The sequence below is a fragment of the Nyctereutes procyonoides genome, unplaced genomic scaffold, assembly GCF_905146905.1.
Source record: "Nyctereutes procyonoides isolate TBG_1078 unplaced genomic scaffold, NYPRO_anot_genome, whole genome shotgun sequence".
Classification (NCBI taxonomy): domain Eukaryota; kingdom Metazoa; phylum Chordata; class Mammalia; order Carnivora; family Canidae; genus Nyctereutes; species Nyctereutes procyonoides.
The window spans coordinates 29,309,906-29,454,084 of NW_026575120.1; the positions used below are offsets into that span (position 1 = coordinate 29,309,906).

The following is a 144,179-nucleotide window of genomic DNA, read 5'->3' on the forward strand; positions in this document are numbered from 1 at the left end:
GGAGACAGCTCCTTGTTCCTTTCTTTCTGCTGTAGGATGGTATGTGGCAGGTGGATGAAGAGTTTGGGTACAGAGATAGACTGGAGTTTCGTAAGGGAATTTCGGATGCCTCTTTTGAAAAAAAAAAAAAAAGGTTGCTTGATTGATTAAAAGGTCTACTTGTAGAGACACCTCTTTGTCCCTGGCTGGCACTTTCATGGGACATTTGTCCAGGTAGCAGTCAATATACAAGCCCAGAGTTCTGAGAACTACCTGCCACAAAACAATGCTTCTAATTGGTGGGGGGTGGGGGGGGTGGAGGTTGGGATAGGGTTCTAAGCAGATGTAAATTTTAAGAGTTCTATAAGGCACATAATAGATATTTATCAAACTGAAGAGAAGGAACGTAACCTTAGGAAGTGGAAATGGAAGTATATTTTGCGACCATTTGTGGATGCCATGGAATGAGAAACTGAAAAGTAAAAAGAGGAAGACTCGAGGCCGGCAAGAACTCTGATGAGGAGCAGAAAAAAAAAAAAATCTCAGAATGTGCTTTTTGATATGTTTGGGGAAAGTCGTCTTATACGTCACTATTATTTTATGCAATACTTTTATGTCCTTGGTGTCATAGATATCCATCCATACGTCATCCAAACCCCCCTGGATGTGTTGACTGCCTTAGCATGGGTTCTCAATGAAACATAATGGGAATCCCGATCGCCACGCCGCCCAGCCTCTGAGTTGTACCAAGGACCAGAGTTGGAGCCACACTGATTAAGCCTCTCAACTCTTGGGTGTCAAAGAAGGCATGTCACTAAATAGGTCACTAAAGGCCCCAGGAAGCCAAAAAAAAAAAAAAAAAAAAAAAAAAAAAAAAAAAAAAAGGAAAGAGCTCCCTAAAGCAAAGTGGCATTTAATTGGGAACCTTCAGACATCTGTCACTCTTGGTGACCAGCGCCAGGGAGGACTTCGCACACTTGCGATGGCGCAGGTGGGACGCGGCTGACAGCTGATGTACCTGGAGCAGGGTGCAGGGGCGGGTGCTCGCGCGCGCGGGGTGGGGAGGAGGGAGGAGAGGCTGCCTTGGAAGACGGGGTTTTTTCATCTCAAATATAGCCAAAAAAAAAAAAGTCTGGGGCTCCAAGTGTCTCCTAAATTGCTATCAGCTGTGCATTTGTGCATTTGTTATCAGCTCCTGCCTCTCAAGCCGCGGGGCGCGCGCACCTAGAGCACGGCTCGGGCTTAAAGTTTGCAAAGCGAACGCGGTGTGCGTCCCCGCCCCGCGGGCAGCGGTGGTTGGTCCGGGGGCCCCGGCGGCTCGGGGCTGGAACGAGCTTCCCAATCAGCTCGCGAGCCCCGGGCGCGCTCCCTCCCTCGGCCTCCGCGTCCGCGCCCTGCCCGCCGCGCCCCCTCCCCTTCCCCAGTCGCCTTCCGCTCCCTCCCGGCGGCGCGCAGCGGAGGCCGAGGCGGCTCGGGGTCCCCGCCTGGCCGTCCCCCAGCCCCGCAGGGAGCCGCCGAGCGCAGCAGCGGCCGAGCGGGCGCGGCCCCCGGCAGCCCACCGAGCGCCCGGCCTCGCCCCGCGCAACCCAGGCGGCCCGAGCGCGCGACGCCGAGTAAGTGGCCGGCGGCGGAGTGGGCGACCCGGGGCGGGGGCGGGGGCGCCTCGGAAGCCCCTGCGCCCCGGGGCGGGCGGAGGCATCAGCCGGGCGTGGGGTGCAGGGTGCCCGGAGGCGGTGGGTGGGGGCGGCTTTTGTCCCGGCCCGCGAGCATCTGCACCTAGTGCTGCCCGGGGCGGAGGGGTGTCTGGGGCTGCGCGGGGTGGGGGGCGCCCCGGGACGGCGGAGGCATCAGCCGGGTGTGGGGTGCAGGGTGGCGGTCCGGGGGGCTCAGGGTGCCCGGAGGCGGTGGGTGGGGGCGGCTTTTGTCCAGGCCCGCGAGCATCTGCACCTTGCGCTGCCCCGGGCGGAGGGGCGTCTGGGGCTGCGCGGGGTGGGGGACACCCCGGGGCCGGCGGAGGCATCAGCCGGGCGTGGGGTGCAGGGTGGCGGTCCGGGGGGCTCAGGGTGCCGGGAGGCGGTGGGTGGGGGCGGCTTTTGTCCCGGCCCGCGAGCATCTGCACCTTGTGCTGCCCGGGGCGGAGGGGCGTCTGGGGCTGCGCGGGGTGGGGGGGCCCGGGGGCAGCCCCCGTCCTCTCTCCTGGGCTTGCGGGCTGCGCCCACCGCGCTGGCCCTTGTGGGTGCGGGCGGGGGGCCAGGGGGATGTAGGGGTCGACGTCGAGAAGCCCTGCCCGGGCTGCCCGGCGGCCCAGGAACGGCTCTGCAGGCAGGTGGCCGCGACCGAAGTTGACGAGGCGCACCTTAAGCCCGTCTGCGCTTCGAACGCCGAGGTGAGGGCCGCCCGCGCTCGAACTTCGGGGCTCGGGGCTCGCACGCCTGAAGGTAGGGGGTGGAATGTTCGCCGCTAATTTGCCGGATGCCCGGTCGGAGTTGAGGTTTTTCAGAGGTTGACCTTTTTTTCTTTCTTTTTCTTTTTCTTTTCTTTCTTTTTTTTTTTTTAAAGCACGGAACGCATTCGACTGCTTCCCTGCTTATCCTGCAAAATATAACGCTTCCTCTTGGAGGACGCACATCATGCCCCTTAACACACACACACACACACACACACACACACACACACACACACACACACCTGGTTTCTGCGCCGTGAGCCCCCGTGACCTAGGCCAGTGCGTGGGGATGCCCTGGAAAACCAGAGGCTGCGGTGGCTCCGGGGAGAGGAGGAGCGGACCGTGGGTGCGGCGGGGACGTCCCCCTCTTCCCCTTTCACCTCGATAGCTCGTTGCTTGAGCAGCTTGAGGCAGGTGGTGTGTGCCTGTGCGTGTTGGAGCGGCGGACCTGGCAGGAGACCGAGGGCCGGCCAAGAAGAGCTTTAGGATCCCCCGCCCCCAAACCCCTCATGAAGCAATTTCAGGATCCCAGGCCAACGTCAAGTTGGTGAAACAGGAAAGCCCACTTGGCCCCCTGGGTCACTGGGGATGATGGATACGTGGAGATCCTCCCGGGTAGTGGTACTGAAACAAAAGAGGTGTCTCCCAGCCCGGAAGACCTAGCATGGATTTTCCATCTTCATTAGGTGCCTTTTTAAGTAAATTATTCACCTTAGGGACCGAATCGTTAAAAAAAAAAATCACTTTACTTACAAAGTCCAGTTACATTCAGAGGAAATTAGAGTGGGTGTTAGCTCCTTTCCCCTTTTGAGATGTGAGATACGTTAGATCGGTGATACTTCCTCATTGAAACCAGAGGAGGAGACTTTTTAAAATTTTATTCAAAAAAAAAAAAACAAAAAACAAAAACCCAAACACCCTATGGCTATTATTCTGTGCTTTAAGAAACTTTTGTGCTGTGAGTTCTCCAATTGTGCTTTACATCTTCCGAAGGTGATCTTTTCTCCCCCTGGGAATCTTTTCTTCACCCAGGTGGTGAGGGGGCAGGGAGGAGGAGGGGGGGGGAGGGAGAGGGGAGGGAGAGGGGAGGGAGGAGGGCCCCCTTCCTTTAGGACAGTTTTCTTCCCATGAGTGAAACCAGTGAGGGATGCCCACCTGAAGCCTTACAGTAGGCTTACAGTGGGTGCTCTATTTCAGCTGGTCACTTGTGGATACAACTGCATTTTCTTTTTTCTTTTTTTTTTTTTAAGATTTATTTATTAGAGAGAGCAAGGGTCAGAGGGAGGGAGAGAGAGAGTCATAAGCAGATTCCACGCTGAGCATGGAGTCCTGTGCAGGGCTTGTTCCCAGGATCCTGAGATCAGGACCCGAACTGAAACCAAGTGGGGTTGCTTAACCAATGGTGCCACACAGGTGCCCCGCGTTGTATTTACACAGGCCAGAGCTGTGCTAATGCCCAGTTAATGTCCCATTAGTAGATAACTTGTATTACCTGATGTTTAAATGAGGTATTACAGGAGATGAGAAAAATTTAATAGTATATAGAGTAACATATGTACATATTATATAATAATACATAGTTCTGTGGTTTCCTATATTTGTTGTAATAAATTTGCAAATTTATTGAGAGCTTCAATGCACCTTATTTGGTCTTTACATATAGTAATATGTAGCAGGATGCACATTTTTTTTTTTTAGGCATTTTTCTTTGTAACTAGTAAAATCAGTGGCCTTGTTTGAATATCCATGAAACTTGATCATTGGAAATATCCTGAAAGAAATAAGGTCCCCAAATTGATTTTATTGATAAAAGCAATTAAACTATCTTAGAAATGAACTGTTTTAGCTATAAATGCTTTTTTCCCCCTTTGAAGATACTCTTGTTTTCTCATTTAAGTGATCTCTCCCCATGGATTCTGATCCCGTTTTCTGATCTGTTTTTTTTTTTTTTTTTTTAATCACTCTTCAAAATTTTCTCAGGAGACTGAGTTTAGTTGGCTTACTCAAAATGTGGTTACCTAATGGCTAATGTAGGCCCAGAAGTCGGAATACACCTTAAAGTTCTCCACTCATGCTTTTTTTTTTTTTTTTAAGATTTTGTTTTTTTTTCTTATTCATAAGAGACACAGGGAGAGATGCAGAGATGCAGGCAGAGGGAGAAGCAGGCTCCCTGCGGGGAGCCCCATGTGGGACTGGATCCCAGAACCCCCCAGGTCACGACCTGAGCAGATGCTCAGACGCTGAGCCACCCAGGTGTCCCTCCATTCATGCTTTTAGTATGGTGGCATAGGGATATGGAGAGTTGTCCTTACTTCTCTCCTGAAGGTCCTGTTCACATTGAGAGTGCCCACGGTGACCAGAGCGCAAGCATGGTCTACACCTGAGTGCACTGAAGTCTAGTGTAAGGAGCCCCGGGGGAGCCAGGGCTCTCCAACTGTGCTGTTCACTGCTTGGATGCTGAATGGGGCTTCTTCAAAAGGTTAAGGCTGCCGTTCTACTGAATAATCAGAAGGACTTTTGTCTCTTCTTGGCACGATGCCATGCCATTGCTCTGTGGTATAGTAATATTCAGATATGGATCTTCTCTTTATGAGCTGGGTCGGCTCTTTTCCATCCAGAGCCAACTGGCCTGAGTGGGATTTGGGCCACAGCCTGCCTTTGGAAAGCTGTTCTTCATTCCTGATGTTTAAGGCCAATTCCACTTTCCATCCATCGAGCCATTTTTCCATGCACTTCTTGCCAGTCTTGTATGTGGCAGGCTTCTCAGTGTCATACAATCTTTCTTAGGTTGTCAAATATAACAGGGCTTTTGTTCCACCCTGGTTTAGTATTTGGTTAAAAAAAAAAAGTTAAAATGTCTGCGGTGTAAAAGAGTAGCTATAATGGAACATTTTCAGAGGGCATTATATTTATGTTAACATTGTGGATTTGATTATGTAGATCACATTCACCGCAAATCCCTATTTCTTAAGGGTAGGCACAGAAGACAGTGAATAGTTGATGCTTGAGGTAGTTTGAGAAATTTTAATTTCTTCTACTGGGATTTGTTTTTTAGCCATTTCTTCACAGTGGATTTAGGTAAAGTGACATTTATTTATTTTTCTTTTTTTTTTTGGGGGGGGTAAAGTGACATTAAAAAAAAAATCACCATCATGTATTTCCTAACAACAGAATTCTTAGAGTCCTAAACATCATCCTTAGGAAAAAAAAAAAAGTCAATTGTTGTATTTGAATCTCGAAAGAGGTGAGTGAGAGTAACTGACACCGCGCTCTTAATTCTAAGAACTGTGCTTAGTACAACCCAAAATGTCACTTAAAAAAGGGCCTGCTGTATTCTTAACCCTTTGTTTCCACTTCTTCCAACTGTAACACTTCCCTGTCCCCTTCCTCTGGCTCATTGCTCCCTTCCATTCATCCAGTGCCATCATTTCCCATTTATCAAATCCCATGATGTCTTGCCCAATTCCTTTGCCATATCTGTGACGGTGAATACACGTTCATGTAACTGTGTATCTGGAAGCATTGCCCGTATGTGGGATGCATGGAAGGCTGGGCCTTTGTAGCTGAAATTTTCACATATTTCTGATCCGGTTCACTCAAATATGTTTTTCAGGCCAATGTGCACTCTATCGACTACCCTGGGTTATTTCCCTTTAGACTAAGAAAGACCCTAGTTAGGATCATTTCATGCTTTTGTCACTAGGAGAGGCTTGGCTTCATTGTTTCTTTAGCGAAGCCTGGATTACTCACTTCCATCTTCCCAGGTCCTGCCTTAACAATGCAAATGTTTCTTGCTCCTTTGGCAAGTCAATCTAACCATAATAAATAATTTTTATTATATATGCTAGATGCCTAATGTAATATACTCAAGAAATACAACACATAGTTTCTTTTCTCTAAGGCTTACAGTTTTACAGTTCCATTTGTATATGGAAATGGTGCTAACTTGTGAAATCCTTTATTACAAATTCATTTAAAAGAGATGTCAGTGAAAATCCATTTATACTCCCTTCCCATCTCTGGAAAAAAAAACACATTTTAAGTCACAGGTCATTTCATCAAACAAACGGCTTCCTTTTCCTTAGCATGCAGCAGCCTTGCTTGCCAACACTGCCTTCTTACGATTATCTGATTATATTTTACTGTAACCTCCTTGACATATTAATTTTTTTCCAACTTCCTTGGACACTCCTCTCAGTATTTTTTTTTTTTGCATCTTTTCCCTTCAGCTTCCAAATGTGGATATTTATTTCTAAATATTCAAGTCTCACCCCCTTCCTTTCCACACCCCCCCCCGATGCTTCAGTATTAATCTTGACTTTGAGTTTCTACTTCAAGTTCAATGAGAGAACTTGCAAATCTCTCCATTGTCTATTGAGTTTTGGTGTCACATTCTTAATTTAATTTTTTTTAATGAATACTTAAGGGGAGCACAATCCTAGTTGGGGAAGGAGATTGAAATAAAAGACTTTTTGTTACTTTGTTCTTAACCCTAACAGACTTCTGCACATATTGACTATCCCATTATATATCAGGTAGTGTGATAGGGGTCACAAAAATAGGCCTTCATATAGCTTTTGGGCTACTCAGTGTTTGTGTGAATACCATTAAAATTACTACAAGTTAAAGTAAGATGTGTACATACAAAGTGATTGTACGAGTAAGATGTGTACATACAAAATACGTAAAAAGCGACAAAGTGATTTAAAAAAAATTTTATGAGAAAAGGAGTTTAACTCAAAAGGCTAAATGGAGAAGGTGATAATATGTATTTCAAACTTATCACTGTGTTTTGGTTACTCTAGTGCTGTTTATCTGAAAGAGAATTGAACTCTTGATTCCTTCGTGCCTTCATCTCACATCAGCCATGCAATACAGCAGACAGGAAGTGACTGCAAGTGACATCTTAGAATTCACTCGGACTTATTTAGAGTAAATATAATTTGAAAGATTTGACACATCACCGTAGATGTCTCTTCAGGAAAATTTATAGTGGGAGTGAGATGACTGCCCTTCAGGGGAAATCTATGCATGGAGGAGAAGAAAGCAAATCCTCTGATGTCCTCTGTGGAATTTGTAGGAAACTAAGGGAGTGGAAGGCACCCAAGGAGGGTTTCCCAGGCACCTAGATCTGCCCTCTAGGTGGAGCTCGCATTCTGCCCTGCTCTTTTCTCCACCTCTACATCAACCCTTCCAAGTGAGCTTTAACTCTTGCTTTCTGCAGCAGGGTTGACCCTGGAAGAGCTCATCTTTTCCCAATCATAATTACTCACCATTGTCACGAGCTCAACCCCCCCACACCATGTACCCTTAAAGGCAGGGATTCCCTCCTTCATCTCAAGGACCCTAGAATATCTGGCACTGGATCATTGAAAATGACCAATAATGTCTGGCAAATAAGTGAAAAGAGAAATGACTTTGAGAACCATTTTTCCTGCCTCTCATGCTCCAAAGACCTTGATGGTCTGTCCTCTATACATGATCCCTCTAAACATCACCTGGTGCCAATTTCCTATTTAAATCTGAGCGCCCCCATTCATAGCTTCCAACCTCTATAAGAAGCCTCTCCATCTCCCGTTCCAGAGGCCACCTAAGCCTGCCAGTTCTCTGGAGTATCTTCTAATCATAGACTCCCTCATCCACTTTATGCCCAAATGTTGCATGGTCTCTGACTCATGGCTACCTCCCTAATAGAGAAATCTGACTTCCCTCTTCTTTAACAGACCATAAAAGTCAAAGCTACAAGACTGATCACTTGAAGCCTTCTTTTTCACCATAGCTCCAATGTGACACTAGAATATGTGCTTTTCAGAACTTTCTACATTTATATATATATATATATATATATAAAATTTTTATACTTAGGCTGAGCAGGGTTTTTAAAAAATTGATGCAGTTAAGCTTCAAGGAGTTAAGATGAGTTAAGTGCCATGCAAGTACCGAAACAAAGGTTTTAAATTCCCAGTTTGTGTATTTTCTTCTCCTCTATAGTATAATGCCATTTCTTCCTTCGGCTAATTAATTTTATGTCCCAGTTGCCTCTTATAGCAAACCTAAACTCCAATGTGTGTGTGTGTGTGTGTGTATATATATATATATATAGAGAGAGAGAGAGAGAGAGAAAGAGAGAGAGAAAGAGGCCAAATGATCTAGGGTAGTAGTTCCCTGTCTTCAATGTTTATCAGAATAACCAGAGCCCTGTCTAAGCCTCCAGATGCCTGGGGCCCATCCCCACAGATTCTGACTTGAGAGGTGGAATCAGGGAGTCTGGATGTGTGACAGGCCACTTGGATGCAGGTGATATGTTAGAAATATTAGCCCTAACACTCCAGTATTTGAGCTCCATGGTCAAGGAAATCAAGGTAGGAACCACAGCTATACTTGCTACTAGCTGTGTGACCATCAGCAGTTATCACGTTTCTTCTTCAGTTGCCTTCTGTCTCATTTTAATGAGAGCACTAATACTGTGTAGGATTGACATCAGTATTGATCTAGAAAATGAACATGACGGACTGAACCCAGAGTCTGTGGGGGCGTGTTTGACAAGGATGACGAAGGTGCTGATTGTGGTGACGCAGCACCCCACAACACTGTGCTCCCTCACTGCTTTCATTTCTCATGCCCAGTTGGGTTCTCAAACATGCAGACAGAAACTTGGGTGACGCTCCCTCTGCTTGTTGAAATGTTTCTCCTCTCCACACTCTCAGATCATTCTCTGTAAATGCAGCTCCCAAATGCCTTTCCTCTGAAAAGAAACATGCAACATGTGGTCATGCTTAAGGCCTGGGGTCTCCAAATCAGGCTGGGGACCTTGGCCTTTCTTGTATGGTCTAGCAGGGCAGTGTGCATTTAGGGCACCCCCGGCCCAAAGAAAGCCATCCTATCGCTGACGCTGGTGAGGCCCACAACCTCGTTCTCCCCTCCCTGACTCCTGCCACCAAGGAGGCATCGGCTCAGAGGAGTTGTCAGGGTTAAGGTGTAGAAGCCCACATTGTTTCCTTGTGGCTCTTCCTGTTATTTGGTATGGGGTGGAGCGTTCATCACTGAGTCTCCCGCAGCCTCAGGGTTTCTTTTTAGCTGTCAGATGGCACTGAGGATGGTGATGGTATTACCTGCTTTGCCTTTGGTGATAAAGGTAAACTGTGACAATCCAACATTTATTATAAATTGTAAACTGTTACATTAAATGTGAGTCGTTAGTAATAAAATCAGTGGAGCCAGGTCTGTCTCTTTTCCCAATTCTGCATGTCATTGTCATTTTCTGAGGACTCCTAGAGATTGCTTAAGTTGCTGGAAGGTAAGTTTGGATGAGGTGAGTAGGACGAGAGATGTGTGAAGGGTGTGAAGAAACGAAAATCTGAGTCAGAGTGGGGGGGGGGGGAAACACAACCCAAGAAGACAATCCTAAAAAAAGGCTAAACTAAAATGGTTTTGCATTCTTTTACTAAATATTATATTACAGTTCTTCCTAAGAGTTGTCAAGGAGACACCCAATTTTTCAATCTCTTATTCTCCCTCAATTTAGGTCTTTGCAGCACTGTGTTTACACGATAGCAGGTGCTTCTCACACCTTCCTGTGTATTTCAGTCCCCTGGGGATCTTGCTAATGCAGATCTTAGTTAGTGGGCATCAGGCCACTTCTCTCCAGCTCCCCAGCGATAGCAGTGCTGCTGGCCTGGGGACCTGACTTTGAGTAGCCAGCCACCGGAGTTGAGTTGAACAAACCTGAGAGAATGGGAGAGGGATCAGAACTCTCCAGGTGGACATCCATAGCTTCCAACAAACATGGAGAGTCATGGGCAGTAACCCTTTTTGCTGCATGCAAAAGCTGCTCGTCCCCATACTTGCCATCCAAACATTTACAGTGTTTGGTTATTATTCAAGAAAATTGCAGTTGCCTTCTGAATTCTGCATCAGCTAAAAGCCCTCAGAGTCAGTGCCCCCCTGCCCTGTGGGTACTAGTGTCTCCCTTCCCGGTGCTTTCCCTTGAGAGGGGAGAAGGGATCCAAACACTGCCTTCTTAATTTGCCTTAAAAGCGACTGAGACTTCATTCTTAATATGAAAAGGATAAAATATAATTTGTTTTCTTTGTGCTAGAATATTCTCCTCTTTAGGTTTTGAGTATATGTCATTCTCTTTGATCATCCCATCCATACCGTAATGGAAGTCGAGCAGGTGTCATCCATCTGTGTGACTTCTGAGAAGACTCGGGGCTGCCCGGAGAAGAAGCCAGAGATTTTTGCCTCAGAGCCAGGTTTCAGCAATAAGGAACATATCTCGGTAACATTCTTTGGTAACAGAAAGTCTTCACTCAAGCTAAAACAAATGGAGACCACACAAAATTTTGAAACAGTGTTTTCATACTTGTTTGCTAATAATACAGACTTTTTGAAACCTGGCCCTGGGGTCCTTGCCCTCAAGAGCAGAGGATCATCCCTGAGGTTTTGACATACAGCAGTCTTCATTTCGGATCACTAGAACACTGGAGGGATTCCAGTGAGCGTGTGCCAGCTGTCCCTGGGGCATGTCTATGTTAAGCCAGAAGTGGGATCTTTGGCTTAAAAGAAATACCCTGCAGCTTTGGAGACACTTATGCAAGGGTCAACTTTGTTGTCCAAAAAGTAGTTTCCAGAAAAAAAAAATGTTACCTTCTCTGTGCAGTATGTTTCTGTAGGTATGGTCCACGGGGTGTCATTGAGGGAGACTGAACTGCCCCGGGAAGGAAAGCAGGTAGTTTATTAGATTATTTTAACAGGTTTAGGTACTTAACATTTTGAAACAGAAGCCTTTCTTCCTATCCTCTTTTCTTATTTATAGCATACGTTTAATTATTAAGTTCAGTGTCTTTGGCGATATTCAGAATCTCAAAAAGAGCTCCATGCATGTCAAACTTGTGAGAAGGTTGCTTCACTTTAATCATACGAAATATAATGAAGAGTTTTTACATTATTACATTTGTTATTAGAAAAGCAAATATATACCTGAAGAAACATTATTTTTTTTCTCTCACTTTAGAAAACTACATGTTCCTGGTATAAGATGCTCAAATTTTTAAGAACTATAAAGAAGAAAAACTCACTTTAAGTCTTGTTCAAAATGGATACTGCTATTAACACTGTGATATACATCTACAGATTTACCAATAATAACTTTAAAAAATTGTATGAATGGTTGTAGGTCTTTAAAAAATCAACATAATTAATGCAGGCTATACTTTTAATAGCTTTACACACATTAATGTGCATTCAATTTTACGAAATGGGCCAATTAAGGTGGAAATTCAATTTATTTAGCTTGACATGGGGAAATTTGAATCATTAAAAAAAAAGCCTAGTAAATTACAATTACAGAGTCTCATAATAAAGTTGGAAGTAGGAAAATGAAAACAAATAAGCATAATCCCTTGAAGCAAACAAAAAAATCTTTGTCTCAGCGAAGGATGTACTGTTGAGCCAGGAACAAGTAATCCCGTGGAACTTAGTGTGTGCCAATGAAAGGTCAAGCTCAGTAAACAGTATCTTCCATTCTTACCCTTGAGGACCTTTCCAGATACATAAGGGGAGGGGGTTAGGGTTTCCCCAGGGGAGCTATAGCTGTCAGATTCTGCCTGGGTCCCACCTAACCCCTGTAGCAGCTCCCAGGAGGCTAGGGGACCTCTGGGCTGTTCTGGGGCCCAGGGGCTGGGCCCAAAGCACTGCAGGTGGTCAACCTGCCCAGCAGCAAACATTTTGATGTGTCCGTGACTCTTTGATGCGTTGGCACCCAACGGGGAGTTGTTTATTTGCTCTGTTGTTATTTGGAAGGTCTAATGCACAGATTGGCTGTAGTTGAAAGTGAGTCAGATCAAATTTGCGTTTGACAACCCGCATTCCTGATTGGAGAGGACAGGTGGTGGTTAAACGCTTTGATTGTCCATGCCAGTATTGGGATTCCCACCAACTTGAGCCTGAAATGATTTTTAGCCTTTTCAAATAGCAGTTTTAGTCTGACAGGGATCATAGAGTTTGCCCCCTGATACGTGATATCTGGGGATTTGAAGATGTATTTCAAGGCTGTCATAAATGAATTTGGTTTGAAGAGATAGATCAAAAGCAATGTGGCAGGAGTAAGTGGGTAGAGGTGGATTTCTAACCAGTTTCTCTCAAAATTGATCTGCAGTTCCGAAAAGCAGCCTAACTTGGGGGTTCTACTGCCTCATCCAGTGATGTTCTCTTGCAAGAGGTTAAATGAGGGCAGTTAACTTCGAAGGCAGCAGATCCAACAGACAAAAGAAATGCAAGTGGACTTGGTCTGAGACCTTAGAGAAAACATCCCCAAACCTGAGAGTCGGAAGCCCTGTACTTGGGGAGAGGAACTTGGGGCCTCCCAGAAAATTCTGTTAGATGGAACTGAGGTTTCCTTCACAGCAGAGGAACCACTGGGCCCACTGGCTCTGGTGGGGTTTGTTAGGAGACTCCTCTGGGCTGGTGGTTGGTCTTGTTTGCTTCCCAATTCCCTGAGCTCTAGATGCCTCTTGGTATAATGACACCATGCAGTCAGTCTGGCTCCGTGGAGCAAGCTTGTCCCCTCCTTGTTCTTAGAGGAAGCTTTTGAAGACAGAACAGTAGCAGCTCTTCCAGTGCCTTAAATAGGACCTAAGCAATATTGGATGCAAGACCATGAGGGGAGACTATTTGGTTGCCGGAGCCAACTCTTCCGTAAAGGTGCACATCCTCTAACCAACTGTCTTCTCCACCCTTGATTGGGGGGGAGGGTCATGAAAGGGGCTCAAGGAGGAGACAGAGAGGCTCCCTTTCCTGCGCTGGAGCAGAACAGGATCCTCCAGGCCCAGGGCTTAGCTGCGCACATTACCAGTGAGCTTCGCCTGGTGAGTTTTGTCCCTTGCCTTCCATTTACCAGCTGTAGCGTGCAATGTTGTTTAAATCAGTACCTTGTTTAAATCAGAAAAAGTTTAGGCTTGGTCCTTTCTATTAAAAAAGTCCAATTTTATCTTGAAGAACAAATTATTATCCCCTTGTCTTCTCCCCACCTCCAACTGACATCTTCCTTATCTGGTTTCCAAGTCCGTGCCAAGGTGTGGCTAGGTTTATTATCATCCATTACAACTTGAGCAACGTTTGAAAACTAGGACAGAATAAGGAGAAGGTGTAACTACTCTTCTTACTGCGATTTTAATGTATCTTTGGTGAAGAAGCTCAACCTAAGTATTAGAGGCTGTTTTTCTCAAAAGGGAATGGATTTCATTGCTTAGCCAGTGTGATAAGGGATGGCTTATCTCTACTCTTGGTGCAATTTAAGCAAAATCACACTCTGTCCCTTGAAAGTGTTAAATATTTGTATCTGTTATGACTCATAATGCTGCAGTGAGATCAGGGAACCTGTTAGACCTGCAGAGAGGCCAGGAACCTCTGCATTGGAAGAGGTGACGAACATGGCAGTGAAGTGCAGACCAACTAGTAAGGCCTTAAGGAGCCAGTAACAACATTCTCCCAGAGGGTACAGATGGAGAAACTCTGAGACTGTGGCTCATCAGGTAAGTTTGACTTTGACTGAATTAAGGAAGAATAAATACCCAGTGAGGAACACCGTATCAATTGAGGGATACTTGAGGAACATACTAGAAAGGATAAGACATAGCAGATATTGACCGGTGTTTCTTGAAGCACATCTGCGGATCTTATGACCTATCCCTCAAGATAACATCTAATACTATTTCCATTTGTAGACCTCTGTGTGAAGATGCTTCCATTTTTTTAAAACCTTTTATTCATTATTTATTAGAGCATGCATGCGTAGTTGGGGGAGGGACGCTGAACAGAAGGAGAGAGAGATCCCAAGCAGACTCCCTGCTGAGCATGGAACCTGATGCGGAGCTTCATCTTAGGACCCTGAGATCATGACCTGAGCTGAAATCAAGGGTCAGACGCTTAACCGACTGAGCCACCCAGACACCCTGAAGATGCTTCAATTGTTAAATCATTTTGTGTCTTTGATCCTTTGTGTTTAAAGGAAATCATTGTATTAATTCTGAGTTTCAGTGGCCATGTGTCTTGTCACTGAATCTCATCATTCTAAACTCTGTTGCTGGGTAATCCTTTCTAGTTCTTTCTATCCATCACTGCCCATCAAGCAACTGGTACAGAGCAGGACTCAATTCACATTTGTTGCTGCATAGAATTAGAGTAACATTTTACCTAGTTTCTTCTCCCCTCCATCCCTACTGCCCTCTCTCCACCAACCCTGGCAAGATTTAATATTACTTGGCTGCCGTAGCACGAACTGTGACCTGAGAAATTGTTTCTCTTGGCATCTCCAGTTTTTCTTTTCTGCTCAATCCTTCATACTCACGGATATTTCTGCTATCGATGTTCAGGCACCCAGGGGCCTGCCTTCTGCTGTTATATGAAGACATCTTGTATCCAAGCATCACACTGGCCATTGGCATCCCTCACTTCCCTTGATGTGCTCTGGGGACACATGGCAATCAGTCAAGTTCAGGACCTGCCAGCACCGCAGAGATGCTGTTTCTAGGAACTTCTAGGGCCAGACTTTGTCCCTTACCAGTAACTTCTAGAAGCTGCAGACCTAGCTGGCTTTCTTGTGTTATTTCCTCCCTTTTTTTCCTTTCTGAGCACCATCCACCAACTCGAATAATAATAATATCTGATGTTTATTGGATGCTATGTGTTGAGTACAGTGCTAGAACTTTACGTTCAGTTCCAGATTAAATGCTCCTAACAACCATGTGGGAGAGAGATTATTTTCCTTCTTAGTTTCAAAATGAGGAAATGGAGGCTCAGAACGGTTAGGTAACTTGTCCCAGATCACCAGCTAGTGAGAGGGAGAATTAAGATCATGGTCCAAATACTTCTGACCACAAACTCTTAATCGGCATGATGTCCCACTTCCATCCCCTGTTCCATGACAAGGATCCCATGAGTATCTGAAGAGGCTCGGGTTCAATTTTCCCTTCTTTCCCCTAGCCAGGACCCAGAAATAAGGTCTCATACCATGTAATTTATTTCTACCTCCCTCTGATCAAGAAAGTACCCTCCCTTGGACAAAGAATACTGTCATTAGACTCGGCCTCTTGGCTGCATCTGATTGTGTATTGGTTCATTTTCCATTGTCTCCTCAAACATCACTTTGGCCCGGTGGCTCATCGGGCTCGCTCGTGCTGAGGGGAGGGGACAGGGGAACATGGGCCGGAGAATGTCTGGGAGATGCTTTGTCCGTGCCTGCGGCCTGCTATCACCTGACTAAATTGTTTATTGGATTGCTGTGTTCCAGCCCCAGGGAGGCCACAATGCCATGTTTGTGTATGAGAGGCTCTGGCTTTGATTAGCAGCTAGCTCCAGTGCAGCTGAACATACAATAGGGACCAAAGGATGGGGGGAAAAATCCTGCTACAGTTTCCCATTGGAAAGCATTCCCTGTCAAGCTTGGACCTCCAGCAGTGGGGCCCAGATGGACAGAGGCTGGGAAAGGTTAGGCGGTGGGTTCTCCATGCTCTGCCGCCCCATTGCTTGGGGTGAAGTCACTCCTTTACATGGAGTGTTGAGCCATCTGCCTCTAGATGTCTTTCATGATTTAAGGTCTGAGATTGGTATTGATGTGGTTTGACACGAGGCAAAGCCTGGAAGGATGAAGAGCATGAAAGAGCCCCACTATAACAAGGGATGGGGTAAAAACATGGGAAGGATGGACCCATCTTAAAGGGCTGGTCACACCATACCAAAAAATAAAAGTCATTACTTTGGTTGTGTGGACGAGGTAAGAATAACTGTGACTGTAATTTTATCAATGATAGAAGTGGGAAGGTTTTATTCCATAATAGAGGCAGAGTTAGTGATTTTGTAACAGACAAACTCATAATAGAATTTTATTCTCATTAAATAAGGTTTTCTGTTGTAAGCACCCTATCCATTGGTCGCCAAATAATAAGCTATCAGCCCAAGTTACAGACCCCCTGTAAATCCTTAGAGGAGTATTTAATTGGGTGAGCATTTTTAGCCAGTAGAATATTTGCCCGAGATATTGTGCATGTTACAGAAGGACACCATCCATTCTGTTAGCCTGTAGGTACCTTACCTGGGTCCCCCTGAGAGGGACAAAGGAGACTTGTAGTTAGAAAACTATACAGTCTAGAGCATGGTGAATTGGCAAAAGGATGGTTCTATCAAGTTACCGAGAGGAAGAAGGCATTCTGGTCTGGAGCAGCCAAGGGGAGGGCGGGCAGAGCTGCATGAGGAAGTAGGGTTTGCAAAGATGGAGTGCTGCTATGTGTGGGAGAAGGGCAAGGAGTAAGCATTCCAGGTGAGGGGTGAAGAAGGGGACAGCCAAAGAGATGACAGAATTGAGATTTGGGGGACCAATTGCAGATGGCCTGATTCGTGCACACAGTAGGTGGCCGGAGAACCAAAGTGAGGAACAGAAAAAAGCATAGGGCCACAAGAGCAAGACCCCTGAAGGCCAGCCAACGTGCTTGAATTCCACTGTGTTAGACAGTGGGGAATCACTGATGGTCCCCACAAGTAAGTAAGGGGAAAAAAAGTGGTAGAGAAGAAGAAAGATTATTTTTAGAAGAGTAGTAGATGGAGAGAATCAGGTTTTAAAAAGTAATCCTCTGGGTACTGGCCTTCCTCCTCAAGCCTTTGATCTTTTCACATTCTAGAAATCCTGTTCACACTTCAGCGCTTGGCTTAAATACCATCTCTATGAAAATTGTCTTTATTCCTCCAGTCGAAATGAATCCTCCTTTTCCTGTTCCACAATTTTCTATGATTTCTCTTCTAGTCTTCATTCGTTCATTAAAAATACAGAGTGAACACACAGTGTGCTGAACTCTCTGCTAGGAATGCAGAGATGAATACGACCCCATCTCTGTCTTCACATCCCACAGTCTGGTTGGGGGTAGACCCGTACATCAATGTAACGCCCAGGCAATGATCTAGATAGGTATTTCTGAAAATCCATAAGAGAGACCCCTAATTCAGCTGGAGGTGGAGTCAAAGCAGGCTTCCAGGAAGTCATGTCTCCTGACTTGTGTTTTAATCTTGAAGAAGACCAGGGAGAAAGGAGGGAGGCGTTCTAGGTAGATACAGTAGTGCAAAACCTGATTTTATTCTTGTCTTGAACAGTGATTTGAAATGATTGTCTATTCCTTATGTGTGGAGCCCTTTGCCCAGGTACTTGGGCACCATAACTGAATGAATTTCTAATGCCTTGGTGTATCTAAGTACTTGAGAGGAATGCTTTCTGGAGATACTAAGAAGGAAAAGAAAAGCCATCTGAAGTCTTGAGGTTAGGATGTAGAGTATATTTAAACGGTGATTGGAAAAATGGGATGTTGAAGCTGATCCAGTTTGGGAAAATTCTGGTGCTGTGGATAGAAAGAAGACATCTGGAGAAAGAGCTGATTTGGGGGAAGAGGTGGATGTCCTGGGTCTGAAGTTGTGGCAAGATGAGATTCCCTCAGACCTGAGCATAAGCAGGACCCACACATCCCATATCTCTCTGAATTTTGTGGGCACCCTCAGTGCCTGGAGAGGCCGTATGATGAGCGTGAGCTCCAGGCATGTCACATGGGTCAGTGGTAACCAGGCTCCTTCCTGTACCTTCTTCTGCCCCAGCAGATCTTGCAACATCCTATAGCTACAATGAGGCAAGACCACGTTAACAGTTTTATTTTCTGGGTAATATTTTTGATGACTCTGCTCCTCGCTTTGAATTTCCCTTGGATGTGTCGGCTTTGAAAAAGCTCTGTAATCAGGTCTAGGCATTTCATATGGAATGGCTTGAAGCCACATCTTCTACCAGAGATCATTTGTTAGCCAAGACCCTTCTGTAATTTGAGGAACCACATTTGAGATGAGCACCGATCACTCACACCGAGGTTCCTGCTCTTCCTCTGAAGCTGCTCATTTTCCTTCCCTCAAGTGAATGATCTCGTGCCAGTCATGGGCAGGGTCATCCCTTGTGCAGCCAGTGGAAGAAAGTAGTTATTCATGATGCGCAACACCACAGTAACCGGGAAAGCCAGACTGTTATGGCTCACCAAACTTTGATGAAAATACGTGGAGAAAAACTAGAGCTGGGCCCTCAAAGGCAGAAAGCTTCTCGTGTTCTTTGTTGGAAGGGCTCCTGTCTGGGGAGAACGTTTTGTACCATGGTGGCTTCTTTGCTATCCACAGTCAGCACCTCTTCCTCCACATATCCTGCTGGGATATGAACACTCTCCTTTCTGGCATTTCTTCATCCAACCCCAGGGGTCTTCTTTGTACCCCAGGGCAGAGTGGAGGTAAATGGATCATTTTTTCATTTTTCTGCTTTGAAAATTATTTTTCAGCTTTGCTAAAAGACAGGAAAGCTCAGGAAGAAGTCACAACTGTCTGGTTTCCAATCCAGTTGGAGTCTGAAGAGTCAGGAAATGTCCTGGGGATAGAGATTAGACAAGATATTTTCTAAGAAAGCCACTTAGCCATGCATATATTTTCCTTAAAAATACTCCAGATTATGGGGCACCCAGGTGGCTCAGTGGTTGAGCATCTGCCTTTGGCTCAGGGTGTGATCCTGGGGTCTTGTGATCGGGTCCCACGTCAGGCTCCCTGCATGGAGCCTGCTTCTCCCTCAGCCTGTGTCTTTGTCTCTCTGTGTCTCTCATGAATAAAATCTTCAAAAATTTTTTTTTCCAGATTAGAGGTTAGTCTGCAGATCCTGGTCCAAGTAATCTGGGGCTTCTGAGGGTGAAATCATGTGATTTCACAGAGATTTTCCCTCCTTTGATTCCTTTGACCAGTCAGTAAGCTTCTGTCAGGATGAGCTATTATAATTCAATTCAGAATCTTTTATTTGCAGATAATCCCACTCGATTTAAAAAAATTCTCTTCTGTATTGAAGCTTCTCTGTAATGAAACTAACTACAAGTATATAGGTAATACGTTATCCTTTGCAATTTTCTTTCATAGTTCCTAACTCCTTTTGTCCTCAGAACAGTTGTATGAGGTCAGATTTAATATTTTTACTTCTTGGGATGCCTGGGTGGCTCAGTGGGATAAGCATCTAATTCATACTTTTAGCTCAGGTCATGATCTCAGGATCATGAGATCAAGCCCTGAGTTGGGCTCCATGCTCATTGTGGAATCTGCTTGAGGTTCTCTTTCTCAGTCGGCCTCTCTCCTACTTGATCTCTCTCTCTTTCAAAATAAATAAAATACTTAAAAAATATTTTTACCCCTTATACAGATGAAGAAAAAGAGGGTCTAGGAAGGGAAAGACTTGTCTAGAGTTTCTCTAAAAAGGCAGATTGGAGTTACCTCATCCCCCTTATCCTGCCCCAGAATTGGGAGAGTTTTCATAATCTGTGGAAGTATTTGTTTAAAAAAAAAAAAGAATTCAAAGACAGCTGGTATTCTGTTCTTTCCTGTGTATAGATTCTTTGGCTTACAACATTGGCTTGCCCAATGTTTCTTGAAGAACAGTTCACCTGCATTTGAATCTCACAGGGTTGTAATCTGAAAGCGCCTCATCCTTCACCTGTGAAGTCAGAAACTTTAGGTGAGGGCTTAGGAACAGCAATTTTTAGCCAGGCCATTTCATACTCAGTAAAATTTGAGAAATTGTGTGGTGTGTGTGGTGTGTGTGTGTGTGTGATATTTTCACCATATGTCTATTGAGAATAAGGTCTATTATGATGCTGGCTGTCTCCCAGAAATTATTGGAAATAGATTCTAGGTTCTAGACCAGACTCTAAGAATTGGCTAACTTCATATTTTAATTAAATCATTTGAATTTTGCAGGCTTTCATGTCCTTAATTGTAAAATAAGGGACCTCAACTAAAAGATCACTAAGATACCCTTAAGTGGTTGGAATCAGCATCTATGCTCTTACCAAACTTTGGTTCGCAAGACTTTCCTCCCTCCCCATGGAATAGCCTTCTGACTATGTTTAAGTCTGTGGTTCTTAAATTGGCGTTCCTCATCTGCAGCATCAGGTTCACTTGGGAACTTGCTAAAAAGGCCCATTCTCAGGTACCACCTCAAACCTACTGACTCAGAAACTCTAGGGTGGGGTCAGCATGCTGTGTTTTAATAAACCCTCCAGTGATTATAATACATGATCAAGTTAAAGAATGATGTGTGTAGGCATTTCTGATCCTGGCCAGTACATGCAAATCACTTGCTCTATAATTACATTTTGTTTTCCTGGAGCTGGGCTGTGACTATATGCTGCTGTCTGTTTCTCAGGGAAAGACATTTAAAAAAGTATAATCTGTTTATAATCCATGACTTTTGAGGGTAAAAACCCAATTTCCTGTGTTTCTAAAGTAGTTTCTCCCATACATAGAGGTATTTAGAGGTCATAGGAAACCTTGGCAGAGGAATGAAATTTTCAATTATGGGCATTTTTTACCTTGCATGGTTCCAATATGCATGAATTTTGGTTTCTACAGTTTACTTAACCCTAATACCCCAATAGGATGGTTTAAATTTTAGTATATTAACCATAAGTAAGTATACATAGTACAGATTTCACCCCAGTTAGTAAGTAACAGATTTGCTTTCCAATTGGTGACCAGTCGCATCACTTCTTTGGTCATTGGTCCAGATTTGTCAGTCACCTTGCATCTGTCATTCATGTTATGCAAGGACAGCAAAGAAGGTAGTCCTCTTACCTCCTTGTCTCCCAGTATAAACTCACATGACAGTTTTTCAAAAATGGGTAACTAAAGGGAAATTGGCCAACAAAGTTGAAAATGTGGGCAAGGAATGAGAAGTGATTTACTACTGGGAGTGAAATTGAAATGACATCCAAATGGACATAAGAAATAATGAGAGGTGGGAACATGGACACACTGCCCTTTGAGAGACAGCACGAATGCAGCCAGACGTTTGGTGAACACCAACTTGATATAAACGAGGAAGACAGATAAGACAAAGGAGATGAAAATGTGCCAAAGTGATTGACGCTGGCCAAAAACTCACTTGAATAGAATTCTTGAGTGTATGCTAAGACTTGAAAACTTGAAGAATGAAAGAGTAAAATAATCTTAGCCTAGAAAGGCATAGAAATTTGCCAAGGCATAGAAAAGATGCTTGCTCAGTATTGTGACTTACACAATGGGAGAAAGAAAGCAAGCTCTTCAGAGGATTCTGGATAAGTATTTTACAAAAACAATGATGAGACACACACAAAAAAATTCCCTTTTAAAAAAATCTCAGTATTACTAGCATTGTACATGACAGTATGCTGTTAGCTTTGCCATATTTTTATTTCCCTATAAGTTTTTAATGATTTGGTGAAAATTTTCAAAGTTTAAGGAACAGTCATACTTTTTCCTAATGATTATCAAGCCTGCTTTCCATGGTTTCAGTCTGCATGACCATATTTATGTCTGCACTACTGGGCAAAGCCATGACTACCTGCATATGTCTGTGTATGCATCACTTCCAAACAATAACGATGAGGTTTTGCATTTCATATTTGTAAAATAGAAGAGAGGTCACCACCTGAAAACAGCCATCCATTTATTTGCTTCTCAAATATTTATAGGATGCTCACATACTCTTCTTCTAAGCCTTGGAAACCAGGGGTGAAAAGATATGGAATGCCTGCTTCTACTGGAAGCTTTCATTCTGGACAAATGAACCAAATAAGCAGATGCAATTTCGGTTAGTGTTGAAGTTAGGAAGAAAATCAAAGAGGGGAATGAGACGCATATGAAGGTGCCTGTGCCAGGCAAGGATGGTTGTCAATAAAAGTCTATTTAGGGACACCTGGGTGGCTCAGCAGTTAAGCGTCTGCCTTCGGCTTAGGGTGTGATTCTGAAGTCCCAGGATCGAGTCCCACATTGGGCTCCCGGCATGGAGCCTGCTTCTCCCTCTGCCTATGTCTCTGCCTCTCTCTCTCTCTCTCTCTCATAAATAAATATTTTTTTAAAAAGCCTATTTAGTTTCCACCACATGCTGTCCCTGGGTGGGGATAAAACCATAGTTATCTTTTATCTCCCTCATTTTCAATGACTAAATCCAAACTTCTTATTCTGTAAACTGCAGTATAGTATCTTTATGAAAATCAAAGTTATTAATAGTAAACATTTTGTTTTACTTATCCTAGTCATGTATGGCCTCTTTTAAGTAAAACAAACTGAATAAGAAATGTATAAATACGAAACTATGTGAAACTTAGAACTAGGAAACCTTAAAACTAGAAAACTATGAAAATTTTTTCTTGCCAGTTTAAGCATTAAACAATATTTTAATTTTGCTGGTTACCTAAATTTAAATTTGGGATCCTATGTTTGAATTCCAAAAGCCGCATCTATACTTCAACTGAGAAACATATTAAATAGTGTTTGGACAAGAAGAGGAAACCATATTCTGATGTCCATAAAAAAAACAAACAAACAACCCTTCAGTTGAAGCTGATACTAGTCAATATCTAGGAAAGATAATATTGTTATAGATTATGAATTCACATATTTAATCTTTTATCACCTGTCACCTAAGAACTTGGCATCAGTGATAAAACATTATTGCTGATAAGCAAGATCTTGCGACTATTGCCATGTAAGTATGTTTATAGAGAATCTATATAGTGAGATAAACTATATTGAAAGTATGTAATGTACACAAAAAGATATTTTTTTCAGATTCTAGAGAGAAAGAGAAATCTGTATAAAAAATCTATAGGACAGTATTTGGTTAAAAACTCTTTTGAAGCCAAACTGAAATTCAAACCATATTTGGATTAAAGGGTTTTCTTTTGACGAAACAAACATGTCTCTGATTTTTAGTCAAGCTGTGAGCAGGTATAAAGCTTGCCCTGAAGCCAGTTGGATAAGTAGTATGAACCCTGGACTTGGGTGAGGGGAGAGCGTAAGTGGGGAGCATTTCTGCTGCTGAACTGTGCATGTGCCCTATAAGTCAGCATCACCTAGAGCATGGAAACTTGGTTGGCAAAAGCAAGGGAGGCCTACCAGCTGTTGAATTGTTTCCTTAACTGTCCATTAGCTTGGGTGCTCTCAACATCTGTGGACTCAAAGTGCATTGCTGAATACTCATTACAGAGCCACAGCACATACACTTCACCTCAAAGCTTACTTTGAGTCTGGGGTGGTGGTGGTGGGGGGAGCCAGAAGTTCAAGCATGGAGAGTTCTCCCAATCTCAGCTTGCTCTGTAGGATGAGTAGCTACATCAAGACCTCCAAAGAGAACTAACAAGGCCTCCTGTGGGGCAAGATGGCCATAGGTCTGAAGGACCAGAGAAGCCAGGGTGCTGGTTTGCATGAGACTATTGCAGCTAGGAATAAAATTTGATTGACAAGCTCCTGTTGGGAAAGTGAGAGAAAGTGTATAATGCAAACTTGAAAAAAAACCCACTGCATTTGAAAAGTTTGCTAATGTTTCTCTATTCGGTATCCAGCATTATATTTCTTTCTGTAAGACTCCTTAATGGTGTGTGAGCTCTTTATCATCTTCTAGAGAAATCCCCTCACTTTCCTGCTCTACTACAGCTTTAAGACTGAGAAGGAGCAAGCGTGTTCATAATCTTTATAATAAATATATATTTATTAATGCAGAGACGGATATTAAGCTCTAAGAGAAAAACAGTGTGAATTTTCCTAGAAGTGTGAAATGATCCCATTGATAATTGAGCAGAGTGGAGAGGATATTTAGGACATGCAGTCCACATTTTTGACTGGACACTAAAATGTTCAAGAAAGATTTTATGTGCCAGGGTGTGGCTCTTCATTTTCTATCAGGCAAGTGAGTGAGCACAAGGAAGGGTGTTGAGGTGCGTGGGTGAATGGCAGTGAATGATGAGTAGAAAGAGAAAATATAGGACTATTTTATTCCTCCAAGGCATGAAATAATGATAAGAATAAAATTGAGGATGCTCAAAAATTGTCATTTAAATATGAATATATATGTCTATGTCTTCCAAGCAGGCAAGCACACATCGAGCATACATAGAGTGTGCAAGGGCATTTCAGAGCTGAAGAGAGGGAGGGATTTGTTTTCTGCCACTTAGAGTGTCATGGGCACATGGACATGTGGATTTTTTAGTTGGTGGAATGTGTATTTAAGGGGTATTTCAAGGAAGCCAGGGGCATTGAGTACAGATTGGAAAAACGGCCCAGACCATTTTAACAGTGTCTTTGACCTTTCAATGTCACTGAAGTCCTAACCCTATGTATAGAAAAATACAATGTCACTGAGTCCTAGGAAACCTGGAGAGGCTGGAGAACAGGCCACATGCCCTCACTGCTTGCATCAGTGTAGCACAGGCCCTGTGCTCAGCCTCTGGGGCCTGCAGGCTTGACGGCTTGGTGTCCTCCTCCACTGTGCAGGTTTGAATACCCTTTATGGACGCCAATAGGACAGTCTGAGATCTCAGATTCTTTTTTTTTTTTTTTTTTGAGATCTCAGATTCTGATAAAATGACAAAAAAAAAAAAAAAAAAACAACTCTACAGGGGAGGCGTCCCGAGTTTTCCATTTCAATGACTACAGAGGAAGCTGAACAGCTCAAAAAAGAGCTGTGAGCTGTTTGAGGAGGGCCACTGCTGTCTTGGTGAAATGACCAAGAGCTATTTGCTTTCAGCCCCTTGGGGTGCCTTCTTCAATGTCAATTTTTAAAGAAGGTGCTCAAAAAAGAGCTCTCAGGTTATGAGTATTCAAGTCAGCCCCTCTTTAGAGGCTGAAGCTTGCAAAGAAATGGAAGGGAGGAAAAGCTAACCTTCATGACATCTTCTAACATTTTTTGAGCCAGAAAGGCAGATAAATCCTTTGTTTTGCGTAGGACTTCAGTGAATCCTCATGATAGTTCTGTAAGGTGGGAACCAGTTCATCCCATTTTACAGATGAGAAAATTAAGGCTGAGAGCCAGTAAAGTGCTCTTTGGGTAAGTAGGTGAGGCTTGATGGCAAGTGTGTGCATTGGTCTGGACCACAGGTTGTCAGCAGTCATACAGTACCTGTACCGTACGTAGCTTAGATAATAGTGGGGGGAGCTGATAGATACATGGAGCAGAAAAATCTCCCTTTAGTGATGTAAAAAGAAAGATACAAATGACACTAGTCATGAAAGTGCCCAAGAGCAGGGGCACCTGGGTGGCTCAGTGGTTGAGCATCTGCCTTCGGGTCAGGTCGTGATCCCAGGGTCCTGGGATCGAGCCCCACATCGGGCTCCCTGCAGGGAGCCTGCTTCTCCCTCTGCCTGGGTCTCTGCCTCTCTTTCTCTCTGTGTCCCTCATGAATAAATACATAAAAATCTTAGAAAAAAGAAAGTGCCAAATAACAAACAAATGGGTGCTGGTGGAGGCAAGTTAGTTCTAAGCATTGAATGCTATGCCTCTGCCTTCACGTACCTTAATTCACCCGAGGTGTTATTATCCCATTTCATCAATACAGAAAATGAGATCTCAGGAAGGGCAGGTCAGTTTCTCAGTCATCAGCCAGTATTTGATGAAGGCTCTCTTTGAACTCTGGTTGTCTGACTCCAGGGTCCACCCTCTGCTTCCAGCCTCATGGCGAGTGAAAGTGAGCACCCTGAAAGGTGGAAGAGGAGCAGCAAGGGTGCCATCCAGCAATGCCTGTGGCCATTTGTTCATTCACTTACTCATTCAGAGTGCCCACATCTGTGTGTCGGGTGTCTGGAAAGGAATCCAAAGTTAAATGAAACATAGAGCCTACCATTTGTGGTCTTAAAAATATACATGATGGGGCTGCAGTATATAAAAATGAATATTTAATGTGGAGTCACATGGGATAAAATGCTACCTAGAAGAACCTGTGGAATTCTGACCTCCCTGTTGGAGGAGGAGGTGTGTGGAGTTGCTGAAATTGGGAATGACAAGGGGCTGAAATTCTTGGCGCATTGGCTCTCTGCTACTAAGGTACTTCTTGTGAACAAAGGGTCAAGTCCATGTCATCCATAAACCCTCCAGCCAACCTGAGCATCCATTCCTCGAGCTCCAAGGGTGTACTTACCCGCGTCGACCCTTGCTTACACGTGCTCTGTCACTCACCTCCTCAGTTGATGCCTCTTCTTCCTGCAGAGACAGTAAACTAATTCAAAGGCTGTAAACCCTATGTCTATTCTAAAAATGTTCTGATAGCACGATACCCCACAAGGCATCACTACATCCTACTGAGTGCTCTACAGGTAGTCACTTCACTGTATTAAGGTGAAGGAAGGCTCTGTAAGATCCAGAGGCAGAAAGAAAGGAAACACATGGTTCTCCATCCCTGCATTTTTTTAAGATTTATTTATTTATTTATTATTTATTTATTTATTTATTTATTTATTTATTATTTATTTATTTATTCATGATAGACATAGAGGCAGAGACACAGGCAGAGGGAGAAGCAGGCCCCGTGCAGGGAGCCCGATATGGGACTCGATCCCGGGACTCCAGGATCACGCCCTGGGCCAAAGTCAGGCACTAAACTGCTGAGCCACCCAGGGATTCCCCATCCCTGCAGTTGTTGATGTGGGACTGGAACTTTGTGAAGCTTCTAGGTCGGATGGAAGGGAAGTCGTCAAGTTCTGGAGTCTGCAGAATTTCCCAAAGTTGGGACTGCCGCATGTGTGTGGCCAGCAGTTTGGGGGTCTACAGGTTGCCATATTGGGGGGCCTCTGGGAGATTTCTGATTGAGGTTGCTAGGCATGTGGGGGAACAAGAAAGAGCAAGAAGTAGAGAAGGGGAGAGGGAGAGAGACCACCAAACTGAGAGGAAGCCCAAGTGCAGCAGAGAGGCGGGCCTGGTGACAGACAAAGCATGAATTGTGAGCAGTTCCACTCGGGGCCTGGGAAACCCCAGCCCCGGGGGGTGGGGTGCAGCTGTGACCCGTTTGGCACAGGCCTCGCTGGCCGCACATAGTTCCGCGTCCTGGATGGTCAGACACCTGGGCCACGTCCTGAGTGCAGCCCTGTCCTTGGAGATCTATGATGTTCACCAAATGTGGCAGCTGGCTCATGTGTAGGAAAGGTGATGCCTTGGGAGCCCTCTCTGCACCCCTAACTCTCCCCAGGAGGGCTTCGTCTCCTGCTTATTGTTCTCGCATTAACTTGCCTGTTTCTAAAGCAAAGCAAGTGCTTTCCATGCTCCTTTGGGCCCTCTTGGGGCCTCTGGCATCTGCCTGGGTCAGTTGTGAAATTAGCCCCCCACCTGTTTGAGAGCCTGTTACTAATGCGAGGTAGCCCCCGCCTGTCTTCCTAGCATCTACTTCCATTGCGTCACTTGACATATGTAGTCGTGGAAAAGGCCTGGCTCGGTGTTTCTCAGGAGCACTACGTGTTTGGGCTCCCGAGGGATTTTTCTTTTGCCATTTGCAAAATTTGCATTCCCCTCACCCTGGAGCAGGCCCCCGAGATAGGAATTCCAGGCACAGGAAGCAGAGGGTAAGCACGTCCCCCCAAGTGTGCACAGGCGAGCGAGCAGTGGGCCCAGGCCTTTGCAGCTCAGAGCCTTGAGAGTGCTCCTGTCTGCCAAGCCTCCGGGGGTGTGCTGCTGCCGGTCTGGGGACCTCACTGTGAGAAGAGGGGCTTTAGTTAGACGTTACTTGTGCATCAGTTACCCACGAGCAAGAAGGGTGTTAAGAGATGGTTTTACTCAGAAGCGGATTACATGCAGTAGAGCTGTCGGGCCTTGAAGAGGGGCAGATGCGGGAGCAAAGGGAGGGTCCCCTGCCTCGGTAGAAGATGTAATCAGAGTAGCTTGCTTTTATGCCTTTGATATATGATTTTACTACTTGCAGCAAAACTGAACCTATCCTCTAGTCCAGTGTTTTCTTTGCAGCCTGCGCATGCAGACACCGAGGCTGAGATCACAGAACTGTGGGATGGGCCTACCTGCAGGTGGTGTAGCTGCACGTCCATTCTGGATGCGGTGCTCTCATCTCCCAGCTCTACAGCCACCCTTCTCTGCCCCGTCCTGGGATGCTGGGGTTGGGACACCACAGATCACATTGCTGGGTTGCCAGTTGGCTGCACATGAAGCTGTTGATGAGCGGGAAGCTCAAAGTGACTCTGAAGTGCAAGAGCCTGGGTTTTGTCAGAGGCCAGGTTGGAGCTCCTGTTTCCACATTTTGGGAAATCTGCTTCCCAAACGATGTCCCAATGGGCACATGAGAGAATTGGTCAAGTTTTGTAATTTTGTAACACCCACACGTAGATGTGGTGCTTGATTTTCAGGGAGATCAGCCCAGAGTTTTGTTTTAGTTTTTTTTTTTTTTTTTTTTTCAGCCCAGAGTTTATAAGAGATAAGAGCTTCTTTTAGGACTGCCAGATAGGTTCTCTTCTGTGATTCGCATTAAGAATTTAGACTTGAGCTTATCTATCACTGCTTTCTGTAGTCTCTCCAGAGAACTCCGAAGAATCCAGCGCACGGCACAGGGCTCATACCCCACCACTGACATAATGGTCAAGACAGCAGCCGGCTGGGCTCTCCAGACACTTTCTCCAGTAGGTGCTTGATCACAGTCCCCCACAGGTGCTCATTCAATTGACTGTGATGCCGTCCTATCGCATAATTATTAGCATGCTATTTCTCATTGGCAGGGAGCCCATCAATTGTGTTCAATCCCAAGGACGCAACCAAACCAGTCCTAAATGCCATCTATGAGGGTCTGATTCCCAATTGCATGCCTGCTATCAATTTCTATATCAATTAGGACCAGCCAGGAGAGAAACCACACCAATTATTTTAACAGAATGAGTATAAATATTAGCTGACCGTGTATAAAGTTAGTAACCAGAAAACTGAAAATGAACCACTGAAGACTCCTGGAGCATCACAGAGCAGCATAAATAAGGTTGGACTTGGACCTAAGAGATAAAAATAGGCATAGTATATATTAGACGTTTGTATATATAATTGCCCCAGACTGCCGAGCCTATTAAATCTCCTGAGATAGGGTCTATATTCTTACAATGCTTTTTGCTTCTAAAATACCAACTTTGCATTGTGCTCTAAATATCTTTCTACATATCTGCCTTTCATTAACAGTGGGTATCTCCATGGCGACATGGAACAGAGTAGATCAAGAAATGTAGAGAAGAATAGCGGGCCATGATACTACTGAACTTGCTTTAGTTAGTGGAGGACTCAGTACAGACACTATTCTCAAGAGCACGCCTTGGGATTCTTATGTTTCAGGGCATTATGTAGCCTTCTGAAAGTTTTGGCTATGTGGTCTAGCTGAAAGATAGCCTTCAAGGACTCCAAAATAGACACATTTTTCTGCTTTCATAATGTGACGTCCCACCTCTGCTCATCACCCAGCAGCTGACTAAAGAGATGGAGTAGCAGACCTGCCTGTAGCCCAGGCCAGTAAGACTGGGCATGATGAACATCCAGTGCTGAGGAGTGGGAATGTTCCAAGAGTGTGTACGTTTCTTGAGGAACCTCCATACTCTTTTCCAGAGGGGCTGCACTAATTTGCATTCCCACCAACAGGGCACAAGGGTTCTCATTTCTCCTCATCCTCGCCAACACCTGTTGTTTCTCTTTTTTTTTAAATTTTTATTTATTTATGGTAGACACACACACACACACACACACACACACACACAGAGGCAGAGACATAGGCAGAGGGAGAAGCTGGCTCCATGTACCGGGAGCCTGACGTGGGATTCGATCCCGGGTCTCCAGGATCGCGCCCTGGGTCAAAGGCAGGCGCCAAACCGCTGCGTCACCCAGGGATCCCTACCTGTTGTTTCTCATGTTGATTTTAGCCATCCTGACAGGTGTAAGGGGATAGCTTATTGTGGTTTTGATTTGCATTTCCCTGATCACAAGTGATGTTGAGCGTCTTGTCATATGCCTGTTGGCCATCTGGATGTCTTCTTTGGAAAAATGTCTATTCAAGCCCTCTGCCCAATTTTTAATCAGGTTGGGTTTTTGTTTTTGCTTTTTTGCTTTTTGATATTAAGTTGTGTAACTTCTTTTATATTTGGGGGATATTAACCCCTTATCGGATATATCATTTGCAAATATCTTCTCCTATCTTCGGTAGGTCACCTTTTGTTTTTATTGATGGTTTCCTTCACTGTGCAAGTTTTTTAGTTTGATGTAATTCCATTTGTTTAAGTTTTTTTTGCCCTTGCCTGCAAAGGCCAATTCTAAAAAAATACCGCGAAGACCAGTGTCAGATTGCTTATGGCCTGTCTTCTGGGAGTTTTATAGTTTCAGGCCTTTCATGCATTTGTTTTGTAGTAAGTTATTTTAAACTAGAGTATGAGTCTATTTAAAGCTCAGTATTGAAAATTTTTATACAAAAATTAATAGAATTTTCTAGCCCTTTCCTAAACCCTACTTCCTTTGCTCTCTCTCATGGACTGGTTGTGAAAATCTCTCATGTTAATAGCGTCTACTTTTCATTAAATCTGAGGGAGGGGTGTTAAAGTGGTTTTTTAAAAAGCAAACTAAACTGCCACAACCTTCCAGAAAGTGGGTATTGAAAACTGAGTTGGACGGGTGAGATAGAGAGTGGGCAGAGAGAATAAGTAAGCTGCAATAAAGGAAGCCACTGCACAGCAAAAACCAAACATACTGTCAAACCAGGGGACATTTGTCTTCGAGCATCTTCCACTTCACATTTCAGTAGGCATCTCATGGCCTAGTTCTCGGTCTCATTTACCCTGCTCTCTGTCATTGGTAGCAAAGCAAGCAAAGTGCCTTCAAGTCAAACTCCTAAGAAGTTAGACTATAGAGACTCCCAAAGAGAAAGGGATGGATTCATTTGGCTGCCTCATTGCTGTACACCCTCATTTAAGTTCATTTTCACTGGAGAATGATTATGACAGTATAACTTAAAAATTGGCTTTGAAAACCACGGGCATCAAAAGTAGACAATAATTAATAAACTGTCCTTCGAATTGGAAGACATCACACTTCTTCCCTGTTGGCATTGTCTGGTAGGTTTTATAGATTTATTAGGGCTTCAGAATTGCTACCTGCCTCTTAAAACCAGGTCCGTCTACTTTTGTGTGACATGGCCAATCAATGATACAAACCAGTCTCCAGAATTAGGCATCCCAACCATCCGTTTCCCCGAGAGATTGTATCCAACTCTCATTCTTCACTTTGCTTTAGGATGTATTTCAGTGTCTATTTTGTGTCCCATCATCTCGCTTTCCCTTTCAGTCCTAGCTTCCCATGGCCATCTGAAATGAATAGAATAAATCAACCTCTCAGGTGGAGAGGGAATTTCCAGCCAAGCCCGTTAAATGGCGAAACACCAATCTCAGACAATTCAGTGTAATCCAGTATATGTAGGGGTAGCCAATTGATTCAGACCTTCCTACTCTTCCCTAATCTTTATAACTCCCAGAGTAGTGTCTAAGTTCCAGGGAACTTACAGAAAGCCAATGTCCGGAGAGAAATGGAGAGATGGAATTTGGGTTGGGAGTGTCTTCTCCTTGGCCATTCTGTCGGCTGCTAAGATTTTAATCTTCACCTATCTTAGCATATAAACTCTGGTAGTGACCCGATCCCCCCAATGGCGAGTCCTTATGGTGGTATCTTTCACAAATAATGCCTTTCCAAGCCCTGAGCGTGAGAACTTGTGAGTAGTCTGGCATAATCTACCATGAAAAGGACCTAAGGCAGATGGCTAATCCCTCTAGAGGTTTCAGTAGGCTTTGGTCAGCTGATTTGAGAATCTAATCACTACTGGTAGGATATATGAGTTTACATAAGTATGTATATATTTCTAGGAAGTAGTGATGGAAAATAGAATTAGTTCTGTACTGACTTTTTTCCTACTTGTAAATCCAGTTATCTTTTACCCCTTCTTCCTTTGAGCAGCTACACAAAGTCATAATACAACTCTCAAGAGAAAGTGGCTATAGCAGATTGTGAGAACAGAAGAGCAAAATTTTTGCCTTTTGAGGAGCAATCAATTTGGGGGCTTTTCAAAGCCGTGGGGGACTTGGGGCATGGAAGTTACAACAATAACAATGAGTTGAACAATGAAGAAGACCTATCTTCTTCCCCTTGGGCCAGATAAAGATTTTATAGGCTGTAAGCAAAGCAAGTCAGAAGGGCCAGGGTTATTAAGACATAGCTGTGTCTCTCAGTAGATATTTTGTAACTTGAGGAAAAGAGGGTGGAAAATACAATCCTAGATGGTTGACAGATTCCATGAACAGATGAATCTGTTTCTCCCTTCCAAAGAACACGGCAAACCCTGCAGTGTCCTTTCATTCCAACTTCCGACACTGTGCATGGAACAAGGGCAGGAGTAGAAGAGGCTGTGCAGGGCATTTTGGAGGGGCAGGAGAGGTGTCACAGATACATTCTGGCCCTGGCTCTGTCCTTTATTAGTGACTTTGGCCAGTTTCCCAGCATCCCTTTCTACTGGGCAGTGTTGTTGATATTATCAGGTAGGATGGTGCATGTTACAACACACTGCGAATGGTAATCACAGAATTATAAAGCATTTTACATGCAGAAAACACCAAACTGGATGACCCACATTGAATATATATTTTAAATATTAAAGCTGTGTATGTGTACATTGATTATATATACATTATATAAATATGAATATATATTCAAGTAAGAGAAACTTAAAATCAGGATATTGTATGATAGAAAAAGAATTGGCTTGGGTATCCTGAACTATGGGTTTTGATTTCTGCCCCACCACAAACCATGTATATATCTATGATTTTCTTTTTTTTTCTTTTTTTTTTTTTAAAGAACTCTAAGATTCTTTTTTTTTTAATTTTTATTTATTTATGATAGTCACACAGAGAGAGAGAGAGAGAGAGGCAGAGACACAGGCAGAGGGAGAAGCAGGCTCCATGCACCGGGAGCCCGACGTGGGATTCGATCCCGGGTCTTCAGGATCGCGCCCTGGGCCAAAGGCAGGCGCCAAACCGCTGCGCCACCCAGGGATCCCCCATATCTATGATTTTCAATAAGAACTTTATCTCCTCTCTCTCAGTGTTGTATCTCTGAAAAATGGGGTACACCAGATGGTCCATAATCTGTTTCATCTCTTTATATGACTATGATTTTGATAACTTATGTTTATATGTTTAGTCTGTGTTCTTAATCAGGCAATTAATTTTAATTAGTTGATCTGGTTAGAAATAAAGATTAGGAAAAATGGAAAGAAAAACCAGTATGAATAAGCCAGCCCTCCATCCAATCAGAGGCATTCTGAAAAACACTTAAGTGGCTTTTCCATTCGTAAACTTATGTAATTGAGTGACTTCTAGGTGCCAGGCTTGGGAATCCAGGCATCTGTCCTGTCCTGTCCTAAAAGGAACTTAACATTGTCAGGAACTAAGTAGCTTGCAGATCCTGGAAAGCAGCAGGGACGCTATAGAAGTGCACTTTCATGGAGGCTGAGATAATCCATAGAGAAGGTAAAATGTCAACACCAAAGCCCCAATTTAAAATCGGATATTCAAATTAGGTGGCACGCATAGCACTGATAGCTGGATTCGATTTCACTTGTTCATCTGAGCGCGGACCACTTGTGGCCTGTGTGGAAATTTAGTATCCTAGCTCAAGTGGTGCTAGTTGCTAGTGAACGGCAATCCCATTATTTTCATCTGGGGAATCTGAGGCCTGGAAAGGGAAGTGACTGCCCAAGGTGGTGCGCTACTGAGTAGTGGCAGAGGCAGACTGAAAGCCTGCTATCCCTCAGTCTTAGTGCTGTGATTTTTTCCCCCCACCTCAGTCTCCTACCTGAACAATGACTTATTATCATGACATCCTAACATAAATGTGAGCTTCCTAAGACACAAGTCAGGTTTCATTTTGAGCATGTATTTAGGTGTCTGAGCATCTCAGGAGTGGTCATGTTTAGTGATGCCAAAGTAAAGACCAGCAAATAGTAGCAGGGAGGTAAACAAATGCAGAGTACATTTCCAAACCCGCTGGAAGATGAAAACTCAGCTATTTTTGTTATCCTTGGTCCAGATTTTCCTTTTCCTATTAAAAAAAAAATTGTGAGTTAAGCTGTATAACCATTGGTTTTGGCATTTTTTCAAAGGGTTTCTTTCATTTTGCAGAGGACCTCATTTATCCCTAGCTCTCCCTGCCCCCAGGGGGTTGGAAACTCAGCCAGGGCATCTGATTTATATAATTAGCCCTTCGCGAGTATGGATGGCCTCTCACTCCAGCATGAAGTGAGGTGAGTTTGAGGAAAAACACTCTTCCTTTATCCTCCTGCTTACCCTGCCTCCCACTTCTAGCTCTCATTTGTAACCCGATTTACCAGGGAAAGCCACGCTTCTGCAATCTGATGTGATCTCACCCTGCCCGAGCTTTCAGCCAGAAAGACTTAGAGCCCATCAATTCCATGATAATGGGTGTATAATGACGGTCCCTTTGGTATTGCTCTCACCCAAATCCCCATTTAGAGACGGAGACTGGAAGGACAAAGGCTAGTGTTTCAGGAAGGGCAGATTTAGGGTAGATCATGGAAATCGGCATTGGCTCACATGTCCGGGACCTAATGAGAATCTGGCAGGGGCCCAAAAGGAATTGAATCCACTCTGCCTCTGCATTCTAGTCCCCATTTCAGTGCTTTTCATGAGAATCTGCAGATTTGGAAGCAGAGAAGGTTAGGGAACAGCCCGGGGAGGGGTAACTACCACAGCAATCACCACCATGGGGTCATTTCTGTCCTTCGGGCCAGTGACGTTGCAGAGAGCCTCCGGCTGTTCCTTCAATGAGGGCTTCTTCCACACTCACACTTGTGTCTGTGTCCCATTTTATGGCTTCTGGCGATGCTCAGGGTCCTTGCCCTTGACAGTGGCAAGCTGGTGTCCTGCGAGTGCTTGCGCTTCCACCTGATGATTCGAGCTCATGTAGATTTGCCACACTTCCCATCAGCCTCATCCTTCTCGTTTCCCCATTACCATGCAGCACCTCCTTCATGCATATTCCCGTGCTTCAAAATCCGTGCCAGCAAACCTGGGTAGTCAGGGAAGTGTCACCAGCGATAAAAATTGCAGGTGGCGGGGGGCATGCAAACAGTTATCTAGTACCAAGGCCAGATTTTCTGGCAACATCACCTTGGAATTGTACTAGAAAGTAACTGGAGTATGGCAGTGAGGAAGGAGGAAGACTGCTTCCTACCCTTGGAGCTATAATGGGATGACTAATGTCCCTGTGGTGGAGGAAGAATGGGCCGAGGGGTGATGGTAACGTCTTCTTGCCCCAATGTTGCATGTGATGCATGGACAGTGAGGATCTTTAGGGGTGCTGATCCCAGAGCTAGCGCCACGTGGGAAAAAGAAAACCACTTTTCAGATAGATGACTAAGACATGAGGAAATGTTTACATCTCATGGGCAGAGGATGCACATCAATATGGTGAATGACGTGGAAATATCAAACTCTACCTTGACGTTGTCTTGAGATTGACCTGAATTTAATACTGATTTTTCCCCCCACATCTAACATTCTTATGTTGAAAGGAAAGTATCTTGGGTTTGCCAACCTCTTGGCTGTTTCCAAGTTGGTTGATGGTGAGGCCATCGGCCGGTCTGGTTTGGGTCACTTTCTTAGGTTGTGGTTTGGCCTTGGGCACATCCAAGTGCTCTAGCATGACTGTTGAAATAAAAATTGTGTGAGTAATCCAAAGAATACATCAGCTGGCATGGCTGTAACTTGCTTTCTGCCACGTAAAAACTTTTCCTCTGAATGAGTGTAGGATTGGGGGGTCTTCAGTCCCAGCTCTCTAGGCAGGTGTTCTCTTTCCCCATCTCCCAGTTCCCACACCATGCCGCCATGATACTTAAAGAAAGGACAACCCTCAGGGCACCTGGGTGGCTCAGTCAGCTAAGCATCTGCCTTTGGCTCAGGTCATGATCTCAGGGTCGTGGGATGGAGCCCCAAGTTGGGCTCCCTGCTCAGTGGGGAACCTGCCTCTCCCTCTGCCCCCTTGCTTGTGCTCGCTCTCTCTCTATCTCAAATAATAAGTAGAATTTTTAAAAAAAAGAAAAGAAAGGATAATCTCAGACACTCCGTGCCTTCTCCTTTCGGTGCTCCTTCAGGTGCTTTTGTTGTAAGAAGTTGTGATGCAAGTGACAGGCATGCGTTTTGGAACAGTTGGCCCCTTGCACATTAACTACATTTGGGGAAATGTGCGACGCTGCTTTTCGTCTTCAGGGTTTTTATTTTTGAGAGCTCACAGCTCGAGGTCCACGGTAGTTCCTTACTCTTCTCTCTTTTTTTCCTGGCACTCCTTGTTTTTTGCCCTGCCTATTTCTCAGCTTGCTTTTCAGCCAATAAGGCTTTCTTCTTCATCTCCTGCTTATTGATGAATGAGTTTCATTCATCTTTCCCTCTCTCTTTTTTTTGGGGGGGGGAGGGGAAGCGGGGTGGTCTGTGAATAGCTATAGACTTTGCCTGCTCCCATTTTTCCGCTTGGCTGTTCAGTTCCATGGAGACAGAAAATGGAAGGGAGCAGCAGGGTGGGAGGCACCAGGGTCAGAGGTCAAGAGTGGTCACCTTTTGAATTAAAGCTTCTGATTTCCACTGGGGATAACATATTGTAACCCAAAGTAACTGCAAGTCATTGGCTGTCAGAAGCCTCAAAGCAAAGGGAGGGAGGAGAAAAAGAGGGAAAGATCAGAGAGGAGGGGAGGATTGCAGACCCTGGAGTCAGTTAACATTATTTGCAGTGCTTTTTGAGATAGAGTTTGGTGACTCCGCACGCGAGACGTTATGCTTTGTCCCGCTCTGCAAACCTTCTCAAGGGTCGGACCTGGAATATATCTTGCAGTCCAGACGTCGAAGATTACAGCCTTCCTACCTTACAGGCAACCGTATTCAGAACTATTTAATTAGGTAGCAAACTATTGTGCAGCAAGAAAGCGTTTGTGGGAGCTGGGAGGTTATGCTCCAAATTACATTTAAATTGTCACTTCTTAAAGATTTTGCAAAGCCAGCACTCAGGAGGCCACTTGTGTCCTGTTGCACATACACAAGCACTGAAGTGTACCCATGTTAGTGTGTTAGTGATTGTTTCGTGGCTAAACCACAAGAAATCTTGTAGAAGTAGTTCAGGGAGTGGGATTTGCTTGGTTTTCCACTCATATGTGCTCCTTAACCCTGCAGATTTAATTTTGGTGAGCAATAGAGTAGCCTCAAAATCAAACTGTAGTTTCCCCACTGACTTTTTAAGGCCTTGGTCTCCATCCTCTCCATCTTTATGCATATAGCACAAACCTCAGCAGTGCTCAATAATTGTGTGTGGAAAGAAGAAATGATAAGGAGGATTTAAATTTTCCGGACATCATAAACACTTTTTATGTGCTAAGATATTACTTGGCCTATAGCAAATGGTCCTACTACAAAGTAAGAGTCCTCCTCAGGGAACTTTTCATACAATCAGGCTTTAGTTTTGTCTGGGGAGAAGTTTTCATCCTAATAATACAATAAATAGATGGAATCCTCAGAACGTAGTGATTCAAGTCAAATCAACACCGAAATAAAAGAATATTCCATAGAACAGTCCTTTTAGAATCTGACAAGTCATCAGAATCACTTGGGGGGAAAATGTAAAAATTCTTCCCGGGCTCTGTAACTTGTGGTTCCAGGATGTGACTTGTTTTATAAGCTACTGTCACAGCCCAGGGCAAGTAAAGAGCGAAAGAGCCTTGCCAATAAACTCTCCAAGTCTGAAACCCTTAGTGGCAGTCAGGACCATATATGACAAATTCCATTACAACAACCACAAATACAAAGAGAATGTTATAAAACAAAGCTATTTCCGTGTCTCATGCAGCTGGCCCATAGAAACAGTGCCTTATTGATATGATCACAATAAATACTATACAATGAATAAACATGAACATCAGGTGCTCGGTCTTTGAGGCCATATAAGTAATAGCTATTGTTTCACAAAGGAACTAAATTGTATACAGTTTACATTGACAGAAGGGAGCGGAGAGCTGAACCGATGCACATTTTGAGACGTTGTGATGCTGTATATTCCACCCGCCTACCAAGACCATAAAATGAGATCATTCAAATGGAAGCGCCTTACAGTACTATAAGCATCCAGTAAGTGGAAGCTGAAGTCCACTATTGCGTTCCTCTTAACAAGCTTTCATTTCAGGAAGGAAGGGGTAACAGCAATGTGGGCGCCCTCTATAAAACCCTTACCAAAAATGTCAGTCTGCAGAACAAACCCAGAAGTGCTTAGAGGGAGCAGGTGCTGTGGTCCCGCAGAACTCCAGGTGAGGTCTGGCATTGCTTGGCGGTCAGTTCAACTTCTTTGCATCCATTTCCGATTTTCCTTTTCTCTGCTTTATCTAGTTCCATCTACTGAAGTTTTTCACTGAATGTCACCTGATTGCCAGAACTGTTTGTTTTCATTTTCCAAGCAACCAAATGTTTCCTTTTACAAGTAGTTAAATTCTGCGTGAAAATAAGGACGACATTCCAGACCTAGGGAGCGAAGAACCAGCAGACATGGTTTGTTGCCTCTGCTGTTGTGACTAGCTGTGTCCACCTCTTTCTGGTATTTAGCTTCTTTGAGGATTGGGTCTCACCTCTGGAAGATGGGAGTAATATACATCGCCCTGCTGGCTTCCCAAAAAGGCTGGGGTCAAATGAGAAAATATGCACGGCATTCTTTGTAAATCTTAAGTCACCAAGTAAATGTAGGGAATGATTAGGCTTTACCTTCTTACTGTATCAGATTGACTTCTCTTACACCTTGGAATAATTTTTATTTTACACAGACCAAAATTTTCTATAATACGTATTTCTAAAATTGACTAAAAAACCATGGATTGACGATTTAAAAAACCAAGTGATAACAAAAATAATAAATTACGAGAACTCTTAGGGGTATGTTCTCATGTTGTGATTCTTAACCTGGATTTTTGACAATCCAGGGTAAGGGGTTCGGGGGTCACCTCTACTTTGCCAGGTCTTTTATTTTTTCTTTAAGTAGATCCAGCGTAGGGCTCAAACTCACGACCCTGAGAGTATGACCTGAGCTGAGAACAAGAGGTAGATGCTCAATTGCCCCTGCTTTGTCAGGTCTTGATCTTCAAATGCCAAGATAAATGTTTTCAATTATGACATTAATTTAAAAAACAAAACAGGACAAACATACTTCTTATTGACTTCAAAGAACAACAACAACAAAATGGTTTGCATATTTATTTGTTTCTTTTAACTTGAGTTCCCAGAGTTTTGCTTATTCTGACCTGTCAGGGAGCTCATGGGTACTTTTCCTTGAGAACTCAAAACCTAAACTTCTGTGGCACAGGGCCCTCTGCCCCAGGTAGGCTTGCTGTACAATTCTATTGACTCTGTGTATGTAATTCGCAGTCGCTCTTGGCATCCTACAGAGGAACTCTGGATCCTTCTATTTATTACTTATTTATCTCATCAATATACTCAATACACCTCTCTCTTTTTAAATATCCAGTCCAGCTTTTCCACAAGCTGGTTCACCTCCAGCACTATGACAACTCCCTGCTGTCTCTCCAGGTGGATCTGCAGGCATTCAGAGTGTGGGTCCAGTGGGCAGCCTTCCCCTTCCCCTGTCTTCAGTCTCTTTGGGAACCCCCCTTCCTCTCCGGGGTCCCTCACCCTAGCCAAGGGCTCTCCCCTTCCTGCTCTCTTTCCCCTGGCAGGCTTCAGTGACAGGTGTGCTTCAGCTTCACACGTCTGCTCTACTTCCTGGATTGTCTTGGTCCGTTTCTCTCTCAGGCACATTTTGTACATCTTCAGGATATTGTTGAGGAGACCTGAGTGTGTAAGGATGTTAATTGCAGGGACATCTGGGTGGCTCAGCAGTTTAGCACCTGCCTTTGGCCCAGGGCATGATCCTGGAGACCCGGGATCGAGTCCCACATCAGGCTCCCTGCATGGAGCCTGCTTCTCCCTCTGCCTGTGTCTCTGCCTCTCTCTCTGTCTTTCTGTCTCTCATGAATAAATGAAATCTTAAAAAAAAAAAAGATTGCAGGAGCCACATTTCTGGCAAATATGGTGCTATTACCCTTCATACTTTTTCTCTCCAGAAACAGGGCCTGACTCCTTGATAATGATCCAACTCCGGCTCAAAGAGCCGGTTAGCACAACAGTAAAAGTGGGGAACTGGTCACAAGTCAATTTAACATGCAGGTGGAAAGATTAAGTTATTGGTAGAAGGGCTCATCCATAATAGCATGGAAGGAATAGGCTTCAGAGACTTTGTACTTTGTATTCAGACAAGGATTTTGAAGATGAAACCTTCTGCTGGGCCAGGTAGTGCTCGGCAATTTCGTTATCCCCTGGGGCTGAAGTGGGATGAATTCAGGGAAAAATCCAAGCTCTGGGATGATCACCTGAGATAGAGAATGTCTGCTTTTAGGCTCTTCCTGCAACAGTCTTCTCCCAACCCCCAGAGTCCGTCCTTGTTAGTCAGGGCAGCCACAGCGCTGAGTAGACCTCCCCAACCTCTTTGTCTCTATCATGAGATCGGTTCATGCTAATGTCCACTTATCCCTTCCAGGGCCCACCAGGTTTGACCATCTCTGAAACACCTGCCCTAACCCACCCCTGACTCCTAAGGAAGAGGTGCTCTTAGGTCCTTGCTCTTCTCTGTTGCTGGACTGCCCTGATATCCTCTTTTTCTTGGCTTACTTGTCAGTTTCCTCCATCAGGTGTCATCTCCATGAGGGCACGTACTGAGCTGGGTTTTGCTCTGTGCCTCTGCTCTCCAGCACAGTGGCTGACGTCTCAGAGGCACTTGGTGATGAATGAATGCATGAAGAAATAAGGGACAAATTGTTAAGGTCACTTGGAATAGCTGATGCATTTTTATGCTTCTCAGATGGCGATACTCCCATGATCAGCTACCTGCATCTTAGGCCCTAAGGTCATTTTGATGATCACAAAACTCTGAGCCCAATGGGGTACAGGACACAAAAGTATTTGAACAGTGAATTTTTATGGAGTATCAGTGTTCATTTGTTCTATCTACCCACCCACCCATCCATCCATCTAGAAAGAAAGAAGATACAAGGGTTAGAGAAGAAGAGACACTGCTTCTCTGGAGGGGGACAGTCACCTTGCCTGAGACCCTCTGGTCCCTACACTGCCTCCACCATAAGACTTAGGGTAGAAGGGCCTGATCTCTTCGCCATTGGATTTTTGGCTCAGATCTAATGGAGGAGACTTTGAGGGCTTTGGTAGAATTGGGGGCTACCCTGGTCTTTTAAAAAATGAGTACCTTTTACTTGAAGGTTACTCTGATTCTAGGGCCAGGACAGGGTCTCTGGCAAAAGAGTCAGAAGACAAGTTCTTTAGGGCTGATTCTTAGGCAGAGAAATTTAAAATAGAAGGGTAATTAATGTTCCTTGCCATCTGGCCCTTTCAGAAGGGTGGAAACAGAGATGAGGAGTGAGGGCAGAGCATCTGAGGTCAAAAGTGATATGATGGGAGCGTGCCTTTCATACCAGAGCATGATTTTCAGTCATATTAATAATTTCTGTCCCCCCTTTGGAGATGACTGCCCACCGTATTTGGTGGTCTCCTCGGGAACGCTGCTTTTTATTGTGCCACCTGCTGCTATTACATGTCCCTCTGGGGCCTCTCAGAGGTGCACGCACAGTGGACTTTGCACTGGCTGGTACAGCACTTCCTAGTTTGGACCCTAGCTCTGTTTCTTGAGAAGCTTGCCAAATGACTTGATCTTTCTAAACTTGGCTTTCCCATTTCAACAATGGGGTTAACAGTGATGACTAATGAGACTGTAATAAGGATTAACGGGATCAGAACATGCAGAGTGTTTCATATGGTGCCCAGAACCAAAAAGACAAAAAGAATCCACAACAGGTAACAGTTAAAGGTTATTTAGAAGTCGCTCTGTCCAAGCACCAGGATGCCTGAAGAACATGACCCCAGATGCTACCAATGGTGGGATGTGGGGCTGGAAATAGTAAAGAGAAGAAGTAAGTAGGATACCAGTTGTGAATGCCCATGGGTGAGTAGCATGGGCCCAGAGAGGAGGCATGTAGGAAGGCTCAGTGTAACTTTTTATTAAATCCCAAAGGGGCAGTGAATGGTCTCTTAGTACTTACTAAGAACTCTCCGGAGTTCCCCAACTGTTTCTGATTGGCCAGAGGCTTACCAAGTGTCACCTGGAACTGATTCCCACAGTGGATCTGGAAAAAAAGCAAGGCTGCCGTCTTGGCACACACTCAAGTTGTGATTAACCAGGCCTGGAGCCATGTCATTTCTCTAAACCCCTGGATATATTACAGATCTTGCCTCATTTCTTTGCTCACAAGCTCCGTTTTCTGGATAAGAAACCAAAACAGAGTTAGCTTTTTTGAAATTCTTGGCAGTGAACCCTAACCCCTGCAGAGAGGTGGTGCCATGAGCAAAGTGGGTTGAAAGAGTTGGTTGCTTCCTGCTATTTTGGGCAGGAAGGCAGGAAATAGTCCTGCTTTACAATAATTATGGGCAGCGAGGTTGGGAATAAAGCAAGGCTTCTATTAAAACAATCTGTTCTTAATAACGGTATGCCGAGCCACCAAGAGTATGTACAGAATTGTCACAGGGTCTCAACGTGTCTCACTGACCAGCCACCCAGTGCCATGTATTTATTAGCATGAATTATACTAAGAGGTTTAGAAATCTTTAATTACCAACATTTCTATGTTAAAACCTCTGGGAGGATCAGAAAGTCTGAAAAAAAATTCTCATTAAAGAATCTGCTATTTTAAATGACTAGGATACTTTTCTCTGCTTAATATCCACTCAGTGACTCGGTGAGCTTTTAGACAGTTCAGATCAATATCTGGCCAAGTCAGGAAAAAGGAAATCCAAAGCGTATTTGCTCAGCTAATGAATACAGAGTTTAGGATTAGTTCAATCAAAATTTAATCAAAATTTGGATTAACACAAATCTCAGGACTGTAGAAGGCTCAAGATTAGAAGCAATCATGTTTTTATATCGAAGAATCCGTATTCCTAAAGTTGCGCGTGGACTTCTTTTTTGTTCTTACACCTTAATCCTCAATGGAGATATTTCATTTTAAACACCCATGGATGAGCTGCTCGTACCAGTTTTTTGCTGCCTGCAGCATGAGCTACCTGTGTCATGTAGAATCAATCAGGGCAAGCTTGTGACAGGAGTGGGTAGACAGGAAACACACATTGCGACCATGCCCCCCCCCCTGCCCACCATAGGGAAGCTTCTAGCCCCATGATATCCTCTTGATCTAATTCATCAGCTCTCTGGGATATGTTCCATTTGCCCCTCCAGGCCCCCTCTCCAGTCTTCTCAAGTCTTCTCTAAATACCAGGAGGTTGACCTTCATGGAAAACCAGATTCCTTTGCCATCTGGCTTTTGGTTGGCTTTGGCCCGCAGAGGCGCTGTCAAGAGCTCATAAAAAGGGGAAAGAAGTAGTCCAGGCTGTTAATTTCTGTCCCTCCTTTCCTGCTCACTCGTGAGTTTCCTGAGGCTGATGGGCTGTGGCCCGTCCTCTCCTGGAGCTCTAGCCATTTTGAGGCTCTGACAATTATCCCTTCTACTTTCCATCTAGACTTCACAGTGGTAAACCTTTTCTGTTGTGGCTCACCCCAGTCTGTTTCAGTGTCTCCTTTGGTTTGGTTTAGCTCTCCTTGCATCATTTTAAATAATGAATTCGTTAAACTGTCCTCAAAGAATACACTTGAGCAATGCCATCTGCGTCCTGCTGAGACTCTCTTCTCTGTGCAGTGACATGAAACCTCCATTCCTTCAGACTGGTTTGTCACCGTGCCTCAAACATTCTCTCGGTGGCTTTCCCACTTCCACATGTGTGGTGGCTCATGCCTTCTCATGCCACAAAACCACACCAGACCCGAGTTTAACCATGCCAATCCCCTCCCCCTTCCCTGAGCTGGCCATTCTGTAGGAAAGCAATAGTCCAGATTCTTTGGAAAAAATGATCCTGTGCTGTTTTATAACATGGCATATTAAAAAAATACATTATTCAACATTATCTGGTCATGTCTTTTGGAAGCTTCTTTAGGAAAAGTCAGTTTCTTTCACTTCCACACATTTCCCCATGATACCAACCTCTTTGTCCTATGCATTGGAAAATGTATTTACTGGTTTAAATTAGCTCTGATTTGGAAAACTTGTTGAATCTCTTGCATAGTCAGGCATAAAACAACTCAGTTTCTTTAAGCTTCCCAGCCTGCAGCGAGCACAACGAAAGTAGGATTTCTGAAGCTATTGGATCCGCCTCGATTTTTAGGGTTTGATGGAAACCAGGAATGTTGGGACTAGCTCAGACACTGGGAAAAATAATCACGTCTCTGTTTCACTCGTGTGCGGTTACGGGCTAAGTGGTGTGGTGCCTGGCATCGCTAAGCCAGACATCATACAAAGTGGCCTCTGTTTCAACAAGCTTCAGCTTACACAGTGTGAAACCAGAGGCTGAGCTCCCACCTTTGTTACTACAGAAATACTCGGTTGATCAGAGTATAAGTTGGGTGAGTTTGGTTGGTTGGTTATTTCTTTAATCAGTATATATAAGAGAATTTTCATTCCAAAGATGAGTAATATCAAAGTGATCTCTTGGAGTCGTGAGCAGTTGATACAGATGTGAGCTCCAAAACCAAATTGTCCCCAACTCTTTGACATGCTTCCACTCGAGGTCCCCACCTCTTTGACTCCCCTCTTTTCTCATTAACCTTGCTACCGAAACATTCATATTTTAATAATCATATTTGACATTTTGTTGCATTGGAATTTTTGCAGGATGGAGGTATTTTAATCTTCTATAGCTCAAACATTTTCTTATTTATAGAAGTATTATGATTATTATAAATGACGATAATGGCATCATGGTTTATGTTTATCAAGTGGGTTCACATACATTTATCTCACTGAATACTTCTGTCTGAAATAGGACAGATTTTGTAATATATATATTTTTACCTAAAGACATGGAAATTCTGCAAGATCTCATGATTTGCTCTTGATTTTTCAGTAAGAACTCTGAGACCAAAGGAGTCAGATTTCTTTTTTAAAAATTTCATTTATTTATTCACTAGAGACAGAGAGAGGAGGCAGAGACATGGGCAGAGGGGGAAGCAGGCTCCCTGCGGGGAGCCCGATGTGGGACTTGATCCCAGGATCCCTGGATCACGACCTAAGCCAAAGGCAGACACTCAACCACTGAGCCACCAAGGTGTCCAAAGAGAGTCAGTTTTCTGATTGAGAACCAGTGCCTCTCCCTTGCCTCGCACTTCATTAGTTAATCACTCAAGGTACAAGTGTCCTCCTACAGAAAATAGAAGAAGGGAACACCGAGGCTGCTTATAGCATCCTAGTCAGATCAATTCCTCCGTCAGTGGTTCCACAGCTTTCTGAGGGCGAAACTCCAGCCGGGGTAGTTATTTGTGCTGGTGGAGTGGAAAAAAAATCAGTATAGAGAAGTGTTTGCCAATACAAATGCTACATGAGCCACATATGTCATCTTCATTTTTCTTGTAACCACCTTTAAGAAAGTAAAAAAAAAAAAAACAGGTAAGATTAATTTTCATAATCCATTTTATTTAATTGAATATATACAAAATATTTCATCACGTAGTCAACACGAAATAGGAAGGAAATACTTCATACTCCTTTTTCAGACTGTCTGAAATCCACTGCGTATTTTACACTGACAGCACATCAGAATTCAGACTGGTTGCATTTCAGGTGTTCACCTGGGATGAGTGGCTGTTTTATTGAGCAGTGAGAAATGGCACCTTTCCTGGTTGGCAAGTGGTACGTGCTCCTAGCACACATTCCTTTTCTTCGACATCACAGGGCTACAGTGGTGTTTGCTTTGAGGCTATCAGAAGTGTCATCATAGTATTCAGGAGGATGACCAATCAGTAAAGGAAGGAGATTTTCAATGACCTCTCCTAGACTTGAAGTGTCATGAGGGCCAGGACTAAGCTTGTCTTATATCTTGCTCTATTTTTAATGACTGGTACAGTGCCTGACTCTTGAATGAATGAAGGAACTATTGATGAAATGAATTATATCACCCTATCTGAGATATTTTGACGTTTTTTTTCCCTTCATACTAGGTCTTCAAATCCTGCTGTGCATTTCACATTTCCCGCACAGAATCTCAGTGCAGACTCTGCCCACATCCTGTGTGCTCAGCAGCCACATGTGGCTAGTGGTTCTTGGGTGAGACAGGGTAGGTGTAGGTTGTTGGGATTTAAGGCTGACCCTGTCACCAACATAAGTCACCAGATATTGTGACCTGGGGTGAATTCTTTTCTTTCTTTGCCAGCTCTCTGGAGGCCTGACTTCCAACTTAAGACTCCGAGTCCCCTTATAAAAGAGGAAACAGCAGAGATACAGTACTGCCACACTTACTTAGCCAAAGCAACTACTATTACCTTCATTCACAATCCAAATAATGTGGCTAATGAAAATGGCATAGATTTTCATTTGCCTGCCTCACCTTCTCCAAAATGTCTGTATGTGCAATACCAGCAGGGCACATAACTAGAAGTGCTGAGAGGAACTTTAAGACACAATAGATAATAGGCTTTTCAGTAACTACAACTTGGCCTGTTTTCTGGTGGCTGGGGTGGATGGCAGAGAAACTTGCTAACAGGCCAACCTCACTTGGTGGGGCCTGAGATGTCCTGGTGGGGAGCAAGTGATCCTAATTTGGCTTCTGACTAGATACTTGACTGCCAAGCAAAGCAGCCAGAGACTAAACAAAACTAAGCAAAACAAAAAACAACAACACAAAAACCCCACAAAGCGTTCAGGACCAGGACTCTTCTGCACCAAGCAACATGATGCAAAATCGTGTTCTGCACAAGGGTGCCCAGTGCGTATCCCGTGTTCCCTCCCGGGGGCTTGTGATCACCTGGAGGGAGTGGTACGTTATTAAGTTTTGTCCAAGGATGCCTCAGGGACCATCGGCAGCCACCTCTAGGACCTAGGTAGGCACATTTGACACTCAAGCTATGCCAGAAGGAAGAGTTCCCTTCTGCTGAAGCTGTAAAACAAACAAACAAAAAAACAAAACAAAAACAAAAAACAACAGTGGTAATGTAACAACATTCTGTAGCTAAATGCTAAAATACGGAAGCCCTCATATACCTTATATTGGTCTAAATATGAGTGAATATTATTTCTAGGAAGTAAAAGGAAACAAAAGGAACACAACAAAGTTCTGTAAGTATGTGAATAGAGAACAGATGTGAGATTTACGTGTAATGCTCTGGCAACATTTTTGCTTGGATGGTGTACCTAGGCCCTCCTCTTCCCTGAGTACTTTAAAGCAAATCCTGGACATGTTATTCTTTCATCTGAAATTGCCAATATAAAAAGCTTTTTAGAAATCATAACCATGATACCATCATCACATCTCATAAAAAAGGGACACTTAAGACTCTTTGTTCCACCCTTTCTTAAATGTGCTATTTCCATAACAAATCGTTCACTTTAAATAATTTTTTTGAAGATTTTATTTATTAATGAGAGACACGGAGAAGCAGAGACACAGGCAGAGGGAGAAGCAGGCTCCATGCAGGGAGCCCGATGTGGGACTCGATCCTGGGATGCCAGGATCAGGCCCTGGGCTGAAGGCAGGAGCTAAACCGTTGAGCCCCCTGGGCTGCCCAAATCGTTCACTTTATTTTTTATTTTATTTTTTAAATTTTTATTCATTTATGATAGTCAGAGAGAGAGGCAGAGACACAGGCAGAGGGAGAAGCAGGCTCCATGCACCGGGAGCCGGACGTGGGACTCGATCCCGGGTCTCCAGGATCACGCCCTGGGCCAAAGGCAGGCGCTAAACTGCTGCACCACCCAGGGATCTCCCAAATCATTCACTTTAAAAAGGGATGAGCCCTGGATGTTAGACTGCATGTTGGCAAATTGAACTTCAATTAAAAAAAAAAAGAATTAAAAAAAAAAAAGACTTGCCAAAGAAATAAAAAATAACATCCCCCCCCCCCCAAAAAAAAGAATTAAGGTCAGGACCTCAGCTTGCCATCCTCAGAGTGCTACATGTAGTAGAATCATCCAGAGCATCACTTCCCGAGATCAAAGATTTCTCTCTTTTTTTTAAAAGATTTTATTTATTTATTCATGAGACACACACACACACACACACACACACACACACACACACACACACAGGCAGAGACCCAGGCAGAGGGAGAAGCAGGCTCCATGCAGGGAGCCCGACATGGGACTCGATCCGGGGTCCCCAGGATCATGCCCTGGGCGGAAGGCAGGCGCCCAACTGCTGAGCCACCTGGGGATCCCCAAAAGATTGCTCTCTTCCCTTGGCACCTGCGCAGTGGATTGTGCCCTTCGTCACTAGTAGTCACTAGCATTTCAGTGTGCTAGCCAGGAGCTTCAGCGATCGCGTGACGTGGGGCTCCTGGATGCGCTTCGGGGCCTGGCCCTTTGCTGTCGCAGGCCGTGGGGAGCAGGCCCGGTGGCAAGGGGCGGGGACCCGGCGCATTACTGGCTTGTGGTTTGGCGCTGGCCCCGGACTCTGCAGGCTGCTCGGCACATGGGGGTCCCCTCGGGGCCCTGCAGCACCGTCGGGGCTGCACAGTAGGGCTGGGGGCCGCACGTCCAGCCCAGTGTCCATGCAGGAATCTTCGCCCCAGGTGACAAGGGGGGGACCTGGTTGGCACCTGCAGCCGCGGCCCGTTGACTTGGGAGGACTTCTGCAGCCTAGTGCAAAGACAGGTTGACCTACCAGCTAGAAGCTGCAGAGGGGACCCCTGGGGGGGCTCTGCAGTGGGGGAGCATCTGCCTTCCGCCCAGGGCATGGCCCTGGGTCCCAGGATTGGGTCCCAGGTCAGGCTCCATGCAAGACACGTCCAAAGTAACAAATTGAAGGAAGCAGCCAATGCCTTGAGGGCAACAACATGGCCAGAAGAAGTCAGGGAAGCCCAGACTTGGCGGACACAAGGAGGTAGATTCAGCTGCAAATTTGCAATTGTGCTTTATTGCAACCCAAGCTGTCCAGAGGGAGAAGGCCACTCTTGCTTGGGGCTGGGGGTTTCCATGGTTGTCAGTGGGCACAGCTTGGACCTTGTGTCAAATCCTGTGGTAGCTTCTCCATTGCTCACTCTCCCTTATCTAGGTTAACAACCCCCCCCCCCTTGTTTTGAGCCATCACATCCCTGCCCTGGCTGCATGATGGAGCGTATGGTTCCAATATAAGCAAATTAGCATAATTCCAACCTAAAAAAAGCAGCTATAGTCCCATCCCTGCCACAGTCACTGGTTGGCAGTGGGCATGAAAAAAAAAAAAAAAAGCCTGCTTCTCCCTCTGCCTGTGTCTCTGCCTCCCTCTCTGTGTGTCTTTCATGAATAAATAAATGGAAGACTTAAAAAAATAATAAAAAGCATGGAGAGATTCTTACAGCTTGTTCAATTTTGAGACAAACCATGGAAAATTGTGAGTATCCTAAGATGGCGAGTAAATACGGAGGTGAGTAAGCTATGAAAGCTGATGAAGCTTTAAAAGCATTTGGGTAGAGGGTTAGGATAAAGGAATCAGATCTCATTCTTTGTCACATTAAAAAAAAACTACTTTGTTCCACACTCTGAGGATTTCTTTTCCCTCTTTTGAAGATGACCCTCCTGAGAGGCTGAAAAAACCCCTCTTGATTTTAGCTGGAATATTTTTCTAGTGGCTGGAAAACCATTAAATCCAGGTACATTTTTATTGGTTCAGAGCAGGCCAAAGACTCCGAGTCTCCACTCTTCCTTAGGGATGGGAGCTTTGTTCCTCAGACACCAAGGAGCATGGGGTGGGTGAGTGAGGTTAGGTCCTTAGGGGAGGTTGCCACAGGACACGGTCCCAGTGCAAGTGGGAAACCCCAGCCCAGTCACACCAACTTTTCTGAATGAGTCAAAAGAACTTGGCATCATGTTTATATCCTACTGCCCTTGGCGATAGATTGATAGGTCTCAGCGACCCTGACTGGAAGCCCTGTGTAGAGAGCCTGATGCTTCATAGACCACGAAGGAAATTCTCTTCCACTTACTTCAGTTGAAGCCTTGAAGAACTGGAGTCAGGGAGGACTAGAAGCTCCCTCAGGCTCACTTTGCTACTGTGGGCTCCAGGCCGTGCTTATTGGCACTCACCACCCAGCCACCACTGGTGGTCACACATGCTCAGCAGCTGGGGGCGCACCCAGCTATGGTAATGGGGACAGGGTGGAAATTCTTGGCCTTCATATAGATTCCTGGCTATTTTCTGATAACCTTGTTGCTTTGATACAAGGTGCTTGTACACTTGTTTGCTTTTGCTTAGATGGAGAGTTTCAAGCAAATTATTTTGTCAAATGGTTTCCTTGGATAAAAAAATACACTATAAGATGCAGTACTTACAAGAAATGCAGAAAATTAGAAAAGCATTAAAATGCCCCCATTCCACAGATGACCTCTGTCAAAAATTTAGTATCTGTATAGATCAGTGTGTGGGTGCCTATGTGTATTCTTTTTTCTTTACAGAATAGGATTGTAGGGTACAAAGGGAATCGACAACTTCTTGTGAGAATTAATATTTTTCTTGTGGATAACTACAGATCTCATTTTAATGGGAACATAAAACTTCATTTCATAGACACATTTAATGAATCTCATGCTGGCTCTTAGAAAGTTTTTATCATACAGCTTTAATAAATTTTTTTCAGCTTTAGTCATTTTGAAGCTTAGTTCAAACTTTTACAAAATCAGTTTCTTTTAAAATAGTAAAAAAATGGGATCCCTGGGTGGCGCAGCGGTTCGGCGCCTGCCTTTGGCCCGGGGCGCGATCCTGGAGACCCGGGATCGAATCCCATGTCGGGCTCCCGGTGCATGGAGCCTGCTTCTCCCTCTGCCTGTGTCTCTGCCTCTCTCTCCCTCTCTGTGTGTGACTATCATAAATAAATAAAAATTAAAAAAAAATAAAAAAATAATTTTAAACAAAGATGTTTTCAACATAAAAATGAACATTTAAAAAATTGTTTTTTAATAGCCTTATGTGAAGGGTAGGGAAGTTAATGTGGGTGGGAAGAAAAGCAATTATTCCAAATATAAAATTATCTAGTTATTCTTCTGTTTCTTAAAATAGGAAATTAAATACAATTTGGCCAAAATATTTTAGTCGGCCCTGAGATTAAAATGTGATTTTGAGAGAAATCAGAAGACCTTGATTTTCACCTACTGGGCCACCACAGTGTACTCCCAAATTCCTGTGGTTGATCTTGAGTTAGTTATCTCCTTTTCTACATACTCAGTTCGTGTACAATAAGGAGGAATAGTAATTATTTGTCTGTTCCACTGAGTTATAGTAAACTCAAATGATACAATGAATGTGGAAGTCGATGGAACACTCCAAAGCATTATTTCCATATTATTATTATTGCTGTTATGATTATTTATAGGTCCATGGTTAGATGACCAGAGGAATTTGATGGATCTGCAATTAATTTATACACCAGTGATGTTTTCCTGAAACTGCGTTTGTAGGAGATTGATTACACTACTTTCAGATAAGGCAAGCTCGTTTTCAAAGTAACCAGAGGTACTCATTAATGTTCTAATCACACGTTAGCTCTCTCACTTTCTAAAAGTGTTTAGCCCTTTGTTTTTGTTTTCTATTGCCCTGGGACAAATTCCTATAAACTTTGTGGTTTATTTTATTTATTTATTTATTTATTTTTAAACTTTGTGGTTTAAAACAACACCCGTTGATGAGCTCATAGTTCTGCGGGTCATTTTGGGCATGATGTGGTTGGGCTCTCCCATCAGGACCTTAAGGCTCTGATCAAGGTATTGGTAGGGCTCTGTTTATTTCGGGACATTTTGGGAAAGAATCTGCTTCCAAACTCATTCAGATTGTTAGCCGTCTTCAGTTCCTTGTGGTTGTAGGACTCAGGTCCCCTTTTCCTTGGAGATTTTCAGCAAGGAGCCACTGTCAGTTCCTAGAAGCTATCTACTTTCTGGCCACATGACCCTCAGAACCAGCGGGAGAATGTCCCTTGTCCAAATACCTCTCACACTTTCCTTGTCTCTGACGTCATGGCCCTAATTTAGAGGCCTTATTTGATTAGATTAGACCCACCCAGATAGTCTCCCTGTATTAGGGTCAATTGATTTGGGACCTGATTGCATCTCTGAGGGATCCCTGGGTGGCGCAGTGGTTTAGCGCCTGCCTTTGGCCCAGGGAGCGATCCTGGAGACCCAGGATCGAATCCCACATTGGGCTCCCGGTGCATGGAGTCTGCTTCTCCCTCTGCCTATGTCTCTGCCCCTCTCTGTCTCTCTCTGTCTCTCTCTCTCTCTCTCTCTGTGTGTGTGTGTGTGTGTGACTATCATAAATAAATAAAAATTTAAAAAAATGTTGATTGCTTCTCTGAGGTCCTGTCACAGCAACACTCAGTGTTTGCTTGAATAACGAGGAGAAGGTATGTGCACCCAGAGGCGGGAAATCTGGGCAACATTTTAGTGTTCTGTCTCTATACCCCCAAAATCCAAGATTCTTCTCTTCCAGTGATTCAAAGGACTATACTTGTTCTCTGAATAAAGAGAACGCCCAGTGCAAGAGTCATAGTAAGTCTGAGTTCTAGAGAGCTTGGAGATGACGTTTCACTCCTGAGGTTCTAACTCATGATGACAGTCACGCTAACCTCCTCTTTGCAGGCCCAAGAGAACAGGCTTAGAGATCAGATCAACAGGGGCTCCTGAGTGGCTCAGTCGGTCAAGTGTCCGACTGTTGACTTGGCCCAGGTCATGTTCTTAGGGTCATGAGATGGGGCCCCACATTGGGCTCTGTGCTGGGTTGTTGGAGCCCGCTTGAGATTCTCTCTCTCGTCCCCTCCCCCTACCTTTCCTCTTCTCTTAAAAAAAAAAAAAAGAAAGAAATCAGATCTACAAAATTCAAATTGTCTTTCTACTAAGACCTGTATAAGTTTGGCAACATGTGTAACCTATTGGATTCTGTTTTTCCACCTGTGAAACTGAATGCTACCTGTTTTGCAAGGGCATTTTGACTGTGAAGTAAGAATGTGCATGTAAAAAGCTTTAGTACAGCACCTGCATTTAAGTGCAAGATGAATAATGATCTCAATGTTGCTTCAGTGGGGAAGAAAACAAAGAAAATGCAAATTTAGGTTATTTTCTTCTCTTGGACTTTTATTTTTTTATTTTTTTTTTTCTCTTGGACTTTTTAAATTAAATCCACAATCCAGCAGAAGGGCTGATTCTGCCTTTTTAGTGCTTTTACTGGAAGTGATATCCCATAATAATACCACTTTTAATAAATGTATTATTTATATTTTTAGCCTTCTTGAAGAACAGTTAGCCCAAACTGTGCAAACTCCAAATGAAGAGCTTGTTTTTCCGCAAATACATGTTTCTTTTCACCTCTGTGCATATGATTATATACACGACACTAAGTTAAAAACTGAAAATATGATTTTTGGTAACATTAAATATATTTGATAATAAATGCATGTGCTATTTTCATCAGAGGCCCCTAGAATGTGACTGAATGTCCTTTGAAGTGTAAACAGTAATCACAAATTGTATTTTACATGTAAGATGAGACGTGAGGAAGGCTTTCCAGGGGGCTGTGCTGTAAACACTTTGAGAAGCACATGTAGTATAAACTTTTAATTATGTGGGAATTTCTTTCATTCTTGTCTTATTGAATGAAGGAGTTACAGTTAAATTTTCATGAAAACTTTCAAGCTTTAGTTTAAGTTCTTTAAGGATAAGGGTCACTTATTTATTTTTATGTCCACAGAGTCTTGTATGTATCAGCACTAAACAAATTCTCATTGATGGGTGAGTAGCTGAAGGATCAATTTAAGGTCGTTCCTTTTTCTGAAACTCTCTGGGGAAAAAAATGCACATTTTATTTGTACTTAGATCACATCCTGAAGGACCCTAAGTAGAAAAGAACTCCATGTCATCCCCAAAATAGCTGACAAGCTTTACATACACATAGTAATGAGGCTTGGCAATTCATAAGCTACTTTTTACAAGCACTCTGGAAGGGTCTGGAAGCAGTAGTTATTTAAAAGAAGCAGTATAAGCAAAGATAACAGTGAATTTGTTCACAAATTGTGCATGTGGAATGCCAAGAGAGGAGAAAGAAAAACTTTACTAGCAAAACAGCAAACAATCCACCACTTGGGGAACAAGCCTCATTTATTGGATGAGCTTTATCGTAAACATATACCAGAGTGAGATTTCAATCTATGAAATGAGACAGCTAATGATTTCCCATCATAAAACATGAATGACGCTTATTGCATAATAGAATAATTAATTAGGATTCAAATCAAGTTAACTTCTTATCTGGCTTCACTGTTAACTAGCTGTGTGGTTTGGGGTAAGTTACGCAATCTATAAAAATCTTCAATTTCATAGTCTATTAACTGCAGATTAACAATGCCTGACAATGTTTATTTCACAGTGATTTTGTGAAATTGAACAAAGTAGAATCACATCATTTTGGAGTTGAAAAGTAGTTAATGGTTATTTAGTCTAATTAGGGCTTTAAAAGGAAAAGTGCTTTACAGACAGACATTTAGTACTGTATATGGTATTTTAAACCTATCTGTCCTGATTTTTTAACGCATTCTGAACTATTCCTCCAATTATTTGTTTTCCCAGCAGAGTTGCTTTAGCTCTACGTATGCGTCACCCAGCCTGGTGCCTGGAATTCAGTACACATCCACATCATAAATGTATTCAGTCTACATTAATGATTGAGTGAAAAACAAAATCTTGACCTTTGAGGAGTAGACCAGCCTCACCTCCATCTGATTTGCTTTCTTTTGTGTTAATTTGGCTTGCATATCTATAAAATGGATATAATGTCCTCATTCTGCTACTCTGAGCTGTTAGGATAATTGAGGTAAAAATAGGAATTGCTGTAATATAAGAAGGGAAGTCGCTAAGGAGGTTTTCGGAAGTGTTAATGAAACTGAAACTCTCAGGATCTCGGCCGAAGCAAGTAATCACAAATAGTGGACAGTGGAGTGTTTGTAGAGAGCGGAGGGTTTATGCCTTTGAGTGCTATTTTTTCAACAAATTAACTTTGTGGGTATAGTCTTGTAAGGCTACTTTGTGCATACTTTCCTATATCGCTGATCACATAATGATACACATAATGTGTACACTGATGATGTCAGTGTCTTACAGATATTAGTACTGTGACATTGGTGGGTGCTCTAATCAGGGCAAACTGAGTTGTTGGGGGTTATTTGACTCTACTCAATGATCCATACATGCATATGAATTTTTAAACATTTCCATATTTTCCTTTATTTTTATGCTGATACCAGTATAGTTGGTGATAGCCTTTAGTTTTCTTCCTTCTAATTTTTTTTAAAGATTTTATTTATTTATTCACTAGAGACACACAGAGAGAAAGAAGCAAAGAGACAGACCGAAGGAGAAGCAGGTTCCACTCAGGGAGCCTGATGTGGGACTAGATCCTGGGTCTCCAGGATCACACCCTGAAGGCAGCGCTAAACCACTGAGCCACCCGGGCTGCCCTCTTCCTTCTAAGTAATTATAGGCCTGAAAAACCAATTAGCCAAGCTTGCAGAATTACATGTAAAATTCAAAAGGTAGTGATGAATATCCTAAGAGAATCCACCACATTATATTGTTTCATTAGGTTTGACTGGTCAGCCTTTTAAATTTTTTTCCATTCATTCTGTAAATATTTGCCAAGGACTTAGGTACTTTAGTAAGCATGTGGGTAGAAAGACATACAGAAAACAGTGTTTTAGAAACAGGAAGTTGCTGGCTCTATATGCCAATAAAATAAGATGTATGCTTTTTTTTTTTTTTAAGAGGTATGGTTTTTAAGGAAACAAATATGATCTAGGTTAGCCACTACTCAAAATCTAGTTACAATTTACAAGGTAATAATCTCTAATCCATTTGAGTGTTAGTCCCTGCTGTCATAGTCACATTTAGACATAATCAGAGTTAATTTTATATCCTATTGTCTCTGAGTTATCAGGAACTCAACCTCATTCCTCTCTGAGAAAAATTAAATGACAGTGAATATATTCCAGCTCCATATAAGGAAGAGCTTTTTAACAATTGGAGTCCCTCAAAAATGGAATGTGCAGATTTGCTCATTAGCTTCATTTTTCCATCCGTATTTACCATTTGCATATATTAATTTGGCCATCCAGTAAAACATTCCTGGTATCCTGTGAACCACTGTGAAGTAAGTTATCTTCTGTTGCTTAAGCTATTGATTTAAAAATATTCAAATGCAGGACCTCATAGTCTTCACTGTTCTATTTTAATTTATTTTAAGTTGATACTGTAGTTTATTGAGGATGTAATTAGTCTTGATTTTTGTCATCAAAATAATTTCATATTTGCTCAGATTTGAGGTAGCCTGCACATTTAACTATCCTTTTGGTGTTTTTTTTTTTTTTCGCTTATTCATACGATGTTTTGTGGAACACCGTTAAAGAGAGAATCTTCTGTGAATTTCTTGTAGGTACCTCTCCAGTTGACTTTTCCAGAGTGTATCCACCTTATAATGTTACTGCCTAACTCAAACTTCATTGTCTGACTCATAAGTGTGTTTTCAGAATGTGTGTCAAATGTTGCCTGAAATCAAGGTACTCTATGGCCACGAGATCATTATTGTTAGCCACTTTATCACATAACTGAGTAAGATTCATTTGGTATGACTGAACCATTTTGATCTCTTAATTCCTCTTTTATAAGTTATAACGGTAGTTTTATTCTTTAGGCTAGTTATTTCTAGGAAGTAGGGAGATTTCAATGAGTTGGGCATTTGATTCTCCCAATGAAAGGAAGGGCAAAACTAAGTAACCTTTTTTTTTTTTTTTTGGTGTGGAAACCATGAAGGCATACTTCAGGGATCTCTGAAGGGGTAGGAAGCAAGGGATTCTCACACACCAACATGAGATCTGATGATCATGGCTGCATTCATTTCAACATTGTGTACAGAGAATCATCAGGTGCGAGGAGAATGGGTGGGACTGTAGGAGAGAGAAGGATGGTGGAAAGGAGGTTAAATGATCATGAAGTTGAAAAAAGAAAAGTGGGTTTTTAGACGAGGACAAAGTGAGTGAGCAGAATCACAATCCCTGATTTTTGTGTTTCTAATTTCTGATAAGTCACATTTTTTTCAGCTTATTTGGTAAGCAACCTTTTCATCCTTGACAAGGGCATGGTGAACAATGCAAAGAATGAACCAGACAGAATGAATGGAGATGGGGTATCCCTACCGAACTACAAGGTCATTTGATGTTTCAAACTAACCTGATGTAATGTTCTGGTTTTAGAAGATGTCACTAGGTCCCTAATGAAGTGAATTTGCCAGCCTTCTAACAAGATTTTCCTCTTTCCCAAAGCAACACTCTGCATAAACAATTAAGCTTTTCCTTGATTTCTTTTCTTGTGGATTTTTTTTTCCCGTTCTTTATTTTTTTAGTCAATGAACTCAGCCCCAAATGAAAGCTGGAGTTGTATGAACTGAATTGGCTGGAACTAGTAGCTGAAAAGCGTGCAAATCAAAGCTGGCAAGTGTTGGCTCTTCCGTTCTTGAAGGAGAGGCTAACTTCAATCCAAATGGCTTCCTGGGCAATTGTTCCATTATCCTAGGGCTTTGTTCCTGGTATAGAACTAGACATTAATAATCCAGCTTTTGCATGCTAACCCAAGAAAATACACATCACATCTTTACCTTGCAGTGTCTTAGTACCCATTCGGACACTTCCTAGTAGTGTGGGAACTCTGTAGGAAGGGATTTTACTTGACCTATGGGGTTGGGGAGAGAGAGGAGTAGCCCACAGATGGAGATATAGACCTGTTTCCACACACATTTTGGGGAGGGAGGCAAGATTATTTTTAATTTAGCTTTAGAAAATTATTTACCTGCCAATGATTCCTTTCTAGTCTAAGTGTATCCAAGAATTCCCGCAAAGTGAGAAAACCTAATCTAAAGATGGTTTTCAAGTAGAGTGAATTTTTTTATTGCTAAATATTAGATCATATGAAGTTGACATATGCTTTATTTTGTAGCCATTATTAAATACTAATTTCAGTTTTTGCTGTTTTCTTGTTTTAGAGAAACCTGTTTTCCCCCCAAATCTCAAACATTTTTGAAGACCTCCAAAAAGCCTAAGGTACCAGACTCTCTGAATATAGGGACAGGTGGATAAATGGCCGTGAATGACAGGAATTCCGTCCTGACCCTCTATTGTACTTCTTCTGTTCTACTACTTGCCTCCTGCCTCATTTTCAAATTCAGAATGATAAATTATCAGTCATCCATTTAAAGTTTGTACATGATTTTCCTAGAATCTAAAAATTTTTCTGGATACACTTTAGCTAAGAAACAGGACCTTGAATCAGTATGCCTTTCAATTTGTTGAGGTTTTACGTAATTCACACTTTTACAAAGACGTATAGCTCCTCTGAGAAACATGATAGCTCTTTTCTACACAAATTACATCCTGATAAAGAATTTAAAAAGGCTCTGTGCATGCTCTTCTTACATGCTGTCTTCATATCAGCTTCTAGAAAATGTGGAGCCAAATGCAGCGTAAATCATTAGCTTGTACGTAGAGTGCTTAACAGGCATCTTGTATTTTAACTTCACTATTCAATTAGAGCACATGTCTAATTTGGTTTTAACTGATCTAGGTTCCAACCCCATTTCTCAGACTTTGTGATCTAGGGCAAGTTATCTCAACTTTCTCACGTACGTTTTTTTCTCACCTGTATAATTAGAATAGTATTGACTGCCTTCTAAAGTTGTGAGGATAAAAATCAGATAAAGCTCTTAGCACAGGCAAAGCCTTTAGTCCACAGTGACTATTATCTTTCCCTACATTTATTTTCCCTCTGCCTTTTTCCTTATTTTTATTTTTTAATCTTTCTAGAACGTATACATTTTTAAAACCTACCTTAAGCTTACTGGAAGAAGCTGGACAATCAATCAATCAATAGCAAATATTCAATTTTTAAAAAAGCTTTTATTTGAGAGAGAGACAGAGGTAGCGAGAGTGAGCACAAGTGGGGAGGAGAGGGAGAAGCAGGCTACCCACTGAGTAGAGAGCCAGACATGGGGCTCGATTCCAGGACCCCAGGATCATGACCTGAGCCAAAGGTGGACAGTTAACCATCTGAGCCACTCAGCCACCCCAATATTCAACTTCTTATTTCTAAAGAAACAATGGTTTCGAAGAAGCATCTATTAAACTTCTATGTAGGAGTTCACCTGGGATCTTGACCTTGTTAAAATGTCAGTTATACTTCGGAAGTGTCTGGGGTGGGGGCTCTAGAAGCCGCATTTCTTATGTGCTCCCAGGTGAGGTGGATGGTGCCTGGCTCTCCAGTAGCCCTTTGTGCAGTAAGGGTTTCAGAAGAGAGATAGGGATGTCATCTCTAGAGCTTTATAGAAACAAAATATCCAGTGCTGGGACTCCCCGAATCACAATCTCACAAAAGCAGTGAGAGGGTCTCTTATTTCTCTTATTATGAGTCAAATCGTGCAAATCAAATTTACCTGAAAGGGTCTCATGGGATTCAATTTCTAACAGGAGTCATTGTCTTTGCCGTCCTTTTGAGTCACCCCAGCTCCTTGAACAGGTCCTTGACTCTTGGACAGTCTTTTCCATTATACTGTATCAGTTCTCAAAGCCTTTCATTATGTCACATTGAATATTTATTAGGCTCTTCTTATATAATATCTGGGCAAAGTCACACAGGATGTTCACTGGCCAAGAAACAGTCTCTAATGTTATCTTAATGATTGTTTCTTAGATAGCTGTTTGCTTTTTTAAGTTCACAATAATACTGAAACGTATCTCTGAGATTGCTAGTGACTTCTTATTGCTAATTCCTGTGGGCAGGAAACCTGTAGAATTTGACTTCGCTCATCATTTTTTTACTTCTTGAAACTTCCTCTTTGCTTGGTTTCCCGGATTCAACTCCCTTTGCTTACACTTGTTGCTTTTACCCCTTTGCTGCTACCCATAATTCACTTTCGTAAAAACTACAATTGTTTTCACCTTTTGTGTGCCTCTCCAATTCTTGCTGTGTCTTCTTACTTTCTGGTCTCTTTGGGCAGCCCCAAGGCTTTCCATTCATTCAAAGAGCCTCCGTTGACTCCATGTTCATTCCGAGCACCATACCGGAGCCCTTTTCCAGATCTATAACATCCTATCGATTTCGGTTCAAATGTCCTACTGGCACTTGAAACTCAACATGTCCATGAAGATCTTTATCACATCTTCCTAACTTCAGTCACATAACATCGTTGAGCCTTTGTGATCCATCTGAAAATTAAAGATAATAAAAGAAACTAAATAATCATATTTGCTGAGAATTAAATCACATTTAATTCGTGCCCGAGGCTTAGACTACTGTCCTTCAAACAGATCACAGTTTGTCTTCCTTATGAAGTGGTGTGTGAGACCCTGTTCTCTGTGTTGACACCTGTGTCTGGATTGGAGGTCAGAATTGAGGGGATACCCGAGATTTCTCCATCCATAGTAGATTCAATTTATTTGATAAAGCCAATCAATTTTAACTCTTAAGTACCTTTTCTTTTTTCCCTTCAATCCTTTTCTAATGTCACAGTTTTAAGTCTTTGTAATGCCTCACCTGGAATATGTCAGATGGTCCCCTCTCAGCCTCCCTGACCCTAGTCCTGTGTCCTCCATTCACTCTGCTGACTGTTGGCAGGGGTCCTCTCAGTTGATTGTGGTCCCCGCTGCACTCCGGGTTCCTCAGAGCTCCGGGTGTCCTGAGGTAAAGCATCACTGCCCATCTCATGGGAGCCTTACACACAAGAAGGAAACACCAAGAAAGGTGGCTTCTCTCTGTTCCTTTTCAATTTCCACACTTTTCTCTCTGATGCTTGAGCAGTCTTTAACTCCTTGCTGACTTGCTCAAGTCTGCAGGCCTGTGCCTCAGTGTTCTTTCTTCCCTCTCCTCATCTGTTATTTGGGACTAAACTCAAAATTAGTCTCCTCTGGAAACTTTTCTTAAAATCTCTGAACATACTTAGGTAACTGTTTTATGCGCATAAAAAATGATTGTAGCAGTTTTTAAACTTTAGTGCTTCATAATTTTACACATAGAAAATAGTGTTGGATTTGATTCAGTTTTTTTTATGGCATCTGTTGAAATGATCCTATGATTTTTCTCCATTATTCTGGTATGATGTTAATGTGGTGAAATACATGACTGTTCAGGTGTTGAAACAACCTTGCATCCTGGAATAAATACCGTGGGTGATGATTTGTTAGCTTTTTAAATATTTGATAGATGGATTTGATTTACTAGTATCTAAAAAAATATTTTCATGTTTTTATGTTCACTAGGAATATTAGTCTACAATTTCTTCAATGTCTTTGTCAGGTTTTGGTATCAATCAATGAATTTTAAAATTCATTTAAAAAAATAAAAAAAAAAGAAAAATTCATTTATACTGATTTTTTCTCTATTTATTTCAATTAACCAGAGAGATTTTTAAAACCTCAGATTATAATTCTGGATTGTTCTATTTCCTTCTTCAGTTCTGTCAGTGAATAATTCATGTTCTTGAAAATTTTGTTAGGTACAAACCCATCTGGTATTATGTCTTATAGATTAATAGATTTTTTCAGATTATAAAATGTCCCTCTTGTTAATTTTCCCTGTCTTCAAGTCTATATTGACTAATAGGACTATAGGCACCAGCCTTTTTATGATTACTATGTCTTTTCACTTTCAACCTTTTTAATATATATAAAATGTGTCTCTTGTAGATAGCATCCAGTTCAGTATTGCTTGTTTATGTAGTTTGACAATCTGGGTTTTGCTTAATATATCTAGTGTATTTGTACTTAATCCAATTATTTGTGTGGTTTTAAACATACTATCTTGTTATTTCTTTTTATACCATCTGTTCTTCGTTCCTTTGTTTCTCCTTTCCTATTTTGGATTAATCAAAATATGTATCTTTGACATTTCACTTTCTATTTAAAATGAATGTTATATCACTTTTGTAAAATGCAAAAGTTCTTAAAACAGTATAATTGCATTTCCTTCATTTTTATTAATTGTTGTTTTACTTCTACATATGCTGTAAATCCTACCACAATTTATTTACAGTATATGATATTTATAATACATTATGTGTATATAAAATATATATGGGGTCTAATTACATATTACATATATTTTAACATCTATAATACATACACAGCCACACAATATTCCCTTCAATTTGAACAACATCATTTAGAATTCATTATAAAGAAAATTTGCCAGCACCTAATTCTTTCAGCTTTTTTCCTGAGAATATATTTATTTGCCTTTAGTTTTAAAATATATCAATTACAGTTTGTGATTTTTTGTTGTCCCATGGTCTTTTGCTTCCTTTGTTTAAATAAGAAAAGGTCATCCTTGTTGTGCTAGCTTACATGACATACCTCCCTCCACAGTTGCTTGGAAGGCTTTTTGTTTTGTTCCTTTAAATTTTGTTTTCAACAGTTTAAATATGAAGGGCCTATGTGAGGCATATTTTATTTTCTACATGCCTGGGGTGTGCTGAGCGTCTTCTGTGGGTTGATGTTTAATCAGACTATAGAAGTTTTCAATTCTTATTTATTCAAATACTTGTGGTGCTGCATTCTTTCTCTTCTCTACTTCTGGGTTTCTCTCACTGGAGTATGATAGATTATTTAATACTGGTTCACAGTACACTGAAGCACTATTTTTTTTTAAAAAAAGATTTTATTTATTTGAGAGCAAGAGAGAACATGAGCAGGGGAGAAGGGCAAAGGGAGAAGCAGGCTCCTTGGTGAGGAGAGAGCCTGATGCTGGGCTCCATCCTAGGACACTGAGATCATCACATGAGCTGAAGACAGACACTTAATTGTGTGAGTCACCCAGGCATCCTCTTTTTTTTTTTTTTTTAATTTATACCTCAGTGTCTTAGTTCAGATAATTTCTAGTGCTCTATTTTCAAGTTCAGTAAATCTCTCTTCTGCTGTATCTAATATTTTATTAACCCATCCAGCAAACATTACATATGTAGTTTTCAGTTCTGTAATGTCCATTTGATCCTTTTTTACAGTTCTCATTTTTTCTGCCAAGATTCCTCTTTATTATTGTGGTATTTCCATCTTTTCTTGGAATCATTGACAATATTTATCCTATCTACAGTATTCTCAGTGAATGCCAACATTTATTTCATCTTGGAATCTGTTTTTTTTTAAGATTTATTTATTTGAGAGAGAGAGCAGGGGAAGGGGCAGAAGAGAGGGAGAGGGAAGGAATCCTACGCTGACTCCCTGCTGAGCACAGAGCCTAGCAGAGTGCTCTATCACACCACCCTGAGATCATGACTTGAGCCAAAATTAAGAGTCAGGTGCTTAAGCAACTGAGCCACCCAAGCACTCCTTGGAATCTATTTCTGTTGACTATCTTGATTATGCCCTGCTTCACAGTTCTTTGGCATGAACAGTTTTAAAGCTTTATTGAATTTAACTGATATACCACATACTTCACAAATTTAATCTATTCATTTGATGACTTTTATGTATGTAAATCGAAACTTGCAAAATTATCACAATTAAGATAATTAATGCATCTATCACTTGCAAAAATTTCCTGATGCCTCTTTGTAATCTTTCTCTCATCATCCTCCAAATGCTCCCAAATTCCATATTTAAGTAATAATCTTTTTGTCACTTTGTGAGTTTGCATTTTCTAGAATCTTATGAAAATACAATTGTACAGTACATATTATTTTTTTGGTATAACATCTAAGCACAATAATTTTTAAATTCATACATGTTGCATGTATCAGTTATCTTTTATTTATTTATGCTTAGTCAGATAATACAAGTAAGCCACAATTTATTTACCAGTTTACTTGTTGATGGACATTGGAGTTGTTTCCAAGTTTGGCTGTTATTTCTTTATTTCTTTATTTAAGATTTTATATATTCATGAGAGACATGGGGGGGGGAGGCAGAGACACAGGAAGAGGGAGAAGCAGGCTCCATGCAGGGAGTCTGACGTGGGACTCGATCCTGGGACTCCAGGATCATACCCTGGGCCGAAGGCAGGCACCAAACTGCTGAGCCACCCAGGGATCCCCCAAGTTTGGCTGTTATAAATAAAGTAAGCCTCTATGAATATTTGTATATAAGTCTCTGTGTAGCTCCAAGTTTTCAAGTGTTTGGGGAAAATGCCTAATAGTAGAGTAGTCAATTTGTATGATAGGTATATGTTTGAATTCTTAAGAAACTGCCAAAATGATTTCCAAAGTGGTTGCAATCAGAAGATTATGAGAGTTAAACTTACTCAACATTTTCTAACACTTGCTGGGGTCAGCCTTTAAGTCATGTGAGTTAGTATATAGGGTATCACACTGAGGTTTTCCCATTAACATCGAACATCTTTCATGTGCTTATTTGCCATTTGTATATCTTCTTATAAAAATGTTCAATTCTTTTGCCCATGTTTTTATTGGATTTTCTTATTGTTATTGAGTTGTAAATGTTCTTTATATATTCTAGACTGAAACCCTTTGATAGATACATATCTTGCAAATATATAGTCATATAATTGATATTTGTATGTTGATCTGGTATTCTGCAGCATTACTGAACTCATTTATTCTTCCTGGTAGCTTTTGGGGGTAATTCCATTGATTTGTGAGTAGAATCTTGCTCCTTCCAGGCTCTTTGATAATTCTATGTTCTTGAGTTGAGAAACCTGGTGCAGCCTTTGAGATACAATTAAGGTTTATTGGGTTATGATTTTCTGTAATTTGTTTGCAATCAAAAGTAAAAGTTGCATTTCCAGTGTAGATTTATGGTCTGTGACAGGCTGATCCACAAATTTAGGTCCTTCTTCAAGGTCTCACTTTCATTATGTGTTTCACCCTTTGGCAAATGTAGAAGAGCTGCTTCTTGGGGTTGGTGCTAACTGCTGCCCTGAGAATTCTCTGCCTCACACAGCCGTAAGATATTTATTCTTTACCTATCCAATATGATATTGTCAGATAATTTTCATTTGCTTAACGGTATATTAGTGAACATGAAAATCTGCATGCTGTTTGTTGGTTATGTTTTTAATTGAGTCACTTCATTTGAACAAATAAAGCCACCAGCTATTAAAGATCCCACCTGAACTCAGTAGTTAATAAAAGCTGTACTGACCTGTTTAGAACAGCATGAAAATGTGGTAGTGATCTTGATGGATTTAATTTTTTAAAATTAAATTGAAGCTGAGATTTATACTTTTTTTTTCCTTCTTAATTTATTGTATGCCTGATGCTTGATTTTTGACTGTTAAATCCACCTTGCTTTCTGGGGAACAAACCTAAACTGGTAATTCCTGATTGATTTTGGTAGCATTTTGTTCAGGAATTTTTCATTTCTGTTCATAAGGTCCTGCTCTTTTTACTTCCTCATTTTCCTGGTCTGGTCTTGACTGAAGGTTATACTGCCACATAATATGAGCTAATCAATATTCTTTATTTTTCTTATTCTCTGGGAGAATTGTGTAAGGTTGGAATGAACTGGTCTTTGATTGCTTTGTGGATATTGCTTTTTTATTTAACCTAAACAGACTTTATATTCCTTTTTTTGGGGGGGGGGTAAAGTAACATGAAAGTTGCAATAAATCTCTGCAAGATGTGTGTGCCCATGAAAACACTGCTGAGATCAAGGTAGAGAACATGTGGTTGCTTGCTGAGTGAGCCTGAGTGAGTATACATTTTTGTTTCCAGTCAACACGGGGCATTTATTTATGATGTGTTAGTACTACTGAGAAATTAGTTCAGTTTGTCAATACAGATGACTTTGTTTGGATTTTTACTGCCCCAAATTAAGAAGTGTTCTTTATTCAGAAGAGATTTTTTTTTTCAGAAGAGATTTTGGAAAGAACATTAGACACTCTTTTATCATAAACACATTTGCTTTCAGTTACAGCATTTTTATATCTCACAAAAAATATGGTATATACTTTCATTGCCCTGGTCTCCATAATGAGTTAGTAATCTAGTAGGTTTTGTGAAATCAGATGTAACTCACATCTGTGTCTCTCTTATAACATAGCCTATAATATACATTAATGTACATTAATATATAATATTATATATTATATATTATATAATTATTATAACATAGCCTATAATTGCATTTAGTAGGTGGTCACTAAATATTTATTGATAATAATTAGGATTTCAAAGTTTTGCCTGCTATGACTCCAGCTTATCTACGCTGTACTTTCTTCTTTTTACTACCAAAATATAGTAAACTATAGCTTCTACATTGAACTGTTTAAATTGGTTTCTTGATTTCTCACGTAGAGCTTTAGCCAGTTCTGTTTCTCCCACTGGAATGCTTCGTATTCCAGATTTACTTACCAGATTCCAAACCATCTTAAAAGATCATATTGCCATTATGTTTATTAAGCTGTCCCTGGTTAACTTTCATAAAGATATGCTGTCTTCCACCCCAACTATCTTCCTCTAAGAACCACAGGAGCTATCATTGATGGAGCACATGAGAGGCCAGTCATATTATATCTGTTACCTCAGTTTAATCTTCAAACAGATTGTAAGCCTACATAATAAGTTTCCATAAAGGAGGATACTGAGTAAGAGATTGATTACTTTGTTCGGATCACTGATGGAATATTTTTGGAGTCATTGTGGAGAAAATCTTGCTGACTCCAAAGCCTCTTCTCTTTCTACAGTATTAAAACAATTTTTATTGCCATATGACTTTCTTTTATACTATCCTCATACTTACGATCATACTTGTTAGACTATGCATTTGATCTTTGATAAAAGGATAAAATCACACCAAATTCTTGTGAAGTATGAAACTGTTGAAATAGACACTTGTAAACTTCCTATTTGTAAATTATGTAGATTCCTGTTAATACCACAAGCAAGGTATTTTGAATACTCAAAATATATTTCATATTTACATCACCATACGTGGGACATCTGTTCAGTTCTGCTTTTTGAACAAAAAGTTTTGCGTTATTGTATCCTCCCCAGCATAGACTTGAGATTGGCTAGGCCAGTGACTATTAAATTTGTTTTTCATTTTTGACTAGTGAAACTTACAAGGAAACCAATGAGGAAAGTAGTGAAAGAAGGACTGCTCTAGCCAGAGGGGAGATAAAGGTGAGGGACATGGGAGGCTTTCAATAAACCTGCTCAGGATGCCCTTAATGCCTTGCACCAGCCTTCGCTGTCTCTCTGTGGAAACACCAGTGATCTAAAAATCACTGCTTCAGCCCAACTTTGTTTTTCTAATGAAAATCAGAAGGATGTGTGTGTGTGTGTGTGTGTGTGTGTGTGTGTGCATGTGTGCGTCTGTGTGTGAGGTTTTTGAGTCTTGGATCTTGTTCTTGACTCTCATTGATAATATCTTTGTAAAAAATCCCACAAAATGAAATCTCTGAAACATCCATAAATTGACAAGTAGCAACAACAAAACCCAACCCAAAGAGCCATCACATAGAGTATCTAGATGGATTGTTGATTGGTGGCTCTCCCCTCTGTGGTAACTATAGTTTTAGCCATGTTTGTATAACAAGCAGCCTTTCCTTCTCTCCGGGATCTTCCCTTGCTTCTCTATCTCTATCTTCCTCTCTCACAGCTCCTAGGATGTACTCACTTCCGCTTCTCCTTTGGAGATCCATCCATTGCTACATGCTGCCCTGTACTCTACATTCTAATCACATTTTCCCCCTGAATATTATTACAAACATCTTCACCCATTTGCTTACGTGGTTTCTTCTGCCTGAAGTTCCCTTCTTTCCTTACTTTCTTAGAAGACTTCAACTGTTTTTGTTTTGTTTTTCAAAAAATGCTCCAACCTTCTACCTCATTCAGACGTGCTAAGCAAAATTAGTACTTGGGCCTATACACTCAGATAACACCGTGCGTATAATTTTTCCTAATATTTGCCACCATGAATCATCATACTCATTTGTCTCCCTTTTCTCCCCTTTAGAACTCTTTTGGGGAAGGGCTGTATCATATTCATATTCATATTCCCATGCTCAGCATAGACTCAGCCTTTCTCAGGTGCTTTCAAAATTGGCAAATAGACGTATAACAAAAATGTCCTAAATATCACACTTCTCCAGCAGGTGCCACCATGCCATAAAGTATATTTTGACCTGAAAGTTCTCTGCATTTGAGACACTGAGTTATGCAAAATTAAATGAATGCCCTACTTTATCAATCTAATTGATATGCACTTAGTTAAAATCAAAGGTGGAACGCTGTTGAATTTACTTCTGTGCTGTGAGCAGAGTACACCTGAGGTTATGCATGCATGCGCTTAGGACGTATTCTTTTCAAGGCTTAGTATTTAAATAAGACAGCTTAACAAGGCCAAAATGAAGGGCTGTTTAGTAACAGACTTCATTATAAACATAATGCTTATTTATGTGAGACTTTAGGAATCTGAGGCAATGATCAAACCATTCGAGAATAAATCAACATGATGATTTTAGACTTGAAGAAGAGGTATTGAAAATAAAGGGAACCTGTAAGTAAGGAAAATTAAAACACTAAATTCCCAGGGCACCGCTCAGGCAGGGTAAGCATCTGCCTCTGGCTCAGGTCATGATCCCAGAGTCCTGGAATCGAGCCTCACATCAGGCTCCCTGCTCACTGGGGAGTCTTCTTCAATGTACTTCTGCCTCTCTTTCCTGCTCATGTTCTCTCCTTCTCTCTTTCAAATGAATAAATAAAATCTTTTTTAAAAAACCCACTAAATTCTCCGTAGAAACAAATCTCTCTCAAATGTAGGAGACAGAAGATATCACCATTATTTAGTAAAGGTATAATGTGGAAAGGTAAGATTACAATGGTGTTTTTGTTTAACCTTTTGTCTTTGTACCCTTAGAAGTAAACTACCTCTATGAATACTTTGCATTTCACAAGCAAGATGGAGAAACCTGACTTAAATAAAAAAAAAAAAAACAATAAACCACTCCAAAATCAAAGGTCCTGAGCTATTTAAGAAACACATGAATTAACATGTGTTTTAGTTATTATTGCAACTAGATAACACTGCCTGGGATGTCTTTACATTTCTGTGTGCTTTCCCCACCCCAATATGACCTCAGCGGCCAGCACCTAATTCTGTTCTCCAGAGGTCTGCTGTCTTGGGAGAGAGGATAATGGGCAAGCAAAAATAAAGATATAATACGTCCAACAATAATTTGTGCCAAGGAAAAAGTAAAGCCAGGTGAGGGAACATACATGTGTGAAATTAGTGCAATTTTAGATAGTGGAATGGGTTATCATATTTGACACTGGGCTATTTTTTCTCTTATTTTTCTCTAATTTATGTTATTCTATTCAGTTAAATAGTATGTCACTGACATCTGTGTGTCAAACACTGTTCTGAACTTTATAAATGAATGTAACAAAAAGTTAGTGTCTTGTCCCTTAAAAGGTTTATGGATTACTGAAGGAAAATGTATACAGTTTGTGTACACACAGTTATATACACAAATGCACATGCACACACTGAAAGTTATGCTATGATGTTAAGGTTTTTTTTTTTTCCCCCCCAGTAGGCTCCATGGCTCCATGCCCAGCGTGGAGCCTAACACTGGGCTTGAACTCATGACCCTGAGATCAAGACCTGAGCTGAGATCAAGAGTTGGACACTTAACTGACCAAGCCACCCAGGCATCACTGATGTTAAGGCTTTTGAAAGAATTCAGCAGTAGAGGGTATTCTAAATGTTAGTCATTCTAAGAGGACCTCAAAAGGTTCATGGCTTGTATTGTTGGCAGTTTTTCAGAGATGAGCATTTACTTCCTGGCTGGTGTGTGGGAGTGAGTCAACTAGCTAGTGAGGAGCCTGAGCTCCAGTAACTGCTCAGTGACTACAGATTTTCATTCTCCACTTGCTTTGTGCTTTACGATTCTGTAATTGTATGTTTTCATTTTGTTTTGGTTTTATTTATTTATTTATTTATTTATTTATTTATTTATTTATTTATTTATTTATTTTTTTAAAGGAAGGAATGACTGTTAGAGTCGGTTGCTAGTAATGGTAAAAAAAGAAAAAAAAGAGAGAAGTTAAAGGGGCCTTACAAAGTGATGGTTATTAAATACAATGGTGTCGTGGGCTCATGATGTTTTTCAGTTTTCTGTGCTTCCGTTCATAGAGTCAGTAATATGCCCCTTGAGCATTCAGGGTTTGTGAATGAGCAGAGTTTGTGAAATGGACATGGCACAGTGAGCTCCAAAGACAAAGAGGACAATGTTGCCTTGACAAAGGCTTCTCTGAAGGTGAAAATCCCACATGCGAAACTTCAGGATGAGATAAGAGTTTGCTAGGTAGAGAGATGTGGGAAAGAACTGGTTGCATGAGATAGCAGGAGCAAAAGATCAGTGGACTGAAACAATATTTTTGAGTTTAGAGAATAAGAGACCTATGGGTTGAGTGTAGGAGGGTGAGCACAGGTGGAAAGGAACTCCTGTGAGAAAGAAAGATTTGGGGATGCTCTAGATATTCTGTTTACACCTTGGCTTTGTAGGATATAGATCAGAAGGAAGCAAGAAAGGCCACTTCATGCTGCAAGAGAAATCACAAGATAGTACAGTCATCTGTGAGGAGAACTGGACTGCCATTTGTGCCCAGTGAAAATTCAGTGTTTTCCATTCTATTCTAGGAACATCCCACCCCAAATGCCAATTTGTTGTCTTAGTACAGTTAAGGATAAAGGAAAAAGGGGGCTGCAACAGAAGTTAAGAAAGCCTACTGACAGAAGGCACTGTGGGGCTGCCATGTGCCAGGTACTGCGATGCTAACTTTTCATGCATACTCTCTCATCTCAAAACACGGTGAGACAGACTTTAGAGCCATGTCTACAGCTAAAAAAAGTAAGCTCCAGAGAAATTAAATGTAGTGCTTCATCACCTAGCCAGAGCTGAGATCTTAACTCAAGGCTGACCTACTATAAAGCCCTTACTTAGTCCTCTGTATCAAGCTGTAGCAGATGGATACAAAAGGGATTAAGAGGAAACTAGAACATTCTAAAAGTCGATTTCCACTTACTTTTGATTATGACAAATGAAAACAGTAAAGGAATACTACAACTAACCCAAGTCCCTTTTGAACTCACGTGGCTCCAGAAAATAGTTGAATAAACATAACTTCACTGTCATATTATGGAAGGTAACCAAATCGATTTCCTTTGAATGCTTGCTTCTCTTGATTGATTTTTCCCTCTTTTTCATCCCTGAATGTTTTTATGTATTTAGAGTTGAATTTGAAGTAGAAAGCCATTTTCAAGAAACCTACACATCCATGTAAAGATAAATAGGGGTCAGAGGTGAGAAGGCTACATGGTTTTAGTAAAAATGGGTTTCCTACTATATTGCCACGTCAGAAAACAGGAGATGTCATGTTTTAAATTAAATAAATGCTGGTCATTATTTTTCTTGGGGAAGGTAAACATTTCCTAACACGATGATTTGGTTGGTTTACTTTTTGAAATATGGGATTAGATATTCATATAGATTATACACTGGTAAGATCTCAGGTTTGACTAGGCTGCTTACTAGTAAGTCAATAGGAGTTAGAAATTGTTGGTTGTTGGTCAAACCTTCAGTGGACCCATTGATTTTAGCAGAGTAGAGAGAACAAGATCAGTCAGGAGGACTGGATGGCTGATTATTGAATTCCAGAAGAATTAGAAAAGCTTAGAGTCTAACATAAGACTGTTCCATCTCAGAAGATAATGATGAGTAGTGAAAGTGATAATTAGGGGCCTTGCTGCAAAATATCAGTAAGAGATACTTTATTTCTCTGGCTCTTTCTCAGTCGTATGGAAGAAGCCATCTATAACCCACCTACGGAACGAGTCCTCTTCAAACTCACATCACCTTTTTACATTGTTCATAAAATTTACCACAGTCAGAAATGGTCTTATTTATGAACTTATTTACTTGCCTTTTTGTTTACATGTTATCTTCTGACTTTACCCCCTAAGCGTAAGCACCACAGGGTCAGTACTCTGGTCCATATAATTCAATTCCTTGCCACCACTGCCTAGACCAGCTTATGCTACAAAGGATGCAACTCTTTCATACACAGACTTTTTGAATAATTGAGTAAATGGATACAGGTATTCGTTAATAACCAATATTTGTGATATTCCAGGTATTGGTTAATATTAACTAAGTCAATATTTATAGAGTACTTAAAATAGGTCCTTGCATATAGTATAATAAATGTTTAACTCAATGAATATCTTCCTAAAACGAGCTGAACAATCTCCCTCAAGCTGAGGTCACTTCTGATAAGAGAACAGAGACATTTAATTTTAAGACTGCAATAATTGGAATGTGATTAATAGTTAATGCTCCATAACAGAATATCTGACCATTAGTGGTTTTGTTTGCTTCATATGGAACTTAAAGGAAATTAAATCTTTGGCCTTAACTGAATCCCTGTCTTTAGTTTACCCTCAAGAAAGAGAAATGCAAAATTGTTGTCCTTCCCTTACACTTCATGACATTTTGTAGTTCTTATCAGAACATAGTGAACCACAATTGGCTATTTGACAGTGTAAACTTTATCGGAGTGCAAGTTTCATGAGAACAAGCATAAAACTTACCACGTGTCATTGATGTATCCTGAGACTATAGCCCAATGGCTGGCATAAGGCAGGTGTCCCCAGAATGTTTAATGAAATAATTTGCTAATGTCAGGAGGAAGGAGGTATCAGGATATTTTTGGAATCTTCCCGAATCCTCCCATAAATATAGATATAGATGGTGCAGCTTGGTAGATAACAAAACTAAAACCCAGGGACAAGGTTTAAAGCAAAACTCAGGACAGATTTTTTTTTTTAAAGAAACCTTTTTTTTAAATTTTTATTTATTTATGATAGTCACAGAGGGGGGGGGGCAGAGACATAGGCAGAGGGAGAAGCAGGCTCCATGCACCGGGAGCCTGACGTGGGATTCGATCCCGGGTCTCCAGGATCGCGCCCTGGGCCAAAGGCAGGCGCTAAACCACTGCGCCACCCAGGGATCCCAGATTTTTTTTTTTTTAAAGATTGATTGATCGATTGATTGATTGATTTATGATAGAGAAAGAGGCAGAGACACAGGAGGAGGGAGAAGCAGGCTCCATGCCGGGAGTCAGGACAGATTTTTATTATTATTTCTCACAGCTCTGGAGGCTGGAAGTCTAGGATCAGAGTGCCAGGATCTGGGGTTCTGGGTACCAGACTGCCAGCTTTTCATTGTATCCTCACATGGCAGAGGGCAGAGACAGAAAGGAAACTCCCCCGTGACTCTTATAAGGGCACAGATCCCATTCATGAGAACTCATCCTCATGACTTCTTGGATCTTAATTGCCTCCTAGTATCATCTGCATGACGAAGGGTAGGGTTTCAATATACAAGTTTTGGGGGATATGAATATTCAGTCCATAATATCCTACCGATAATCATGGAGTAGTGCCCATTGCTGTTAGCATGACAGAAGGGCCAAACACAAACGTTGTGCAGCTCCTGGTGAAACAGCACAGCACCACTTACAGTCCTGCCAAATGGATCACACCTGAGTCTGATTAAGCCTCTGCATCCAGCTGCCTATTTGCAGCCGAACAAAGGAATGTTGAAATTCATCATGAATTTGCAATCATCGAAATCCAGAATGTGGGCTACTGCTGATTAAATGGCCTGGTTCTTGTAAAAAATGAAAAGCCAGAAAAGGAAAAAGGAGCTAGAGGATAAGCCTGTGTAATAAAGAGCAATTCAAAAGACTTCAGTTTTTAAAATGAGACGTGTCAAAGGAAGCTCACTTGAGTAAAACCCTCAAGAAGTGCAGAGGCAATTACTTCATATTAGTGTTGGGGGTACAGGGCTATGATGGGGATGGGGAGCATGTTAAAGGCTTTGGATAGGAGTGGAAAATTTATCTTCTAATTTACGAAGTTATGTATTTGCTTTCTGTGGATTTCTGTACCTCGTGTTTTTGATTTTACAATAAAAAGTAAAAAAAAAAAACGATTTCATAGGAGTTTGGACAAATAGATGACAAAGTCTAGAAAGGTCTAGTGATGTGTAATACATGATGCAGAAGCATTCCACATCATTCATTGATGACCCTGGTTATGTGTGTGTGTATACACACACACACACACTTCTGCACTGATTATGTATGACTGCTTTAGATTCTGGCTGTTGTCTGCAGCCTGACTTCCTCAGTAAATTTCATATCCCCTTGGCTTAGACAAAGGACTGAAAAATCAGTTGAGCTGGCAAATTAATTCCTCTGATGCCATGTTTTAGTGATACTTTTCGCTAGCAGAAAGTTTACCAAGCAGCTGCTATGGACTGGGGCCCTGCCCAGGCATTTAAAACAGAAAAAGGGGGGAAAAAACCAGAAAAAGGGGATTGGAATGGTTCCTCCACCCCGAGGGCATAAAGTACAGTTGCAAAGTGAGATTTTTTTCCCCCACATTTCATACAAGTTAAATTGCCTTGATATGATCCCTGATTCTCAACATGGAACCTCTTGACTTCCATGAACTTCAAAGAAAATACTGAGGCTAAAGGTCCTCAGGTTTATTTTAACCTAAGAAGTCAAAAGGCAGAATGAATTTGTGCCCTGATCACGCTGAACAAATCTTCAGTTGACAGTCAAATCGTATCTCTCTCTGTCTCCTTTTCGGTTTCATTTTTTTGTCTTTTGCTTTTGAATGATGCTAGATAGTTCAAGGTGTGATGCCTGTTATTTCTCATTAAGAAGTATTATCGTTTTGCAATACAAATATTGAGTCATTATGTTGTACACCTGACACTAATATAATGCTGTGTGTTGATATATCTTAATTTAAAAAGTTAAAGAGAATATTTCTTTGTGGTAAGAAGAGTGTAGGGGTGAATTAACTTTATTCAGCAACTAATCATACATTTCTTAATATTCTGGGTTGGCTCTCTGTCTACATCTGCATTTTCACAGTAAGCCTCTCAAGTAGTTATAATCACTCCCACTTTGCAGGTGTCAAAACAGAAGTTCCAATGATTGGTTTTTGCCTGAGGACATTCCCAAAATTAGGTGGTGGAGCTGGAGCCTCAGCCAAAGCTTCTGCCTCCAGTTCCCACGTTTGTCCTTCCAAACAGATCACTAAGGGGCCAATTCGATTCTAGCATCCTTGTCTTGTGTTTATACCAGAGGTTGAACACCTTTTAAAATTCCAGATCCTATTAAAATGCTAAAGGAAATGGAACTCTCTTTTTTTTTTCCCTTCTCGTCTGCTTTTTCTCTAGGGAAGGGATGAGGATTTAATAAACTAACACTTTCCCTTTGAGTTGGTTTCTTTCACTTTAATTTCCTTTCATCTCTGAGCTTTACAGTTATGAGTGATGGAGATTAACTCAACAGTAATTTCCAGAAACCACCATCCACCTATGGCAGTCTTCTATTTGACTATTAAACCCTATGAGATTAAATCTATCAGGGCAAGTACAACGAAAGATGGAAGTTAGAGGAGGTGAAAATAAGGAAACGGTTCAAAAGAACAGCTGGTTCGGCAAGTCCTCCTCTTCCACTGTTTGATTTCCCTCCATGCAAAAACGTAGCCGTGATCAATGTCTCTGTCTCTGTTCACCTCGCACCCTGCTGGAGAGTGGACAGGGTTAAACTATATACAGAGAGAACTTTTGCCTTTACTTGATGCTAAGGACAAATAAACAATCAGCTCTGCAAATGCCACAAGCAGGGGAACTGTCAGCTACACATGTACTGAAGACTCAAGTATTTACTACAGCAGCAGGCATCAGCGTACTAATTGGACATTGTTTGGGAACACTTGAATTTGGGGATAATTTCAATCTTCCCTTTTCTAAAACCCCTTACTCTATTAAATAATCTTTATTCATTTTCTCCAGCCAGAAGAATCTAAGCTATCAAAATACAGGCTCAAGCAGAATGGGAGGTAGGGGCGAAGGAAATGAGAAGAAAGATATTCTCCAACTCACCCCATGGCCGATCGCATATTTTACACAGATAGACTTCCTGTACACATGGACTTGTGTGCATTTTTCCTCAGTGCATCTAAAACTGAAATTAACCATTCACCCACTTCTTAAGGTTCTGAATTGCTCTGAATTAATATCAGAAACAGAATGGCTGCATTTCCATTCTGACTCTCCCCACTTTCATCCAATTCCTCTCTCTGCTTCCTTCCTGTCAGCTTACTCGATGAGTAAGGTAACTTCATGACTCGAAACAAGTTTATCCTTAGGAAATTCTGGTCTGGATGGGTTTTTTTCCTTTGAAATGAAGTGAATTTGACTTAAGAGAAAGCTTTTTGAAAATAAATGTAAAAGCACTTAGTAATGTAAAACTAGAAATGCCCAGGTTAAAATGAGCCAGTGAGAGCACCTTTCTGTTAAGAACTGTGTCTGCCGGTGTGGCTGTGGTTTTCTGGGGGACTCCAAGGGCTCCTGCCCTCTCCTCTTGCTGCAAGTATTACAAGAACCTACAAGGATCAGCCCATTGTGTGGTCAGAAAGTTTGCTCATGAGCTGTTCACAGTGGGAACTTGTGAATTCTCAAAGGACTCTAATCCAGAATCTAAATGCTTCAGGTATTCCTAGGTAATAGTTTAAAAGCAAATTCTAACTCGGAAAGAAATACATTTAAAGTTCTGAATTGAAAAGTTAATTTACCCTTTGAGAAAACTCAAATGAGGGTTCCTGGGTGGCTCAGCTGGTTAAGCGTCCAACTCTTAGTTTTGGCTCAGGTTATGATCTCATGGATCCCGAGGTTGAGCCCTGCACTGAACTCTGCGCTCAGCGGGGAGTTTGCTCAAAAATTCTCTCTCTCTGCCTCTCCCTGTACTCACACACTTGTGTGCAGTCTCCCTCTCTCACTCTCAAATAAATATTTAAAAAAGAAAAAAAAACTGCCTCTAACGTGGTCACTGAGAGTAGGTTCTCAGCAGCCTTTGGAGAAAACAACAGGAGAACTTCACTTTGATTCACTTTACACCTAATAATTTTACATGATATTCAAATATATGGTAATATATATCAGTATAGATGCACCAGGATAGTCAACTCTAAGAAGTCTTGCCAGCCGGGAAGTCTAGACTGGCTTTACATGTCATTCATGCCCAATGAAAGGCACGGGAAAAGTCTCAGAATCAATAGGAACATTTCTGTGTGAGCATTAGTGAAGTGTAGTTATAAAAATTCAGCATTAGGAGGATGAACAGAGCATCCAGTATTAGAGTTTAGAGAGTGATGGAGATGGTGAATAGCTAATTAGGACTTATGAGTTAGCAAAAAGACCAAATGACCAAAATACTCATTTTAATTAGTAAATGAAATATGCTTCATTCATACGATGGAATCCAAAGTCATAAAAAAAAAAAACACTAATAAGGGATAGTATTCCCATGACACAGGGAGACAAATTTGCAGACAAGGATATCATTTCATAGATGATTTTGAATTATAGTAACAAACTGTAGAACAGGATGATCTCAGTCCTGTGTGTGTGTGTGTGTGTGTGTGTGTGTGTGTGTGTGAGGTTTTGTTGTGCACACTCAAGGAAATATAAAATCACTCTTCTGGAAAAACAGATCCTCAGAGCTAATGACCATGGGTGAGCATGTTGACAATTAGTTGTCATGAGTGACTTCAAGTACTAGGACAGTCTTTCTAATGTAATCTGCGATTTTTGATTCATATAAAATGGGGAGAATTTCAAATTATGAGGGAGTGTAATCTCTTTATCCTAGAATTTAGAAGATTTCAGGACTGTATGAGCTACACACGTGTTTGAAATAAATCAGTGTGTTAGCTGTCCTTCTGTCTTCTGCTTCACTCTTTGGTGGACCAATGAATAATGGAAGAGTGATGATAAAATAATCATGATTATAGGAAACGTTTAAAAAAGTCAGAGATGTTGGTCATTATGACACATCTAAAGATAAAGGCAAATAATATACTGGCCCAGATAATCCATTAGCTGTGTCATTCAAATTAGCCATGTGGACTCCAACACCAAGGTTGTTTCTAGGAATTGTTAGGAGTTACAAAGATGACCGTAGTTCTCGACACAGTACCATGTGTCACCGTCAGCAACATTAACTGCAGGAGTCCATTCAAAAACATGCCATGAAAATTCTTTTGCTTCCTTAATTCCTGAGTCATACTCAGCAAAGCAAATGATTGTGTGTGAAGCTCTTATATGGAGAACCGTTGTATTTTTGTCGGTGAATATCTGACTAATTGCAGATGCACTTACTTCAGTGGCCGTTGTTGAGAAAAGATAGATTCAGCCTGAGAGCACTGATAGAAATCTTCCAAAAATCTATTCCAGAAATGGAGAATGGTGCCCTCCGTTAAGGAGTTCCACCAGCCTACCTCTCTGACTTAGGATGACACCAGCTTCTTCTGTTGCTCTGTTTTTTCCTAGAATGCAGTCCCAACAGTACGTGCAGCAGCGTCGAAAATTTGCAGCTGCCTTCCTGGCATTCATGTTCATCTTGGCAGCTGTGGACACTGCTGAAGCGGGAAAGAAAGAGAAGCCAGGTAAGCTGTAGGGTTATGAAGGCAAGACTGCTCATGGATTAATGTCTATCTGATCCAACTACCTGATTTTTGTCTTCCCTCCCTCCTTCCTCCCATCCCTTCTTCCTTCTTTCCATGTATTTAGAGGAAGCTAAGTGACACCCCTGACACCCCCCCACCATCCATCATAAGCCCTAAATTCTGATGACGATTAACATAATGATCATATCAGTAGCTACCATGTACAAAACACTGACGGGCAGTCAGGTGTCTTACTTTAGGTGGCCTCTCTTCCTCAGAAAGAGTCCTGCAAGGAATTTTTGTTTTATCTTACATTAACAAAGGAGGAAACTGAAGCTCAGAGCAATACAGCATCTTTCCTGTGTCACTCCCAGTGTCATAAATAGTAGGCTGTGGAGCTGGGAGTCTGTGTATGTCTGTGATCCACCACATTTAGCTTATGCGATTCCATTTCCAAGACAGAGAAAAGAACATTGACTTGCAATGAGATGCTAATCTGACAACCGTGACTTCCAATAGACTGTTTCCTTATTTTCCATGTTTCACTGTTTTTGAACATCTTCTACAGAGGCGTGTGCTCCTAAAAGGAGATGTTATTAAATCCCTGGTACAGCCCCTCGCACCTAGAGTTACATTAGTATTGGTTCTATCTCCTTCAGCTTTCCTTCTCCCTTCTCTTGATTCGTCATTTGGTTAACACTCATCAAAGTGGTCCTGTTGACTGGACAGGGAAGATGCAGGCAAAAAGCACAGACCCCTCAGTTAAGGTGCCCTGGAATGAACTTTGTTATAGGAATGAGAGTTTTCCAGAGGTTGACTATTTTTCCGTTCTTCTTTCCAGAAAAAAAAGTGAAGAAGTCTGACTGTGGAGAATGGCAGTGGAGTGTGTGTGTGCCCACCAGTGGGGATTGTGGCCTGGGCACCCGGGAGGGCACCCGGACTGGAGCTGAGTGTAAGCAAACCATGAAGACCCAGAGATGTAAGATCCCCTGCAACTGGAAAAAGCAATTTGGAGGTAAGCCCCACCCCTATTGTCCTATTGATTTAATCTTCCACTCTGAGCTAATGCTTGCATTTTTCCTCCAATTATCTTTTTCAGATTGACTTCCACTTATTTTAAGTAAGTTGATTTTATGAGATTGCAAATAGCCAGATATCTTGCCTTACCCCAGGGTTTTTCCACTTTGGTGCTACCATCCTTTTGGGCTGTGTATTTTTTTGTTGTTGTTGTTGTTGTAGAGGGCATTGTAGGATATTATTCTGTGCATTGTAGGATATTTACCAGCATCTCTGGCTTCTAATTCATTAGTTTCCTGTAGCACTCCTCACCTCCACCAACTGTGACTGCTAAAAATGTCTCCAGATATTGCCAGATGACCGCTGAGGTCAAAACAGTTCCAGATTGAGAACTACTCTTGTACCAATCGGGACATGAAATATACCTTTTTTTTTTTTTTTTGAAATATACCCTTGATCCCTCCTAAGTGTGCATTGATCTATTTTCTCTCCTCTCTCTCCCTCTAGTTCTCATTCCTTTTTCCTACCTTGCCCCCTCTCTTACTTATTCTTCTCCTTCTCCAGACCTCTTTCTGTGACTTTCAGGCCCCCTCTCTCTTTCGATCTTTCTGCACCACCCACACTGATTAATAGAGTTACGTATCAAATCCAGCAGGCCTGCTTATTGTCACTTCCCATAGACTCTTCTCTCCCTGACTATTGTCATTCCCCTACAGGCCTCATCTGCCTATTTGGGAAGGAATCCTTTTCAACACTTCCAACTTTTAAACCAACTATTGAACACTCAGATTACTTCTTTATTCCACATTCCAGACCTTGTCTTTCTTGGCCATGGTGGTCCACAGTGCCCCAAATATTCTTATTCTCTGCAGAAATGTATTCTGACCTATAATCCAGTAAAGAAAAACAATGAATATACATGCTGTATCTATCTTTTTCATCCTCTATAATCTTTAAGGTACTTTTTATGATGGTGATAAGTTTTATAAGGGCATGGTGAAATTCAGACACAATGGTCTTAAATTATATATGGGTTCCCCTACAGATCCACCTATAGATCCCCTACAGATCCACACTTTTTAGAAGTGTGTCTTAGAGAATGTATACCTAGAATATGTAAGGAACTCTCAAAACTCAGAATACAATTAGAAAGTGGGTAAAAGACATAATTATTTTACCATAGATGAAATATAGGTGGCAAATATATGCCTGAAAAGATGTTGAATATCTTTTCCTCATTAGGGAAATGGAAATGAAAACCAGTGAGATGTCACTATATACCACATTCCTATCAAAAGGACTCAAGTTACAAATAACACTAAATGCTAGACAGGAGGTAAAGAAACTAGAGCACTCATACCTTGCTGATGGAAATGTAAAATGGTACAGTCACATTAAAAAGGGATATGACAAAAAAAAATAAAAATACAAAGAAAAATAACAAGGGATATGACAGGTTTTTTTTATGTAAGAATAAACATCTGTTTACCATACAACACAGTGGTTTCACTCTTGGCCATTTATCCTAGAGAAATGAAAACTTAACATTCCTCTAAAAATCTGCACACAAATCGCTGATAGCAGCTTTACTTGTAACAGCCAAGAGCTGGAAACAACCCAGCTATCGTTCACCTGGTGAATGGTTAAGCAACCCGTGATATATGCCTACTATGTATACTACTACTCAGTAAAAAAAGAGGAACTGATTGTTGAAACACAAAAGCTGGATGGACCTCCAGGAAATGTTTCACTGCTGAGTGAAAAAATGCTGATCTCAAAAGGTTACATACTGTATGTATGTATGATTCCATTTATATAACATTCTTAAAATGACAAAAATTATGGAGATGGAGAGGAGATGAGTGATTGCCAGGACTTGAGATGGAAAGGAAGAAAGGTGCCAAAGCTAAGCCTGTGACAGGAATAACCCAGAGGACTCTCATGTTGGAGCTCTTTTGCACTTTAATGGTATTGGTGTTTGCTCGTATCTATAGAAGTGACACTTCACACAGAACTAAACACACACATTCATGGGTACGCACAACTGAGTGTCTGTGAAATTGGCAGAACATGAATAACCCCCTGAGGAATGTGTCCCTCTGCATTTCCGGGTTGTGTCCATGGACTCTGGTTATGCAAGATAATCGCAACTGGGGGGAAATAGGGTGAAGGATATAGGGATCTCTCCATATTATTTCTTTCAACTACATGTGACTCTACAATGATCCCACTGCAAAAAGTTAAAAAGAAAAGTGTCTATCTAGAGGAACTCAAATATTTCTCTTTCATCCTACCTTGTCTTTAGCGGAGTGCAAATACCAGTTCCAGGCCTGGGGAGAATGTGACCTGAATACGGCCTTGAAGACCAGAACCGGAAGTCTGAAGCGAGCCCTCCACAATGCCGACTGCCAGAAGACAGTCACCATCTCCAAGCCTTGTGGCAAACTGACTAAGCCCAAACCTCAAGGTAGGTTCCTGTCATCATAGCATGCTTTCTTTATGCATATGTTAATGGGTCATGCTGGATCTTCAGATGTGGAGACTCGAATATTCTAGAGGGAAATCTTAGGTGAATTACCTCAAGAAAGGGATTGAAAAAGCCCTGTATGTTGAGCATCACACCAGTGCTTTTCAGCAGGCAATTGATGAGTTCAAATTAGAATCCTCTGCACAGATGGGGAGTGGGGGTGGGGATTGGAATAATCTCCTCGCACAAATAAACAACTTAGCAGAACACGCCAGTCATTGAATGGTGACTGTATATTCCAAGTCCTAAATCGAGACTGCATCCTGACAAGTATGATGAACACATTTATGAAGATCATGAGGCAGAAAATCTAAAATCAGGTCTCTTCTAGATTATCCAGCATATATAGTTTGCATGAAGTCAGCCACATGATTTTACATTTCTCCTGTATTTCTTACAATTCTTTCAGTTTTACCAAGTCCCTTTATCATAGAATTTTAAAATTATGTAGGGCTGTCTTTCTAGTCATTCCCAGAAAGTTACACTCTGCTCTCATGCCAGAGAAGGGGAACCAAAACAAATATCATGGCTATGGTTTCACAGAAATAGAATCTCAGCTGAGGGCAGACAAGGGGGGATTGCAGTCTTGTTTCATGGGTGTTAGGGGCTGAATGGTGTCCCCCCACCCTGCGCCAGCTTAAAGTGAAAAGAGTCATATGAGTGGGTCCCCGTCCAATCTGTCTGGCATATAAAGAAAGATTAGGACACAGACACATGCAGAGGAAGATTGTATGAAGACACAGCAAGAAGTTGGCCATCTACAAGCCAAGCAGACACACCTCAGAATAAAGCAACCCTGCTGACTGTTGATCTTAGACTTCTCGCCTCTGGAACTCTGAGAAGAATTTCTATTGTTGAAGCCACCCATGCAAATGAATACAGTGGGTCTCTGGGAACTCTAAGATACCTCCCTGTTTTTTGCTCATATTTGAGCTTGAAAATGGACCAGAAAATTCTTACTGGCCAGATTAAATAGAAAAATGAACATGAAGTCCATAATAAATGAAAATGGGGATAAAATACCTTCAAAAATCAGGAGGATCGGCTGGCCTGCTGCTGATAGGCAGAAAGGACTCATTTCACAGACCTAGCTCTTCAGCCTCTGATAGAGATGTCCATGGATATGGTTACCTTCAACTGCATGGTGGCCAGATGCAGGCTAGAGTTGCAGATGGCACATCTAGGATTCAAGCTGCCCTTTGCAGATCATGGAAATCTGCTGGTTGCAGTGTGTATTTGGAAGGCATGATGTGAGGCTGGGGTCAGTACATGAGTGTGTGTGCGCCAGCTTTACGAGTATTACTTGCCTGGAGACAACTACACAGATCTAATGAAAATTAGTGGCCGTATCTATCCAGTGAGACTTCTCCAAAACTGGAAGAACTCAGAGATATACAGTGTCCAAATTACTTTGTAGCCAGCCAGAGAACCAAAATGTTCAGCATAAATAGAGCATGGGAAAGAAAAGGGATTAAAGAAGTCTCCATGTTCTACCATAGTGGTTCTCACCCTGGCCTGCACATTAGAATTTCCTACCTAAAACTACCAGTTGTCCAGGCGTAACCCAGACCAGCTATCTCAGCCTCAGTAGCCTTGAAAATTAAGATGTCCCATGAAAGATTTCAGTATCAGCCAGAATCAAGAATTACTGAGTTTGAAACTCATAGAGACCACACACACTCACATGTGCGTATACGCATGCATGCCCATGCATGTGTGCACACACGTGTACACAATCTACTCTGTTCCTTCCTGTGGGGGAGAGAGACTGCAGTCTAATGGATGAGTAGGGAAAAACGAGAGAAGGATTAGGTGGTGGGTGGTGGTAGGGCTGGGTGGATATGGAAAATGTTGAAAAGTCTGGAATAGATAGGACAGTGTGGGGACATGATTCAGGAAGACCCTTCGGGTTATTTGGCAAAGACAGTATGTGAGGATTTCTTTTGAACTGGACTAGCAGATAGTTTTCCATTTTCTCATTTGGTAATATATAATGAAGGTTATAAGTCTGGCTCATGCTTTCACCTTGAAAAATGGGGGTAAAATATTTTAAGTGGGTAAACAGTCTGTAATTTCAAATATCAAAAATTAAGGTATATACAATTAATTGAAAATGGGATTAGCCTGAGCGAGTTCTATATTTCACAGCACTAGGTAAAGCCTAACACTGATGTGCAAAGAGGACTCCTAAATGGAAGAAGACACTTTCTGGAGCATGATTTCTTATTATTTTTGTAAGTTTTAATTCAAGTGTAGTCAACATTCAGTCTTGTATTAGTTTCGGGAGCACAATATAGTGATTTAGCAATTCCGTACACCCCTTAGTGCCCGTCATGACAAGTGCACTCTTAATCCCCATCATCTATTTCCCCCCATCCTCCCTCATCTCTCCTCTGGTAAACATCAGTTTGTTTTCTTTAGTCAAGAGTCTGTTTCTTGGTTCGCCTCTTTTTTTTCTTTGTTTTGTTTCTTAAATTCCATACTTGAATGAAATCAGATGGTATTTGTTTTTCTCTGACTTATCTTGCTTAGCATTGTACTCTCTAGCTCCATGCACATCATTGCAAATGGCAAGAGTTCATTCCTTTTTATGGCTGAATGGTATTCCATTGTGTATATATACCACATCTCCATCCATCCATCAGTCAACGGACACTAGGGCTGCTTCCGTAATTTGGCTATTGTAAAGGAGGCTGCAGTAAGCATAGGGGCATGTATATCCTTTTTAATTAGTGTTTTTGTATTCTTTGGGGAAATACCCAGTAGCGCCATTACTGGGTTTTAGGGTAGTTGCATTTTTAACTTTTTGAGAAACGTCCATACTGCTTGCCACAGTGGCTGCACCAGTTTGCATTCCCACCAACAGTGCGTGAGGGTTCCCTTTTCTCCACATCCTCACCAACACTTGTTCCTTGCATTTTCTATTTTAGCCTTTCTGATGTGTTGTATCTGAGTTGATATCTCATTGTGGTTTTTATTTGCATTTCCTGATGGTGAGTGACATTGCCCATCTTTTCATGTACCCGTTGGCCATCTGGATGTCTTCTGTGGAGAAGTGTCTGCTTTATGTCTTCTGCCCATTTTTTTAATGGATTATTTGTTTCTTTGGTGTTGTGTTGTTTAAGTTATTTATAGATTTTGGATTCTAACCCTTTATTGGATATGTCATTTGCAGATATCTTCTGCCATTCAGCAAGTTGTTTTAGTTTCATTGATTACCTTGCTGTGCAAAAGCTTTTAATCTTGATGGAGTCCCAGTGGTTTATTTTTGCTTTGTTTCCCTTTCCTCAGGAGACCTATCTAGAAAAATGTTGCTGAGACTGATGTCAGAGAAATTACTGCCTGTGCTCTCTCAAACATTATTTCTAAAACTGTTCTGGAAGACATCTATCAGAGTATAAGTTTCAGGAGGGCGGGGACCTGACCTGTTCTGTTCTCTACTCTGTCACTTTTGCTTAGAATAAGGCATAGCACATTGCGGGTGCTGAATAAATATGTGTATAAAAGGTAAATGCCCAAAGAAAAGTTCCACACATTACATTTATCAAAGACTGGTGGAAGCTGCAGTAAAAAAGTCATTTAAATAATATTTTTATAAAGCAATAAAATTATATATTATTTTTTCCTTTTTGGAAAGAACTACTCAACAGGGCTTCCTGCTATTTTAACTCAGGAAAGAAGGGGGTAAGGAACTTACTATTTTGAATCGGGCACTGTGATAGGCACTCCTCACTTCAGCTTCAAGTCAACTCTGTGCACTACATTGTATTTATCTTAATTTATATTTGACAAAGCACAGGCCCAGAGAGGGTAGGCAACTTGCCTAACACTTCACAGCTTGTAAGGGGTGATTCAAATTCAAGTCAGGTTGACACCACTGCCTTTTCAGTTGCACCAAGCTGCCTCTGGGCATTATAAGCTCATGACACTTTGGCCATGTTAGATAAATCTTGTTGTCTAGCATCATTAAATAGAGCTACTGGAGACCTTCATCTGAGGTATCCCTGATGGAACAGATGAGGAAGAGAACATCAGTGAATCTTCTAAATCCATCCTATTGTGTAGGAGCAGAATCAGTTTCAGGTTTTCTTCTCTTTTAGCACCATTTTCTGGCTTTTTAATGGAGTCTCTGAGCTCATGGCCTCCCCTCATCATTATCCTTCTCATCAAACACATCACCAGGTCCTGTTCTTTTGTCTGCCTTTTTGGGGTCTGTTTTTTTTTTTTTCTAAAACTTTTTGTTTGATTTCTGTCCTCTTTTGTTTTGGAAAAAGGTAGTGGCTTAATATGCAAACTGCATGACCTGCAGTGTGGGAAACACGGTCTTTAAATTTCGGAATGGAACATAAAGACATCAGTAAGGCTGAGCCTACTCAGCAAATAAATTGAGAAGAGACTGGAGAATATCATTGTGATATGATTCCCAATAAGGCCACAAGTTTAAAAGACTTGCTTGGGGGAAGAGAGGGCACTTAATATCCGGAGTTGGCACCTGAACTCTGGGAAATAGCAAACAATCCCACTTGGTTTAGTTAAAAATCGCCTTAAAATTCACCACACTCCTGTCTATTGAATAGAAGTGGTTCTTCCTGTTGCTATGTCAATATTGTACAAATGCCACACTCTAGCCTTGGTACAATTTCAGTGATACTAGATATCAAATTGGAAACTCTTATCTAGAGATTCTCCTGTGTTGAAACCCCGCTTAATCCAAGAAGAGGCTTTAGTCATCTTCTCTATTATATACCCAGAGGAAGAGCGAATATTGATAGTCTTATGTAGACATAAGAATTGAAAGGTGCGTAACCAGAATATAGCTTTCCTGGGAATGGGGACAGGATTGCTCTGGGGAGGTCATTGATTCAAAGATTGTAACCAGAATTTGCTTAATTGCAGCCAGAATCTACCGGGAATCAACTGGCGAGCAATTGTGTTGGACACTGGAGATTTTTACTTTCTTAGGAAAAGAGACTGAGAGTATTAATTGCAATCACTAATTAAGAAAATCCTGTATCTGTCAGGGTTTCTAGTTGCAGCAAGGTCTACTCTAGCTAGTTAAGCAAAAAGGGGGTTATTTGAGGGTATTATATAGCTCACAGAATCTCCAGAAAGGCCAGAGGATTGGATCCAGCAGTATTGCAGCAGAAGGCAACAGATCCAAGAGAAATGTCTAATCATGCCAAACATGACTGATGGAGCAGAAAGCCTCCTGCTAAAATTACCCACAGTTCAGCACATATGCTAAGAATTGAACACTGGAGATTCTGCTATACCTGTCTCCTCAAAACCAGATTCGTTGGCCTCCTTTCTTGCCAAAATACCCAATTTCCCCAAATTTGCCCCCCCCCCCCTTTTCTGGTTGCTGACTTCTGCCTCTAAGACTCAAAGTGTGCTTGCTTGATGGAAACGAGATCACCTGTAAAATCTTGCTGCAAGGGACTCTGGGGCATGTGTCTTTAACCTTCAAAACTCTCCCTCTGAATAGGAGAAGAACAGCTGAAAGGTGCTTGAATTGGTATTTAGTGAGCAATTGGCCAGGGAGTGGGCAGGAAGGGTGGAATGTATTGAAGTATCTCACCGGACCTAACGCTTACTCCTTTTGTGTAGATGAGGCATAGATGACATTTCTTGGAGAGGAAGCTGCTGAGAGAAATCTCAGATTTCCAGCGTAGAGGGAGTTAGGGCTCTCCTTTTTGGAACTGCCAGTAGTTTTTCTGTCAAGTCATTAATGGTCTTTTGAAAAAGAAAAAAGCTTGAAAAAAAACAAAAACATGGGGATAATTGAGCTGTGGACCAATGATGAAAGTGGGAACCAAGTTCAGTCTGCGCTGACAGCACTGCATAAACCATCAGAGCACAGTTATTCCAGAGGGCAAAGAAGTGGTGTCTAAGCCACAGTGTCTCCCAGGGGTCCCCTTGGAGGATGGGCTCACTGTGGAATTAGAAGATGGCCCACCTGTGGGAGAGCCGTGGCCCTACTGGCAGTCCCATCTATGCAAGCAGGTGCAGTGCGAGGGAGCAGGCTTCTTTCTTCTTTCCAGTTATCACTGGAGGGAAGCATCTAAGTGGAGGCTGAGTCAGGGCTTATGCAGGAGGCCTTCGTACGAGCTGAGATTTTCCTAGGGACCACAGGAGATGTGGCCTGAGTGATTGTCTTAGAACATTCTAGAATCTTAAGTTATTGTTGAAATGGAAATTTTTAGTTGTTACTATTTAAACAAGATACATAAATAAGGGGTATTGTGGAGCTTTTCTTGTACTGACAGGCGAGCATTTGTGACAGTTTCCACATTTGCCTGTGGAAGGGTATTCTAGGGCAGGAGGAGGCGGGACCACATGAATGCATGTCTGTGCTACAGGTGGGCCAGGGAACAATGTGAATCCCTCCTGCTGCCCTGTCTACCAGTTCATGCTCTGCACTCGCCAGATCCTTGCTATGCTTCCCTCGCTCAGGAGGACCCCAATTCCTTTTATGTCTTCCCAGCTATTTCTAAAAGTTTTGCCATCTTGCTGTTCTTTTTTCTGGACAGTTGCCTAGCCCTCTCTTAGGTTTGACAATTCATCTTTAAAGATCAAAAGAACGGCAACTGTTTCAGTGCAAGACTCAGCTGTGTGTGCTGGATACAGCACTTGGCAGCTGGTTATAAATGAGAAAGGGGGTCAGTAAAGTGATATTCCCAGCATTCTCAGGTCTCTCCTGCTCAATAGATTTTTTTGTTGTTGTCACTTCTTTTAAAGATAAAAGAAGTTCCCGACATTTCTTTCTGGAGTCTGGGCTCTGATACACCTTAGCAATGAGCATGGTGCCATTATGCAGATGAGTTTTGCTAGGCTGAGAGACTCGACTGTGTCAAGAGAGGTGGAGGGGAGCTTGGGATGGGCTCACTTCTCCCTGAAGGCCCAGCAGGGTTGGTGGTTGCTGCCCTTGCATCTGACTGGAAAGAGAAGCCTGGGGAACCCTGGGGGAATTTTTTTCTTCTTGATCAGAGAAAAACATTCTCACTCAGTTTGGTCTTGAGGTTTGATTTCTTTTTTATTCTGCTGTGGACATGCCTTTGAACATTTATATATTATTTCCCATTCATGATACTGTAGTTGAAATGAGAAGATCTAGTTCTGCCCCTTTCTTATTAGAATTACCTTTTTTTTTCTTCTATGAAGTCTACAGTGAATAGTTCATTATTGCAAAGATGAAGTGAATATGTAAAAATGCTTGAAAATTGTGCAGTATTTACAAACTATTTCCTCCCTTCCAAATGAAAAGCTTGAGGTGGGTGTTTCCCTGTTTAGGTTTTTGTCATTTACTATAAAAATTTGTTTAAAATATCATGTATTTAAGTGTAGTAGAAATCATGCTACCTTTTTAGGCAAAAGAACCATGGTGATTATAACAGTAGTAATTATAATTAATATTTCCTGAGAGACTTGTATGTTTTGAGTGTATTTTAGTATATTGAGTATACATTGCATCACTGAATAATCACAGAAACTCTGTGAAATAGTTACTATCATGATTCCTCATTTTACAGATGGGGACATGGAGTCAGAGAAAGTTGTATAGCTAATACAGGCATCTCAGTTTCTTATCTAAGAAAGGATGAATTTCAGACCCAGTCCTAAAATCCCACTTTTATCCTGGCTTCCCATCAGCAACAGAATCAGATCCTTGCTCCTTCATAGGACATCTTTGCTCAGGCATCATCTGACTGACTTCTTGGCTGACCCTTGCCCATGAGCTCTGCTCCAGCCATCCCACGCCCCCAAACTGGATGGCTAAATGGGCCATGAGTTCTTATACATCCACTTCTCTGCACCCTGTGGTTCTAGAAACAGGGAATCTGTTCTTTTTCTATACATCATATATCTCATTCCGTAAAATCTAGCTTGTTCATTTGGCAAATAGTTATTAAGTAGGATTAAACTACTGATCTATATGGACCCATAATGCAGTAGGAAAGCAGAAGGATAAATCCCAGTGTACTGCAGAGAGTGACAGATGCTATGAAAGAGAGAAGCATATGGTCCTCTGGTACTGTTTCCAATTTATTCATTTATTTATAAAATCTATGAAGAGCCTGCAGTGGAGCAAGCAATATGTCAGGTGCTAGTGATGCTGAGCAAGTTTCCTCCCTCTTACTGTTCTAGTGAGGGTAGTGGGTAGATAATGGGACAAAAACAATAACTAAAAGAATAACTATGTATTGGAGTAAGTGGCCTTAAAAACTAAAGAGCCAAGTGTTAGACTGGTGGGGGTTGGAGAGGGGAGGGCAGTTAAGTTAGATAGAGAAACCAGGGAAAGCTTCTTGGAGAGGAAGTTCTGAACTTGGTCTTGAATACAGAGCACAGGAGCTAGCCATACTAGTTTCTAAATGACGTAAGGACAAGCTCAAAGTCCCTGAGGCCAAAATGAGATTGTTTTGTTCAAAGACTAGCAAAGAGATCAGTGTTGGAACTTGCAAGATTTCCCTTCCCAAGCATTAGGTTGCTGCCTTTCTGCAGGATGGGCTCTTCTGATAAGACATTCATTCATTCTGCTGTTGTGAGTGCATCTTTGCCTCTCAACCCTGACCCGCTTGAGGGCAGGAGCCACATCTCATTCACCACTGCCAGTGACTACATCTCCTGGTCCCTAGTTCATGAGAGGAATTCAATGAATAGTACTGATTTGAATGAATGAGTCAATCAGTCAATCAATGAGTCAGTGAAGCATCCAACCAGATGTCCTGGTCTGGCTCACAAGGCCACATCATTCATTCAGTGGCTGCAAATGTAGAGAGAAATCACCGTTGAGGCACAGTTTCCTGGGAAGAAGAGTCATCTGGGTGTTTCACTCCCATCCTTATTAAAAGGATTCTTAGTCCTCATTGTGGGGACAGATGTGAGAACTAGGAACTATAAAAATTTGTAGGGTTTACCTCACACTGTGTGTCTAGCTTCATCTCCCTTGGTAAATTCCAAGCTCGGGCTCATTAGCTGTGCACACATGAAACAGCTATGTAATAATTAGTATGAAGGAAGGCTGCATAATAGAACAGTGTTCACCCAAATCAGTTATGAGTCGAGGGACCTTCTTTTCCCCCTGCAGCTTTTGCATTTCTCCCTTCTGACTTCTGGATGGAGAATTTCTGCTTTGTGTTTTAAGTTGTAGCTCTTGTCATCAGCATTTTTGAGCAACATAAAAGTAGTATTTGTGATGTGACTGGCATCACACTAGGTTGTTGTGCATAGTCTCATTCAGTCCTCAAGGAGCTCCAAGGAGTTGTTCCCATTTCACAAACAAGTCACTAAGGTTGCAGTTTGCAGAACATCACTCAGCCAGAGAGGGGTCAGGTTTGAACTTGAGCGCAGGACAGTCCTTTTCCAGAGTTCTTTCTAATATCCCAATGCTTCCCAAACTGAGTGTTACCTATGGCATCTCTCTGGATATTCTGAAAGAATTTAAGAATTCTAGTTGTGTCTCATTTTTTTAAAAGATTTTATTTATTCATTCATGAGAGACACAGAGAGAGGCAGAGACATAGGCAGAGGGAGAAGCAGGCTCCCCCGCAGGGAGCCTGATGCTGGACTCGATCCCAAAGGCAGACACTCAACCACTGAGCCACCCAGGTGCCCTGAATTGTGTTTCTACTGTAATCCTAAAACATTACTATAAGCACGTTTGAAGGTCATTGATGATTGAGATGTGTCAGATTAATTTTTGGCTCAAGCCCGTCTTTGCGTAATAAGCTCACTGAAGCGAATAATAACTTTTAGGGCTACATTTTTCAAGCTGGGATCCTGCAGAGTAAGACAAAGCAGTGCATCATAGCCTGTTAACCTGTGGCCTGCCAGGCCAGACCCTGAGCTGGATCCAGGACTGCTGCCTTGCCGCTGTGAGAGTCATAGCCACTCTGGTGCTTCGCAAGGATCTGAGGCTCCGCTGTCCTGGTAACCAGTGGAGACACTTCGCACACTCTCAGTGACTCCAGCCAGCTTTGCACTGATGCAAAGCCTCTGGGAACCCTCAGGGAAATCAAAGCAGGCTGGTTGTTGCTCAGCACAGAGGCAGGGAAAAGGGGGGAAAAGGCTTTTTCTAGAGGGTTAAGCAATATTTATAGAAGAACTCATCAGAAATGCAAAGAACAGAAAGCAGGTAAAAATTTTCCTGGTGTCCTACTGCCTGGGCACATAGGGCACAAGACCTGGAGCTGTTGACTATGGGTTCACATATTCATTTGCCCTTGTAAGTCTTTCAGATATTATTTTCATTAATAGAAAAGTGTATTTTCAAATCTTCACCCAGACACAGGAAAAGCAATAAATTAAGCTGCAGTGAAGGCTTCTCTCTAAAGAGAGAGAAGTCTGGAGGCACCTCTTCAAGTCTAACCTTTGATGCTGCTGCTGTAGAGAGAGGGTGGAGTGAGTGGGGGTGAGAGGAGGTGGGTGGAGGGGAAATCTGGAAGACATGCATGCAGATGGGTGAACTGCCGACTGCAGGGAGCAGCTTGTGAAACTAGTGAGGGACATTAAATCCTATACTGCATACTACCAAAGTCACAGACTTACATGGTGTGTATTTAAAATTCTGGAGGACACATTTAAGACACCATGAACTCACATGTATTTTGCACTTATTAATGAGGGTGCTCTGAACGCTATGCAAAAATGAAAGTGTGAAATCTAATTCACTGATGTATGGGTTTGCTTGCACACTTAAGTAACAAAGAACCTAAGCTCGTGTAGCTTCAACAACAGAAATCTGTCTTCTCATAGTTCTGCAGACTAGAAGTTTGAGATCAAGACTGCTGTAGGGTTGATTCCTTCCGAAGGTCTTGAGAGAAGGATCTGTTTAGACCTCCCGTTTTGGCTGATAGATGGCTGTCTCGTCCCTGTGTCCTCACATAGTCTTCCCTCAGTGCCTTTCTGTGCTCAAATTCCATCTTCTGTGGACACTAGTTGTATTGGATTAGGGGCCCACCCTGATTTTAACTTAATGACTTCTATGAAGACCCTCTCCAAGTATGTTCACATTCTGAGATGTGAGGGTCAGGAATTCAATATGAATTTTTGAGGGGAACATAATTCAGCCCATAACAACTGATTCATAACAAATGCTACCATCACTTGGAACCAAAAAAAAAAAAATCCATTGGGGAAGCAAATAAGACATGATGTATGGAGCTGTACCTACTGAAATTTTAAATATCCTGGACTTCACGTTTTTTCCTCTTTGACATAAATCAAAATTTAATTTTCCAGTAGCACCAGTCATATAATGTTAAACATCAGGTATGATAAGAGAAAATAATGATGTGCTAAGTGGGAACTATTTATTGATTATAATAACATACTTCATTTCTGGCTTAGGCTACCAATAAGGTTTGATAATAAGGTTTTCTACATGGGCCCTCATTCTTGCAGAGACATCACACCTTTCCTGTTTTGGGGTGGAAGAAGTCAGTGGATCTGTGTTGGGAAGGTCACTGTGAAGAAGTGTAAGGTCCTCAGAGTGGTGGTTCAGATTGAGGAAGGGGCAGATGCTTTTGCTGAACATGGGAGACCAAACATTAATCTCCCTCCATGGTTGTGTGTGTGTGTGTGTGTGCGCGCGCACGTATGCATACCTGCATGTGTATCATTCTACCTAACTCCATAGAGTTCTTCAGAATAACTTTGGAAGATCTAAGAATGAAATTAGGGCCACCACTACCAGCAGGTGTGACAATATACAGGGCCTGTGATACTTCTTCCATGGGCTGGGGAAGCCACTAGGTAGCTCCGTTGCTTCCTTTAAAGGAAGGGGTATAGAGAGATGGGAGGGAAAAGAGGCTGAAAAGGCTATAGAGAGTCATCTTGGATGAAGGGAGAGGGGGTTTACTCTACCGCTACTGGGTGAGTTGCTTTGGAAAGTAACTTGACATTTTTAGTGACCTTTATTAAGCTTCCTCCGTGAGGTTGATGAAATAAATTTCCTCATCTCTTCGACTCCACATTCAGTTAAATCTATATTATTCGCCAGCGTTTTCATAGTTGAACTTTCTGTTTTACCACCTCTCAGAGTAAAAGGGAGCAGGACAGAGGTTCCTTGTATGGTCCAGACATGTTTAGCTTGTGCCTAGACAGATGCATGCTATCTTTTATCTATCACATCTATTTGATAGCAGAAAGCACATGTGTAGGAGGACTGATGGTTGAGAGGGAGAGGTAGGTACTGTTGTGCAACACAATTGTTGAGTGAAAAGGAAGGTGGATAGTGAGGGAAAGAACAGGTATTAACGTGTGGGCAGTGTCAAGGAGCAGTTGTTTGTATGTGTGTGTTCCATTCATAATCCTAGAGGGAAATGCATGGAGTCGATAAGGGGAAACAAAGCAGTGGTATTACAAAATAAGAAATCGAAGAAGAAATAACAACTATTGCACAGACATTGGACCAAACAGACCTGAGAATGATTTAAGAGGAAAAAAATTTTAAGATTTTACTTTTGATTTTTAAATAGAAAGTTCTACCTATATTGTGCAATTTAATATATGCTACCCTACTTTAAACTGCAATGTTGGGAGATTTAATGAAGGAGGCTGAGCCAACTAGTACCTGGATTCTAGATGGATCACTGAGTTGCATAATCAGGATTCAACAGGCCTTATTACCAGTTCTGAGGAACAGCTAGCTGATGTGAGGGATTAGAAATTCTCAGGTGAGTGGGCAGCTCATTCTTAAGCACAGGCAAGTTCCTTTAAATAGGTTCATGAAGCAGTACTTTTGGACATCTTCATATCGTGATTGTACTGTTGGACAGTGATATCCTTTTCCCTCACTCAGTTCTTATGATTGATTGAAGGAGTCTCCGCACGCTAGCTTCCAAGGTCTCTCTGGCATGGCTCCAGCTGGGCTGCCCTCCTGCCCTCCAAATCTGCAGTGTCCATTTCTGACTGTCCATAGCTGCCTCCCATATGAATTTTACCTGTGAGAGGTGCAAATCTTTTTTTTTTTTTCTATTCAAATCCGTACTTCCTGATTGGTTTAATGACCTGAAGCTACTTCACTGAAGTCAGTAGCAAACAGTTGAACTCACTTTAGTTAAAATCCTGGCTCCAGTTGACCATTTCATCTCTCAATTCCTTTTTATGTTTTCTGGAGGCACAAGCAGGCCATCTGAAAAAAGGGAATCAAACCAAGACATGTTGATTAAAAAAATGAGATGACCTTATTCCAGAATTCTCAACTCTTCTACTCCTTAAAAATAACACCTTCCTGAAGTTCTCTGAAAACTTTTACATTGATATCTTTCTTCCAAGATTCACTCCCCAATTATTTCTCTCAGATTTCCCGAATACTGAAAATGGGAGTGGGTGCTTATTCGTACCAACTGCATGGCAACCCTGTTCCTAAAAGGGCCCGTGTTCGAGGGAAAAGAGATGATGCACGCTGTTTGATTATTTGTCTTTTGAGAACAAATTTGCTGTGATGGGGTGTGATAGAATGTAAATGAGTACTGCCTTTCTAGAAAGAAATTTGTCAGTACATATCTAGAGCTTTACAAATGCCCTGCCCTTTGGTCCAGTAGATTCTCTTCTAATAATCTATCCTAAGCCAACACTTTACAATGTAATGATTTATCTACAAAGCATGCATCGTACCATTAGTTATGGTAACGAAAAGTGAGACCACGCTAACCAATAAAAGAGGAAAGGTTACAAAACATATGGGACAGAACAAGTTTTAGTAGAAGATACCGTATCAACTGTCAATACGTTCCCACTTAAATATATGTTACATATATTCATTGAAAGAAAACATAAATAGTACCCACTGTGGAAAGTGTTATTTCTGTATTGTGAAAATATGGGTAATTTCTGTTAACATATATCTATGTTTCTTTACTTTCTGTATAAACTTGTATTACTTTTAAAACCAGAAAAGTAATATTTTTAAGAAGAATGAAGTAATAGAGAGAGGAGAAACTGTCTCTTACCTTCAGGCTAAATCTTTTATTGACGTTCTTTTTCACCCTAGTAATTAATTCTCCCTGTGGATACTCTATCTTTTACATTGTATGCATCTACGATGCCAGAAGAAACTGGAAGGAAGAGAAATAGGCATTGAGATAATAAAAATAGCTGCCACATACCCATGACTCAATTAAAAATATATACTTTAAGAGTATTTTACAATTTTGAGACTCACATAAACAATCTTGAAATCTTGTAAACTCAATGAAAGTAGAATTTTGTCTTGTTAGCCATTATATCCCAGCATCTAGAATAGTGCCAGTGCCAGGAATATAGTGGATGTAGGGTGTATTATTTGCTAAATGAATAGATGAAAGTTTTTTGAATATTCCTATTTGGCCAAATAGGATATTAGAGGTTATAACCTCACATAATATTCATGATGGCCCTCCGAGGAGGCTATACTCAGTGTTATTATCCCCAGTTTATAGGAAACAGATGCAAAATGGACAATTTGCCTGACATCACAGAGCTGGTAAATGGAAGATATGGATTAGAATCAATTCTTTGTTCTTAGACTGATTCTAATGGAACGTCATGGTTTCCTCATTGCCCTACTAACAAATGATGCCATGATGCTACTTACTACTTGAGAATCTTGTTTTCTTCTTCTTTTTCTTTTTCTTTTTTTTAGAATTTTGTTTTCTAATCAAAGTTTTTAAAATGTATGGATTCAGAAATTATTGTAGCATGACTCATATTAATTCCTATGCTTTCTTACTGTCTCTTTTCTCCCATGTCAGTACTTGCTGTGAATGGCAAGAATTTTCTTGGCTCCATTTTGAGCTTTCTAGATAGAAGACAGTAAAGATGGCACTCCAGGTGATTCATAGCAATGTGAGGATCCTGAATTCTTTCTAGAGTTTTTCTTCTTAAGAAAGTCTTGGGACTTTCTGAACACTTTCAAATATTTCTTTTCAAATAATACAAAGTACACACATACCAGTAGAGAACAATGAATACTCTCCTCCCTCACCTTGAACACTGGCCAAAGAAAGAATGAAAGTTTATAAACACAGGAAGTTAAAACACAGCAAAGGCACCACTGTGAGTTTTCAGTATGGTGATGTCCTGGTAGGGATCATCATCCAAGGGAAAAAACAAGTCACTTTTCAGGCTGGTGGCCTTTGTGCTCACATACCAACGATGGCTCATTTCCTGTTTGCATCCATTTGGGCTTCACAGCCTCTGTCCCTGTGGGGAAGAGTGACATGTAGCCTAAGGTGTTCTTTGATGTGTGGCATGTGTGTACTTCTTTCTCTGGACTTGGCTCTTTTCACTGTGAACTCAGGTGCCCTACTGTTTGACATCAGGATACTGATCACAATGGCTCTTCAAACCTTTGAGAGTAGCCACTATGTGACTGTATTACAAAGCACTTGCTTTACACTGGTATACCCACGCTCCAAGTCAATTCATGACTCTTGTGCCCATAGCAGATTTCTCAATTGTAACCTTGATAGGCTACTAAGATGGGACATAACTTTATTCACAGAGTTATTTCAGTCTTCTATATTAAAAACAGAGACAAATGGCTAAGAAATTTGGATAACTTTTATGTATATACGTTTGTAATTTTTTTCTTCATAAAATATCTTTAAAGAAGTACGGAAATACTGCAAGACTTTGACTGAATCTACACTCCTTTCCTTGAGAAATACTACTATTCTGTATACTAATGAATTGACTCTGTTTCCCATCCAAGTGTTCGTTTCTTGACTTTTATTTAACAAGTATTTCATGAGCACTTATTATGTGCCAGCCACTAAAGACACAGATATAAAAGACAGATACAGTCTCCACCCTCAGAGGGAGGGAGAAATGCATATTAAATAATTAGGTATAAAATCAACTCTGATTTCATAAGAGTGATGAAAGGCAGATGTGAGAGGCACATGGAGGTATCTAACTTCAGGTGCAGCCTGCTTAGTGTAGGAGTTCTGGGAAGGCTTCCTTGAGGAAATGAAGTTGAAACAAAGGTGTCAAAGATGAACAGATTTTGGCTAGGCAAAGTTGAGGTGGTAGGAGGAAAAAGGTGCGGAGAGAACACAGTGTTGTACAAAGGCTGACATGAAACTAAACAAGGAAATCTCAAAGAACCACCATTAGGAAGAGAAGGGCATGGTGAGCCAGTGAGGCAGGGGTTCTTTCCATGCTAGAGATTTATGTATTTTATTGAAGGGTTGTGCATCAGCTGCAATGCTCTAGGCACTGTGCTAGGGGCAAGGGAAGTGACAGTGAGTTGGGATTATGCCCCTCACAGCTTATGCTTAGGGACAATTATAATACTAACAGTGCTCTGAGAAAAGAGAGAGAAGAGGCTTTTAACTCAGACCAAGCAATCAACAAGCTAGAAGTTGTGTCAACACTGGTACCTGAGGGATGAGAGGCATTAACAAGATGGAGGTAGGGGAAGCACAGAGCTGATGGAATGAAAAGTGAATTTGAAGGCCAAAGAGTAGGGGAGAAAAAGAATGATGTGCTCCTGGAACTGAAATAGGCCTAAGCATAAGGACTCAAGCCAAGAGAGGTGATTTGAACGATGGTCAAAAGATAAGCATAAGACCAAGTGCATTTACTAGAGAGGCGATGATCAATGGAGGCAGTGCTGTGTTGTGTGAGGAGGTCAGAGAATGGCCTCTCATCTGATTCTATAGCTGGATCACTGAGGACCTTGAGGAACGATAGACATTCTTTTGCACTCAGTTTCTTCATCAACTACACAGGGCAGTTCAACTAAGTTCTTTCCAGCTTATAGATTCTGTGATACTATTTAAAAACCCTCATGTAGAATGGGTAAAGCCCAAGTTTTTGAGGCCAGAGAGATAAGGAGTGACAACATTCATTTAATCTGTCAGTAACATGTACATAAGTCATCAAAAAAACCTGCTTTTGTTTGGCACCAATATTACCAACACAAGTGTCATCCTTATTCTCAAAAACTTGAATAATTTTTTATGTGACAAACCAAGTTGACCTTATGCAAATAGAAATGTATCCTTCTTTCCACCACTATTGCAGTCTCCTCATTTTTCTACTTAGATTTGAACCCAGACTGGACTCAAGGTCTGCATTGTGTCAAAGGAATGCCCTGATGACTTCTCAGAAGTATAAAAAAAAAATGTTTGATTGGCATTGTGCAGATTAAACTGGCAATTGTTTGGTTTCTTGTTGATTAATGAATATAAAATATGGGCATTCTTGTTTGGAGAAATTGAGACAAGAGAGACTAGGTTTATATCCCAGCTGACACCCTAAATTCTTCTCTGAGGATATCTTTCTAATAAACAGCTATTGTTTAAAATTTCCACCAAAGACTGAGGAATTATTAAATGTTAAGACAATGATTATTCAGAAATTAAACAGAAAACGTTCTTTGACTTTATTGGTATCTTTGAACTTGAAAGTTCTAGTCATCTCACCTTTCATGGATCAAAAGGAGGAAACATAATGACAAAAACAGAGTGAAAGGTTAAATCTCTTCGGTTAGGTGGAAAGTGAAGGATAGACATGAACAGAGTGAACACTTGTGAACAGCAAGTTAGCAGGATGTTAGCAACTCCTGACATAATTGTGATTAGCACACTTTTGGAGCTTGAACAAAGGGAGCTCAGGACAATTACTTGGTGCAGAAATATTATTTCACCTAGTATATAGTGGACTTTTGAACTTAGAAGAAGTGACAAGGAAAAAAAAAAGGTTCAAGCTCTACCTAAGTATAAGTTTGGATTTTTACAACATACACAATTAGCATTATGTCCCCTTTGGACACAGGCCCTGTGATCCAGTGGACAATCCCTGATGGCCATCATTGTTATCTCATGATTCCTCTGTCTTTCCACCTATTCAGGGACCTGCTCAGTCAATGTATCTGACGGATAATGAAGAATATTAATTATATGGAGAAATGACCTCTTGTTCTTAGCAGTTTTCATCAGTGTGATGAAAGACTAACCTTTATTGAGCACAGGCGATTATGCCATGTTCTGTTCTCAGTGAATTTTATACAACTTATTTAATGTGGATATTGGCCCTACAAAGTGGTATGATTCATACGCCCATTCACAAGCGAGGAATCTGAGACACACAGATACATGAACTGGCTTTCAGGAAGTCTCAAAGTAACTTGATGATGGAGCTAGGACTAACACTCTAGCAGTCTAACTCCAGAGCCTATACTGAGCCCCTATGTTTCTACCACTACTGTGGTAGAAGGATCTTATAAAGGGGAAGGATCATAAAAACATTTAGCAATATCCTCTCAATTGCTAGTGATTCTGACCATTCTCATCTCTGGAGCCAAAGTTGACATGTCCTATTCTACATGGCATTCTCCTCTGCCTAGGAAAAGGGAGAGAGCAAGAGGATTGAATGGAAAAGGATGGGATGTTTTGATTCACGTTCTCATGGTTTTACTGACCTGGTTCAGGCCAGGTTGGTATGTTCTACTTGCTTCATCCAGGACTAGGAGGCTCTATAGAGTCAAAGCTCCACATGGTTCATAGCTGGTCCTTCAAACATGAATAGCTGGCAAATATATAAGCAAAGGGCGAATCAAGAGAGGAAGCACTTTGAAAGCATCAGGAAAATGCTTATCAATAGCCTCATGGAAAGGGCATATAGGGCATGAGTTGCTAAGCAGAGCTTTTATTAGCTCTCCATGGATCAGTGTCTTGGAATATTCTCTCAGGGAGGTCTGCTGTGTTTTTTTCTAAGTAGGATCCTCAGGTAGTATTTTGTTTATCAAATGGGGGCAGCCAATAAGATGGCAGGCATTTATAGGTGTTCACATGAAGGAAGGCTGTATGACTCCTGCCTATTCTCCTAGGCACTCTCCTGGCAAAAGCAGGTGTACACACCACACACCTTGTCTATCCATGTAATCATTTCACTCCTGGACAATTACAGTTGGCCCATGAAAAATGAGGGTTGGAACTGCTATTAATAGTTAAGTTTGGGGGAGTACAAAGTTACATGCAGATTTTCGACTGCATGGGGGGTTGGCACCCCTAACTTGAGCATTGGTCAGGGGGCAACTGTATAAGAAAAGCGCCCCCTTTGTTTACTAACGTGATGATTTTCTTCTGTCTGTATTTTTAATCACAGCAGAATCCAAGAAGAAGAAAAAGGAAGGCAAGAAACAAGAGAAGATGCTGGACTAATAGACACCACCTTCTGATGGAACGTGAGAAGGACATCAGCAAGCAGGATCAGTTAACTATTGCATTTATACCTATGTAGGCTTTTTATTCAAAAATTATCTATAGCTTAAGTACACAATAGGCAGAAACAAAAAGAACAGAAAAATTTTGTAGTAGCATTTTTTTTTAATGTATACCATAGAACCACTAGGGACTTATAATAAAGGACTGTAATCCTATTTAGAAAGTTGACTTATAGTACATGCTAGAACATTGAGGTAAGTTTTTTGAAGTTATGTGATATTTTACATTAAAAATCGTTTTTTTTACATGTTTTTCTTTTGGCAGCAATTTACGTGTTATGTAAACTACTATTCTTGTTAGATAATTTTTTCACCTAGACTTTTTTCCCCATTGAGAAAAATATATACTAAACAAAGCAGCAATAAAATATAATCACCCTATCTGAGGAAATATCTTTTTTTTCTGCCAATGGATTAAAAAAAAAAAAAAAAACTTTGGTCAGCAAAATGGGGGAGGGGTGGAACATGCCCTAATTCAATGTTGAATTTTTTTTTTTTTTTTAAAGGAAAAGCATTAAAAGAAGTTCTTTCATTTTGGCAGGGACATTTGTTTTCTTGATGAAATTATTTTTCCTTCTGAGGAAAAAAAAGACTAGGAAAATAAATCAAGGTGATGCTGAAAAAGGTGCTTTTGTGTGCAGTGATTTGATACTGTAACCCTCCTCCTTTGTCCCCTACACTCCCCTAGTCAACCTGTTAGCAGTGAGAATTTATCATACAAATTAAATTACTCATGGGCACAAATGTTATAGAGGGCTTATGTAACGTAGATGTAGATGTAGATCTATGTATTTTTAACTATCAGCATTTAGTGCTATGGAATTGAACAAAAGTCCCAAAGTAACCTAGAGTTTTATGGAACAGAAAAACACTCTACTTATATTGAATATATTTGGGCTTGCACAATCCAAATCCGGAACAGGGTAACATGCAAAATAGTACTTTGTACTTGGTTTCTACAAGTCAAGATTTCTACTCTATTATCTACCATGTGTACCAAGATAACTACCAAGGGTTATCTGTACAACTCCCTTATCTGCTGGATTCCAAGTACAGTCTTTAAATAAACAAGTCCCTGCTTCTATTAGTCAGAGAAATAACACCTCAGGAATCAGCTGGGATTAGCTAGTATTCCTCTTGAAAAATCCAGCTCTAATTTTCAAGTGTAAGACTCGATAAACACACACCTACCTACCAAGATAACTCCAAGTCCACTTTCAGAAATCATGGTTTCAACACACCTTGGGCTAGCCATAAAAATAATTACAAAACTGGTCTAATGATGCAGCCAGAGCCTACAAAGCTAACCTGTTCTGCTGTCTAGTCAAGGACTCCACTTGAGCTAGAAATGTTCAGGGGGTTTGTCTCTCCCCACGAAGTCAAAACCAACTGCCAGGGGGAGTAGACAAAGCTCAACATTTTATGGACTGGTGCTTAATAAAAGCAGAGTACCTTGTAAAAAGCAGACGACAGAAACTGCGAACAGTGGATGTGGTCTTTTTACAAGGGGGTCTTAATAGGGAAAAAGCACTTACGGGGATGGATGGAGGAGAAGAAAGACATTGTTTTGAGTAGGTTTTTTATAGAAAGTCTCATAAGGATAGAGATGGTGGAAGAGTCTGTAGCAAGTTTTGTTAGCTTCTCACCTGCTATTGTTCCTCCATCATCCTTTAGCCAAGCTAGCAGTTCATGAATTAGTAATGAGCTAAGGTAAACTAGAACAAAATCTCCCCAAGGGAAAGCAGCCCTGTAAATGATTGTGGCGTCCCCTTCACTCACGGGGCATGGAGGATGATTCCTAACAAACCCTAAAATAAACCTCTGAGTGTCTCAGCAAGGAATGCTAATTGCTGTTGCATAGGCAAGGAAATTAAACTTCCTCTAAGTCTTGAGAATTATTCTACCCCAGCATAAAAAGCCTCCCCGAAGTACTTAAAACATAAATGCAAAAGGACAAGCTCCAAAAATCACTGATTCCAACAAAGAGGAGAAAACAGACCATCATCAGTCATTTCCGAGAGTGCTCCAGCAAATTCTTCCTTCCCAAATGTTCTGAGGCTTACAGACTTTGCCTTGAAGTTTATTTAGCCTTGAGGTAGGAAAGGGAGATATAAAAGAATCAGCTGTGATAGAAAAAGTGGCTTGGGAAGACAGCAGAGTAGGAGGACACAAAGTTCACTTCATCCCATGTTTACAACTAGATACCACTCATAGCCAAGAAAATAAGCCGGAGAGCAATCCAAACACTGGCAGAACAAACTCTGCAACTAAGTGTAGAGAAGAAGCTGCATCGGAGAGGTTAGGAGTTGGAGAGGTGAGGAAGGGCAGAAGTGGTGGTTAGTAGCTGACTGAAGGCAGAAGGGAGCTGTGGACACGGGAAAACACAGGGTAGCTCACACAGGGAAAACGAATCCCCATAACATCTGGCTTTGAAAACCAGAGGGGCTGAATTCTGTGAGTATAAGCAGTGCAACTGGAGCCTGGAGCTTTCAAAATCAATCAGTCAATCAATCAAAGTAAAAGTCAGCTGACTTAGCACTGGGCAAGCCAAGATAGCGAGTGATAGCCAGGTTCCTGCCCCTAAAGAGACAACAGCCCAAGGAGACTCAACATAGAAGCCACAGTTTGCACAACAGGACAGAGATCTATTTATAGTAATTTTGGAGAGTGATGGGGATACTTCTCTGGGAACAAAGAAGCTGGCAGGCACCATTTTCGTCCTCTGACCCCCAGCATAAACAGAGGCACCTGAGGGAGATGGCACTGCACAGACACTTGCTACCTTACTTGCTAGCGGTGTGCTCTGCCCATGAGTTCTCCTGAGGCCTCGCCCACTCCAGACCAGCTGGCCTGAGCCCTGGGCTCAGTGCAAATTGTGTTAATGCTGTGCAGGCCCCACCCAACTGCTATGCACACAGACGCTGCATGCCCCTGGCCACCAACACCATGGCCATGCACCATGCTCCCAGCAGCCACCAGGTTACAGGAGATATGGCCTAGGATTAGCAGCTCAGTGCAAATTTTCCTAATACTGCTGCCCTGTCCCTGAGTCCTTCTGTGGTCACGCCTCCTCAGACCCTGCATACTTGGCTTTCACCAACATCACAGAGAGCAAGTACAGGCTACAATAGGCAGAGAGTCCATGCAAACATCTGGGCAGAAAGGAAAAGGGACTCGACTCACAACAGGACATAAGCAACACACATAGGAAACTTCTCTCAAGTGCCAGGTTCTGGTGAACAGCAGACAGTGCACTGCATGGCACTACAGGACCTCTTCTTTAAAAAGCCACCACTTGCAAGAACAGAAGACATAGCTGGCTTTCCTAACATAGAGAAAAAGCAGACACAGAGAGGTAGACAAAATTAAGAGACAGAGAAGTATGTCCCAAATGAAAAAAAACATGACAAAATCACAGCAGTGGACCTAAGTAAAAGAAAGACAAGTTATATGCCTGATACAGAATTTGAAATGATTATAAGGATACTCACTGGACTTAGAAAAGGGTGGAAGACATCCTGAGACCCCTGACAGAGAGGTAAGAAATAACATATCAGAGATGTAGGACTTAATACATGAAATTAAAAATACAATAGATGGAATAAGTAGTAGACTATAGGAAGCAAAGGAATGTATCAGTCACCTGAAGGATAGACTAATGGAAAGCAATCAAGCTAAACAGGTGACAAACAAGTACTGCATAATGAGAATAGACTTTGAGAACTCAGTATGATAACATTCACACTATAGGGATGCCAGAAGAAGAGAAAGAAAGGGGGACAGAAAATATATTTGGAGAAAAAATAGCTGAAAACTTCCCAAATCAAAGATGGAAACAGAGATTCCCCCAACATATTCAATTGAAGGCAGTCCACACCTAGACACATAGTAATTACAATGCCAAAAAATAGTGATGACCAACGAATTTTAAAGGTTCCAAGAGAGAAGAGGGCAGTTATAAAGGAAGTCCCATAAGGCTATTGGTTGATTTTTCAGCAGAAACTTTGCAGGCCAGAAGAAAGTGGCATGATGTATTCAGTGCTGAAAGGGAAAGATCTGCAGCCAAGAATACTTTATCCAGCAAGGCTGTCATTCAGAATAGAAGGAGAGAGAGAGTTTGCAGGCAAAGAAAAGCCAAAAGAATTCATGACCATTAATCCAACCATACAAGCAATGTTAAGAGGGACTCTAGAAAACAAAATCCATAAATGAAAGTAAGAAAAATAGGAAGCACAAAAGCAAAGAAAAAAAAGTGTATCTGTAAAAATCAGTCAAGAGAAGCACAAATTAAAAGGATATAAAATATGAAACCAAATATCTGAAGTGTGGAGGGGAGAGGAATAAAGGAGTTCAAAATTAGGTGACTGCTTAATATAGACTGCTTAATAGAGCTTAATATGGACTGCTACATGCAGAAGATATGATGTATAAAGCAAATGGTAATCACAAATCAAAAAAACAATGATATGCAAAAAATAAATAAGGAATCCAAGTGTATCAACAAAACCAGCAAATCATGAAAGACAGAAAGAAAAGAAAGGATCAGAGAAAAACTATAAAAACAAGTAACAAAATGGCAATAAATACTTATCTATCAATAATTATTTTAAATGTAAATTAACTAAATGCTCCAATCAGAAGATGTAGGGTGACAGAATATAGAAAAGCCAGACTCCTCTATATGCTGCCTATAAGAGACTCGTTTCAGAGCTAAAAACATTTGCAGATTGAAAGGGGATGGGGAAACATTTATCATGCAAATGGATGTCAAAAGCCAGAGTAGCAATACTTAGACAAAATAAACTTTCAAACAAAATTTGTAAAAAGAGACAAAGAAGGACACTATACAATACCATCCAAACGAACTTCAACAAGGAGACAGTGGCACACTGGACCAGATAGATTTAACAAATATATTCAATTAAAAAACAAACAAATATATTCAGAACATTTCACCCTAAAACAGCAGAAAACATAGAAGTGTACATGGAACATTCTTCAGAACAGATCACATATTAGACCACAACAAGTCTCAATAAATTTTAAAAGACTGAAGTCATACTATGCATCTTTTCTGACCACAACACTATGAAACGACAAGTCAACTATAAGAAAAACATCTGGAAAGAGTACAAATACACGGAGGTTAAACAACTTGCTACTAAATAATGAATGGGTCACCCGGAAAGTTAAACAAGAAATCAAAAAGTACATGGAAGCAAGCAAAAATGAAAACACAATGACCCAAAACCTTTGGGATGCAGCAAAAGTGGTTCTAAGGAGAAGTTTATAGCAATACAGGTCTACCTCAAGCACCAAGAAAATTTCTCAATCTAACTTTACACCTAAATGAGCTAGAAAAAGAACAATAAATGAAGCCTAAAGCCAGCAGAAGAAAGGAAACAATATTAGAGCAGAAATAAGTGATATAGAAACTAAAAAACCAACAGTACAGATCAATGAAACCAGGAGGTGGTTTCTGAAATGATCAACAAAATTGAAAAGCCTCTAGACATATTCATCAAAAAGGAAGGGAGGCAGGGGGGAGAAATGACTCAAAGTCACAAATAAAAGAGGAGGAATAACAACCAACACCACAGAAATGCAAACAATTGTAGGAGAATATCATGAAAAATTGTATGCCCACAAAGTAGACAACCTAAAAAAATAGATACATTCCTAGAAACTTATAGCCTACCAAAATCAAATCAGGGAGTAACAGAAAATTTAAACAGACTGATTACTAGCAGTGATTGAATCAGTAATCAAAAAATTCCCAAAAAACAAAACTCCAGGACCTGATAGCTTCATACACAAATTCTACCTAAAATTTAAAGAAGAGATAATGCCTATTCTATTCAAACTATTCCAAACAAGAAAAGAAGGAAAACTTCCAAATTCATTCTATGAGATATCACCCTAATACAAAATGAGATAAAGACACCAGAAAAAAAGAAAATTACTGGGCCATATCTCTGATGAACACAAATGCAAAAGTCCTTAACAAAAAAACCCAAAATACTAGCAAACCAAATCCAACATTACATTAAAAAAATTATTTGCCATGATCAAGTGAGATTTATTCCCAGGATGCAAGGTGGGTCACTATTTGCAAATCTGTCAGCTGATATATCACATCAACAAGAGAAAGGATAAGAACCATATGACCATTTCAATGGATGCAGAGAAAGTACAACATCCATACATCCATACATCCATATGTATGTATGTACAACATCCATAATATTACAACATCCATAATATTATACCTAAGAATAAACCTAACGAAAGGGGTGAAAGACCTGTACTCTGGAAACTATAAAAAACTGATGAAAGCAATTGAAGGCCACACAAAGAAATGGAAAGACATCCCATGCTCATGAAGTGGAAGAACAAATATTGTTGAAATGTCTATACTAATCAAAGCAATCTACACATTCAATGCAATTCCTATCAAAGGACAGGTAAAAATTTTTTATAGAACTAGAGCTAAACAAACAAAAAAAAAACAACTTTATAATTTGTATAGAACAACAAAAGACCCTGAGTAACCAATGCAATTTTGAAAAAAGAAAAGCAAAGTTGTTAGTATTGCAATTCCAGACTTCAAGTTATATTACAAAGCTGTAGTAATCAAAACAGTATTGGCCTGGCACAAAAACAGTCACATAGATCAATGGAGCAGAATAGAAAACAAAAAAAATAAACCCACAATTATATGGTCAACTAATCTTTGACAAAGCAGGAAAGAATATCCAATGGAAAAAGGAAAGTATCCAACAAATGGTGTTGAGAAAACTGGTCAGCTATATGCAAAAGGAGGAACCTGAACCACTTTCTTACACTATGCATAAAAAGAAACTCAAAATGGATTAAAGACCTAAATCTGAGACCTGAAACCATAAAAATCCTAGAAGAGAACACAGCCAGTAATGTCCCTAACATCAGTCAAATACCATATGATTTCACTCTTATGTGGAATTTAAGAAACAAGACAAATGAACAAAGGGGGAAAAAATGAGACAAACCAAGAAACTATAAAGAAACTGCTGATTACCAGAGGGGAGGGAGGTTGGGGGAGTGTTGGGGGGTGTTGGGGGGGAGATGGGGATGAAGGAGGGTACTTGGTATGATGAGCACAGGGTGATGTATGGAAGTGCTGAATCACTACGCTGTACACGTGAAACTAAGATAACCCTGTATTTTAACTATATTAGAATTAAAATAAAATGAAATTAAAAACAAACAAAAAAGAAAACAGCTGTGATTCCTTACATGGCCTTTGAGTGAAGACAAGCTTTCTGGCTAGTGATTAGGAGGGCACAAAGCAGCCTATCCAAACCCTAGCAAAAATATGTCCTCAGCGACCAGAAAATGTCCTCGTTCAACTCAGTGATTGCATCCTCTGTACTTGTGTTCTGATAGACTTTCTAATTTATCCTAAATACCTGAATGCTGTCACATTCGTTGCATATAGACAAAGAGGATCTGGGATAGCGACATTTCGATTTCATATATTCCTGGAATGACGTTCTAACTTCCTGTTAACTGTGCAACAGTGGAACTCCAAATACAATCTAATGTTCAAAATAGCTGTTAGGTTCTACTAAGTTGTATTGGTGGGGATATGTGGGTATAAAAGAATTCATTGCATTTGTGTTTTCTTATTTGAAGAAAGAAAGGCTACACTGCCATCAAGAAGACAGAGATTTCTTGAGGAATGAGACACACATACTTTTTTCATAATGTGCACTTTGTCTCCATGTTACTTAAAGTCTTTTTTTTAAATTTTTTATTTATTTATGATAGTCACAGAGAGAGAGAGAGAGAGAGAGGCAGAGACATAGGCAGAGGGAGAAGCAGGCTCCATGCACTGGCAGCCCGACGTGGGATTCGATCCCGGGTCTCCAGGATCGCACCCTGGGCCAAAGGCAGGCGCCAAACCGCTGCGCCACCCAGGGATCCCTTAAAGTCTTAAATCAATTGTTTTATAACTTCTTTCCATGAAAACCAGAGGTAAATATGCTTTAGGAAGCATTGAATGCGGCAATAGAAAATACTATGAATTATTCAAAAATAGTTCCCAAACATAAAAGTTAGAACTTTGTTAACCTTCAGTCATGAGATATTTTTTCTTTCTTTTTTTTAAAAGAGATTTTATTTATTTATTGGCGCAAGAGAGAAAACACATGAAATAAAGATCATAAGCAGCATGGAGGGGCAGAGGCAGAAGCAGACTCCCTGCTGAACTGAGCAGGGAGCCTGATGTGGGGCTCGGTCCCAGGACCCTGGAATCATGACCTGAACCGAAGGTAGACACTTCACCAACTGAGTCACTCAGGCACCCTAGGCATGAGATTTTCTAAGGGAGTAAAGCAAAGGGCTTTCTCCCCATTAATCTTCAAAAAAAAAAAAAGCAAGTCAATATGTTTGGAGGTGGAAAATTCCCTCCATGTCTTTCTCTACATTACCATGTTTTTCTCCTGTGTTCCCCCATTAAGTCTTGGCTGCCACAATGAGGCAGTAGAATGCAAGAGGACACTTCTTTCCCTACATTTGGAAACATTAGCAACAGACAGTAACTGCTCCCAGTCTATCAAATAAGTGCATTTTTAATCTACTTTTCAAAGAAGATATAGAGTCTTGGCACACGTTTACATCAAAAGGGCACAATATTATTCTGGGCATCCAGCAATTAATGCCTACCTCCAACTTACGGAGACTCTAATTCCCCCAGAAATAAAAGATGTGGAACATCTTATTCAGAGAAAAATATATCACGATCTTACAAGTCCACCCCCTGCTTCCCTGTTTCTGTTCTTCTCAACTGTTCAATCTTTAAGCAAAGCACCAAAAATAAGGTAAACTGCGCAATCCTGGTGGGGTCACAAGTAAAATCATGTAATTCAAGGATGTTTTGACACAAGCAATTACAGACCTACATGTGCTTGTTAATTTGAAAAGAAACATAAAATTCAATTAGCTCTCAATATCTGATTTCTGTAAAGTGATTTTTTTTTTAGGACACAAAAGCTTAACAAGCTGTTAAGTTGTTGTACAACTGTTAACCTTAACAGGCTTAACAGTTGTAGACTGTTCAATGTACTTCCTACATACGTAACCATTATAACTGCTGTATTAAGTTATCTGTGAGGTCGGTGAAGGAGATTACACATCTAGTTTATCACCACATATTTTCTTTTGTTTTTTTTGAAAATGGCATAGAAGCCATACATTTTACATTAAAGAATGAAAATGGACGGTCCTGCCATCATATCCCTAAACTCCTGCGAATGGAGGGATCGCCTTAGAGACCATGCAGGTATAGTGACTGTATCCATATACTTGACTTTCCCTTAGAGAAGATACAAGGGTTACATAAAATAATAATCATGAGAATTGTTTTTTTCTTTTGATTGTCAGATCCATCAAACACAGGATAAAGTCATCTTCAAGCATCTTAGTTCATGAGATTCTTTGAGAATCACACAAATGTTACTATAGTTATTATAAATGACCAACAAGTTGAGATGCTTGCAATAAGTGTTAGGCATTTTAGGCTTCTAAATTCAAAGGTTGTATGCTTTTAAGGTAGTCACAGCTAATAATCAAAATGCTTAGCAATTTATTTAGAGATTTGCCAAATTACTGTCTGATACCAAGGATGAAGAGAGAGATAGGAGGGGCCTGTTCTGGGAAGTAGTCCAGAGGAGAGTGGGCAAGAGGTGTGTAATTGCTCTAATCAAGCATTTCTGACACCTCTGAATTCCTTACCTCTGTATTAAGCTAAAGAATACCTGGGTGTCAAAGGTAATATTCTTTGGGGAGCATTTTCTTTGGGTGTGTATTCATTAAAATAGGACGTGTAACCAGTGCTGGGAAAATTGAATTCAGACTTTCTGGCGAATAATGCATCCTTATCAAGACAACTTAACCATATCCAAAATAAGATCTCATTCTCCTACTAAGTCCATCTCTAAAATCCATTTGAACAAATACTTTTCAATGTTATTTATATAGATTACTGTAGATTAATTCCTGAAAACCTCTTTGGGTATATTTCCCCCTTCCAAATTCTAAGTATACATTTTACCTCATAGGCTATGACTATTTTAAATTCATTAACTTATGCATTCCTCATTAAACATACTTATTAAGTGCTCAGCTGTTACTGGTGATAGGGATGTAGCAAAGAACAAAACGGACCCCCCCCAACACTATTTTCATGAAATTTACCCTCCTGCTGAGGACTCTGATCATGAATACAATGAATAATGTTTTTGTTATATATTGCTGCCTAACAAATCACCTTGTGGCTTAAAGAAACAACTATTTTCTCATCTCATGACCCTTCCAGTAGGCTGACTGGACACATCTGTGTGGTTCTTTTGCTCCACATGATGTTAGGTTGAGGGATTGGATGTCCAACATGGCTCAACGTCAGGTCTGGCTTCTTAGTGGAAATGACAAATTGGATTCAACTCAGACACTGGATTGGTAGACCTCTCCTTTTGTCTATGTAGTCTCAAGACCTCACTCTATCTACATGGTGCTGTCTGCCTCTATGGGGTTTACCCAGCAGAGCAACCAGCCTTTGCACCTGGCAGCACAGAGTTCTTCAAAGCACAAAGTTGGAAACTACCAAAACTTCTTCTTTTTTTTTTTTACTTATGATAGTCACAGAGAGAGACAGAGAGACAGAGACACAGGCAGAGGGAGAAGCAGGCTCCATGCACCGGGAGCCCGACGTGGGATTCAATCCCGGGTCTCCAGGATCGCGCCCTGGGCCAAAGGCAGGCGCTAAACCGCTGCGCCACCCAGGGACCCCCTACCAAAACTTCTTAAGGTTTAGGCCTGGACCTGGCCCAGGGTCATGTCTGCCACATTCTAATGGTGAAAATGCATCAGGGCCAGTTCAGATTCTAGAGGTGTGGTCTACACAGGGAGTGAATCCCAGGAAAACACAATTCCCTGGGGGCCTTATTGGGCACAAAATACACAAAAAAGTAAGACACACATTAGATCGTGTTAAGCACCATGGAGGAAAATGAAACCATGAAGGGCAATACGTAGTGTTGGGGAAGCACTGCCATTTGAAATACTGTGATCAGAGGAGGGGACATTCAAGCCAGCAAAACCCTGAAGCAGGTGAGGGAGTAGGTTACCCACAGGGAGAGCATTCCAGGCAGAAAGAGCTCTGTAAAGGCAGTGAGTGCAAAGCTTCCAAATGGAAGTTTCCAACACATTTCATGAACAGCAGGGAGCCTGTGGACACAGGACGCCAAGGGAAAAGGAGGAAGAGTTCACCAGAGTAACAGGAAAGAGGGCAGCACCAGTGAGGTATGGGAACCAGAGGAATTGTTTTATTTCTCCTGTGAGAGTCACAGCTTCCTCAACCAAGAAGTCAAAGTAGGAAGGCTGGCAGGAGCTTTGGAGGTTGGGGTTTCTTCAGATTCCTCAATTCCCTACTAATATACCTGCTGAGCAACTCACCTCAAGGTTCCCATTAGGTATGTGGCAAAGTTCTCCTTGACCTGATCTAATTTAATGAGCTGAATGATCCATCCCTCAGTTTAGTTTTCTTCAATCCCAACCCCATGACAACTAGTAAAAAGAGATGCCTGGTGCCAGGAAGACTCTGGATTTTAGTCCATGCTTCAAAATGAAAATGTTAACATTTGAGCTCATCATTTCCTTGGCTTAATTTAGATGGGTCTACTGAAAAGCCACCTATTCCTAAAAGTGTCAGCCCCAGTGCCCCACCAATAAGTTCATTTATGAGCTCTTCACTCTATATCATGGACCCTTCATTTCTCAGCTTAGAATGTTAATGTCAATCCCATTGCTTTTTTTGACATTTCAGCTTGATAATTAATTCTACACACTTCCATCATCTTTGAGGGTCTGTGCCCTATGCTGTACCTAACAGTCTCTTGTTCCTGATATCTGCATCATTCTGCATTCTTAGGTTGCAAGCAATTGGAACTGCTATTCCTGAATGTAGTGTGTGTGCAAGGAAATTTTGAAAGGACATTCAGTGGTTCAAAGAATGGAGTAGAAAGGGCTAGGGAAGGTAGAGGATCAGAGGAATGTTAAAATATATAAAAGACACAAGTATTCTGAGCATCTGAGCAACCCGAGAGTTCCTCACATGACTCAGTTCCAATCATTTTTGGTGTCTCTATGTTCTCGCATTCATGGGACATTTCTCCTGGGAAAGGCCTCTGATTGGCCTAACCTGGGCCACATGGAACTCCCATTCTCAGAAGTCCATGATTCCTACTGGAATCCCACAAAAAATGAAGTAGAGCCCATTCTTCCAAGATGGGCATATATGCCAAAAAAGAAAAAGGAAATAACTAAAAATGAAGCATTAAAATAATTGTTTTAATTAATTATTTTCATTATATTTAATACTAAACTATTAAAAATAAGGGGTGCTAGGAAATAAGCACTGACATGGGCTGGACCCATTTTGTACAGAAATTTGAAAGCAAAGAAAGGAGACTGTTAGACAATGAAGAGTTCCCAGTATTTTTAATGGGAGACTGGCATGAGTAACAGTGCTTACACTTGAAGGATTTTAGTCTGTCACCTGGCTTATAAGATAAATTTAAGTAGCAAAGCACTTAAGATGTAGAGACAATTTAGGAAGTTATTGGAATTTTCTGACAGAGAAATAATGAAGGTCATTTGGATCTGTCATACATTTTGCCTCTGGCCACCAAGTCATTTTCTCCTGATTATTTTTTTTTCCTCTTCTATCACTGTTGCCTTGTTATTTTTCTTTGTGATCCAAGGAGATCTGATTTAATAACACATTTTGCTTCATGCTTTGGGAGCCTAATGTCACATAGCTCTTCCTTACTAAATAAGACAGATTTAGAGAGCTGACCAGTTGTCCCAAACTTCCTGATTCTCTGACTTCAGAGGCCCTTGTTCCTATTAGCATGAATGAGGTCACCTTGATCAGCAGACTTAGTCCCAATAGAGTCTTGTGAACTATCCTCTGATTCACCAGTAAGATACTCACCAGCAAGCCACTGTTGCTTTCTTGCCCTCAGGTTGCATCCCATGTGTAAGACACAGAATCATGTTTTACACCTGAGATAAAGCCTCTAATCTATTACCCCCTTCCACCATGCCCTTAACTTCCTTGAAGTCAGCCCAGTATTCTGGCCTTTATAAGACTAGGCTCTGTTTTTCTAACTCTATCCTCCCCTCCCCAACCATGCAGTCTCCATTCAGATATAGTCCTGCTCTGAACCTCTTATCACATCTGGAGAGACTTGTCTGATGTGAGTCAGGAAATGAGTCTGCATTTTGTCTGGTATTAGAGTACTTGCTACCATGTTCTCTGAGCTTTGTTTCAGCAAACATTTTCAGGTTTTATTTCCCCTAGACCTTCCTGATGCTAGACTCTGACCAACCTGTGGCCGACACCTATACCCTCTTGCCCCTGAGTGCTGGGTTCTCTCTGTTAGGCGGACTCTCTCTCCTACCATCTTCTCTCCCATCACCTTCCTTTCCTTCCCTTCCTTTCAGCAGCTCCCATCCATATGTGAAGCTCTCTGCTTCCAGATCGAAGCCCTTCTGAATCAGTCCTACCTGCCTGAAGCTATCCGCTTCATCTCCGGATGTGTGCTGAGATAGGGGAAGTCATTTAAATGGAAGAGAATGGGCACAGGGGAGAGTACAGAAAACAATAGAAAAGGTGATGTAACACCTTATCTACACAGGCAACAACAGGTACTGTGCTATCAATCACCTGAGAGTCCTAGAGAGAGCTCAGAGATAGATAGATAGAGCTCCCTTTACCTGGAGATTGGTGGAGAACTCATGTGATAGAGCAGTGGGGAATGCTAAACGCAAGATGCTCATTCTCAGGTAGGGCTCTTAACATTTTTTTGATCCGTGAACTCCTTTGGCAGGCTGGACAAGCCTGTGGATGCCTTCACGGAACAGTGTTTTTATGCTTAAAACAAAGTACAGTGGATTATAAATGATTCCAATTATATTGTAATTCGGTGTAAATATACTAAAAAAAAAGTTTGATAGAAGAATATTTTGCTTCACTATTTACCCATTAAATTTACCCATTAACGGAAAAGGACAAACATTATATGGTCTCATTCATTTGGGGAATATAAAAATTAGTGAAAGGGAATAAATGGAAAGGAGAGAAAAAGAGTGAAAATATCAGTGAGGGTGACAAAACATGAGAGACACCTAACTCTGGGAAATGAACAGGGGTAGTGGAAGGGGAAGTGGGCAGAGGTTGGGGTGACTGGGTGATAGGCGCTGAGGGGGGCACTTGGCGGGATGAGCACTGGGTGTTATGCTAAATGTTGGCAAATTGAACTCCAATAAAAAAATAAAAAAATAAAAATCATAATGAACAGATTTATAAAAAAATAAGATAAAAAATAAATTTACCCACTAAATAATGGGTCTAGGGCTCAGTCTAATCACTAAAGTGATAGATATAAAGGATGTTTGTAGATATCTACAAAGCTCGAAAAATGAGATTCTCTGTGCTTTCTGTTGATGGTGAAGTCACAAATACTGTTAATACTGTTGTGGTTTATTGCCCATATTTGCCATGGAAGAAAATGTCAAATTTCCATCCAGAGATGTGTGAAAATAAACATGTTTTTTTTTTCCTGTTATGTCATAGTCCCCAAATTTATTTCAGGTACCCATTAGTTAAGACCCTATTCCAATGGAAGTCACAATCCTGGGCAAGCCCAGAGTGTTGCTAGGGATCTGTTGTCAATTCTTTCCCAAGGGGGCTCTTTTACTCTTTTATCACACTAGGATCTGCCTGCCTCCTCAAATACTAGACTTCCCTTCCTATCAAGACTAGAACACTCCACTGGATCCTCTCCCTGGTGCCCGGGTCCCTGCTGCTTCCTCTGTAATGTGAGGTTAGACCTCCTTGCAATGGTAGAACTATGGTCTTCTCTCCCAATTCCTTAGCTGTTATTCTCTCACTCATACATCGATCTGTTCATTAATTCAACCAAGTTTTAAGTGTACAAAAACGGCATGTTATATCTCTGTCCAGATTGGATTCAAAATCTATTCCCACCTAAGACTCTTGTACTTTACCATCTCTTTGCTTAATACTCACTTCTGATGACAATTTTTTTTAAGAGGCAGAAAGTTACTAGTTACAGTTATATATTATGCACATTTGCAGATATGGCAGTCTCTGCTGGGTGGATATTATTAGTAATAATTTTCCTTTTCTATAGACCAAATCCTATAACGGATTTGAAAATGTAGAATTCTCCGAAAGCAATATGAATAACTTTGATTTACTGAGTGCAAAACACTGTTATAAATGCTTCCTGTGGATTATCTTTAATTATCATAATGATTCTGAGAGAGAAAGGCTATTAATACCTTCATTTCATAGTCAAACGAAGATTCAAATGGGCTAATAATTTGTCCAGTGACAGTATGAAAGAGCAAAGGCATTGTATCAATACTTACATTTTAGCCACTCTTTACCCATTATATGAAATGAAAATTACATATGCTCAAAGTTATATGACTATATATTATAATATTTAGCCATATTTAAATAAGGTCCACTGAAATCCATTCTGCCATTTGTACGTAAATTACTTCTAGAAGTTATTGAGTAACAGCCATAAAACACAAGGTAAGAAGATGAATCCCCCAATACCCTCCTATAAGTGAAATGCACAAATGTTAGCATTCAACTGTACCTGAGGAGTAACTTACACATTTTCACACAGCTCTAAGTTTTGGCAGGTGGTATTTCCTATTGTATTTTCTCTCACTGTGTTAAGAGTTTGTACTTTGTTATCAAAATTTTGTTCTCTTTTTCTAAATATAAAGGAATCGTCTTCCCTCCAATGGTTAGATAAAATCCTGAAATTCTTATTAAAATAAGAGCTGTGATTGTTTTATCAGCTTAATTCAGGAATTGTAGACTAGGGAAATAAGATAAACCTACCTCAAAACATATAAACATATTATAAACGTTTGCTAGATTCTTTGTAGGAGTTCTCATTTTTTAACATAAATAGAACAAAATGAAATATATTAGGGAAAAATTAATAACCTCCCAATATTTTCTTGCCATAATCAATGTTAACATTTTTATATGTATTCTTCCAAAATATTCTCTGTGTACATATACATGCAGCAGCTCTGAAGTAGGCAGATAAAATTGGAATGGTGCATTCTAGAGGATATAACCAAGTCATTTTTTATTGGGATGGATTCACATTCTTTTTTAAGATTTTATTTATTTATTCATGAGAGACAGAGAGAGAGAGAGAAAGAGAGAGAGAGAGAGAGAGAGAGGCAGAGACACAGGCAGAGGGAGAAGCAGGCTCCATGCAGGGAGCCCAGTGTGGGACTCGATTCCAGGACTCCAGGATCACGCCCTGGGCCGAAGGCAGGTGCTAAACCGCTGAGCCACCCAGGGATCCCCAGGATTCACATTTTAGATAGGAGTTCCCTCTCAGCCACCCTAATTATGCAAGGCCTCACAGAGTGCCAGAATTACCACAACCCTCAGAATATTGCCTCATACAAAGGCCCATTCTACAGAAAAAAAAAAAAAGGCATTGCAATAGGCGAGTCACCACAGAATACCAGGACACACTGGCCCATAGAACTTGGAATGACTTTTAAAATCTTAGTTAATATGCAAGCTTAGGGACAATGCCTGTGGAATTTTGCAATGAATTCTGTGATGTATAAGGTACCAGGTTTCGCAGTGGTCGCAGACTGGTTTGGTTAATATCAAGAAGATGGGGAAGCCTCCAAGAAATAGAAGCCAGACATCAATGCTTAAAGCCAGTAACCCAAGGCTGCAATTACCTTAATGACCAGCAAGGCTGGAGGGACAGCCAACTGGACTTTACCTTTAGGGAGTCTGAAAGATAATAATGGAATCTGCTGTTCCTAGAGACTAAGTGGTAAGACAAGGCAGTCAAGAAGGGTGATGCTAAACATCTACAACCAGGAAAAGGTAAGAAGAGAAAAGCAGGAGGCTGGGGGTGTTTGCCCTCAAAAGACTTATGATTCCTTGTTCAGTTATTAAATCTGAGCTCATTTTAATATTCAGAACCCAAAGACTGGACAGATCCAGGTCCTAGATGGAAAGACTATGCAACTTCATGCCTAGAAAATACGATAATGATTCCTTTAGAATCCTCAAATGGATCTAAGGACACTTAAAAGGTTGACTTTACCCTGAAGACAAGAGAATACCAAGACATTCTGAGAAATACTGACAAAGTATCTGACTTGATATTCATACCTAGAGATCCAAATCATCATCATCGAGCCCTCTACGCTGGCTTAAGGGAGCAAGTAAAACATAGTCCCCTGGATAAAATCAGATTACAGTGGGCCCATTCCATCTCAAGAGTCATCCACTGGTCATTTTTCCAATTCCAGAATGAGTGATTGGAACGGACATACTTAGCAATGGCAGTAACCCCCTCATTGGGTCACTGACCTCCAATAAAAGGTCTCACAAGAAACCTCTGATCCTGTCCTCCTGCAACCAATTTAGTTAGTCAAAAACAGTATTGCATCCTTGGGGTGGGCAGTGGAGATAAGTGCCACCATTAAAAACCTAAAGTATACAGTGGGTAGTGGTTCTTAGCCAGCCTTTCTTTACCTTGACATAATCGTTCCTGAAAAGTCACTGCAGGCTCCTGAGAGCTTAACCAAGGAGAAGCCCCAGCTGAAGCTGCTGTGCCAGGCCTAGTATCCCTGCCAGAGCAGATGAATGATGCCTCTGGCACATTGTAGGCCACCACTGCTTTCGCAAATGTGTTCTTTTTGATTCCAATTAGAAAAGAGAAATAGTTTGTGGTTGTGGCTTAGCCACTATTCAGCCATAATTTTGCTTTAGGACTGTATTAACATTCCCATTCTCTGTCATGATGTAGTCTGATCAGGGCCACCTGGATAACCCACAAAAATCAGAGCAATCTATTATGTTAATGATACCATGCAAATTAGGCAGGATGAACAAGAGGTGGCTCATAGGTGGGAGACCTTGGTAAGGCTCCTGTGCTCCAAAGAGTGAAAAGAGAAGTCCTATGAAAATTCAGGGACCTGACACTTTGAAGCTTTTAGGGGTCCACTGGGGAGAGGGGCTTCTGGGATATGTACCACTCTAAAGTAAGAAACTTAAATTGCTCTAGTTTCCATCTACTACAACAAAGAAAGCACACGGCCTGATAGGCCTCTTAGGGTCATGGCTCTGGCTCATCTACTAGGTGACACAGAATTGTCAATATTGAGTAGGACCTTATTTAGAAAAGGCCTTAGCAACAGGTCCAGGCTGTGGTGCAAGCAGTCCTGAAGCTTAAGCATTAAGATCTAGCAGCAACTATGGCACTGCATATGTATGTCAGCAGTGAGAAAAAACACAACACAGTGGGCTGCTCTTGCAAACCCCAGGGGAAGAATTACAACACAGGCCCTTGGGATGCTGAAGCAACTAAATTATTGCAGATTCGTTTTCCAAAATTTACATCCGCACTGGTAGAGTATCAAGTTTCCATTACTTTTTGTTTTTGTCAATGCTTGGTGTTGTCAAACTCCTGAACTTTCTTAAGAAATTATACAAACTTGATTATTTTTGGACTTGATTATTTTAGATTATTTTGTCTATTTTAGACTATTTCATACTATACATATGGAAAGAGTAGAAAAGAAACTTATCTTCCATGCATCTTTATCTGTTGTAGATGGCAGTTGCTTAAGAGAGACAAACTATCTGGGATCTAAAGTTCCTTTGACTCAAAACAATAATTTTTAAAAATCAAAGAAAGTTAATCTTTATAACATGGAGGGAAAGAAGATTCAGAAGTTTTCATAACCTTTACACCAACTGATACCTTATAATTTTTTGGTTCTTTTATACTCTTGAGTACTTCTCTCTCAGATTTCTCAAGATACGTGATAGTATTCCAACTCTTGAGATTAGGCCTTCTGGTGGTAAAATTGGGAAAAAAAGAAATGAAGAGAAAGGTATCTAACTAAGCAATTAAAAAGTAAATAAATAAGTAAAAATCTAGACAGTGTGAATTTCAGGACTGTTGAAGATTACTTACCCCATGCTGCTGTACTTGGCTATGTTGGTATATAAGTCTAGAGGACATTAGAGCATCTGAGAAAAAAATGAGAATTCCATTAAACATTAAATGGAATGTGTGAATGGTTATATTCTTTGCTCTTCCTACCAATGCCTACTTTTGCTTTTTTTAATGTCCACTTTCCAGGCTAGGATTCTTGCACTTAGCAGGAATATTTCTTCTCTGAAATAGGATTCTGGACCATCCCCTGGGCTCTGCTGGTCCATAATCCATCAGACTTTAAGGAGCCCACAGCTACTGTCTATGTGATGGATAAAGTTAGTTTAGTCTGAAGAAATAGATATTAATCTCTAGAGAAAAATTAATTCCATGTCAAAGTGATTACTCTGGCTTGAGATGCCATTATTTTTCTCATTAGAAATTAAGACTAGGGTGGGAAAGTTGCTTTAATATGGGTTTCTCATGTTTTATACTCTACTATCTTTTGTCTAGTTTTGCTACTAAATGTGTGGTTCCTAAAAAGAAGCCACATTTTCCCCAAGAATCATGGAGATTTTTTTTTTTTCTGACAGCTACCTCGAACTCAGCTTCCTTAATGGCTAATTTTCATGAACTTTGCTTCGTAATTCCTAATTAAGTTTATCTTTTCAGACTTTAAGTTACCATATTTCAATTTCTAATCAATTATGTAAAATTATTTTTACCTATTATTAGCATTTGGAGCCTACAGAGAGGCAGTCTCCGAGAATTTCAGAATGTATTTTTTAAAAAAATGGCTCACCATCTGCAAGTGAAGCTACAAAGTTAGCATTTTAATTGGTCGCACACAAAGGCAGTTTAAAAAGACTGACTACAAGTTCAAGGAATTGAGGGGTATGAGACTGATGTCACCCACCAGGGTACGCTGATCAGAAGGAGGAGTCTGAGGTGGTGGGGGAGGTGAGAGAAGATGATCTGGAGAGTTGTAGTAGCCACACTGCAGTATGAGCATGCGCAGGGAAGGGAGAAACATTAAGCAAAAACACCTACCAACCACATCCAACCCCACTGACTGGACAGGACTGATCTCACTGAGAAAATATCCATACCCAGTGTAGGTCTACATATAGGAAGAAAACCAATGCCACGTCAACGTGAGTATTGCAGCCTGAGATATAGTTATTTTCATCACTATAATTAGTGATGGAGGTCAAGATTTTATATTTCAGCTCTATAACATGGTTAATTTGAGTTCAGCCTGCCATATGTATCCGTTATTAGTATGCTAATAACTCAATCTCTGAGTCAGTTGGGGTCAGCCCTTGAACCATGAAATAGTAGTCACTGTGATGCTGCCTCATGGGATTATTTCTAGTGCACAGCTTGCCTTTTCCAAGTGATAGTTCTGTTTCAGACAACTGTTTTGAAATTTCTGTGGTTGATATGGGTCATTAAAATTACGAGAGTAGAAAATGCCCGTATTAAATTACTTAAAATATCATCAACTTCATAGTGGTGTAACACATAGTCATAGTTAGCATGTACCTCTTTACTTTGACATCTATTGGGATGAAAAGAATTAAACCCAAGTTAGGAAACACATCAAAATTAAATCACCAGGAAATCTGATTCCCAACCAGTGGACTGCAAAATAAACTTTAATAACCTTCGGGAAGAAGCCTCTCCTCACATTTTATGAGAGTGGAGAAAAGAGAGACTTCAAGATGACAAGTAGGGAGAGTTCTTATATATCAAGAAAAATCTTTGAGACTGGAATGACACGTCTTACAGTATTTATATGAGCTGCATAAAGGCTCATAAAAAAGTGGGTACAGACTGTGTCATTATCAAAGTGTCTGACCATGTTCTGGCTACCTAAAATGTCAATTTGAGAAAGAAACTTTAGTAGGGAGAGATGGATAACATGCAACAGAGAGATATTTATTTTCTTTCTGTCATCTTGTTGCATAAGGGGCTCATTTTTAGTGATATTCCAATATACACTAAGCATAGTAAGTATTGGTAATGAATAAAATATCTTGGCAATGTAGAAAATATGTAAGAGATGTGGTCTTTCTATCAGTGTCTTGATTAACTGGAGAGAGTCCACAACAATGTGAATTGGCTCTCTGAGTTTCCCAGCAAAATCCCTCACATGTTTTTCCTATCCAGGAACTCAAATTGAACTATCCTATCTTCCATTTTTCATTTAAGTTACTATTTTTAAAAATAAATATTCGAACAGAATAAAGACCTACGCTGGTGTCTTAGTCAGCAGCGGCAGCTATGACAAATTACAAATTACCACTGACTAAGTGGCTTAAACAACAAACACTTATTTTGTACAGTACTATAGCCTGAGAAGTCTAAGTTCAAGGTGCTGGTGAATTTAGTGTCTGGTGAGAGTCCTCTTCCTAGATTTCAGTCAGTTATGTTTTTGCTCCTCACATGAGAGAGAATGGGTGTGTGTGTGGGGGGGCAGGACTCTACTTTCCTTCTCTTCTAGTTCTAGGGGGCTACTAATTCCATCCACCCTTATGAGCTCATTGGAACCTAACTATCTCCCAAAGGCCTCACCTCTTAATGCCATTCCACTGGAGATCAGGGTTTCAACATATGCATTTCAGGAGTGGGGGGTATAAGCACACAGTCCATAACAGCCACAAGAGATTAATTTCTGCATAATAACTACACACTTGAAAAAAAATAACTATACACTTGATACATTTTGTGCTATATCAAAGTATCCCATGATTGTGAATGGAAATCAGATCTTAATACATACTCAATACTGAAAAATCCTAAAGGCCTCTCTGATGAATTTTAAATCACTACTCATCTAGTTATATTAAAGGAGTTAGAGAAGATTTATTAGACATGAAAAAACCCAAGGTTTATCAGGATTTAGGAAAATCTCATTAGAGCTAGCTCTCACCAAGACTACAACTGGAAAATGTTTATTTACTGGCAGTTTTGAAAACCTCAAAATCAGCTGGTCTCAGAGTCTAGTGCTCCACAATGATTGTAAAGTTAGATATGTTCTTTCTCTTCCACCCTAATATCCTCTAGTCTGCTCAATATTCTGTTTGCATTGTCCATAATCGCACCAGCAGGACTTCCAACATGTGCTCAATGCTCAGGAAAATTCCTGATCTCACAGGCTCAGCATGATAAGTAATATTTACAGCCCCAAATCATAACCTTGAGATACGATTTGTCCTCCAGAGAGTACAAATTGCTCTTCTACCAATATGGGGTTTTGCTTTATCACTAATATCTCCCTTCTGCAACTGCTTTTTAATTTCAATTACACGTTGTTTGGGTCCCCAGAACATCACTACTATTGAGAGGTCCTTCCTAACCGGAGGTAGCTGGGAATGGTGCCTTTCCAGTCTTGGTTCTGTTACAGTTTCTGTTCCATTTGGTAACTGCCATGATTTTATCCAGTCCTCTGTTCACCAATCCAAGAGCTTTCTACCTACACAAATTCAGTTCTAGAGATAGCAGGATCTATTAGATAATACCAAAACTTCTGCCAGTGAGACCATTCCCAGTACTGATTTTGGCCCTGCCTCTCATTTCAGTATTCATACATTTCTTACCTTTGGTGAGTAGTGCCACCATGGAATCCCATCATCGTCATCACTGAAATCAGACAGGCCAGCTGACAGCAGTAATTTTCACTACTGCTGGCCTCTAGAGAAGAGCCACCATGAGATGTCACCTCCAGTGAGGGGAGTGTCCTCTGAACCCTCTTGGAGGATACACTTAGGGAGTAGATGGACAAGCCTTACTCTATAGTAGCACTCTCATCTTCCTAAACCTTTGAAAACCACATCCCCTCATTTTTTTAACAGCCTACCAAGCAGTCTGGCATTTCATCTTCATTATTTTGGATCCAGGGTTTTTTGTTTTGTTTTGTTTTTAAGATTTTATTTATTTAAGAGAGAGTGAAAGAGCAGGGAAAGGGACAGAGAGACAGAGAAGCAGACTCCTTGCTCAGCTGGGAGCCTGAGATGGGGCCCAATCCTGGGACTCTGGGATTATGACCTGAGCCAAAGGCTTAATTAACCAACTGAGTTGCCCAGGCACCCCTTGGGTCCAGATTTTAGTCAACAAAGCAAGCAAACTATTAGGACACCTTCCAATCACCCATGCCAATGTCTTAAATACAAAATTGTGTCTTAATTCACCGAAAGCAATATATTAGACTCAATCCAACAGTAAAATCCTAATTGAAAATATCTATAAATTTTTTTGTTGTATTAGACCTTCTTAAAGGTTACACTTTGTACTTTATACTCTGGCAACTATTTGAGTCCATTTAAAGGACTAGAAACAATGAGACATGGTCGGGGCAGTTCCTAAGGAGGGTCGTAAGTCCCTGAACTTGTGAAATTATGAAATTCTTCTGATTACATCAAAGCAGGTCATTGCAGTTTCTTCACGAATGAGGAGACCAGCTCCCTTGACTGGACGTGAGTGGCTGCTTTAATGAGTAAAGGATACTTGGCAAAACACACGGAGAGACTCCCAGCTTTATCAAAATCTACCTGTAGGAGAACCCTCCTTCCTATATAATAGCCTAACTTTAACATAGGAATCCAGAGGAGATTGGGAATTCAGTTTGTGTTACAATTACTTTTAGGATTAAACATCAAGTTTGGCTTTCAGAATTCGACACCTTAAAGCTTCAGAAAGTAAGGGCTTTTTGTTAGCTAAGTAATAAAATCATTCTGGCCTCTAACTAGAACCTGAGACTAAGGATTTTCATTCCTCATGTTATTCAACTAATAATGGAAATGACCAACCAACTGTCCTTATTATGCTTATTTTCTCTAACATATTCTATGGAAGCAGCTGCTTGAACTACCAAAGTTGTGCTTCTTCTACAGGCATATCAGTACAGATGTCTATAGGGAATCAGTAGATATTTTGCTGATGTATATCCTGAACCTGAATGTTTCCTTTACCACTGGAAAGAGGGTCACTAATGGTTTTTAACCAGATCAGAACATCAAGAGCAGCAATATAACAAATACACAGAACAGAATGAATTCAAAGAACCCCTCTTCAAAGTTCTTATTCCTCTTGGGGCGGGCCGGGGCAGAGGAGTAGGGGCCTCACCTCATCCAGCCCCACCAACTTACCCAGATAACTTCCAAACCTCCTGAACACCTGCAAATCTGACCTGAGATTTAAAGAGAGAACAGCTGGACACTACAGAGAGAAGGGTTTTGCTTCTAACAAGGTAGGAAGGAGGAAAAAATAAAATAAAAAAGAATCAAGTTGGGGAGCCAATCCCCCCCCCGCTCCGCGCGCCAGGAGATGGGCTAAGGCCAAGGCGGGAGCCTCCAGGACAGGAAAGCCCAGCCTCGGAGATGCAGGGACTTTAAAAAATCCTCACTGGATTCTTCCTGGAGGGAAAGGTGCTCAGCAGGGAGCTCGGGCAGGATCGCGGGTGGGGGGGGGCAGTGGAGCCCCCAGTCTTCCGGGGTCACTGTTAGAAGAGGGGCGCCCAGGGGAGAGCGCACCGCACACTGTGGGCCGATCCTGGTAAAGGGCTGGAGCGCACCAGGTGGGGCCTCGGGAAGAAGCTGGGGGGTCAGGCGGGGGCTCCGGATGGAGGGGGATGCGCCCTGCTGTCTTCAGGAGCCCGGGCCGGGAGCGGGATTCCAGCAGCCCAGGGTACCGGGGGACACAACCCAGGATCCTGCGCTCACCCCGGGAGAAGCAGAGGTGGAGGGGGCACAGGACAGTGAGGACACTCCTGCCAGGTGCCCCCAGCTGTGCCGATCAGCGCCCCTCACCCTGGGAGCATCCAGGACAGTGTGGACTGGGAGAGTGCAAGTGGTTACTGCGGGAGCTGACTCCAGGGCTGGAGACCTGGCTGTCGCCAGTGTAGTTGTTCCTCCTGGTGTCACCATGTGCCTGGGAGAGGCAGGGCCCCCAGGAACAGAGGCCTCATGAGGTGAACAGCTCCCACAGAGCCTGGCACCCAGCACGTGGCAGGGCAGCTCCCCCAGGTGCACACACCTGAGAGTCAGCACAGCAGCCCCTCCCTGAGAAGACCAGCTGAAAGGACAGGAGAAGAGCAAGTTCTTGACCGAGCAGCACTGGAAAGCTCCAGGACCAAGGGAAAATAGAGGGAATATAGTATACAGAAGTAGAGGGCCCCCCCCCTTTTAAAATTTGTTTTTCCTTTTTCCAGTACAACTCATTTTTATATCAGACTAAAAATTCCCAATATTTTTTCTCTTTTCCCACCTTAACTACAATATTTTACCACCTCTTCATCTTTAAGTTTCTTCCTTTTTGACATTCATATTTCTACAATTACAGGTCTTACATATATTTTCCACTTCTGGATTCCCTTCAACATACTAATTTAATTTGGGGAGATATGGATTTTTGTTTTGTGTTTTTTGTTTTCTCTGTCTCATTTTGTTCTACAATGGCAGAAATTAATACCTTCTAAAACATGACCAGCATGCACCCAGAACCAAGTGGTATACCATGCTTGTTCATTCTGTGAGATTATATTCTCTCTTCATTCCCATTCTGCCCTCCTCTTTTATCTTGTTTATGTTTTGGTGGTCAATGGTGGGGCTTTCTACAAGTATTGCTGGTTTATATAAATTTTGGATTGAGCATCTTCAAACATACCAAGAGGATCACCCTCTAGGACCCCTCAGGTAGACTTCATTCTCCTTCCACTACAAATTCCTCACCACTGCAATCTCCCAGTCCCCCCTTTTTTCTTTTTTCTCTTTACTTTTATTTTATTTCTTCTTTTTTTCTTCTTTTTTGGGATTTTTGGCCTTTTATTTTTTTACTACTTTGTTTTAAAATTTTTCACTTTAGTGGTCCTTTTGTTTTATTTTGTTCTGATCTTCGTTTTCATTTTCTGGTCTCTGACCTCATCAGAATCATCTAGAGTGAAATTTGCTTAGGTCATGGTTGATATTCTTGACTCAGTCTGCTCATACAGCCACTCTGCACTGAGCAAAATGACTAGAAGGAAGGATTCACCATAAAAGAATCAGAAACAGTAGTCTCTCTCACAGAGTTACAGAATTTGGATTACAATTTGATGTCAAAGCCAATTCAGAAGCACAATTATAAAGCTACTGGTGGCTCTGAAAAAAAGCATAAAGAACTCTAGAGACCATTACTGCAGAATTTAGATCAAATCAGGTTGAAATTAAAAATCAATTAAATGATATGAAATCCAAACTGGAGGTCCTAATGATGAGGGTTAATGAGGTAGAAGAAAGAGTGAGCGACATAGAAAACAAGTTGATGGCAAGGAAGGAAGCTGAGGAAAAAAGAGAAAAACAATTAGACCATGAGGAAAGGCTAAGAGAAATAAATTATAGCCTGAGAAAGAAAAACCTACCTATAATTGGGGTTCCAGAAGAGGCAGAGAGAGAGAGACAGGACCAGAAAGTATATTTGAACAAATCATAGCTGAGAACTTCCCTAACTTGGGGAGGGAAACAGGCATTCAGATCCAGGAGATAGAGAGACCCTCCCTAAAATCAATAAAAACCATTCAACACCTCAGCATTTAATAGTGAAACTTGCAAATTCCAAAGATAAAGAGAAAATCCTTAAAGCGGGAGAGACAAGAGATCCCTAACCTTTATGGAGAGAAGTATTAGTTAACAGCAGACCTCTCCACAGAGACCTGGCAAGCCAGAAAAGGCCGGCAGGATATATTCAGGGTCCTAAATGAGAAGAACCTGCAGCTAAGAATACTTTATCCAGCAAGGCTCTCATTCAGAATAGAAAGAAAGATAAAGAGCTTCCAATATAGGCAGAAAATGAAAGAATATGTGACTACAAAACCAGCTCTCAAAAAATATTAAGGGGGACCCTGTAAAAGAAAGAGGGAACCCAAAGAATCAATCCACAAAAACAGGGACTGAATAGGTATTATGATGACACTAAATTCATATCTTTCAATAGTAACTCTGAACGTGAATGGGCTAAATGATCCCATCAAAAGATGCAGGGTTTCAGAATGGATAAAAAAGCAAGACCCATCTATTTGCTGTCTACAAGAGACTCATTTTAGAACTAAGGACACCTCCAGGCTGAAAATGAAAGGTTGGAGAACCATTTACCATTCAAATGGTCCTCAAAAGAAAGTAGGGGTAGCCATCCTCATATCAGATAAATTAATATGTATCCCAAAGACTGTAGTAAGAGATGAAGAGGGACACTATATCATACTTAAAGGGTCTATCCAACAAGAAGACCTAACAATCATTAATACTTATGCCCCTAATGTGGGTGCTGCCAAATATATCAACCAATTAATAAACAAAGTAAAGAGATACTTAGATAATAATACACTAATAGTAGAGGGCTTCAACATGGCAAATGACAGATCTTCTAAGCATAACATCACCAAAGAAACAAGGGCCTTAAATGATACACTGGACCAGATGGATTTCACAGATTATATATATATATATATATATATATATATATATATATCTTTCCATCCAAATGTAACTGAATACACATTGTTCTCAAGTGCAAATGGAACTCCAGAATAGGCCACATACTGGGTCACAAATCAGATCTTAACCGATGCCAAAAGATTAGGATTGTTCCCTGCATATTTTCAGACCACAATGCTTTGAACTAGAACTCAATTGCAAGAAGAAATTTGGAAGAAACTCAAACACATGAAAGTTAAAGAGCATCCTCCTAAAAGATGAATGGGTCAACCAGGAAATTAGAGAGGAATTAAAAAGATTCATGGAAACTAATGAAAAAGAAGATACAACCATTCAAAATCTTTGGGATACAGCAAAAACGGTACTAAGAGGGAAATATATCACAATACAAGCCTTCCTCAAAAATTTGGTAAAAACTCAAATACACAAGCTAATCTTGCACCTAAAGATACTGAAGAAAGAATATCATATAAAGCCTGCACCAAGCAGAAGAAGAGAGATAATAAAGATGAAATGAGACCAGAAGAACTATAGAACAGACCAACAAAACCAGAATTGGGGGGACACCTGGGTGGCTCCGTGGTTGAGCATCTGCCTTTGGCTCAGGTTGTGATCTCCCGGTCCTGGGATCGAGTTCCACAACAGGCTCCCCGCCGCCCCCCACAGGGAGCCTGCTTCTCCCTCTGCCTATGTCTCCGCCTCTCTGTCTGTGTCTCTCATGAATAAATAAAATCTTTAAAAACAAAAACAAAACAAAAAAAACAGGAGTTGGTTCTTTGAAAGAATTATTTAAAGAAACCATTAGCCAGCTTTATTAAAAAATAAAAGATAAATAAAATAAAAGATAAATAAAAAATAAAAAAATAAAATAAAATCTTTTATTAAAAAGAAAAGATAAAAGACTCATTAATATACTCATGAATTAAAGGGAGAGATAACAACCAATACCAAGGAAATACAAATGATTTTAAAATCATATTATGAGCAGCTATATACCAACAAATTGGGCAATCTAGAAGAAATGGATGCATTTCTGGAAAACCACAAATTACCAAAACTGGAACAGGAAGAAATAGAAAACCTGAACAGGCCAATAGCCAGACAGGAGATTGAAGCAGTCATCAAAAACCTCTCAACACAACAGTTCAAGGCCAGATGGCTTCTCAGGGGAATACTATCGAATGTTTAAAGAAGAAATATACCTCTTCTACTAAAGCTGTTCTGAAGGATAGAAAGGGATGAAATACTTCCAAACTCGTTTTATGAGGCCAGTATCACCTTGATTCCAAAACCAGACGAAGACCCCCCACCAGAAAGGAGAATTATAGACTGATATCCCCAATGAACACGGATGCAAACACTTTCAACAAGACACTAGCCAATAGGATCCAATAGTACATTAAGAAGATTATTCACCATGACCAAGTGGGGTTTATCCCCGGGATGCAAGGCTGGTTCAACACCCATAAAACAATCAACGTGATAGATCACATAAACAACAGAAAAAACAAGAATATGATCCTCTCAATAGATGCAGAGAAAGCATTTGACAAAATACAGCATCCATTCCTGATCAAAAATCTTCAGAGTGTAGGGACAGAGGGAACATTCCTCAGTATCTTAAAAGCCATCTATGAAAAGCCCACAGCAAATATCATTTTCAATGGGGAAACATTGAGAGCCTTTCCTCAAAGATCAGGAACACGACAGGGATGTCCACTCTCACCACTGCTATTCAACATAGTCCTAGAAATTGTAGCTTCAGCAATCAGGCTACAAAAAGAAATAAAAGGCATTCAAATTGGCAAAGAAGAAGTCACACTCTTCCTCTTCGCAGATGACATGATACTGTACATAGAAAACCCAAAAGACTCCACCCCAAGATTGCTAGAACTCATACAGTAATGTGGCAGTGTGGTAGGATACAAAATCAGTGCCCAGAAATCAGTGGTAATGATACTGAAGAAAGAGAAATTAAGGAGTCAATCCCATTTACAGTTGTACCCCAACTGTAATGATACCTAGGAATAAACCTAACCAAAGAGGTAAAGGATCTATACCCTAAAAACTACAGAACACTTCTGAAAGAAATTGAGGAAGACACAAGAGACAGAAAAATATTCCATGCTCATGGATTGGAAGAATTAATATTGTGAAAATGTCTATGCCACCCAGGGCAATTTACACATTCAATGCAATCCCTATCAAAATACCATGGACTTTCTTCACAGAGTTGGAACGAATCATCATAAGATTTGTGTGGAATCAGAAAAGACCCCGAATAGCCAGGGGAATATTGAAAAAGAAAACCAAAGCTGGGGGCATCACAATGCTGGACTTCAAATTGTACTACAAAGCTGTGATCATCAAGACAGTGTGGTACTGGCACAGAAACAGACACATCGATCAATGGAACAGAACAGAGAACCCAGTAATGGACCCTCAACTCTATGGTCAAGTAACATTTGACAAGGCAGGAAAGACTATCCACTGGGAAAAGGACAGTCTCTGCAATAAATGGTGCTGGGAAAATTGGACAGCCACATGCAGAAGAATGAAACTGGACCATTCTCTCACCATACACAAAGATAAACTCAAAATGGATGACAGATCTAAATGTGAGACTAGAATCCATCAAAATCCTAGAGGAGAACACAGGCAACATGCTTTTTGAATGTGGCCACAGCAACTTCTTGCAAGATACATCCATGAAGGCCAGAGAAACAAAAGCAAAAATGAATTACTGGGACTTCATCAAGATGAGAAGCTTCTGCACAGCAAAAGAAACACTCAACAAAACTCAAAGACAACCTACAGAATGGGAGAAGATATTTGCAAATGATGTATCAGATAAAGGACTAGTATCCAAGATCTATAAAGAACTCATTCAACTCAACAGCAAAGAAACAAACAATCCAATCATGAAATGGGAAAAAGACATGAACAGAAATTTCACAGAGGAAGACATAGACATGGCCAACAAGCACATGAGAAAATGCTCCGCATCACTGGCCATCAGGGAAATACAGATCAAAACCACAATGAGATATCACCTCACACCAGTGAGAATGGTGAACATTAACAAGACAGGAAACAACAAATGTTGGAGAGGATGTGGAGAAAGGGGAACCCTCTTGCACTGTTGGTGGGAATGTGAACTGGTGCAGCCACTCTGGAAAACTGTGTGGAGGTTCCTCAAAGAGTTAAAAATAGACCTGCCCTATGATCCAGCAATTGCACGACTGGGTATTTACCCCAAAAATACAGATGCAGTGAAAGACTGAGACACCTGCACCCCAATGTTTATAGCAGCAATGTCCACAATAGCCAAACTGTGGAAGGAGCCTCGGTGTCCATCGAAAGATGAATGGATAAAGAAGCTGTGGTCTCTGTATACAATGGAATATTACTCAGCCATTAGAAACAACGAATACCCACTATTTGCTTCGACGTAGATGGAACTGGAGGGTATTATGCTGAGTGAAGTAAGTCAATCGGAGAAGGACAAACATTATATGGTTTTACTCATATAGGGAATATAAGAAATAGTGAAAGAGGTTATAGGGGAAAGGAGGGAAAATTAGTGGGAAAAATTAGAGAGGGTGATAAAACATGAGAGACACCTAACTCTGGGAAATGAACAAGGGGTAGTAGAAGGGGAGGTGGGTGGGGGGATGGGGTGACTGGGTGATGGGCTCTGAGGGGGGCACTTGATGGGATGATCACTGGATGTTATACTATATGTTAGCAAATCAAACTTCAATCAAAACAAAACTAAACAAAACAAAAAACAAAATTCTTATTCCTCTGGAATTACCTCCAGTACGAATTTTTGAAATCAGTGTTTTATCAGAAAAGTTATCCTTATGAGTGGTCTAGGACAAGATTCATTATAAGTAATAGACCATGCCCAATTGTGGGATCTGTGGACAAATCTATGCAAACTGTTATCTCTGAGGCTGGGCTGGGCTTGAAATCTTTATGCAACAGGGAGAGCAGAGAAATCTGCAACTTGTGGAAATGTATCAGAATTCAATAAAGACAAACTGGAACCAGAGTCTGTCTCTGACCCACCTCAGTGATGCTGGAGACCTGGAGAAAAGGATATTACCATTGAAGATTAAGCTGCACATGCATCTTCACCAGGATTTGAGCAACCAAACCAGAAGATCTGATGGGAGCTGGAAGAGCTAGGATAGATGCTGCCCATACCAACAGATGAATGAGCAGATGAGAGACTGCACATGTGTGCCACATTACCCTAAGTTCCTCACTTACCATCTGAGCATAAAAATGGCTGCTTCATTTCCTCCTTCTAAATCTTGCATCCATTTCTCTTGAGGCCAAATACAATCTGGAAGAGATGAAGTTGGGAGCCACATTGACCCACAGGACTGTCTGCAGGAGTGAGGCATGCCTTGGGCATGAAGAGTGGTGGTGGGGGGTGAGGAGCTGACCTCATACCAGATATTCCAGGCACAGGGAACCCATACTTGAAAAACAAATGCCCATAACATTTAGCTGAAAACCAAAGAAGTTTAACTTTGCAAGTTCTCACAATCAGCAGGGCTTAACATCTGGAACTTTAAACTTGGTGGGTTTAGTTCTGGGAGAGATGGAGGGCAAGAGGAAACTGAATACCTGTCCTTAAAGAAGCAGCATAACAAACAACCCCACTGAGGTACAGAATAAAAGTAGTTTGAAAACCACCTAGGGTATACAGTAGGGAGATTTGTTAAATACTCTCAGAGCATGTTCTGGAGGGGCAGGGATAATTGGGAGACTTCTCCAAGAACAAAAGAGCTGTTAAGTGTCATTACCATGTCCCATCACTCAGCCTAGATACACGGACACCTGTGGGAACCAGCAAAACACCAACACTCTCCACCTAGCATGCTAACAACATGCCCGCCACACTCACTTCCTCACTTCCACTCCCTCCAGCTAGGCCTTGGCCCCTTATCTCCCCCACAGCAGACCAACTAAAGCACTGCTAATACCACATGCCCTACCCCTGTGCTATTCTGTGGACCTGCCCCCTCCAACGCAGCCTTGTCAGTAGTCCATCTAAAGCAGTTCCACAAGCATGACAGTGTGCAAGCAACCTCAGCAGAAGCCAGCACCAATCCAAGGTGATTCCTGCTCAAGGGATAGGGGAAAATAACCACACACACCAGTCCAATGTGGCCCCAGCAGTGGGTTGGGGGCAGACATGTCCTCTGAATGTAAGCACTACCCACCAACAAAAGCCTCCTGGGGACAATATAAGAAGAGTACCCCACAATTTGGTAGTACTATAGTTCTGGAAAATGCCTGAACTGACACCCAGTCAATCCAAGGCAGCCTCAGACTGGCCCACTAACAACACAGGGACGAAACCCTGTCCATGACAGACAAAGAGAGCTATAGAAGATGACTGGACTAAAAGCAAAAGGAGCTTAGCCACAATAGTAGGGTACATGCAACACACACTGGGGACACCTCTGAAGTGCCAGATTCTGGTGAACAATGGATATTGCCCTGGAGGGCACTACAGGACCTCTTCTTCACAAAGCCATTACTTTTCAGAGCAGAAGACAAGGAAGATGTTCCAAACATATAGAAACAGACCAAGAGAGTTAGATGATATGAGGAGACAGAAGACTATGTCCCAAAGGAAAGAACAGGACAAAAATTACAGCAAGACACCTAAGGAAATGGAGATAAGTAATATGCCTGATAGAGAATTTAAAGTAATGATCATAAAGATACTGGACGTGGGAAAAGAGTGGAGGACCTCAGTGAGACCCTCAACAAAGAGATAGAAACATGAAAAAGTATCAGAGATGAAGAACTCAATTAACTGAAATTAAAAATACACTGGAGGGAATATATAGCAGACTAGAGGAAGCAAAAGGATGGATCAGCAACCTGGGGGACAGACTAATGCAAAGTAATCAAGCTGAACACAAGAGAGAAAAAAAGAATAGGAAAAAATGAAAATAGATTAAGGGAACTCAGTTACATCATCAAATGTAATAACATTTGCATTACAGGGATCTCAGAAGGAAAAAAGGAACAGAAAATTTATTTAAAGAAATAAATAACTGTAACTGAAAGCTTCCCAAATCTGGGGAAGGAAACAGATATCCAGATCCAAAAGGCACAGACAGATCCTAACAAATTTAACCCAAGGAGGTCCATACCAAGACATACAGTAATTAAGCTTACTAAAAGTAGCGAGAAAGAATTTTTAAAAATATTTATTTATTTATTTATTTTAGAGAGAGAGAGAGCATGAGCAGGGGCAGGAGCAGAGGGAAAGGAAGAAAAGAATCTTGAGCAGACTCTCTGCTGAGCTAGGAGCCCAACGTGGGGTTTGATCTCATGACCTGAGGTCATGACCTGACCTCAAATCAAGAGTTGGACACTTAATCAACTGAAACACTCAGGTGCTCTTTAAAGAGAGGATTTTTAAAACAGCAAGAGAAAAGACAATAGTTACATAAAGGGAAACTTCATAAGGCTATCAGCTGATTTTTCAGCAGAAACTTTGTAGGCCAAAAGAAAGTGGCACGGTATCGTCAAAGTGCTACAGCCAAAAATTCCCTCTCCAGCAAGGCTATCATTCGGAATAGGAGAGATAGAGTTTCCCAAACAAATAAAAGTTAGACAAATTCATCACCACTAAACTACCCTTACAAGAAACATTAAAGGGGACTCCTTAATTGGAAAAGAAACCATAGCATGAGTAAGAAAGTAGGCAGCACAAAAGCAGTAAAATTAAGTGTATTTATAACAGGCAAGGGATTCACAAAATAAAAGAACATAAAGGCTGGCAGCATATACCTAAAATGTCAGAGGAGAAGAATAAAAATTAATTGCTTTTAGAATGGGTTCAAATTTAAGCAACCATCAAATTACTATAGACTGCTATATTCACAAGATGCTATATATAAACCAAATGGTAATCACAAATCAAAAACCAGTAATAGATATGCAATAAAAGAGAAAGAAATTCAAGTTTATCACTAAAGGAAGCCATCAAATCATGAGAGAACAAGAAAGAACTGAGAAGAACTACAAAAACCACCATAAAACAACAAGATGGCATTTTGTAAAGACCTGTCAATAATCACTTTGAATGTAAATGGACTAAGTGTCCCAATCAAAAGACATTAAGGTGACAGAGTGGATTAAGAAAGCAAGATCCATCTTTATGCTGCCTACAAGACTCATTTGAGATCTAAAGACACATACAGATTGAAAGTAAGGAAATGTAAAGCATCTATCATGCAAATAGAAGCCAAAAAAAAAAAGCCAATATACCAATACTTATATTGGAAAAATAGACTTTAAAATAAAGACTGTAGCAAGACGCGAAGAAAGACACTACATAATCATAAAGGGAACAATCCAGCTAGAAGATATAACAACTGTAAATGTATGGGCAACCACGTGGGAGCACCCAAATACATAAAGAGGAGCTAATCAATAGTAATACAATAATAATAGGGTTCATTAACACCCCACTCACATGAATGGTTAGATCATCAAGCAAAATCAATAAGGAAAAAAAATGACATTGAATGACACATTGGACCAGATGGATTTAACAGATATTCAGAACATTCCATCCTAAAATAGCAGAATACACATTTTTATCTAGAGCACATGGAACATTCTCCAGAATAGATCGCATATTAGGCCACAAAACAAATCTCAAAAAATTGGAAAAGATTAAGTGTATACCATGCATCTTTTCTGACCACAATGCTTATAAAACTAGAAAGTGACCACAACAAAAAATCTGGAAAGAGCACAAATACATGGAGGTTAAATAATATGCTACTAAAAAATGCATGGGTCAACCATGAAATCAAAGAGGAAATAAAAAATATCTGAGCTGAAAATGAAAACACAGTTGTCCAAAGTCTTTGGGATGCAACAAAAGGTTATTCCAAGGAGGAAATTTATAGCAATACAGGCCTACCTCAAGAAGCAAGACAAATTTCAAATAAACAATATAACCTTACACCTAAAAGAGCTAGAAAAAAAACAATAAACAAAACCTAAAGTCAGTAGAAGGAAAGAAATAATTAAGATTAGGGCAGAAATAAATGATATAGGAGCTAAAAAACCAATAGATCAGTAAAACCAGGAGCTTGTTCTTTGAAAGAATCAACAAAATTTATAAACTTTTAGCCAGACTCATCAAATAAAAAAAAGAGAACTAAAAAAAAAGAAAATCAGAAATGAAAGAGAAGAAATAAGCAACACCACAAAGGATTATAAGAAAATATTATGAAAAATTATATCCCAATAACTTGGACAACATAGAAGGAATGGATAGATTTCTAGAAACATATAACCTCCCAAAGCTGATTCAGGAAGAAATAGAAAATTTGAATGGACTTTACCATCAAGGAGACTGAATCAGTAACCAAAATCTCCCAACAAACAAAAGTCCAGGGCCAGATAGCTTCACAGGTTATTTCTACCAAACATTTAAAGAAGAAATAACATAGGGACACCTGGTTGGCTCCATGAGAAGAGTATATGACTCTTGGTCATAATGTCATGGGTTTGAACCCCATGTTGCTTGTGGAGATTGCTTAAATAAACAAACAAATAAATAAATAAACTTAAAAAAGAAAGAACTCATACCTATACTTCTCAAACTATTCATATTTATATGAATATATACATACATATGGCAAGGAAACTTCCAAAGATATTCTATGAGGCCAGAATTATCCAGATACAAAGACCAGATAAAGAAACAACAACAACAAAAAAGAGACATAGAGAGAGAATATAGGCCAATATCTCGAATGAACACAGACACAAAAATCCTCAACAAAATATTAGCAAACTATTGACTCCATAGCAAATGGAACAGTACATTAAAAAAATAATTCACCATGATCAAGTGGGATTTGTCCTGGGATGCAAGTGTGACTCAATATGTTCAAATTAATCAATGTGATACACTGCATCAACAAAAGAAAGAATAACAAGCATATGGTAATTTCAATAGATTTGACAAAGTACAACATCCATGCATGATAAAAACCCTCAACAAAGTAGGGTTAGAGGGAACCTACCTCAACATGATAAAATCATATATGAAAGCCAGAATATCCTACTCAATGGTGAAAAACTGAGCTTTTCTCCTAAGGTCAGGAGCAAAACAAGGATGTCCACTCTCACCATTTTCATTCAACATAGTACTGAAAATCCTAACCACTGCAATTAGACAACAAAAAGAAACAAAAGGCATCCAAATGGGTAAGTAAGAAGTAAAACTTTCACTATTTGCAGATGATATGATACTATATATAGAAAATCCAAAGACCACCAAACAGTGCTAGAACTGATAAATGAATTCAGGAAAGTCACAGGATACAATATCAATATACAGAAGTCCATCGCATTCCTATACACTAATAATGAAGCAGAAAGAAAAGGAATTAAGAAAATAATCCCATTTACAATTATACCAAAAAATAATGTGCCTATGAATAATCTTAGCCAAGAAAGTGAGAGACCTGTGCTCTGAAAACTACATTCATTGATGAAAAACTGACTAAAAAAATGAAGATGACACAAACAAATGGAAGGATAATTCATGCCAATGGATTGGGACAACAAATATTGTTGAAATGTCCGTACTACTGAAAGCAATCTACAGATTTAATGCAATCTCTATCAAAGTATCAATAGCATTTTTCACAGTACTAGAACAAATAATTCTACAAAATTATTTTTGGAACCACAAAAGACCCTGAATACCCAAAGCAACTTTGAGAAAGGAGAATGAAACTGGAGGTATTGCAATCCTAAATTTCAAGATATACTACAAAGCCATAGTAATCAAAACAGTATGATACTGGCACAAAAATAGGCACATGGATCAATGGAACAGAATAGAGAGCCAGAAATAAATACATGATTATATGTCCAATTAATCTTTGACAAAGGAGGCAAGAAAATACAATGGGAAAAAGTTAATCTTTTTAACAAATGATTCTAGGAAAAGTGGACAGCTACATGCAAAATAATAATATTGGACCACTTTCTTACATCATACACAAAAGTAAACTCAAAATGGATTAAAGACCTAAATGTGAGACCTGAAACCATAAAAATCTGGAACAGAGCACAGGCAGTAATTCCTTTGACATTGGCTTTAGCAACCTATTTCTAGACACATCTCCTGAAGCAAAGGAAATAAAAGCAGAAATAAGCTATAGAGACTACATTAAAATAAGAAAGCTTTTGCACGGAAAGGTAACAATCGATATAACTAAAAGGCAACCTATGAATGGGAGAAGATATTTGACAAAGGACATAGCTGATAAAGGGTTAGTATCTAAAATGAAGAACTTCTACAACTCAATATTCCCAAACCAAATGAGCCGATTAAAAAATGAGCAGAAGACATAAACAAACAGTTCTCCAAAGAAGACATCCCGATGGCTAACAGATGCACGAAAAGATGCTCATCATTCAACATCAGGGAAATGCAAAGCAATGCTGCAAGGAGCTATCACCTCACACCACTCAGAATGGTTAAAATCAACAACACAAGGAACAGGTGTTGGTGAGAATGTGGAGCAAAAGGAACACTTATGCACTGTTGGTGGGAATGCAAACTGGTGCAGCCACTGTGGCAAGCAGCATGGAGGTTCCTCCAGACGTTAAAAATACAACTACTCTATGATCCAGTAATTGCACTACTGGGTATTTACCCAAAAAATACAAAGACACTAATTCAAAGGGATACATGCACCGCTATATTTATAGCGCCACTGTTTACCATAGCCACGATATAGAAGCAACCCGAGCCCATCAGTTGATGGGTGGATAAAGAAGAAGTGGTGTACACACATATAATGGAATATTATTTGGCATAAAAAAAGAATGAAATCTTGCCCTTTCCTACAGCATGGATGGATCTGGAGGGTATAATGATAAGTGAAATAATCCATCAGAAAAAGACAAATATGATTTCATTCATATGTTCATATGTGGAACTTAAGAAACAAAACAAGAAAAAAAAATGAGAGAAATCCAGAAACAGACTCTTAATTATAGAGAACTGGTGATTACAGAGGGGAGGAGACTGGGTGGATGGGTGAAACAGGTGAGGGGGATTAAGAAGGGCACCTGTGGTGAGCACAAGGCGATGTATGGAAATACCAAATCACTACTGCACACCTGAAACTAATATAACACTGTATGTTAACTAAGTGGAATTAAAATCTTTAAAAAATGAATAAAAACTTTTAAAATACACAAAGTGAAAAACATGTCACTAGATAGACTATTAAAGATCTGAGAGTCGTTTACGTTATGAGAACTAAAACGACGCAAAGTGCAAAGTCGTTCACCCTCAGCTGGGAATATGCTTGTTGGGCGAAGTTTTTCACCACGCTGAGCACGTGCATGGCTGTGATTGACCACAAAAGTGCTACAATTGTTTAATTGTTTACTTGGAGGAGAGGGAGGGGCAAGACGGCGGAGGAGTAGGGTCCCCAAATCACCTGTCCCCACCAAATTACCTAGATAACCTTCAAATCATCCTGAAATCTACGAATTCGGCCTGAGATGTAAAGAGAGACCAGCTGGAATGCTACAGTGAGAAGAGTTCGCGCTTCTATCAAGGTAGGAAGACGGGGAAAAAGAAATAAAGGAACAAAAGGCCTCCGAGGGGGAGGGGCCCCGCGAGGAGCCGGGCTGAGGCCGGGGCGAGTGTCCCCAGGACAGGAGAGCCCCGTCCCGGAGGAGCAGGAGCTGCACCAACCTTCCCGGGCGGAAAGGGGCTCGCAGGGAGTTGGAGCAGGACCCAGGAGGGCGGGGATGCCCTCGGGCTCCCTGGGACACTAACAGACACCTGCGCCCCGGGAGAGTGCGCCGAGCTCCCTAAGGGCTGCAGCGCGCACGGCGGGGACCGGAGCAGCTCGGAGGGGCTCGGGCGGCGGCTCCGCGGAGGGGGCTGCGGGGCGGGAGCGCGAATCCCACAGCGCAGGCCCCGGAGCACAGGGCGCCGGGACACAGCCCAGGATCCGGCCTCCCCCGGGACAGGCAGAGGCCGGGAGGGCCCAGGACAGCGAGGACGCTCCTGCCCCAGCTGAGCAGATCAGCGGCCCCGCCCCGGAGCCTCCAGGCCCTGCAGACGGAGAGCCGAGAGCCCCGAGCCCCTAGTTCCTGCGGAGGCTGAATCCAGGCTTCCAGAGTTGCCATAGCAACTGCGGCTGTTCCTCCTGGGGCCTCACGGGGTAAACAACCCCCGCTGAGCCCTGCAGCAGGCAGGGGCAGAGCAGCTCCCCCAAGTGCTAACACCTGAAAATCAGCACAGCAGGCCCCTCCCCCAGAAGACCCGCTAGACGGACCAGTTCCAGGGGAAGTCAAGGGACTTAAAGTCTACAGAATCAGAAGATACTCCCCCGTGTTTGTTTTTTCTTTTTTCTTTTCTTTTTGATTTCTGATTGCTTCCCCCACCCCCCCTTTTTTTCACCTTTCTTTCTTTTTCTCTCTTTTTCTTCTCTTTTTTTCCTTTTTTTTCTTCTTTTTCTTTTTCTCTTTTCTTTCCTTCTCTCTCTTTCTCTCCTTTTCCCAATACAACTTGTTTTTGGCCACTCTGCACTGAGCAAAATGACTAGAAGGAAAACCTCACCTCAAAAGAAAGAATCAGAAACAGCCCTCTCTCCCACAGAGTTACAAAATCTGGATTACACTTCAATGTCAGAAAGCCAATTCAGAAGCACTATTCTACAGCTACTGGTGGCTCTAGAAAAAAGCATTAAGGACTCACGAGACTTCATGACTGCAGAATTTAGATCCAATCAGGCAGAAATTAAAAATCAATTGAATGAGATGCAATCCAAACTAGAAGTCCTAACGACGAGGGTTAACGAGGTGGAAGAACGAGTGAGTGACATAGAAGACAAGTTGATGGCAAAGAGGGAAACTGAGGAAAAAAGAGACAGACAATTAAAAGACCATGAAGACAGATTAAGGGAAATAAATGACAGCCTAAGGAAGAAAAACCTACGTTTAATTGGGGTTCCCGAGGGCGCCGAAAGGGACAGAGGGCCAGAATATGTATTTGAACAAATCCTAACTGAAAACTTTCCCAATCTGGGAAGGGAAACAGGCATTCAGATCCAGGAAATAGAGAGATCCCCCCTAAAATCAATAAAAACCGTTCAACACCTCAACATCTAATAGTGAAGCTTGCAAATTCCAAAGATAAAGAGAAGATCCTTAAAGCAGCAAGAGACAAGAAATCCCTGACTTTCATGGGGAGGAATATTAGGGTAACAGCAGACCTCTCCACAGAGACCTGGCAGGCCAGAAAGGGCTGGCAGGATATATTCAGGGTCCTAAATGAGAAGAACATGCAACCAAGAATACTTTATCCAGCAAGGCTCTCATTCAAAATGGAAGGAGAGATAAAGAGCTTCCAAGACAGGCAGGAACTGAAAGAATATGTGACCTCCAAACCAGCTCTGCAAGAAATTTTAAGGGGGACTCTTAAAATTCCCCTTTAAGAAGAAGTTCAGTGGAACAATCCACAAAAACAAGGACTAAATAGATATCATGATGACACTAAACTCATATCTGTCAATAGTAACTCTGAACGTGGACGGGCTCAATGACCCCATCAAAAGGCGCAGGGTTTCAGACTGGATAAAAAAGCAGGACCCATCTATTTGCTGTCTACAAGAGACTCATTTTAGACAGAAGGACACCTACAACCTGAAAATAAAAGGTTGGAGAACCATTTACCATTCATGGTCCTCAAAAGAAAGCAGGGGTAGCCATCCTTATATCATATAAACTAAAATTTACCCCGAAGACTGTAGTGAGAGATGAAGAGGGACACTATCTCATACTTAAAGGATCTATCCAGCAAGAGGACTTAATAGTCCTCAATATATATGCCCCGAATGTGGGAGCTGCCAAATACTTAAACCAATTATTAACCAAAGTGAAGAAATACTTAGATAATAATACACTTATACTTGGTGACTTCAATCTAGCTCTTTCTACCCTCGATAGGTCTTCTAAGCACAACATCTCCAAAGAAACGAGAGCTTTAAATGATATACTGGACCAGATGGATTTCACAGATATCTACAGAACTTTACATCCAAACTCAACTGAATACACATTCTTCTCAAGTGCACATGGAACTTTCTCCAGAATAGACCACATACTGGGTCACAAATCGGGTGTGAACCGATACCAAAAGATTGGGATCGTCCCCTGCATATTCTCAGACCATAACGCCTTGAAATTAAAACTAAATCACAACAAGAAGTTTGGAAGGACCTCAAACATGTGGAGGTTCAGGACCATCCTGCTAAAAGATGAAAGGGTCAACCAGGATATTAAGGAAGAATTAAAAAGATTCATGGAAACTAATGAGAATGAAGATACAACTGTTCAAAATCTTTGGGATGCAGCAAAAGCAGTCCTGAGGGGGAAATACATCGCAATACAAGCATCCATTCAAAAACTGGAAAGAACTCAAATACAAAAGCTAACCTTGCACGTAAAGGAGCTAGAGAAAAAACACCAGATAGATCCTACACCCAGCAGAAGAAGAGAGTTAATTAACATTCGAGCAGAACTCAACGAAATTGAGACCAGAAGAACTGTGGAACAAATGAATAGAACCAGGAGTTGGTTCTTTGAAAGAATTAATAAGATAGATAAACCATTAGCCAACCTTATTAAAAAGAAGAGAGAGAAGACTCAAATTAATAAAATCATGAATGAGAAAGGAGAGATCACTACCAACACCAAGGAAATACAAACGATTTTAAAAACATATTATGAACAGCTCTACACCAATAAATT

General features: G+C 41.1%; 1 protein-coding gene across 4 annotated transcripts; it reads left to right on the forward strand.

Annotated features, from left to right (window-relative positions):
• Window positions 1-1,357: 1,357 nt before the first annotated feature.
• PTN (pleiotrophin) lies at window positions 1,358-102,231 on the forward strand. 4 transcript variants are annotated; one of them, XM_055335236.1, is made up of 6 exons: window positions 13,859-13,959; window positions 58,523-58,580; window positions 78,904-79,019; window positions 79,861-80,034; window positions 82,342-82,503; window positions 101,659-102,231. In XM_055335236.1, the coding sequence occupies exons 3-6, from the start codon at window positions 78,905-78,907 to the stop codon at window positions 101,712-101,714; spliced, it is 507 nt and encodes a 168-aa protein (XP_055191211.1). In that variant the 5' UTR covers window positions 13,859-13,959; window positions 58,523-58,580; window position 78,904; the 3' UTR covers window positions 101,715-102,231. The 4 variants fall into 4 exon arrangements, with proteins under 4 accessions (XP_055191213.1, XP_055191210.1, XP_055191212.1 ...); XM_055335238.1 differs by lacking the exons at window positions 13,859-13,959; window positions 58,523-58,580 and adding an exon at window positions 1,358-1,592 and having other exon boundaries at window positions 101,662-102,231; XM_055335235.1 differs by lacking the exons at window positions 13,859-13,959; window positions 58,523-58,580 and adding an exon at window positions 1,368-1,592.
• The last annotated feature ends 41,948 nt before the right edge of the window (window positions 102,232-144,179 follow it).

Bases quoted from the DNA above. Each gene is read 5' to 3' on its own strand.
- PTN (XM_055335235.1), top strand. From the start codon at position 78,905: ATGCAGTCCCAACAGTACGTGCAGCAGCGTCGAAAATTTGCAGCTGCC. The intron at 80,035-82,341 runs GTAAGCCCCACC...CCTTGTCTTTAG, and splicing joins CTGGAAAAAGCAATTTGGAG to CGGAGTGCAAATACCAGTTC. The intron at 82,504-101,658 runs GTAGGTTCCTGT...TTTTAATCACAG, and splicing joins GACTAAGCCCAAACCTCAAG to CAGAATCCAAGAAGAAGAAA.